The sequence below is a fragment of the Myotis myotis genome, unplaced genomic scaffold (assembly GCF_014108235.1).
Source record: "Myotis myotis isolate mMyoMyo1 unplaced genomic scaffold, mMyoMyo1.p scaffold_m19_p_13, whole genome shotgun sequence".
Taxonomy (NCBI): Eukaryota; Metazoa; Chordata; class Mammalia; order Chiroptera; family Vespertilionidae; genus Myotis; species Myotis myotis.
Window position 1 is genome coordinate 51871325 of NW_023416317.1, and position 141631 is coordinate 52012955.

General features: G+C 48.1%; 5 protein-coding genes across 7 annotated transcripts; 4 read left to right on the top strand and 1 right to left on the bottom strand.

Moving 5' to 3' along the window:
• The first annotated feature begins 4461 nt into the window (after positions 1–4461).
• Positions 4462–34270, top strand: ENTPD3 (ectonucleoside triphosphate diphosphohydrolase 3). Of its 2 annotated transcripts, none has more exons than XM_036333243.1 (11): positions 4462–4534; positions 5294–5345; positions 8239–8366; positions 14594–14711; positions 23226–23376; positions 25934–26093; positions 27043–27276; positions 29268–29540; positions 29708–29818; positions 30343–30480; positions 32938–34270. In XM_036333243.1, the coding sequence occupies exons 2-11, from the start codon at positions 5306–5308 to the stop codon at positions 33172–33174; spliced, it is 1590 nt and encodes a 529-aa protein (XP_036189136.1). In that variant the 5' UTR covers positions 4462–4534; positions 5294–5305; the 3' UTR covers positions 33175–34270. The 2 variants fall into 2 exon arrangements, with proteins under 2 accessions (XP_036189136.1, XP_036189138.1); XM_036333245.1 differs by lacking the exon at positions 32938–34270 and adding an exon at positions 31098–32925.
• Positions 34271–39910: 5640 nt separating this feature from the next.
• RPL14 (ribosomal protein L14) lies at positions 39911–43334 on the top strand. Its single transcript, XM_036333249.1, has 6 exons — positions 39911–40189; positions 40668–40769; positions 41345–41439; positions 42565–42664; positions 42751–42804; positions 43004–43334. The coding sequence occupies exons 1-6, from the start codon at positions 39926–39928 to the stop codon at positions 43280–43282; spliced, it is 894 nt and encodes a 297-aa protein (XP_036189142.1). The 5' UTR covers positions 39911–39925; the 3' UTR covers positions 43283–43334.
• Positions 43335–44800: 1466 nt separating this feature from the next.
• ZNF620 (zinc finger protein 620) lies at positions 44801–50128 on the top strand. The gene is made up of 3 exons (XM_036333248.1): positions 44801–44943; positions 48169–48321; positions 48982–50128. The coding sequence occupies exons 2-3, from the start codon at positions 48288–48290 to the stop codon at positions 49917–49919; spliced, it is 972 nt and encodes a 323-aa protein (XP_036189141.1). The 5' UTR covers positions 44801–44943; positions 48169–48287; the 3' UTR covers positions 49920–50128.
• A 3977-nt stretch (positions 50129–54105) lies between these two features.
• On the top strand, positions 54106–63756 carry ZNF621 (zinc finger protein 621). 2 transcript variants are annotated; one of them, XM_036333246.1, is made up of 6 exons: positions 54106–54199; positions 54798–54882; positions 57317–57385; positions 58439–58565; positions 59140–59247; positions 61028–63756. In XM_036333246.1, exons 3-6 carry the CDS (start codon positions 57383–57385, stop codon positions 62104–62106), a joined length of 1317 nt encoding a protein of 438 aa, XP_036189139.1. In that variant the 5' UTR covers positions 54106–54199; positions 54798–54882; positions 57317–57382; the 3' UTR covers positions 62107–63756. The 2 variants fall into 2 exon arrangements, with proteins under 2 accessions (XP_036189139.1, XP_036189140.1); XM_036333247.1 differs by having other exon boundaries at positions 54116–54167.
• Positions 63757–74223: 10467 nt separating this feature from the next.
• LOC118668624 (uncharacterized protein DKFZp434B061-like) lies at positions 74224–78783 on the bottom strand. The gene is made up of 2 exons (XM_036333817.1): positions 78626–78783; positions 74224–75961 (listed from the first exon to the last, which is right to left on the bottom strand). The coding sequence occupies exons 1-2, from the start codon at positions 78781–78783 to the stop codon at positions 74224–74226; spliced, it is 1896 nt and encodes a 631-aa protein (XP_036189710.1).
• Positions 78784–141631: the final 62848 nt, after the last annotated feature.

Genomic DNA, 141631 nt, shown 5'->3' on the forward strand with positions numbered 1-141631 from the left:
GTCAAAATAAATTGAATCTGAACCCAATAAAGCTTCTACATCTAACTATCGGTTTACTGATAAATGGCACTACACGAAAGCAATCAGCCAAATCCAGAATATGGGAAAGTCTTGGCCAATGGCCTAGTTTGTCCAGTAAATCAATGACATGGCGGGGGGTGGGGGGGAGGGACGGAGGAGGCGGGGAGTGTGGACAATAATATAATAATAATAATAAGCCTTGGGAAATAGAGCAATTAAATGTAATGTATGGACATTATTTAGATCCCGATTCAAATAACCCATAAAAAGGCACCTGTTAGATGATATTGTTACTGTTAACTCAGTTATGTGGAAGGGAATGGGAGTTTTTTTATGTTTCTGTCAGTTTGCCAGGGAATTGACATATCTGATATTTGCTTCAAAATACTGCAGGAAAAAAATGTGGACTGGGAGACTGTAGAAGAAACAAGATTGACAAAGTGTTAATTATTGAAACTAGAGTTCACTACACTATTTTCTTTATTTTATATATTAATGAAATTTACATAATAAAAAGTATTTTATGTATGTATTTATTTTTTAATTTCTTTATTGAGTTTAGAGAGAGAAAGGGAGAGAGAAACATCAATGTGAGAGTGAAACATTGATTTGTTGCTTCCTGCATCCATCCTGATCAGAGATTGAACCCATAACCTGGGTATGTGCCCTGACCAGGAATCGAACCCACAACCCTTCAGTGCCTAGGGCAATGTTCCAACCAACTGAGCCACAATGGTCACGGCCATAATAAAAAAATTTTTAAAGAAGCAATGAATGGAAAGCAAAGAAATTGGTAAATGTAATAATTAAATGTAAAAGGAATCACTAAATCTCATGTACAGAAAATTCCTAAATAATTTATGTAGCTCCTCTGCCCTCAAGGAGGTGGGACATAACTCCCCACCCCTTAAGTGTACAGTGCTAAGAGGGACTTCCTTCTTAGAAATACAGAATGGAGAAGGAGGAAAGAAGAGTAACGTTGCAAGGGAAAATTAGGTATGAGGTTTGCAGAAACTCTGTGATATGGTGGCAACTTTCCTATAAAACTAAAACTTCTAAAGCAAAAATTTTACTAAAAATATTAATAATTTCTGAAGAAGTAAAAAACACAAACAAAGTTATAAAGTAATAGCAATACTGACTTAAATCAAAACCACTGGGGTGGGTATCAGGCATAATTTTTTTTAGATGAAAAGACACTTTATTATCATTTTACTATATAATATATTAGTGAATAAACCTGAGTGCAGGCAGAGTTATTTTTTTAAATATATTTTTACTGATTTCAGAGAGGAAAGGAGAAGGAGAGTGAAAGAGAAACATCAATGATGAGAGAGAATCATTGATTGGCTGCCTCCTGCATGCCCCCTACTGGGGATCGAGCCCACAGCCTGGGAATGTGCCCTTTGCTGGAATCAAACCCGGGACCACTCAGTCTGCAGGCCCACCCTCTATCCCCTGAGCCAAAGTGGCTAGGGCTGCAGAGTGATTTTTTTTAAAGTGCCCACGAAAGAGAGGCAGAGACAGAGAGAGACGGAAGGACTCAGAGAAGGAGATACAGGTGTAGAGGTTATGGACTACATCGTATCACCCGAAACTGAAGCTCTGACCCTCAGTGTGACTGTATTTGAGATAGGGCTTGTAGGGAGGCAGTTAAGGTTAAATGAGGTCATAAGCTAACCATTTTGCTCAAGAAGTTAGAAAAAGAACAGTGAGCATTTAAAAAGTGGAAGAAGGAAATAAAAGTAAGAACAAAATTAGCTGTAATGGCCAACAAAGGCACACTGTGGAGAGAGGACGGTTCATAAAATGACAACAGAATTGTGGCTGACAGACAAGAAAACTATGAAAAGAATGCAGAAACCAATCAGGCAGTGAAGAAAAAGATAAATTGAAGCCAGCCAAGTGGAGAAGGAAATTAGACATATTCCAGCTAAGGGTGCAGAATTTCATTTCCCCAAATCAGGTGATAAAAGATGGAAAGAGATTACAATAGAAACTGGTGCCCAGGGAACACGTGAGGCACTTGCTTATAAATCTCGCCGCCCCCCCCCCCAAAAGGATTGGGTTGGGCGAGCCGTGGCTGCCCAGCCCCTGGCATAGACAGGGCCCAATTCTAGGAAAAGGCTTAGCATGTGACTCAGGTAGAATTGGCCTAGAACAGAAGTTCTGAGGATCCCAGAGAGCTTTTATTTTCGTGGGTTGTAGCTCTCAATAATGAATGCAATAAAAATTAAAACTAAAATTTAAAAAATACTGTAGTTATTTAAAAATAACAAGAATAAATCCAATACATTGTTTACCAAAAAAATGAGAACAATCCAAATATCCACAAATACCGAAAAGCCCAGTGCACTTGGTTTATTTATACAATAGAATAGGATGCAGCTTATTTTTTACTGAATCTATAGATAACGACATGTTTTTTTTGGTTTGGTTTTGTTGTAATATATTTTTATTGGATTTCAGAGAGGAAGGAAGAGGGAGAGAGAGATAGAAACATCAATGATGAGAGAGAATTATTGATTGGCTGCCTCCTGCACACCCCCCACTGGGGATCCAGCCCGAAGCACAACCCGGGCATGTGCCCTTGACAGGAATCGAACCTGGGACCCTTCAGTCCGCAGGTTGATGCTCTATCCACCGAGCCAAACCAGCTAGGGCAGATAACTACATGTTAACAACAAATCTGAGGGGGAAAGAACCCCTGTGAATGAAAAAGGCAAGTGGCAAAAGGATAGAAAATAAAATACCATTCATGTCCTTTTTTAAGGCAGAAGATACTTATTGGTAAAGTGGGTCTTTGATGCGAGGCTAAATTTGGGCCTATTTCAGTAGGCAGCTCATTGAATGAGTCGTCAAAAGATTTTGAGCAGGAACCCCACACCTCTGCTATGAAGATCAGTCTAGCGGTCCTTACCCTGGGTCCACACACACAAGGCAGGGGGCTTGTATCCTTGCATGGGGAAAAATTTACCTTTATTTTCAGGAAATGGAACATTTCCCTTATGAATGGAGTCAACAAAGCTCAATGGTATTGGCAGGAGCTGTGACTGTCACCAATAGTAATCACAGATATTTCATATCACCTTACAGTTATGGTAAATATTTTAAAATATCCCTACACTCATAGCATACGATCTGCTGCTGGATCTCATCACTTAATGGCTTAATAAAGACGCACATATATATTACACCACAGATTTGATTTTTAAAACATTTTAAAAATGCACACACATACACACACACAGACACACACACACACACACACACACACACACACACACACTCTAGCTTGGAACCCTCTGAGCTCAGCTCCAGGCCTGGCTCTAGCAGAGGGCAGGCAGCCCGGGATATAGCAGAGGCTGCGGCTCTTTCCTCCAGACAATCAGGAGCCACAGGAGGGGCCTCTTGCTGGGATCATTGCAAGGAGCCCTGGGGTCACTCAGGGGTCAGGAGGCTGCCTGCTGCTGCCTGAACCACAGACTCCTGGGGACTGGAGTCTCTGCAGCCCCCATGCTGCACTTCTGTCATTTCCCCTTTGGCCTCTCCCAGGCAGTGCTTGTCTTAATTGTTGGCCTAATGACACCCATATAAAATGGGGGAGGGGAGAGCATTGCTCAGTGACCAGTGAGAAGGTCCCTGGGCACGGCCAGGGCAGATCTGCTAAGGTACGGGGTGGGCAAAAGTAGGTTGACACTTGTGGGTACGTGAAACAGTTTATTCTTGTCTTATTTATTCATTAATTGCTTATTTGTATTATTTGTCTTCTTCTTATTATTCCATATCCTTACTTATGATTCGTGTTTTTAGGTAACAATGGCTGGTAATTTAAAGTACTTTTGCCCACCCCTGTATTTGAGAAATATGTCTCTGCATTAATTGGTGTTTTCGGTCCAGGTGACCTAGAAACCTGTCTGCCTCCTCTCCGCCTCCCCAACTTCGCAGGTGCTGGCTGGCCTGCATCCACGGCAGGTTGGAGCACAGGGCCCACCTGTGCGCGCCCACGGAGTGTCCCATCTCTGCTCTGCCCCCTCACTTAGGCTTGGGGGGGAGGTGGAGGAAACCAAAAGAGAAATAGAAAGGTTCTTGGCCTTGACAGAGGGAAGGGGGAGGCAGGCAGTGGCACCTCCTCCCTTTCCCAGTGTAGGCCCCGGTGCGATCAGAGTACTCCCCCCACCTCCACCCACTCCCCCCACTCCCCCCCATTCCCACCCCCTTCCCCCTCCCCCCTCCCCCCTCCCCCTCTCCCCTCCCCCCTCCCTCCCCCCTCCCCCACCCCACACCCCCGAGGCCTCGCCAGCCCCACTCCTTTCCACTTGGGTCCTGGTGATGGAGTGCGCTGCAAGACCAAGGTGAAGAGGCGCCCAGCCTGGACCCGGCCGAGGGGGCGGCCCCCGCGCGGCTGCCCCGCCCCGGCCCGCCCCGCCCCCGGCGCCTCCGCAGAAGCCTGCCCGCTGGCCGCCCGCTGCCACTGCGGCAGCCCCGGCGCCTCCTCGGTCGCCCCGCACAGGTGAGGACGGGGAGCCCCGCGTCTGACCCGTGGAGGGAGGAGCGGGAAGCTTCGTCAGGCTGAGAGCCGGGAGGGAAGGAGCGTAATCGGATTCCGCAGAGGCCGGAAGGGGGGACCGAGGGACCCGAACTCCAAATCCTGGGCGGGCGGCTGGGAGGGGGTCCCCGCCAAGCCCCGAAAGGCGGGCTCGCCTTCACCGAGCCGAGCGCCCCTGCGGGTCCGGAGATGCGCTGGGCGCTCAGGTGCCTGTGACCGCGTGGGGCTTGGGGCCTCCCGGATCCTGGGGCGCTGGCTCCGGGGGCCCCACATCCTCTCGCAGCTGTTCCCAGCCCGGAGCTAAGGATACGCCTCTGGGTCTTGGAAGGAGGACCCCAGGCTCGCGGGCCGCGACCACACAGAAACCCGCTTGCGGCGCGCTTTGGAGAGACTTGTGCGGCCCGGGGGCTGCGGACAGGTGGCGGATTCTGCAGGAAAAGACAGGCTCCGTTCTGATTGTTTTCAATGTGAAAACCCAGCAAGCCCGTTGTAACCCTTTCCCTTGCATCTGGGGAGGTGACGCTGGAATTTAAGCCCCGGCTTTGGGTCTATCTCTGAAGTTCTAGGTTCACCCCCCCCCGCCCCCGCCCCCGCCACCTCTACCCTCACCCCCGCCGTGAGGTTTGGACTGGGAGGAAGTGGGTCTGTGCTTTAACCGGTGCGAGGGTTTTGAACTTGAGCCAGGCGCCCTGGAAACATGACCGTCTGTGTTCTCGCCTGCAGCTGGGAGGAAAGATGTTCACGGTGCTGACCCGCCAGCCTTGCGAGCACGCAGGTTAGTACGGCAGCGGGCGGCCTGCGGGGTTCCCCGCATCGCAGGAGAACCGCGCCCGCCCGGGTTCCTCATCCCCCGCCCGGCCCGGCACATGGCTGTGCATCCTCTTGAGCTTGATGCCAGCGTTGCTCACCGGCTCTCACCACAGGCATTCCTCGCAGAAAAGTAATGCTTTTCATCCAAGCGACACCAAACAAGGGCTAACATGCATGTTTCGATTAAATGGTTTTTCCGGTTTGCATAATCCATTCATTTGGCCCTTGTGGTTTCCCTTACCCAACGGTGTGTGAGGTTTGCTATAGAATAATGTGGATTTTGTGCCGAACTTCAAAGTGCTTGGAGCTTTGCTCTATTCCCATTCAAGCGTTGTTGCTGGCACAGCGCCTACAGCATCCTCCAGCCCCCAGCATGGTCAGCATTGTTCCTGCTGATGTTCCCGCAGGCACATGGGCAGAATTCTCTCTCTCTCTCTCTCTCTCTCTCACACACACACACACAAACGTGCACACAAACTTCCATGTTTGCCCCACCTGCCTGCCCTGGAGCACTCTTTGCGGTTGCTCATATGAAAGTTCGGGAGCCTCTGGCCTGTCCTCTCCCAGGTCGGCACTTGGTAATTACAGTGTGTGTCCGGCCCTAATGATAGCACAGCCGTGGGCCCTGTTCCCTAAATGAATGAGACCTGGTCTAGTCCATTTTGCTTCGTGATAGACTTTTCTGCTGGGGCAAGTGTTTGCTTAAGGTAATCATAGCCTTTTACCCCAAATCTGCTGAAGCGCGGAGGACTGGGGAGGCTAGCGTGTGGCTGTGGTCAGGAGACTGCTTACCCACCACCCGCCTTCCTCCTGTGGCCAGATGTTGTGCCCCTACATTGGGTATTCTTGTCTTCCAAAAGGATACGATTGTCGGCTAGTGGGGGGAATTTATACCAATTTTTTTCTTTTTCTTTAAAGGGAAATTGTATTTAAGGAGCTGATTTACTTTGATCTCCAGGTTTAACACAGATCCAGTAACATCACACGTACAGACTAACTTGTTACATTCCTCCCAAAGGACAAGTTTAACCTGGCAGATTAAACCTCCACTATGTCTTGTTAGGGGGGGAAATCCCTTCAACTGACACTGACAGGTGGTTTCTTTAAAAGTTGATACAAGACTTTGTCTCTGTGGATAAACTGGTTCCTGGTGGTCTCCAGCATCAGAAAAGTGATCTAGGACCTGAAGGTCACCCATGGTGGTTGGCCCCCTTCGGTTGCTACTACAAAGGAGTCAGCTTAGAGTAACTGCGTGTCGTTTTATACACGTGGGGCTCCTTCTGTGGAATACATTCCCAGGAGTGGGATTGCAAGTCAGATGGTAGGCCTATTTGCAATTATCGTCAGTAAATACCGACACATTGCCTTCCATTGATGCTGTGTCAGTTTTCACTCCCAGTTACAAGGTAGAAGAATGAGGCTGTTTGTTAAGTAACCACTTTTGACATTAGGAAACGTCTGCGGCAGTGTCTACACAGCAGGGGATCAGATGGGGCAGCAATAAACTTTCATGAACCCACACTGGTTTGTTAAGACCTAATCTTGTAATCATTCAGTTAAGCAATATTAGTTTAAATTTAATAGACATAGTTCATTATGATACATTATGTATTATTATACAACTAGAGACCTGGTGCACAAAATTTGAGCACAGGGGGTCCCTCAGCCTGGCCTGCACCCTCTCGCAATCCGGGACTGCTGGCTCCTAACCACTTGCCTGCCTGCCTGCCTGCCTGCCTGATTGCCCCTAACTGCCTCTGCCTGCCTGCCTGACTGCCCCTAACTGCCTCTGCCTGCCTGATTGCCCGTAACCACCTCTGCCTCGGCCCCTGCCATGGCAGCTTTGTCCAAAAGGATGTCTGGAATGACGTCTGGAAGGTCGTTTGGCTGTCTGGTCTAATTGGCATATTATTAATTTATTATTATAGATATGTATATACATCATATATTATACCATACATGCAATTATATAATGATCTTTACTTAGTGTCTATATATTTAATTTAAGAGTATTCATGTGCTTATTTATTCATTTTTTTTTGCTTTTAAATGGGTAGATAGAGTTTACATGTTATGATTAAAATACAAATCCCAGCGATTACATGATCCCTTTTGGACGAGACATGTGGATTGGGGTCTAGTTCGTCTTTGTTGGTGAAGATGTAGGGAGACCTAGTGCCTTCACTGTAGACACAGCAAGCATAACTGAGTGTGAGTTCTTATTGGGAACCCAAATGCTGTAGAAATTTAGACATGTTATCATTTGCTCCACAATAAGTCACCATGTAGTAAATCATTAATTATATCTGAAGTACCATATTAATTTCTTCTTATTTATCTGAGATTAATTTTAAATGAAATATTACCTGCTTTAATGGAAAACCCATATTTTTCTAATCTGCACTGAAACAAATGTTATTGTAAATCTTCTCAGGGACAACCAGTAATATGCATAACATACTTTGAGAAATACCAGAAAACTAAACTATGCATACCGAAAACTAATATAATACTGTATACAACATATGGATATATGTATATGTGTAATGTAAAATGTATAAATATAACATATGTATAAATATATTAGAAACTAATACATATATAACTAATATGATACTACAGAAAACTAAATACCAGAAAACTAAAGCCATGCAAACACGGTTTAAGTCCACTCTTTGGAGGAAAGATAAGTGGGTATTAGAACCCAGCTGCTTCTCCACCTTAAGCGTGTGGGTCTCACTAAAGCCAGAAGTGACTGGTGCCCACGGCTATGCACCCAGTTCCTGGGTTCTGCAAAGAAGACTCGTGTCTTGTTCCTGCGTTTCCCCTCGTAAGTCTTCTGGGTCTTCCCGTTTCAGGCTTCAAGGCCCTGTCCCGCACGCCAGTCGTCATCGCCTTGGTGGTCTTGATTTTGAGCGTGGTGGTCCTTGTGGCCATCACACTCATCCAGATTCACCAGAAAGAGGTCCTCCTTCCCGGACTGAAGGTAAGCGTGAAGGGATCAGCACGGAATGGGAGCAATGGGCTATGACATCACTTACTCTAACGCCATGAGTTAGAAAAAGAGCATTCTCCCTGCCTCCGGCTGGAGCCTGGGAAGACAGTGTGAGACCCAAGGGAGAAGGGCCGGACATGCTGGGTTTGTGATGTTCGAGGCTCCAGTTTGATTGTGGTGACACCTTTCCCAAGGACCGTGTGGTTCTTGCTTTGACCCCTGACTATTGGAAGCAAAGCTAGACTTTGTGGCCAATAATAAATGGCTACCAAAGATTTACCAACTTGTCCGTCTCCCCAGAGCACACATCTCTCCCTGATCATGAGTGGAGACCAGGAGACCCAGGCTCCTCCTCTGGCCTGGCCTGGAGAAACAAAAATTCAAGGACTTGAGAAGATCTCCAGGAACTGTATTTGGGCCTAGAAATGTGCCATGATCCCTCTAACTCTCCCCCCGGAAAAATCTCTCACGACCTTATGCTCTCTTCCAGAGACCTTTCTCAGCCCTTGATAAATAAGTCCATCCTAGATGGCCTCCTGGGTGACTTCTGGCAGGCTGAGAATCATGAATATCGCCCCAGCCTTGGCTGTAAGGATGACAGGTGGTGATCCCACAAGGGCCTGTCCCATGAAAGGCAGGCAGAGTCATTGAGCCTTTCTGCCCCGTGGGTAGAGGCCAGCAAACTTTCTGTAAAGGGCTAAATAGTATGTATTTTAGGGTTTGAGGGCCATTTATAATCTCTGTTACACATACCCTCTTTTGTTTTTGTCTTCTTAACTCTTTAAAAATGTCAAAACCACCTGGCCGGTGTGGCTCAGTGGTTGAGCGTTGACCCATGTCCCCGGTTCAATCCCTGCTCAGGGCACATGCCTGGGTTGCAGGCTCAATCCCTGTTAGGGGGCATGCCGAAGGCTGCCAATCCATGTCTCTCTCTTATCAATGTTTCTATCCCTCTCCCTTCCTCTCTCTCTAAAATCAATAAAAACATACTTAAAAAAAAACAGTTAAAAACCCTTTTTAGCTGGAGAGACATAGGGGCCAAGTTCAACTGTGTTATTTGACTTTCATTTATTGATTGATTGTTTTGAGAGAGAGAGAGAGAGAGAGAAAGAGAAAGAGAGAGAGAGAGAGAGAGACAGCAATTTGTTGTTCCACTTATTTATGCATCATTGGTTGCTTCTTGTATGTACCCGGACCAGGGATTAGACCTTGGTGTATTGTGATGATGCTCAGACCAACTGAACTACCGACCAGGGCTATTTGATCCCCTTTAGCATTTATACTTGGCCTCACAAGTCCTTCTGCATCTTCCTACTGTTAGTGACTGGCCAATGGCTATATTTGAAGTAGAAGTTTTTAAAGGTAAGAAACTACTATTGCCTTGGCTCGGGGTCTGCAGAGAGTGTAGACAGAGCATGGATGTGGGTCTGAACTGTCCCACCGCCTACAGTCAACCTACAGATGCACAAGGCTCTGTACTTCGTGGAATTGCCAGGGGTGGGAAAAGGACAGGTGGATGGGATGGGCAGGGCAAAAGCCTTCATTTGTAAAATCACCCCTCAGGCCCTTCAAAAGTGAGGCATGGGCTGGTTAAGGTGGTTGCCGGCTGCTGGCTTCCACTCATTCTGGGAGGTGAGAGGCAAGTCCTCTGTTCAGCCTGAGGGACATGAGGAGTTGGAAGACTGGAAGAGTGAACTGAAAAGTGGAGCCTGAGGCATACGGAGGGCACCATGGAAGGAGAGGGTCACCCGTGTTAAATGTTACTGTCTCGGGTGGATCCCCCTAACCTAAGATCTGAGTGCAAGCAGGTCATCTGAAGATGGCCCAGGAAGCACAGGGAGGGGATGGGGAAGTGAGACGGGAGGAAAGCAGCCACTGGAGGGCCTGGGACCCAGCAGGTTACCCCTTGGGCTCCTGGGGCTCAGTCCTGCTGGGGATGCCTGGAAGTCAGTGCAGAACCCACTGCAGGGTTGTCCTCTACAGAGGGGGAGGGGCATATGGAACACCTGCCTCCCAGCTATCCCTCTCTTGGGCGTATTTACACACCAACACCCATCACTCATCGGTTGAGAGACTGCTCCCTGGGGAACGTTAACTCTAGTATTTCTGGCACATTATGTGCCCGGGTTGGCTCAGGCCACTAGAGAGTGTCTGCAGGCAGGTGGAAAGCGCACGTTTGGCCATCACCGTGGTAAGGTCTGAGGGACCGTGGCAGGAACCTCCGTGACTGTTCCATGTAGATACAGTAATGATTACCCCCCTTTGCAGAGGAGGAAATGGAAGAACAGAAAGGGCAAATGGCGTCCCGCAGTTACACAGAGGGGACATAGCAGGACTGGTGTAGCAGGAAGGAAAGAGTAGAGCATTGGCCTCAGGCAAGGGTTTGGGAAGGTGGGAAGACACACCCTCACCCATTAGCACACAGTTCAAAGAGGGGCTTTTTTTTAGAAACAATTTTTTTAATTTGTTGATTTGAGAGACAGAGAGAGAAACATCAGTTCATTGTCCCACTTACTCATGCATTCATTGGTTGATTCTTTATGTGCCCTGACTGGGGATTGGACCCTAAACCTTGGCGTATCGGGAAGATGTTCTAACCAACGGAGCCACCCGGCCAGGGCTCAAGGAGGGGCTTTTTAATCTCTGCAGAGTCTTGCTTCAGGCCCAGGCGCAGTTGTCAGAGGCAGGAAGTTGTGTAACATTGGGATATTGGCTCAGAAGGCCCCTTCTGCCTCACCGGGCCCATTAACGTGAGAAAAGACACACGTTCTGGGCCAGCTGAGCCAGGAGGAGGACAGGCCTGGAAGAGAACGTCCACATGCAGCTTTTCTCAGGGCGCCAGCGATCTTTCCTCTCACTGTGTGTGTAGGGGGGGGGAGGGGGGGCGGGATTGGCAGGGAGAAGGGGGGTGTGGGGGGAGGGTTGACTGAATATGAGGGCTTTTTCATTGTCATGTTTATGTTGTCATACCTGGAGCCCCCTTTTCCTTTGTGTGGACCTGACAGTTGGTTAGGAGGGGCCAGCTCCACCATGGCCTGGGGGGCAGGGGCGGGGGGACGGGGGCATGGGATGCTCCTCAAGACCCTCATGAAAGGTCATGGTGTCTGGCAATTCAATCCAACCAGGGCTTTCCTAACCTTGGTTTGCCTGAGTTTAAGAGCGGAACTTGTAAAACTTAGTTAAGGGTCGAAATGTCCCCCAGTCCCCTTCTCACTGCTACTGGTCTGACCTGCTCTACCAGCTCGAAGTGTAAACATGATGACATCACTGTTCCTTTCACTCAGCCCCCGCTGGCTTTAGTATCAAGTCCAGGATCTTCCTCCCGAGCCTTCACATCCCCACCTCCCATCAGCAACTGTCCGGAAGCTGGAGTTGCTCAGCCCCGTGTGATCAATACCCCAGGCCTCGCCCTGCAGCCGCATGATGTCACTGTTGGAGAGGGAGGGGCCCGCACAGTCTCAGGGTTTCCAGGGCGCGGCTTTTCTGCTGTGACATGTTGGGCCACTCTCCCTTGCTTGGCCATTACCCTCCGAAGCACAGCCACTGAGCCCCTCTGCGTTGAAACCATTCCTTCTAACCCCCATCAAGCTGGGACCCGCAGCCTGCATCTCTGGTGCCTGTGGCCCACCTGCTCTGCCCCTTGGAGAGTAAAGGATGGATCATGGGTTTCTTCCTTCCCAGAAAGCCTGGGCTCCTTGTCCAACTTGGACCACCTCCTCTCCAGCCAGACGTGCATCCCACTTAGCCAGGAGTTTGCCTACAGGGACTTTTTGTCTGAACAGTCAGTCTGCCAGGCTGGCTCAGGGACCTATTGACTAAACAGGCACCTGCTAGACTCGGTTTCCTGGGAACCCGATGAAAGCGTGGGGACTAGGAGTACAGGTTTGAGAGTCTATGAGACCCAGGCTTGTTCCCAGCTCTGTGACCTTGGGCAGTGACCCTGTGAGCCCTGGTTTCCCCATCTGTTTAATGGGGATGATGAAAACACCTGCATGATGAACGCAGTCATATGGAAGCACTTGGTGCAGTGCCTGGCATATGATAAGTACTAAGTAAATACTTACTATTATTCTCTTATAGTAACAGCAATGATGATGACATAGTAATACGACTGCTACTACTAATAATAAAGCAGTCTGAGAAAGCTGAACTCATGACCTCTGCTTTTGCTTTTGCCAGAAGCTCACACAGTCCTTACGTTTTGGACCATGGCGTCCACGAGGAAGACTGTTCACTGTGGGTTAACTCACATTCCAGCCCTGTTTCTCTCTGAAGCTACATTAGACAGCGGATTCCTTACTGTTTCTCATCCCAGCATCACCCACCTGGCTGAACTGAATGAAATGCATTCCCTCTCCCGCCTCCCTGGAACCACATTGAGTTCCACTGATCAAAGCAAATGAGCTCTGAAAACTGGTCAAAGACCCATTTTCCCACTTTTGAAAATGTCAGTGAACCATGGTGGAGGCGGTTGGGTGATACTAGCAGTCACGCTGGGCCTCAAGGCTGACCCCTGTCCCCGCACCAGCAGGTGCCCCGGGGGCTGCCATCTCTCCAGGCTCACCAAGTGGAGTCTCTGGCTCCCCCCCCACCCCGCCCCCATGAGAACTGGATTCCAGCTGATTCCACATGAGAATGGATGTTCTTCCTTCTCTCTGACCCAGGCCCAGCGGTCCCGGGCTTCGTACACAGGGAAACGCTTGCTTTGAGAAGGGTTGGAACAGAGATTTGGGGAAAGGCAGGTACCCCCGGAGGGAGTCACTGTTCCCTTATTCTCTCTCTCCATTTCACGGGGAGCACCAGGCGTGGAAGGGCCGGTACTGGGGTGCTGATCAGCTTCACAGTGGCGGGGGGGGGGGGGGGGGAAGCAAACATAATGTGGAGCTCAGACCTCCCGAGTGCCTGCTTTCCCTCTTGCCTTCGGGTTTTGACCAGCACTTTAATCCCTCGCCGAGCCTCTGCTGGGACTCTGGGACGGGTGGTGAACAATGCCTCCCTTATTCGCCGTGGAAGGTGTCAGGTCAGGATCCTGACCAACATTTATCAGACTGAAGGGCTGTCCAAGTTCAAATACCAGTGAACACAGGATGTTCTAACTCATGTCACAGAGAAGCTGGGAGTCAGGAGCCGGAGCAGCATTTTTTATTATTTGGTCCCATTTCAAATGAAGCAAAAATTTGTGTAGTAGAAAGTTGGAAACCTCCTACATGTCTGGAATCAGTTCAATAAATTATTGTAAATCTCACAGTGGATGTGCGGAATGTACTGAAAATGGCTATATTGGCAGGGAGAAATGTTCATATCATCTTAAGTAAGAAGAAAGCATTGGAAAAGACTATGTACAATATGTTCCTGTGTTGTTTTAAAGGCACGTGTCTGGCCCTGGCCGGTGTGGCTCAGTAGGTTGGGTGTCATCCCTTGCACCAAAAGGTTGCTGGTTCGGTTCCCGGCCAGCGCACATGTCCAGGTTGCAGGCTCGATTCCCAGTAGGGGGCGTGCAAGAAGCAGCCGATGGGTGTTCTGCTTTCACATCGATGTTTCTCTTTCTCCTTTCCTCTCTCTCTAAAAATCAATAGAAATATCTTCTAAAAAAGAAAAAAAGATGAATACTTTAATTCTGAGGGCTGATTCAGGCAGTAACGTGTCTCCCTTGTGCACACATCCCCCTATAGTTTCCCTTTGGTTGTTTATTCCAGGATGACAGGCCTGCAAGTTTGGAGCGTAGAGGGCAGGAGGTGACTGACTATTCATTTCCCTCCTGAGCCCCGGTGGCTCTGTCCCCGACCTCAGAGGTCTGGATGAAGGGGACTCACGGGCCTGTCTTTGTATCCAGGGTCCTTGGAGCACTGTGCTTCAGCCTGGGCTGCATAAGGAATCAGTCACCAAGGGAGCTTTAAGGACTGCAGAGATTCTGACTGAATGGCTGTGGGGCACGGCCTTGGCGTTGGGAGTTCCCAAAGCTCCCCAAGTGATTCTAATGTGTGGCCACGGCTGAGAACCGTGCCCTAGAACATCAGCCCTACCTCCCTCTGCCCCTTCTCCCCCCACAGTCCCAGGCAACAGCACTGGTTTGGAGCAAATAGTTTTTTCTTCTCAGTCAGCCCTTCCCTGCATGAAGCAGTGTGGACTAAGCTCTTGAGAGTGTCCGGGGGCCCCTGGGGAAAGGAGTTTTCAGAGAAGCCCAGCCCATTCTGACCCCTTTCCCCCGCTGTTCTCAGTATGGAATCGTGCTCGATGCCGGGTCTTCCAGAACCACAGTCTATGTGTATCAGTGGCCAGCGGAGAAGGAGAATAATACCGGCGTGGTCAGCCAAACCAGCAAATGCAGTGTGAAAGGTAAGGCCCAGAGTGGGTCTGGGAGGCCCAAAGGGAGGCCAAGGGAGAGTCCTGTGTCCTTGAAGGCCGGGAGGGGTCCCGAGAAGCTGCCTGGACTGGGTGCCAGGAAACGATGAGATCTCATGCTATTGCTGCTACTTATCAGTAGCAGTGACCTTGCGTCAGTCACCACCCTTCTCTGGGCCACCGTTTTCTCATCTGTAAAACACAGAGGTTTGCGAAGACCTTGCATGCATATGTGCATAACCCAATAGGGTGGCGAAGGCAAGGGGTGGGAGTGGGCTGGAGGGGGTCAATTGGGGGGGGGGGAAGAGGACATATATAATACTTTCAACAATAAAGAATTTTTTAAATAAATAAATAAATAAATAAATAAGTGGAACAACAACAACAACAAAACCCACACAGGTTTGGGGGGCATGTCAAGAGCTGCGAGTGGTCTGAGACGTTACCTGCGGCTCTTTCATGGACGCTGGTGGGAGACGCAAGCTTCCTGCGTCACAAATAAAGGCATTTTGTTATTCGCAGCAATAGCAGCAGCCAGAGTATCAGCTCCTTTTCATCGGCTGGTTCTCTGAGGATGATGCAGAGAGGGCCAGACAGGATCTGCTCGCGCAGTGGGTTGGATTACAGAAGAGAAACCTGAGGTTAGGGAATCTGAAACATTTATCAAGGGCACTGAGCGTGCCTGCCTTTTGCTCTGGGTGCAGCTTTTCTCTGTCTGCTGAGCCCGTTCGCTCTGCAAACATCCTTGAAAAATAATCCAGAACAAAGGCAATCAGTGTCTGTGCTCATAAAACATGCAGGAACACGGGAGACAAGTTGTCTCCGAGCAGGTGTGTGGGGTGTGGGGAGGGGGGTGGAGGGAGATGGACAGTACAGAAACAAGCAGGCATGGCTCTGTTCCAGTAGAGCTTTATGGATGGACCCTGAACTTTCCACAAGTCACAAGATACTCTTTACTCTTCTTTTAACTCCTCTGCCCACCATTTTAAAATGTAAAAACTGCCCTGACCCGTGTGGCTCAGTTGGATGTTGTTCTGTGCACCGTGAGGTTTCTGGTTCAATTCCGGGTCAGGGCACATGCCCAGGTTGCGGGCTCAATCCCCAGTCGGAGGCAGGCGGGAGGCAGCCGATGGATGTTGTGCTCTCACATTGATGTTTCTCTCTTCTCTCTTCCTCTCTCTCTCAAAATCAATAAGCTATTCTTAAAAAAAAAAAAAAAAAAAAAAAAAAAAAAAAGTAAGTACTATTTTATCTTACAGGCTGTACAAAAAAAAAAAAAAAAGATGATGGCTTTGATTTGGCCCATGAGCTGCCACCCCTGAAACAGCACATTATTAGCATCTTTAATGACCCTCCACACAACTCCCTGCCTCCCCCAACATATCCTGAACTTTATATTAACTGTTTCCTTGTTCTGCTACATACTTTTGTCCTAATGTATTTGGTTTTTCCTGCTTTTGAAAAACGGAATCAAATACATATTTAGTTAAATAGCATCAAACATTTATTCCTCTGTAATTTGCTTTGTTCACTAACACCGGGTTTTAAGGTTCATCTCTGTTGATATGAGTAGCAGTATTCAATCATTTTCCCTGTTGATGGACATTTGTATTTCTCTGGTTATTAATAAGGTTGAGTATCTTCTTAGATATTTCTGACCACTTTTGTTTTCTGTGAAATGCCTGCCCCATGTCTTTTGCTCATTTTTTAAAAAATATATTTTCATTGATTTCAGAAAGGAAGGGAGAGGGAGAGAGAGAGAGAAACATCAATGATGAGAGGGAATCATTGATTGGCTGCCTCCTGCACGTTGGACCGAGCCAGCAACCCAGGCATGTGCCCTTGACCGGAATCGAACCTGGGACCCTTCAGTCCGCAGGCTGATGCTCTATCCACTGAGCCAAACCGGCTAGGGCTGTTGCTCATCTTTCATATCCTGAATATGAATGCTTTTCTCCTGTTATTATGTTGTTGCTAATATCATCTCACAGGGTATGGTTTGTCATTTTAGTTTCTTCATGATGTCTTTTGATGAATGGAAATTCTTCATTTTTATGGAAGTGCATTTATCAATCTTCTCCTTGATGGCTTTCTCTTTGGGATATTTTAAGAAATTCTTCCCTATCCTGTAGTCCTAAAGATATTCTTCTATCAGACATTTTATAATTTTGCCTTAAACAATGAAATCTTTAGTCTGCATAGTCAAGCCCAGTTTGTGAGCGTGCGTCTGTGTGAGCCTCTTTAAAAACCAGTCACTTTAGCGCACTCTGATCTTGAGGTGGCTAGAGCTTCCCAATCAGGGTGTCCTGTCTGCGTTACAGATATACTCATAGCTTAGAGACTCCAGATCAGTCCTTCCGGCCCTTTATTTCTCTCAATGAGCTGCTCAAGTATTTGAATGTCTTGGGGGTCATGGCATTGAAAAAGTTGCGAGGCAGCCTGGCCAGCATTGCTCAGTGGTTGAGCATCAACCTACAAACCAGGTCTCTTCCTGGTCAGGGCACATGCCCAGGTTGTGGGCTCAATCTCCATTGCAGGGTGTGCAGGAGGCAGCCGGTCAATGATTCTCTCTTATCATTGATGTTTCTATCTCTCTCTCCCCTCCCTTCCTCTCTGAAATCAATAAAAATATTTTTTAAAAGAAAAAGTTGAGAGGCAGAGTTAGCCTTTCCTAACAGTCTTCTTTTGAAGACCAGGGTGAATGCGGATCACCTGCCCTGCTGTGGAGAGCACCCTGGCCTCGTCTACCATGATGCATAGGTGTCACAGTTAAGTTTAAGTTAAGGAGACCAGGTAGTTACTGGAGATCCCCACCTGTTGAAGGAGGAGGTAAGAAGAAGCATTAGACAGAAGAGCAATAAAGTACAGCGCAGGCCTGGCAAAGCTTCAGCCGATCGTAGTTTTCTTTGGGCTGAAATGGCCTGGAGTGGCTGGGTAGCCATACCCTGTCACCTCCAGTCTTCGGATGTTGTCACCCTGGAAAGAGCACAGCAGCTCTCTACAGCTGAGGCAAACCCTGAAGTTCTGGCGTCTGGGATGGTAAGTCTTTATTGGAAGGGCGTCTGCGTGGCCCCTCTCTGGGATCATTACAACAAGAAAGTCGGATGTTTTCTGGGTGCTGCTTGTCCACATGGCACAGGCAGCAGTAGCCTTGCTCCGACCTGAGCCAGAAATCCCATCTCTGTTCTCCTGATGTCTGAGCAGCTCTCCCCTCCAGGCAGGAAAGAGGCCCCAGGATGCTTGTTTAGAAAAGAGAGACCACCCATTTCAAGAAGAGAGGAGAGTGGAGAATAGTGATTAAGGCTTCCCCTCATCCCGGCTGTGTGAGTTCTGCACAGGTATCGGACCTCTCTGCATCTTGACCCCCTCATCTCTCAAATACAAAGCACAACAATAGTAAAGCCTCCCCCATAGGAGAGATTTGAAGATGAAATGCCATAATATATGTCAAGCAGGTAGCAAACGCCTGGCATACACTGAGCACTCAAACCGTGTTAGCTATTACTGTTCACGGGGCATCGCCCTTTAGGTTTTCTGTGCCGGAGTTATAAGGTCTGTTCGACCCGGAAAAGCAAGGTAGCCAAGTCAGCCCTGACGTCCCTCTGACTTGTAGGGAGACGTGAGACTGTCATGGGAAGGAACACGGGCAGTCTCTCAGGGGTGGGGGCCTTGGCCCATCCAGGGCGGGATTTAGGGGAGGAGCGGGGTCATGGAGCCCACACCACCTCCATAAATGGGTCTCCCCTCCTTTGATCACGGCAGCCTCAGTGATCCATATATACCCTGAACGACCCAAGGACCACAAAGGAAAGCTTAATCACAGAGCTGAAGTCTGGTTAAGTGTCACCCCCTCGAGGACATGTGGCTTCTCCAAGGATAATTTGGGTTTCTGGTTTCTCAATTGCAAATTTCCCCTGGACTCTCCCGTCTTAGGCAATCCGAGGGGATGTTGAATGCTTGCTTGCCCAGCTGTGTTTCCCGAATGCCTGGGCCCTCAGAAATTTCTTTCTCAGGGGCGCCCTGGTGTGTGTCTGTCTAGGTTGCTGCTCTTTTCCGGGAGTTCCCTGGGTGCTGGTCCCCGTGCTGGTGTGGAGCCCTTCTTGGGGGGGACTGCCTCCTTGACACCCCTCCTCTGTTTCGCTGTGGGCAGCACTCATGCCTGGTGCTGCCTTCTCCCACAAGGGACACTCATGTTTTCCCTTTACACCAGTGCTTACAACCTCCTTAAACGCCACTGGAGCCTTCTCCTCCATGGAAACCCCTTCAAGCGTTCCCCCAGGGACCAGCCACTACAGTGCTGACAGCACCCTTTGCTCAGACACGTGTGTCTTATGCTGCTGTCCCACCTGGAGTAAGTTTTGTGTCGTCTGCCCGCCCCTCCGTCCCCAGATTGGAATACAGTTTTCACTCTGTTCTTGGGGGTGAGAATCCCAGTATCCCATGAGCCCATGAGCCCAGTCTCTTTTCCCTCTAGGAGGCTGACGGGACCTTATGGAAACAGGTGACATGCTCGGATGGTCCAAGTGTGGACATCCTAGCAAGGCTGCTAACCAGTCCCCATCCAGAGGCCAGCGCTAGCAGAATGTAGTTTGTTTGCTGCAGCCGGGAGCAAACGGCCCCCTTCCCATAGAGTTGCATGTTGGTTTGAAAAACTCATTGATTGATTGATTGATTCATTAGTTCATTCTTTTATTTAATAAATGTTTACTGGGTACCTGCCATTTGCCAGTAACATTTCTTAAGACTGGGAATTCTAGATGTCACTCATTTCTGGATAATGAAGACCATTATAAACTTATGAACAAAAATAGATACAGAGGCAGAGCTGCCTCGAACAGACTGTCAAACTACAGCAGGAAGGCCAGGGAGGGTGGGAGGGCAGGAGGGGGGTGGGTAAGAGATCAACCAAAGGACTTGTATGCATGCATATAAGCATAACCAATGGACACAAGACACTGGGGGGTAGGGGAGGCCAGGGGATTGTCATGGGCGGGGGGGAAAAAAAGGAGACATGTGTAATACTTTTTGTAATACTTTAAGCAATAAAAAAAATATATATATATAAAAGACTGGGAATTCTAAAACAAACAAAATATACAGGCTCTTCTGTTACAGAATGTACATTCTAATGAAGGCGATAGATAATAAACAGATATGTGATATGTCAGGGAGAAGTTCTGCGAAGAGAAATCAAGCCAGGCGGGTGGCTAGAGCGTGGCCGTGCTATTTTAGACATGATCTTCGGGGAAGAACAAAAGAGGTGACAGTGTGCAGAGACGAACGTGGGACAAGAGAGTGAGCCATGCAGGTTTTTGAGGGAAGAACATTCTGAGCGAGAGAAAAGGCCAAGGGTAGAAGCTGCTCGGCATTTTCCAGGAAAAGCAAAGGGGCCAGAGTGGCTGGAGCAGAATGAGGAAGAGGAAGGGAGAGAGGAGACCAAAGCTGTAGCCAGGCCAACTCGTGGCTTGAGAGACAGTAGGGCTCTGACTTCGACTCCAGTGCAATTTCTGCAAAGTATATTGGGAAGCCAGTGGGAGGTTCTGGTCAGGGAACTAACATGCTATGACTTACCTTTTTTTAAAAAAAAAAAAATTTTGTTTTATTGCTTAAATTATTACAAAGAGTATTACATATGTCTCCTTTTTTTCCCCCCTTGACCTTCCCCCGGCCTCCCCTACCCCCCAGTGTCTTGTGTCCATTGGTTATGCTTATATGCATGCATACAAGTCCTTCGGTTGATCTCTTACCCCCCACAACCCTCCCAACTTATGACTTACCATTTTAATGGATCCCTCTGTTGATACAGAACACGTAGTGATAGGCTAAGATTGGAAGCAGGGAAGCCAGGGCTATTAGAACAGTGCGGGTGACATGATGCTGTGATGGTCTGGCCTGGACAGGTGCTTCTGGGCATGGGGGGATTTTGCCCCCTCCCCCTGTTCCATCCACCCCCGGGAACATTTGTCTGGGGACATTTTCGATGGTCCCAGCTGGGGTTGGTGCTGGCACCTAGTGGTAGAGGACGGAGATGCAGCTAAACATCGCACAAGGCACGAGACAACCTCTGCAAAGAGTTACCTGGCCCAATGCGAGCAGCGCTGAGGTTAAACTCTGGTCTGGAATGGCTCTGGGGGACGGGGTGAGGTGGGCTCAGATTGGAGAGCTGTTTTGAAAGGAGAGCCAACAAGAATTAAGGACAGATTCAATGTGAGGCATCCGGGTTGATGGTGCCTGAGCATCAGTTCGGAGCTGGTAACTGCAGGTGATGGTACCATTTCCCTGTGCAGTCAGCTGGGGACTTGCAGGGATGGAGGAATTTGATTTGGGCACAGGAAGTTGGATGGAGGGGCCTAAGACAAACTGGCAAACGTTTTCTGTAAAGAGTTAGGTGCTAAATACTCTTTACTTGTTGGCCACATGGTTTCTGACAGAACTATGTAACTCTACCATGTGAGCATGAAAGCAGCCACAGCCAATAGGCAGACAAAATATGTATTTCAAGAAAGCTTTATTTCTGGACACTGTCCATGCCCAGTGGGATATTCCCCAAGGACAGAAAGAGCTTTAAAATAATCTTAGACTGTTTTCAATGATGATACAGTTGGTGGTAGTGCGGTGTTGTCATACTGAGACTTGTGTGTGGACTGTGAAGTAAAGCAAATGAGTTGTTAAGTTGGAGTGCTAGCAAACGGGATTGGTAGCATAGAAAAAAGAAGATAAGGGTAGAAAAATCAAAGAATTTCAGTAAAAACCTGTAGTTTTGAATTAGAAGCACCAACAAGAATTCATGATACATTTTTCTCTGGAAATAAAGTTTTCCTGAGGTCTGTCCTCTGAGAAAACTTACAGTGGGCACCGTAGCTCCCAAACTTTGGGTGCTGAATACCATTACTCAATAAAAGCAGCCAGGGCTCCTTGGAGAAATGGCTGAGCCCAGATCTGGGGCAGGAAGTATATAAGGTCATTGACACATCTTCCCATGTCAGAAAGCAAAGATCTCAGAGGACGCAGGGCCAACTGAAGAAGGCTCAGTAAGAATAACTGCAATGAATTGAAACACATCAAATATACCTTTATCAGTATATGTTCCTAACATACAAAATAAATAAATAAAAATCCCTCTTTGACGAAGTTAGAAAGATATTGGAGAGGCAGTCTGTATTTTTAAGCTGGTAAATAAAGGAACAGAATCAAGCTCCTAGCCTGTCTTCTCTGGCCAAACGGTACTGTAGGGTAACCAAATAGTTAATGGTGGTGTAGCTCTTCTCCCACGACAGCATTTCAGGTAGAAAATATCACCATTTTACAGGCCCTCCTGGGCCGATGGGTCTCAGCAGCGACCATTGGTGCCTGCGCCCAAAGAGAAACAGCCAGACGCTGGCACCTCTTATTGGAAGTACGCACTCATCCCTAAGAATTCTTGTTTCAAGCCTGAATCTGATTAAGCCTCAGCATTCAGTTACCAATTTCTAGGAAAAACCGGGACCAAATAACATGTTAAAAATGAACCATGGGGATTCGGTCAGCAACTTCTAGGCTGTGGGGAACTCTACAAGCCAAATTAAATTGGGAGGGGGGGAAAATTTTGAATTACCAAGAAAAAATAGAGACGCACAGCCTCTATTAAGAGATTAAGAGAGACTTAGAGCTCTACCAACCAACTGCAATGGGTGGGATTTATTTGGACTCTAATTCAAATAAACTAGAAAGTGAGAAAGAGAAAGGGGGGAGAGGGGGAAATATGACCAAAGAGCAAATGTGAACCTTAACTAGATATTTGACTGTGTTAAAGGGCGACTTTAAGTTCTTATAGGTATAATAGTGGGTGGTGGCTATGCCTCTTTAAAAGAACTCTTGTCTCTGGTGATGCATACTGAAATATTCACAGGATGAAAAGATATCATGTCTGCGGTTTGCTTCTGAGGAGAGAATGGGGGCGGGGGTGCAGGTGAAGTAAGAGGTGATCATTGTTGGAGCTGGGAGGTGGTGCATGGGTTCGCTGCATTATTCTCCCTACTTTTATTTACATTTGAAATTTCTAAAACGAGAATGTTTTTTGTAAAAGTGCATTTATTAAGGCAGCCTGCTATAAGGGTAGACTGAGGCTCTCTAGAAGGTGAGGTCTGGGTATATTTTTAAAATTGAATTTATTGAGGTAGCATTGATTATTAACATGACATAAATTTCAGGTGTACACAATATAGTTTGATATCTGTGGACTCTACTGCATGCTCACCACCCAAAGTCCTTTCCTTCCATTACCGTATATTTGACCCCTTTACCAATTCAAGAACTTTTTTAAGCAGGTTAATTTTTCCACCCTGGCTCAGTTTTTTCACCTTTGTAATTCCCTCCTTCCTATTTTGGGAGCTGAATCATCACGGCACCTAGCACATCCACCTACTGAAACCTATTCATTTCCAAAGCTGATTGGTTTTTTATTTGAAAGTTGTGCTGCTCTTGTCGGTTCCTGAGGTTGCTAAGAAGTGCTGACTGCTTGCTCTTTAGGCTCTGGGATCTCCAGCTATGGGAAAAACCCCCAAGACGCCCCCAAAGCCTTCGAGGATTGCATGCAAAAAGTCAAGGAGCAGATTCCAGCCCACCTGCAGGGATCCACGCACATTTACCTGGGCGCCACGGCTGGGATGCGCTTGCTGAGGTAAGGGCAGGACGGGCACAGAGCAGCCCATGTGACCAAAATAGCCAAGAATGCGTTGGACTTTGCCAAGAACGTAGATCTATTTCTGGGAACAAATCCCAAAGACTGAAGCCCATTTTCTGCCATAAATGTAGACTTTAAAAAGTTGGGAAACTTTTCGTCTTTATTTTAATACCCAGAAAAAAACAGTTCTGAAATCGATTCCCTTGCCCTTGGCAATTCTAATGAGAACTCTGAGAAAGGGGAAGGTGACATGAAACCTGTTCACGGGGTTAACTCTAGTTTTTAGAAAAGTAGAAACTTTGTTGTTGTTGTTGTTGTTTAATATATTTTTTAATTGATTTCAGAGAGGCAGGGAGAGGGAAAGATAGCAACATCAATGATGAGAGAGAATCATTGGTCGGCTGCCTCCTGCACGCCCCTTACTGGGGATCGAGCCTGTAACCCGGGCATGTGCCCTGACCAGGAATTGAACGCTGACCTCCTGGTTCATAGGGCAATGCTCAACCACCGAGCCACACCAGCTGGGCAAAAAGTAGAAACTGTTTTTGACACCTGGTATGTTGACACCTGAGCACAACCAGCTCCACTGGGGGCCACCCATAGCTATGGAGCTTGTACCCATGTACAAAACGACACTGAAATCTACTTCAAAGTCACGAAATGTCTGCACCTCCCCTCACCCCATCAAAGCCTTTGGAGTTATTGTGAAACAAACATCTCATTTCATCCAACTAAGCAGTTCCTTCTAGTTTTGCAGCCATGCCTTAGCCCAGTTGCATTGTTTCTGAAGGCCATTTATCTCCATTTCTTCATTATAGTATTTCATTGGCCTTGAAATAAAAGAAAAAAATAGTTTTAAAAAACAACATCGAACTCAAATCTCTCTAGGGTAGAAGCTGCTCCAAACTTTGAAAATCAGGCTTTATCCCCAAAAGATGACACTCATTCTCCTCCCAAGCCCCCTTGTCTGTGATCCCAGTAATGTCAGATCGCGTGTGGGCATGAAGGAAACACAAAGGAACAAGCAAACAGGGCCTCTTCAACATCACCATCCAAAAAAATCTTAGTTGGATTGGGCCTTTTTCTGGCCGTTTTCCTACCCTTGTTCCTATTCCTGTGTCCTGGTTGACCAAGAAGAATGTGGAATTTCTTAGAATCTGCCGTGTTTTGAAGTCATTGAATTTACCTGAAATAGAAATGATACAGAAATCCCTTCCTTCTGCCTTTTCTTCCACATGGAAACAAAGAACCCAACTTTTACTTCGCTGCTTCCCCCCTTCCCAGTCCTCTGAGTGAGAAATAACTACAAGGCTCTGTGATTGATAGCCCATGACCAGCACCGTGGGGTAGAAAGGTCAACGCTTGGGGAAAAAAGTGAATGAATGTTCCATTGGAATGCATTAAATATTAACTCCTCCTTGTGAAACTTTCTGACGGCGAGCCATGTCTTCGGAGCAACTAGCTGACATTTTAATTGCTAGAAAAGGCAAAAAAAAATTTTTTTAATATATTTTTATTGATTTTTTACAGAGAGGAAGGGAGAGAGATAGAGAGTTAGAAACATCGATGAGAGAGAAACATCGACCAGCTGCCTCCTGCACACTCCCTACTGGGGATGTGCCCGCAACCAAGGTATATGCCCTTGACCGGAATCGAACCTGGAATCGAACCTGGGACCCTTCAGTCCACAGGCCGATGCTCTATCCACCGAGCTAAACCAGTTTTGGAGGAAAAGGCAAAATTTTTAAAAATTAATGGGAATCGTCCTGGATGAGAACAGATGAAACTAGGGGAACTGAATTCTTTTCCAAGCATCGACCGCTTGCTGCGGCTCGCACTGCTCTTTCTCCGGGAGCCCAGAGTGAGCCCGTGGCCCTGGCTTCCTTAACACAGGGACGGGAGGGAAGGTAATGCCCCGGAGAGTGAAATGGCAGCGGGTGAACGGCCTGATCACACCGTGTCCTGGGTGACATGAAACTACCATGTTGCCACCCCTCCGAGGGCAGCACACGAATGGATTCCACCCAGTGACGCCCCCGAGCGGCCTCATACCCCCCCTGGTGAAGCTGGAGAGTCAACCCTCTTCCTTCCCGCCCCCTCCTGAGCTCCCCTTCCTTCTGGCTTGATGAGGGCTCCTTTTTATGGTGCCCCCAAGAGATGACTTATACCATTTCTGTCCCCACCCCCGTCTCCCCCCCCCCCCCTCCAGTCTCCTTTCCTCTGCTGACCTGAGTCAGATGAAGCACAAGGCTCTTCGGACGAGCGGGTGGCTGGAGGGAGGGGCAGGAACAGGTAGGGGAGGCGAGAACTAGTGGTGCTTTTCCTGGAATCTGCTGGCAGGTTGGCAGGTACCAAGTGCCCCCTGCCGTCCCTTCCTGTCCCCCAGGAAGCCTTGGCTTGCAGGAGGGGTTGCCTGTGTCGCACACATCTGGGAAATGGTCCCTGTCTACAGCGGGCGGGCGGGTGGGGAGGTTTCACCTGTTCACCTGGCGGAGGGTATTTTAAGGCTCTGTTGTCCGGGCACTCAGCCTTGTGTGTTCTGTGCCTTGCATAGGTTGCAAAATGAAACAGCAGCTAATGAAGTCCTTGCAAGCATCCAAAACTACTTCAAGTCCCAGCCCTTTGATTTTAGGGGTGCTCAAATCATTTCTGGGCAAGAGGAAGGGATATATGGATGGATTACAGCCAACTATTTAATGGGAAATTTCCTGGAGGTGTGTGAAAACAAATGCATGGTTTCTAATCTTGCCATTGACCCCTTCCCCTGTGGGTGGTAGCTTCAGCAGAGGTGCATGCCAACAGGGCATCTGTCCCGGGTCATTCCTATTGTGTGACGCATCAGGGAAACACAGGGGACAATAGGTAAGAAAAGACACGCTAGCTGGTGCAAAACCTTGGCTCATAAGCAGGACCAAATGCCCGGGGGAGAGGGAATAGCATCCCTTTACGAGCAAATAAGACATTGGGGAGGGGTGAGACTCTAACACTGGGCTATGGGTAATAGGAAGGGCAGCTGGAGAATGACTCCTCTAAGCTGGCCCATAGCCCTCTGGAATTTACAGAGCCTTGGGGCGGCCCGCTCCCCAGGTCCCCGTGTCCCCAGGTCTCCGTGACACGCCAGTCTCCACACGCCCTTCTTCTCTGGTGCAGAGGAAGGCTGACTCCAAGAGACAATCACCGTGTTACAGAGATCATATCCAGCCCCACACCTATGCTGTTCCTCCTCAAATATATTTTTTAAATCTTTAGTTCACTGCCAACAGTTAATATTTTGAAAAGTTCACATAAAAATTCATAGCTTCTCCTGACCCCCCCCCCCCCCCCCCCCCCCCCCCCCCGCTGGACGTGCTGGTCACAGTGGACTCACATTCCTGCATGCAACAACCAACCGGGACAGCGTGTAACACGCACTCCCCAGGCTGCCAGAGTCCCCACCATTCCCTGTTGTCTACACCTAACCTACTTTGCTCATTTCTGCTGCCTGCCCAGCTCCTGTAAGCATTTGAGTTCACCACCCCTGACATAAAGGAGAGGTTTGGCCCTGAATGCTTCCCCATATGTCCTAGTTCTTAGCAGTCAGAGACGGGTCTTAGGTGGAGAGCCCTGGGCAAACAGAAATGGCGTCTCCGGCCTGTTCTCATGCCTTCTTCTCCCGCGGCGCAGAAGGACCTGTGGCACATGTGGGTGCATCCAAATGGCGTGGAGACCACAGGTGCCCTGGACTTAGGCGGCGCCTCCACCCAGATATCCTTCGCGGTGGGAGAGAAGGTGGAGCTGAACACCAGTGACATCATAAAGGTGTCCCTGTACGGCTACGTGTACACACTCTACACGCGCAGCTTCCAGTGCTACGGGCGAAACGAGGCCGAGAAGAGGTTTCTGGCCATGCTCCTTCAGGTACCCGAGTGGGGGCGGGGAGCAGGCGTTTCCTGGGGGGGGGGGGTCTCAGCTGAGGGATGGGCACCTTGCCTTCCGGGGTCCGTCCTTTCAGCTCCAGTTAGAAGGTGGGTGACGTCAACAGCATTTTCCGGTTTACTTGTGGGGGTCCGAGCGCGCACACTCTCTCTCTCTCTCTCTCTCTGTTGTGTTGACCACTTCCAGTGTATTTGAGTCAGAATTCCAAGGAAATTCCAGAGCTCCCCACATTTTATAAATGATTCAAGTCCCGGGATCCCTTTATGGCAGGGGTGGGGAACGTCCGGCCCACAGGGCTATATAAGGCCTTGGAATTCATTTGGTCTGGCCCTGCCAAGGCATTAAGTCTCAGCCAACGTGCCTCTTCCCAGGAGAAAAACCCTGGAAAATCCTCTTTTCTCAACCTCCTGTTATTTCAGGCAAAGCTTAATGCTCCCTCCTCCAGCTCCGGCTCCTGCCCTGGCAGGGGGAAGGGGAGGGTGGGGGGGAGGGCTCCTCGGAACTCCACAGAAGCGGGCAGGTGAAACCCTCCTCCCAGGGTGAGTAGGGGTCCGGGACTCTAACCTTTTAAAGTCAGCTGGCCCTGAGTATACTCACCTGTCTGAGGTCTCATTTGCATATGAAAACACAAGTTTCCAGGTCTGAGTCCAGGACTGGGGGCAGAGGTGTGAGATCCCAGCCTCTGCCGTGGACAGTCATCTCACAGGGCCCAGCCATCTCTCCAACTTGCCTGGTAACCTCTGGGTGCTGAGAGGGTGGCTCTGGCCTGAGCCTTCTGACTCAGGTGAGGGAAAGGATCCAGGTGTGATGAGGATCACCCACAAATGCGTGCCCAGACCTGCCTGACCAGCACTTTCATGCGCCAAGTACATGCTAGCGAGCCTGACTGAGAAGGTTCACGCAGATGATTACATCATGATCACTGGCTGAATCTGCGTCTCATTTCCTCTTCTGTACCATAAGGGCCTGCACAGTGTGGTGAGGACACCTGGGTAGATACTTGGCAGTCATTCTCTTATTAACCAGTCCCCAGCCACCCCCGGCTCAGGTCTCACTCTGAAAACTTGTTAGACATTAGGGACTCTCCCTCCCTCCCTCCCTCCCTCCCTCCCTCCCTCCCTCCCTCCCTCCCTCCCTCCCTTCCTTCCTTCCTTCCTTCCTTCCTTCCTTCCTTCCTTCTTCCCTCCCTCCCTCCCTCCCTCCCTCCCTCACAGATCTTTTTCTTCCATCAGCTGCCTCCTGCACACCTCCTACTGGGGATGTGCCCACCACCAAGGTACATGCCCTTGACCGAAATCGAACCTGGGACCTTTCAGTCCACAGGCTGACGCTCTATCCACTGAGCCAAACCGGTTAGGGCCAAAGATGGATTTTTAAGTAAGAAAAGGAAGGAGCAGAATAGTGTGTAGGGTACTACCATTTATGGTTTTTGTAAAAGAAAGAGGGAAGAAAAGAAAATGTATTCACATATGCACCCAAGAAGTACAGACGAAATCTCTGGTAGAATACACAAAAACTGGCCATAGAGGTCACTTCCAGGGAGGGGGTCAGGTGGGGGGCACTGAGGGGGACGGAAGCTAAATTCTCATAATTCATGTATTTGTCCCTTTGGGATTATTTTATTAGGTGGATAGATAATACTCTAGTCAAAATGGTTGATTAACCTAGCCTATCTTGTTTTCTCACCAAAATGAAGTTCATAAATCCTGCCTCACAGGCCTGCCGTAAGGGCTGGATCTGGTCATGTGAGCGAGAGCCTAGCATTGCACCTGGTACAGGTAACTGTCCCCCCACTGCCACTTGAGTTATCTAGACAACCTGGGAGTTGCCTTCAAGTACCCACCGACACAGAATGGCGTTTTTCCCATTTCCCTCCTGGCATTAGCGTGTAGCGATAATAAGAGTTGGCAAAAGGGAAGTACTTTGTCCTCAGCCAAAGAGTGCTTTCTAATAGGCCACTCGTGTGCCTACAGAATTCCACCACCAGCACCAGCGTCACCAACCCCTGCTACCCTCGGAATTACTCCACCACCTTCACCGCGGGCCACCTCTTTGGCAGCCTGTGCACGGAGGAGCTGCGGCCTGGAGGTTACGACCCCGATGACACCATCACGTTTGAAGGAACCGGGGACCCATTACTCTGTCGGGTGAAGGTGGCTTCCCTCTTTGCCTTCAGAGCTTGCCACGACCGAGAGATCTGCTGCTTCGACGGGGTTTATCAGCCGGGCGTTAAAGGATCTTTTGTGGTGAGAGCAGAAACCACGGAGAGATTCCTGGTTTTTTCCCATTGCATATTTATTCTGACCTTTCCGTTTCTCTGCTGCTGACCTGTCTCCTGCTTTTACGACCTGCCCTCACACCTCCATGGTCTGTCCCATTCTGAGGCACGCTGTCCTGTTCCGCTTCCTCCCAGGCCTTTGCGGGATTCTTCTACACAGCCAACGCGTTAAACCTCTCGGGCAGCTTTTCCCTGGACGCCTTCAACTCCAGCACCTGGGATTTCTGCTCACAGGACTGGAGCCAGGTCAGTGTGTAAGGAGAAAGGGGCGACAGCGCCACCCACAGCAGAGCAGGGGTATCCCATCGTGCGCAGGAGTGCATGTGTTCTGAATTTCGCCCTACGCTGTTCTGCTTTTAACCCCCAAAAGGGGCTATCGGGGAGCCGTTCCTGCGTCATGAACTAATGTCCTGACCACAGGCGCCGTGGTGAGAACCGTGTTGGGCACATGATAAGCACCCCGTACGCTTAGAGATTGTTCTTACGTGATGATGTTCTAGGGATATTTTTAATATTATATCATTGCATTCCTTAATGCAGGAGGCAGCCGATGGATGGTTCTTTCTCATTGATGTTTCTCTCTCTCCCTTCCTCTCTCTCTCTCAAATCAATTTTTAAAAAACACTAAAATTAAAAAAATTTTTTTTAAATAAATATGAAACGCTGGGTGATACAATTTTTTCCGCTAGTCCTTTGGTCCTAACGTGTTCCAAAATGTGCATTTTAAAACCTGCCTGCCCGCCTTCCCCTCCCTGCTTTGACCTTCTCAGCTCCCGCTGCTGCTGCCCCGGTTCGATGAGGTGTACGCCCGCTCCTACTGCTTCTCGGCCCACTATATCTACCACTTGCTCGTGAGTGGGTACAAATTCACCGAGGACACCTGGCCCCAGATACATTTTAAAAAAGAGGTAAGTCAGAGCACAAGTCCTTTCCTCCTCTTCCTCTCAAAACAGAGAGGGTTGCGCGTACGTGCGTGAAAGGAGAGCCTTGACCCCCAGGGACCTCCCCGGAGGGATGAGGGAGAACTGGGAAGCCAGCTCACCGCAGACCCTTCCCCTTGAGCAGAGCCTTGGAAGCAAGGACCCGTGGGCTCTGAGCTCCTCCAGGGCAGGACTTGTGTTATCCTCACATTCCCAGCATTCAGTTCAGCACATGGGCGAGAACCTGGAAGATGCTTAGTAAATGTTTGTTGAGTGAATGAATAAATATGTTAAGGATTTCATCCTAACATATTTTCATTCTAAAAAGAAGCCTCAAATAGAACAGTTTGTTTTTTTTTAAAAAAAAAAGAGGATGGTTTTTAAAACAAAGCCCTGGCTGGTGTTGCTCAGTTGGTGGAGCACCATCCCATGTACTGAGAGGTCACTGGTTCTAGTCCTGGTCAGGCACAGGCCCTGGTTATGGGCTCAATCCCCAATAGGGGTCATGCAAGAGGCAGCCAATTGATGATTCTCTTATCAATGTTTCTCTCTCCCTCTCCCTTCCCCTCTCTCTTTAAAATCAATTTAAAATTTTTTTTCAAAAGAGGGTAGTAACTAATCGCTCTCCATTTACGCAGATGTCAGAGTAAGATGCAGGCTTTAGAGCTTGAGGGGTTAAATAGAATCTTCTCTCGGAATGAGCCTCAGGCACTGTGTTTACTGTCAAGAGTCCAGCATGGGCCAAAGCTGGAACCCCAGCTGCTCCCCGGTGACTGTGCGGTGACGGGGCCTCGGACCTTGCTTTCGGGCAGCGGCAGCCTTGCTGACATGCCCATCCAGCACTATGTTCCCGGGTTCTGGGAGGCTTCTCTGGGTTCAGGAAGAGCTGGTGTAAAGCCTGAAGTATATCTGGAGTCAGTCTGTTCGGTATGAGCTTTGGCTAATTAGATGAAACCAATCAACATCTGGCATTAGGCCTGTGACTGGCTATTTTTACATCAATGAAATTGAATCATCTACAAGAAATAAGGATGTCTGGGAACATGTAAGGATTGTTGTGGGCATGTCCTCTCCCGGCTTGGCTTCATGATCTAATTATCAGGAAAGTACATGATGAGAATGGAGAAGGACTTCCCACTGAGCACCCGCTTGGATGCACACAGAATTCTAGGTGTCAAGTTCCTTTCCTTTATTCATAAAGAATCTTCTATCCAGCCAAATTAGTATCCGAATGTGAGGGCCTAAAAAGACTGCAGAAGATTGGCCGCACAAAGACTGAACATCAAAACTATATTTGGAGGAAGTAATGAAATAAGACTAGAAATAAATCCAGATGTTATAAAAATATGTGAAGTAAGAATAAATAGTGTTGTGGCTTAAAATGTATGTTTTTTTAAAAATACTAACACCAGATAAAAAAGGAAAAGAGAAGAATTCATCCATACACCAGAGCAACCCAGAATTCAAGTATAGCTAATATTCAGTGTGATGGGGATGGGGTCAGGGGGGTCATAGGATACAGGAACGTATGAGTGGCCTAAAATGCTAATTTTTTAAAGGGAACATGCACACACACAATTTATAAGGCAAGAAAGGAAAAAAATAAATATAGGAAAAAAGCACCAATTGAAATTTTTAAAGTAAGGTATTAGAAGTACAAATATATCAACGATTACAATAATCCATAAATGGACCAAACCTACCAGTTAAAAGACAGACCTTGTCAGACCTGATTTTTAAAAATCAAATATATGTAATTTATAAGAGAAACACTTAGGCTTCACACATCAGGATTTGGAAAGATTGAAAGTTAAAAAAAAAAAGAAAAAGATTTTCTTTTAAACTGTCAGGCAAACATCACCCAGAAGAAAAACTGCTGTAGCTATTTAATATCTGAAAACAATAGTCTTTAAGATAAAGAGCATCATTCACAATAGAGAGGATTATAACAGAATGACAAAAAGTTCAATTCATCATGAAGATTGCAAATTCGAAATATTTATCCATCTAATAAAACAACCTAAAAATGTGCAAACCAAAAATCGATTGAATTTACCAGAACAAACTGACAAAACCCTGTTTCTTAGAAAGTGGCCCTCGGCTTAGCGAACACACACTACCTTCCTTCTTTAGCCGCAGACACTGTACAGCCGGCAGCAGACAATGGTTCACTGTCATCAACTCTGCCTCTTCCCACTTGGCCGTGGCGAGGTTGTGGGGACTCGTTCTGCCTTGCCTCTGCGGTGCTGGAGTTAGGGCCCTCGAGCCTTTGGGGGTCCCAGTGACTTGGATTGTCGCCCAGCCTCTGCAGTGTCTGAACTTGGGCAAGTCCTTTGACCTCTTTTCCAGTGGGTGTTTCCTGCTGGTGGCAGTGGTGTGCCCCGGGTATGGCATTCCCACGTCAGCCCCTGTCCTGAGAACTCAACCATCTCCTCTACTTCACAGGTGGACAATAGCAGCATAGCCTGGTCTCTTGGCTACATGCTCACGCTGACCAACCAGATCCCAGCCGAAATCCCCCTGATCCGCCTGCCCATGAAGCCACCTACCTTTATGAGCGTCCTCGCCTTCTTCACGGGAGTGGCCTTGCTGTGCCTGGCATTCCTGGTGTACCTGTATGCGTTGTCTAGGAACCAGAGGCGCTCCCAGCATGCCTTGGACCATGCGGTGGATTCCGAGTGAGCAGCTGCAGGAGCTCGAGGGCTGCCCAGGTCCAGCCTGGGTGACACCAGACAATGCGAGTGAAATGCCCATCTGCGGGAAACACGACCGCAGTCAAATATTTAGGTTGTGCGCCCCCCAGATACGATGTATGCCAAAGCACCTCTTGGGGAGCCCCTCAACTGTTCCTTGCACACTGCTCCTCAGAGACCCCACCACCCACTGCTGACCCCCTGGGGAACAGGAGAGACAGGCCCTCAAGGCCGGCTCTTTATTCCAGGGCCCCAGAGGAAGAGGAAGCAGAGATTATGACAGTTCCATGTTGAAGAATTGACCTCAGGGCACATTCTGCATCCTGTCCTCCCTTAGAAAGGCCGTATTCCTCCTGGCAGATGCCCACTAAGCATTTGACCCGATCAGCTATCTCATCGTATGGCTTCCGCCCACTGGTCCTTAACTGAGGCTGTCCTTTAGCAATCCCATACACATTGAGCTGCCTCAGGTTGGTAGAATACAGTATCTGGGGGAGAAGACGGCTTTACGCCCAAGGACAGTGGCCGCAGCCAGCTTCTGTCGTGCAGCCAGAACCTGAAGGATGGACGCACAGCAAGTCTCCCAGAAAACAGCTGGCCATTCCTCAAGTGGGATTCCCTCCCGCTCAGGGCTCTGATCATTAGATCGCAGCCGGTGTCTGTGTCATTATCCTCACCTCCCCTTCACGTTCTCCTGTCATCCTATGAAACATTTCCTCCTAGCGAGGGCATTGTGTTCCAGATCTTTCTGCCTTGGCGAGGCTTTTGTTTCGGGCCATCTTTCCAGAAACTGTTAGCGTGGCGTGCACCTTCTGTCCACCAGCCCGCAGGTATGCTTGATGCTGCCACAAGACGTCCTATTCTACGATTGGCTTACCAGTTCCTTCCCTGGGCGGCAGACCTCCCTGCGTAGCGGCCATAGTTCCTGACTTTGGAGAAAGAAGAGGAAGCTGCAGGGACTTTGACTCCTAAGTGGGATGGGGAGAACTCCGGCATGTCCGATGGCTACAGGCTAAAAGTCAGCATGATTGCAGATGGTCGTTTGGTAGCTCAATGTGGAATAAAGGACTCGGATTTTGTTTTGACTTGCAGGGTGTGTGTTTGTTACCTTGCACATGGTACTCCTTCTCCCAAGGTCCCAAGGCAGTACTGATGAGAAGTTTTAAAAATTGAGAACATTTTCTTAAGAAGACTTGCCTAGTGAATTAAGAAAATGATGCATTAATATCACTTTTATTTCAGAGAGTTCAAAGGACTTCCCTTTGGTAAACCTTTGGCTCCTTGAGATACTAGTAGTTGTAGTGAACATTTCTGTACCTTATTTGACAGTCAAAGCTTCTGTGAGGCCACAGCCTGCCATTTAGATATTCCCCCCCCCCCCCCCCCCCCCCCCCCCCCCCCCCGCCGTTTAGATCTTGATTCCCACCCAGAATGGCTGCTCCATCCCAAAATACACCTTTGCTCACAGAGTTCTCCCTACCTAGACTGGGTCATCCTCGAATCCATGCAAATAATGCATATTTCTCAAGGCATAATTTTAGCTCTACTTCTTTCACAAAGCTTTCCTTACACACACTATGGCCTGTCTCCTGGATCACCTTTTCAAAACTAATTACATCATAAATTCTTATATCATTATTCGTCTTTGTGTGTGCATATGGCTTGTTTCTAATATAGACAGAAGGTACCCTGGCCAATTTGGCTCAGTGGATACAGTGTGGGCCCGAGGACTGAAGGGTTTTGAGATTTTGAGATCTTGAATAAGGAAAGGGATTCTTAACACACACACAAAAGGCCTTAACCATGATAATATGTGTGAAAACAAAAGAACTGCAAATATGTTCAATATGGATGGATCTTACAAACATAGGGCAAAAAGCAAGTGTAATTCCATTTATGTAAAGCTCCAAAACTGGCAAAACTAAACACAGAAGATCAACTCTAAAGAAAAGCAAGAAAATCATTGCTCTTAAATTTGGGGCGGGGGTGGGGGGGTGGGGTGGGAAACAGAGATTGTGTCTGGAAAGGAATAAACAGATGTCTTAGTCTGCTAGGGCTGCCATAACAATGGATGGCTTAAACAACAGAAATCTAATTTCTCACAGTTCTGGAAGCTGGGAAGCCGAAGATCAAGGTGCCAGCTGATTCAGTTCCTGGCTTGTGGGCAGCTGCCTTCTCACGGAGTCCTCACAGGGCCTTGTCTCTGTGCTTGTGCAGAAAGAGATGGTGAGCTCTCTGGTGTCCCTTTCTATAAGGATACTAATCCCATCATGATAGTAGGCACCCCCTCATGACCTCATCTAACCCCAATCACCTCCCAAAAGTCCCATATCCAAATACCATCCCATTGGGGGTTGGGACTTCTAACATATGAATATCGGGGGCACACAAAAATCCAGTCTATAGTAACAGAACTTTTGGGGTGATGGTGATTGATATTCTATAACTACGTAGTAGTTACAGGTGTTCCCTTTTTTCAACCATGCATGTACTTTCTGTATGTCCTATATGACATTTAAAAGATTATAGGTCTGGGTTAACTCAAGAATTTGCTCTTTGCTACCTCTATGATCTTCATAAAGTCTTTCAATCTCTGGGACTAATATCTACTAGTACCTCATGGGATTGTTGAGAAAAGTAAAATGTAGCACTTAGCCAGTATCTGGCAGGGAGTATAGGCAATGAATAAGAGTTTTAAAAAGTATTTCTTTCATCCATTTACTCATTCATTCATTTATTCATTCATTCATACATTCTCCAAAAGTCTACTCTATGCTAAGTAAGGACTCCTGAAACACATGAGACACGAAGGCCCTCTGCTGGAGCCACGGAGAAAATCTTTCCCAGGTTGGGTCCTTTTTGTTTCTACCTCATTAAGGATGCTGAAAAAAATCATCAGTTCAAAAATATTTTTAATATTATAAAATACTGAGACAATCGGAAATCTGAACATTTGATATCAAGCATTCCCGCTAATTTTTGTTTACCTTCACAGCAACACCTAGAATAATGGTTAACTGAAGGTTGTAGCCTAGCCACATTGACACATAAAATTGACCATCACATCTATGAATTGATTCAGAATGATTTGTAAAGGAGGAGGTGGATGGGACAGAACTAGCCAATCCTCCCGGTGATTGGACGAGCCAGTTGGGTGTAGCCGGCCTATCAGAGTTCTGCTTACGCATGGTCTGATACTTTGGTTTCTGATGTAAGTGGCTGCTAAGGATTATCCTGCTCACTTCCCGTCACGTACACCACAAGGCGGTCGGGCCTTACTTAGAGTTACCTTGCCATTATCATACAGCAGCGGTTCTCAACCTGTGGGTCGCGACCCCTTTTCGGGGTCGAACGACCCTTTCACAGGGGTCGCCTAAGACCATCGGAAAACACATATATAATTACATATTGTTTTTGTGATTAATCACTATGCTTTAATTATGTTGAATTTGTAACAAAGAAAATACATCCTGCATATCAGATATTTACATGACAATTCATAACAGTAGCAAAATTACTGTGATGAAATAGCAATGAAAATAATTTTATGGCTCGGGGTCACCACAACATGAGGAACTGTATTAAAGGGCCGCGGCATTAGGAAGGTTGAGAACCACTGTCATGGAGAAATCCGCAAACAGCCTGGGGCTGCTTGGGAAGGGGTCTCCAGCTGCTTCTTCAAGGAGAGCTGTAGCGTGAGGAGCACATTCTAGGAAAAGGGAGGCCCAGTATATGAAAAGCCGTGAGACCTGTAGCTACTGCAGGATTGTTGTGCAGGGCCTTGAATGCCAGGCTGGGTAGTTTGGACTTGATTCTGTAGAACAGAGGATGAAAGTGAACATTTGGAGGACTTTAAATAGGGTTGACTTAATCAGATGATGAACTTTAGAAAAATAATTTTGTAACTGGAGAATCCGAAAGTGTTTGCCAAAGTGTGTTCAGTGAATCACTGGGGAGCTTTTTTTTTTTTTTTTTTTTTTTAATATATTTTTATTGTTTTCAGAGAAGAAGGGAAGGAGAGATAGAAATATCAATGAGAAAGAATAATTGATGGACCACCTCCTGCACGCCCCCTACTGGGGATGCAGCCCACAACCTGGGCATGTGCCCTCACCAGGAATCTAACCATGACCTCCTGGTTCATAGGTCGGTGCTCAACCACTGAGCCACACCTGCCAGGTGGGGGAGCTTGTTTTTTTAAATGCTGATTCTTGCCCCTCCTCAGACCAGCAAATCAGAGTCTCTGGTGTTAAAGCCAGAAAACCCCATTTTGAAAGTTGTTTTTGTGTGTGCGTTTTTAAGCTAACCTTTATTTGGGGGGAATAAATGTACCAGCCCTAAAGGTAAAGCTTTGAATTTCCACAAGCTGAACACACTCAGGTAACCAACACGCAGAGGAAACAGGCCACCAGCAGCTCAGCAGTCTCTCTTGCCCACCAGCCGCCGCTGCCTACACCGAGGGTAAACACGTTCATTTACTTCTAACAGCCAAAGATTACTTTGCTTGTTTTGAACTTCATATAATTGACATCACATGGCATACACCCTATGCGTCTGACTTATTTCACTGTTGTGTGTGAATGCGTCCATGTTCCGTGTACATGCTGCTGACTCCATTATAAAGACTTCCACGACGTATCCATTCTCTTGTTTATGGGCCTTTGGGTAGTGTCCAGTCTGGGGCTCTTACCACAACCAGACTGCAGTGAATGTTCTTATTCATGTCTTTTGCTTTGTAAATTATAAAGCAGGATGCCAAGGCCTAAAGACGAAATCATTCGCTACCCACTTATTGAGCCCCTTAGGAGGCACTGTGCTAAGAAAAGAAGACGCTCAAGGTCCTGCCCTCATAGAACTTACTTTATTTGGTGCAAAACTACAGCTAAATGGACAGAAAGATGAGTCAAACAACTGTGGTAAGAACTCTGAGGAAAACAAAAAGCTGATCTAGTAAAGGGACAAGGGGACTGACCTTTTTTATGTGGCAGTCATGCTGTATGAACAAAGGGATGAGCATTCTTTTTTTTTTTGTCTAAAGTTTTACATTTGTCTTCTTTTTCCCCAATTGATGCCCCCCCCCTCCCCCCAGGAGCATTCTTGGCACGGGAGACACCACGTACAAGTCATGGAGAAGGGGAGAGTTTGTTCTATTCAAGACCAGTGTGGCTGAAGCACGATGAAGGGGAACAAGGGATTGCATGTAGGAGCATATGATTCAGGCCAGAATAAGCAGTTTCGATTTTATTCTAATAGTGTAGAAAGCCATTGAAATATTTTAAACAGAAAGATGTGATTTTATTTATTGATTTAAAATTTCTTATTGATTTTTGGAGAGGGAGAGGGAGAGAAACATCGATGTGAGAGCAGAACGTAGATGGGCTGCCTCCTGCACACCCCCTTCCAGGGGTCCAACTGAACTAGCGAATCAAACCAGGGGCAGCCCTTCAGTGCACCGACCGACACCCACCCACTGAGCCACACTGAGTCACACTTGCCAGGGCATGATTTGTTTTTTATTTTACTTTATTTTTTAAAATATATTCTTTATTGATTTCAGAGAGGAAGGGAGAGGGGAGAGAGAGAAACATCAATGATGAGAGAGAATCACTGATTGGCTGCCTCCTGCACGCCCCCTACTGGGGATCAAGCCCGCAACGCAGGCATGTGCCCTTTGCCGGAATCGAACCGGGACCCTTCAGTCTACAGGCTGACGTTCTATCCACTGAGCGAAGCTGGCCAGGGCATGATTTGTTTTTTAAAAAGATCCCTCTGACTTCTGAGCAGAGAATAGATTAAATGGATCAATGGAAAAGCAGATCACTTTAGGAGGCTGCTTGGAACAGTCCAGGAGTATATGCTGGTGTAGATCTTAGAAAACGACTGAAATAGACTTGGGAATTGTCAGCAAAGTAATCACCATCTTAATCAAGTGGTGAATGGTAACACTGCCAAGGAGACATCCCGCGTGTGTCCTGATACGATGCCATCAAGGGCTCAGCATTTCTACCAAAAAGGCATAAGCTGAGTGCAATCGTGAGGAAAACCACAACAAACCCTTATCGAGAGACATTCCACAGAACAACCAGCCTGTATTTTAAAATGCAAAAACGTCAGTATTACCAAAGATAAAAGCTTAGGAACGGTTACCGATTAAAAAAACAAAACAGAAAAACTAGACATGGTAACTAAACACAACTTTTTTAGATTAGATTGTGGACCAGGAAAAAAAATATATATGCATTTACTCTAACAACTGTAAATGGGGCAATTGATAACATTTAAATAGGACTGCAAATTAAAGAACAGACTATTCGTATTATTTTCCTGATTTTGATCATTTTATTATGTAAGATATGTCTTTGTTTTTAGGAAATAACACATTTAATCGTGTAGCGATAAAGAAACATCATGGCTGCAATTCTCGTTCAAATCGTTCAGAGAACGCAAACATAAAATGTCAACATTCAGCATTTATGGAAATTACCTCTATTAGCTTTGCAACGTTTCTGTAAGTCTGAATTACTCTAAAATAAAACATTAACAAAATTACTGGAGTCACTCGGGGACAGAAAAAACATATCTAGCACTAAACCATGAGTAACCACGTTTAGATAAAAGTCGGGAGAAGGGTGAGCAGTGGAAAGAAAAACGGAAGAATGTTAAAAAAAAAAAAAGAGCCAAGTGGAATGTGGACAAAGGGAGTCAAAGCTTCTGTGCTCTTCACTCTAAACTCCTAAGCGATGATCTTCCCTCCCGCCACTCAGCGCCGGACCACCGAGGGCGAGCTCATTGCCGGCTTCAGCGAAAAATCGTCCAGACTCCGCCGGCTCCGCCATGTTTTCCCAGTGAGCATGCGCGCGAGTACGCACGCACGCACGCACGCCTCAGCTCTAACCAATCAGCGCCCACGTCGGCGTTCCGTTCAGCGCAGGGGCGGGGCGACTTTCTGCACATGCGCACGGTTGGGTGGGCCTCGTTCCTTCTCGCCGAGCGCCGCCAACATGGTGAGTATCACTGCTGCGGGCTCCGGGGTCTGGCCGCCCCGCAGCTGCACCACCGCCTGAGCGGGGCGCGGAATGGCGCCCAGCGGGCCCTACGTAGCGCAAGGTGAGGGTTTCCGGGCGAATGGAGCACGTAGTTTGCGGGCTTCCCGGACCCGCGGCCGATAAGCGCGTGGAGGGCCCGGCAGGCCCGGCGCGCCTGGGCTTACGCGTGCGCGCAGCCGCCGCCAAAGCTGGAGGGCCGGCGGCCTGGCGGGGCTGGGACTGGCGGGCCGGGCCGTGACGGCCGGCGAGACCCCGGCTTTTGCCGCCGTCCCCGCCTCTGCGAGTTTGTTATCCAGGTCGACCCGTGGCGCTTGGGGTGGGTGTTCCCCTCTACGTTCTTCGCTGCACTGAGCCTCTTTGCCTGTAAACTGCAGGACCCTGTAAATGTGGAGAGATTTTAATCAGTTTCGCTTTCCTCCCCCGCGGCCCACTTTAGGTGTTCAGGCGCTTCGTGGAGGTTGGCCGGGTGGCCTACGTCTCCTTCGGGCCTCATGCCGGGAAGCTGGTCGCGATCGTAGATGTTATCGATCAGAACAGGGTAAGTGTAAGGAAAGAGTCACAGCTTCCCACGGCAGTGGGTGGTGCGCTGTAAGGACCCCAGCGGCCCCGGAGGCAGGAGGGCTGTGGGCGGGCGATGGCGGTATTTTAGTTTGGGGAAAGCAGGCAGGGCGCTGTAGGGGTTTTCAGGCACAGATTTGAGTTGGCCAGTGCCACTGGGTTTGGGTATTACCTCTGCGGCTTACACTAGCCAGCACCTTTATGGCTAAAACATTGGTGAGGGTTAAATGAGTTACTATATATGTATAAAGGGAGTTTAGAACAAGCCAGGCATGTAGTATTGAGAACCACAAACTTAAGGGATTGACCAGAGGCTGTGAATGGACATTAAGTTGTTTGTTGGGAATGTAAGGATTGAAGACTTATAATTGTCAAGTAAATTACATGTAGTTAGGTAATAGGCTGAACTACTGCTAATAATAATTAATCGTTTTTTTTTTTTTTTTTAAAGCATTTAAATAGTAGGGCTTGGATTTTGAAAGGACATGTTATTGCAGACTATCCTGTTGAATGCTGTTAGGTTTTGCACTGAGGTCTTGATCTTATGTATTCTAGGCTTTGGTTGATGGACCTTGCACTCGAGTAAGGAGACAGGCTATGCCTTTCAAATGCATGCAGCTCACTGACTTCATCCTTAAGTTCCCACACAGGTAAGACCCACCTCCCAGCTTTGCTTATGCTAAAGCAGCAGTGGCCAACCTTTCGGACCTCATGGGCCACCAGTGGTCCGTGGACCACCGGTTGGCGACCACTGTGCTAGAGAACATTTTCTTGGTTTACTTAAAAAAAAGTTTTTGTTGTTTTCCCTTGAGAATATAGTGAACAGTTTTGAAGAATGGAAGCAATTCAGAAGAAGAATTTCCAGTGTAGTGGGCGGGCATTGTTTCCCTTTAAATGTGCTGTGATCTTTTCGTTCTCTGGCTTTGCCTGTGTGCAGATTTGCCATCCTCTTTTGTTTGTACCTCTCTCAGGATTTACACAGCAAAGACCTTTTTTAAGGAATTCTGGTTTCCTGTTTATATTTTCATCACTTTTAGTTCCAAAACAAAAACGAGTTCTTGTCTCTTCCAATACTCGTTATCCTTAGTTGAATGTTTCCTATGTGTCAGAAGTATTCAACAGCCCTAGCTAGTTTTTCTCAGTGGTAAGAGTGTCGGCCTGCTGATGGAAGGGTCTTGGGTTCAATTCCCAGTCAAGTGTATGGACCTGAGTTGCTTGCTCGACGTCTGGCCCCAGCAGGGGCAAGTACGGGAGGTAACCACATCAATGTTTCTCTACTGCCACCCCTCCCCTCCAGTCTCTCTTTAAAAAAAATCAATAGAAAAAATATCCTCGGGTGAGGATTTTTTTAAAAAGTAACATGCCTCATTTTGTGACAGTTACTTACAAGGAATTGAGAAAACCATTAATTCTTTTTTGACATGCTTGATGTAGACTATGGACGTTAACTGCTGTGTTGCTGTATAGTTATCCAACTGCACTGACAGTTGTAGTGGGACACCTGTAACTAGTTTACTTTTGAAGTGTACTGGGTTTATTGTGTGTTTGAGGTTATAAGACATCCAAAGATGTGGTGTGCTGGGTGGTATTTATTCTCTAGAGACAACTAGAGCTAGAAGTACAACAAATGGGAAGGGTACTTTTGGGATTATTTTGCTTATGCTTTTTAACCTGAGAGGGGGTATCAGTTCTGCTTTTCAGAGGGTGAAAAGCTGCCCTTGAGTTTGTGTTGCTTCAAAGCTGATTTCTTCATCTCTAGTCTTGGTTCTTTCTAGTGCCCGCCAGAAGTATGTTCGACAAGCCTGGGAGAAGGCAGATATCAATACAAAATGGGCAGCCACAAGATGGGCCAAGAAGATTGAAGCCAGAGAAAAGGTAATAACTTACAGTCATTTGAATTCTGACCTTTTTTGGAGGGTTGGAAGGTGGTGTAAGAGAGTTCTGTGTTTTGTTTTTTATAGAAAGCCAAGATGACAGATTTTGATCGTTACAAAGTGATGAAGGCAAAGAAAATGGTAAGTTTTTAAAATTAGTACAGGATTATGTTTTAACCCTAAACTTATTTATATGGTAATTCTGTTTGCCCATGCTTAGTAGAGCAAAGTTGATTATATGAGGGTCTTAACATTAGGGTTTTCTCTTAAACATATATACATATATGACAAATAGTCTCTGTGTGCATGTTGTAAATACACTTACATTGGCATTTTTCAGAGGAACCGAATAATCAAGCTTGAAGTTAAGAAGCTTCAAAAGGCAGCTCTCCTGAAAGCTTCTCCCAAAAAAGCACCTGCTGCTAAAGGTGCTGCAGCAGCTGCTGCAAAGGTTCCAGCAAAAAAGGTCACCGCTGCAGGCAAGAAGGCTCCAGGCCAGAAGGTTCCCGCCCAGAAACCTGCAGGCCAGAAGGCAGCGCCTCCAAAAGCTCAAAAGGGTCCGAAAGCCCCAGCCCAGAAAGCACCTGCTGCTCCCAAGGCATCTGGCAAGAAAGCATGAGAACACGAGGGGCTACTATAAGCGATTAATAAAGGTTCTTTTTAACACACTGGCCCATCTGCTTGCTGTGGGTGAACGTCTGCTGCGGGGCAGGGATTGCGAAGGAGATTGATAGTAGGAAGGTTGATGTCATTATTAGAAAATCAGTTCCTTTGTCTCATTCTGCCTGCTTTCAGGTAGTTTAAAGCCATCACACTAAGTGGTAACGAGTTAATGTTCTCATGGGAAATGATGATGAGAACATCAGGTGATTTTTTTTCTAGTACAAATATATTTTCCATATAAACACAAAATTCTAGCAGCTTTGGATGCTTGAGGGTTTAATAAGATACATTCTAAGTTTGGTTGCCTATCATTTCTAACCAAAAGCTGATTTCCTGAACCTGACTGGGAAATGGACAAAATCATTTTGGCTTGATATTAATAGTCAAGTGATAATAGTGTAATAGCTTCTGTGATAAAGGAAATGCAGTCAGTTTGGGGTTACCTGGCCTGTGTGAGGGTTCAGGAGTTGTCTAGAGAATTAAAATTATACCCCCCTTTTTTTGTGTGCCACAGAATTTAGTCATTTATGTGTGCCATGAGATGAAAAGGTTGAAGATCACTGGTCTAAACCAACTCTGGTGGTAGTGCCACGTAGGCCTAAGTAAGCCATCTTACTGGTTTCTTGGTTTTACTGCTCCTGGGTTCATTTTCTGGTTTTCAGTTACTGCATCCTCTAGTGTTTCTTCCTGTTAGGCTTCATGAGTGATAGACTTGGCTTACTTGTCTGTATTATTTTGTCCTCATGAACTGTTTCTTACAGCATTTCTCATAGTACATGTGTGGGTTTTATACTCCACAGCAGCCAGTGCGATTCTGACACTTGACTACCAAGGGGTTTAGAGGTCTGCTCCCACTTCAGATGCAATCACAAGGCCCAGGCCTTCTGAGTAACCGGCTATAGATTGGACTGCCTCCTGCGGCTTGATAATTGACGGACAGCTCATCATAGAACCCCTTCCTGTTAACAGTTTATTAGAAAGGTTAAAACTTAACAGCTCTTCCCACTTCCAAGGCTCCTGCTGCAGGCGCGCAGCCACAGCCATAGCACCCAGGCAGCTCTGGCACACGGAGCAATGATCCCCTCGCTGCCTGGCAGAGCAGCCCGTACTGGCAAACGCCAGAGAACGCTGGGTAAATCACAGAATTGTAACTCATGGCCCTGCAGGACCCGAGCCTGGGGCCGGCAACTTTCTGCGAGAAAGTAGGGACAGTGGTCTCTGCGGCTGGGATAGGGAACCATAGAGACGAGCTGCTTCCCAGGATTCTAGAGGAAACGGTGCACGCACTTCCGGCTGGGCCGGCGCGCTTCCCTAGGGCCTAGGACTCGTTCCCACCACGCTGCGCCTGCGCCTGCGCCTGCGCCGTGCGGGTTAGCCCTCAGGGCAAGTCGGGGCTCGCCTCCCAGTGGCTAACAGGTTTGTTTCCCGGGCGGCGGGCGGAGTGTCTAATAAGCTCTGCCTTTGGGGTGAGGAGGTGGCGGGAGGAATGGGGCCCGAGGCGAAGAGAGCACATTCGCAGGGTGCGAGGCAGCGTTAATTTTACCCGTGCCTCCTTATTTCTGCTCAGTCTCACCGCTAGAACCTCGAGGGCGGCATGTCCAGGCCACGTGGCACCAGGTGAGCCGGCATCCTCTCGGCCTCTGTGGATCCCCATCCTTATGTGTCAGTGTCAGAAGCGTTCAGACCTCTTATGAGTTTACTCAAGCCAAACTGATGGCAATTGACGGGAAGCAGAACCTCAACAGATTGAGAAAATGCTCTGGAAAATGGTAGTTTTGCATCTTATTTTATACATTACAGCCAAAAGAGAAGGCATAAGTGGGCTACTGGAAATCCATGGGTGATAGATTAGTGAGGCAGCAGAAAGCAAGGGGTGTGTGTGTGTGTGGGGGGGGGGTGGATCGGATAAAAAGTAAAGTGATAGACACTTGTTTTACGTAGGTGGGTACAAGTTAAGGTTCACGTTTAACATGATAATAACTATGAGGGGATCTGTTGTCTCTACTGGTGCCCGCTCTTTGAGGAGTCCAGAAAAAGAGCAATTACCTTGTTATTGCAAAGGCATATTTTCCTGGTATGTTATCTTAGATGCAAAAAGACCAGGGACAGCCTTAATTAAGGTGAGGATTGACCTTTGTTAGGGAAAAATGCCTTAGGCATGACTACGCCACACACTGCTTTTAGTTCAAAAGTTTTAATTTAAAACCATCCCTCTGTGTTACCTGAGTTTGTAAGGCTGCCACGCAGGCCTCCCCTGCACTTGTCAGGTTTAGTATTTGGTCCCTTTTTGTCCACAGATGTCAGGAGAGTTGGTGTCAGCTCTGCATCCAGACCTTGAGTTGTCTGGGCCAGTGGCTTCCATTTTGAATCTGTCACAATTGGATGTGTTTGCAGAAGAGGAGTTGAGGGGTGGAGAGATGAGAATGCCCAAACTAAGATAATTGCAAGGGGGGAAAAAAGGAGTATGGAGGGATTGACTGGGATAGATTTGGCATTGAGGCTGAAAAGTAGAAATTAACTGAAAAGTGGAAACTGCAACACTGCATACAATAAAGACCCCTTTCACCCCATTCACAAGATTGTCTTCCTTGGATAACACAATTCTAATAATTATTTTGTAGATCCCATTGGATTTTCTACATAGACATGCCATCTATGAATAAAGAGTTTATTTTTTTCTTTCAAGTCTGGATGCCTTTATTTTTCTTGCCTATTTGCACTGGCTAGAACCTCCAGTTCAGTATTGAGAAGTGGTGAGAGCAGCTGTCATTATTGCTGCTCTTTTTGCCTTTGTCTTTTTTCTCTCTGTGTTTCATTTGGTATTGCTATGCCTTACATGCACTTCTCCCTTCCCTGCCCCAACCTGTGCAATTTCTGATTTGCCGTTAATTCCATGAAGTATATTTTTCATCTCAGACATTGGAGTTTTCATATCTAGAAGTTTGATTTGGATCTTTTAAAGAAATATATCTTGTATCTATTTAACTTTTAAACCTATGGTATACATTTATAATAACTACTAGAGGCCTAGTGCACGAAATTCGTACACTGGAGGTGGGGGGGCTCCCTCAGCCTGACCTGTGCCCTCTCACAGTCCAGGACCCCTTGGGGGATGTCCACCTGCCGGCTTAGTCCCGATACCTGGGGATCGAGCCTAAGCTGGCAGTCAGACATCCCTCTCGCAGTCTGGGAACCCTCGCTCCTTACCGCCTGCCTGCAGCAGAGGCGGGAGAGGCTCACATCACCACTGCTGTGCTCACCAGCTTCTGGCTGAGTGGCGCTCCCCCTGTGAGAGTGCACTGACCACCAGGGGGCAGCTTCTGCGTTGAGCGTCTGCCCCCTGGTGGTCAGTGTGCATCATAGCGACCAGTCTTTCCATTGGTCCTTCTGCTGTTCGGTCAGTCTGCATATTAGGGGTTTATTATATAGGATTTTCATGTTCTCTGTTAGTGAATGCCAGGCATTGTTCCCTTCAGTCCTTTCAAAGGATCCTTTCTCTGGCTTTGGGTCATTTACTTACAGCCATGCCTAGATCAGTACTCTGTTAAATTTTCTAGGGGAACCGTCTGCAGGTGACTTGTATTCTTTTCCTGTTCAGCTCTTTCCTCTGCTTTTCTGTCCTATAAATTCTAGCTGTCTTGGTCCCCTCAGACTCTACCACGATCTGCCAGGCTCTGTCTCAGTTTGCCCTCCCTGCATTATAGCCTGGAAACTTCCGGCGTAGTAAGGTTGGGGAATCATGGGGCTTACCTCTTTGTTTCCCATGTCTCAGGAATGGTCTTTCATTGCTTGATAACCAGTATCTTAAAAACTGTTGGTTTATGTAATTTTGTTCAGGCAGGAGGCTAATCGGATCATGTAGATGAGAAATGGAAGTTTTTCCTTAGCATTTTGAAAAACATTTCCCTTACTTTTGCCATGTAGTGACTCTCCAGTCTTCATGTATGTGTTGTTTTTCCTTCTCCAAAGCCTTTAGGATCTTTTTTTTTTTTTTTTTGTTAAATATATTTTATTGATTTTTTTCAGAGAGGAAGGGAGAGAGACAGAGAGTTAGAAACATCGATGAGAGAGAAACATCGATTAGCTGCCTCCTGCACATCTCCCACTGGGAATGTGCCCGCAACCAAGGTACATGTCCTTAACCGGAATCGAACCCGGGACCCTTGAGTCCGCAGGCCGACGCTCTATCCACTGAGCCAAACCGGTTTCGGCTTTAGGATCTTTTTTCATGTCCTCATTTTTCTGAGACTTCTCAATGGGGTGTCTTTGTATAGATGTTTTTCATTCATTGTCCTAAATTCTTTGTGGGCCCTCCCTCCTCCCTGGTGCTTTTAAACAGAGAGAATATTTTACCAAAATATCCTGTGGTGTGAATGATCTCCTTTTGGTTTGCCTCCCCCTCTGCCAGCAGTTAAGATTCAGCTTTCTCTGCTTTTCTAACTTAGATACCACCCATCCTTTATTTTCTGCCTTCTGACATTTTGTTAACACCTCCTCGTGGGCCATGATGTTACTATCACTTTAGTGGGATCAAGGAGGGAGTGGAGATCAGTACAAAAGTGCTGTGTGTGGGCTGTGTTTATACAGATGCCCCTGTGCATGTGCACAGGAGGCCCAGGTAGGGGGAAGGAGCCAGAGGGACTGACAGGTACACAGAGCAGGGCATGGCAGAGTCAGCACAGAGATCCACAGGGGGTGACCACAGAGGGGTGCAGTGAGGAGGGCAATGCGGCTGAGGGCTGGCCCCTGTGGTGGGGAGGGTGCTGGCTAGCTGTCCTGGACTATACCACCTGACCCCGTGGGCCTCTGCCCCTGTACTTAGGCTCCACTGCCCTCACACAGGCGTGAGCCGGAACCTGTTGTTTCAGGAGCCGGTGAGCTTTGAGGACGTGGCCGTGTACTTCACTCAGAATGAATGGGACATCCTGGACCCTGTGCAGAGGGCCCTCTACAGGGAGGTGATGCTGGAGAACTATGCAAATGTGGCTTTCGTGGGTAAGACATTTCTTCTCCCTGTTATTGTCTGCCTCTACCTTTTGAGCATCCTATTCTCTTTCTTCCTTAGACTTTGTGGGTCTCCAAACACCCTCATGGGCAGTTCTCTAAAGGCTGAGCTCCCCAGAAGCTACTGGGTGGGGAGAGCCTGGGTTCCCAGGTTTTGAAGTCGGCTGTCCCTCCAGCCCTGAGAGGGGCTCTGCCTTAAGCACGGTGGTAAATGAAGGTTTCTTGGGAGCTCAGCAGAGCCCCTTTGTGTCCCTGTCCTCCGATGAGGGAGGGATGATTCCAGGACTCTCCCCCTTCTTCTCGCGTCTCGGCGGCCTTCCTCTCACCGAGGGTCTCTGTTCATCACTTCGCTCTGTCTGCCCTTTTATCCCTCCCAGTCACTTGGGGGAAAGTTCTTGGTCTTTTGCCCTAGTTAACAGTCTTTTCTGTCTCCCCGTCTTGATGCTCTTTATGGGAATGCTGCCTGGCCTCACCTGCCTCTCCCCCACGGAGTCTTCTTTCTAGGGGGGCTCTTCTGGGTGGTGATCTTTGGTGCCCTTTTCTGCACAGACTGGAAAATATCCACACACCTGCTCCTGTTTCCCCTGCAGCACAAGTCTTCTGTTTGCAAGATCAGGGGCTGACGGCTGTGTTTTCTTTTTGTGATACCAGGGGGCGAGACCAGAATTGAGAAGGAAAAATCCACTCCAAAGGAACACATTGCCAAAGAATCAGAGTCCCGCAGACTGACACTGGCAGGGCTGCCAGGGAATGTTCCCCAGGACCTTGATCTTGGGAGCAGCCCAGGGCAGCAGCACAGCCACTGGGTAGTTACGAAGGCAGAGTCAGAGAGGAGAAATTTCACTGATGGGTCATTCCAGTATCATGAGGCCCAGGCTATTGAGAGTGGGGAGAAGTGTGAGAAATTAGCAAAAAACATTAGCGTCAACACACAACTCACCGCGAATCAGCCAGGTCCTGGTGGTCAGATACCTTATGAATGTAGAAAATGTGACAGATACTTCAGTCGAATGGCCGACTTCCACCGACATCAGAGGTGTCACACTGGTGAAAAGTCTTTTGGATGCAAAGAATGTGGGAAAGACTGCAGGTGTAACTCCTGTAACTCACTACTTACTCGGCATCAGGTAGTTCACACTGGAAAGAAACGACTTAAATGTAAAGAGTATGGGAAAGGCGTAAGTTCAGACACAGCCTTGACTCAGCACCAGAGAATCCACACTGGAGAGAAGCCCTATGAGTGTAAGGAGAGCGGCAAGGCCTTCAGTAGCAGCTCTGTCTTCCTCCAGCACCAGAGGTGCCACACTGGGAAGAGACTCTATGAGTGTGAAGAGTGTGGGAAGCAACTGAGCTCCAACACAGCCTTGACTCAGCATCAGCGCATTCACACCGGGGAGAAGCCTTTCGAATGTAAGGAGTGTGGGAAGGCATTCGTTCAGAAATTCACCCTGGTTCAGCACGAGCGAGTGCACTCTGGTGAGAGACCTTACGAGTGTAAGGTGTGTGGGAAAACCTTTAGCTGGTGTGGAAGATTCTTTCTACATAAGAAACTCCACACGCAGAAGGCATCTGTCCAGGAGGAGGACTAGCCACAGCTGGGCTCACTGCCTCTCCTGGTGTCTCTCCGTCTTCATGTTTTTTGTCAGTGTCATCACTGTTCTTCCTGGACTGTGCTCATTCTTTTTTCAAAAAAATCCTCACCCAAGGATATGTGTATTGATTTGAGAGGGAGAGGGAGGGAGAGAGAGAGAAACAGCGATGTGAGAGAAACAGTGATCGGTTGCCTTCCGTATGTGCCCCAACTGGGATTTAACCCACTACCTCGTTATGTGCCCTGACTGGGAATTGAGCCCACGACCTTTTGGTGTATGGGACCATGTTCCAACCAACTGAGCCACCTGGCCAGGGCTGTACTGGACTGTGCTAATTCTTAACTGTATGCCTCTGTTCCTATAACTCTGTGTAACTGGAATGCCCACTTCTCTCCTGTCCCAGTAAGATGTTTAATTCAGGCTCTTGGCTTCCCCAAATTCTCTGAGCCCTTGTTTCCCCAACATGAACTTTCTTTCCAGTTAGAAAAGACTAAAGAACAAATCTCAAAACTTACAAACATGAAAGGAATGTAAGTTTCTAGACTGAAAGGCTATACTAAGTGCCCAGCAAGACTGATTAGAATACCAGGTTTGAAGAGATCCTAAAAAGTATCTAGAGAGAAAAAACAAAAAATCAGGGGGAAAAAAAATGGCATCCCATTTCTCAGTAGTAACCTTGAAAGTTAGGTGACTACGGTGCATGCCTTCAAAATTCTAAGGGAAAATCATTTCGTCCAGAATTAAAGACATTTCAGACCCTTTAAATCTTAAAACTTGTATGTCCCATGTATCTCTCTTCAGATGTGCAACATTAAACAAGGGGTAAACCAGAAAGATAAAGATATATGGGCACCTATTACAATATGAATATTAGAAGTCTCCCAAACTCACCAACAGAGGGGCCTTGTCCATGGGAGCCATCTGCGTCTAGGACATTCTAACAGAGTTCAGACTTTCCGAGACCGACCTCCGGTGCAGCCCACCCACAGTACTTTCTACTCTGAAGTTCCTCTTGACCACTCAATTGCTGTCTGTGCCTTTGCAAAAGTTGGGGTGTGTGTACTCTGAATCAGATGCAAGATGCTATCTGTCTTAAATTTATCCATCTCATTGCTGTTCCAAGTGACCTCACAGCCGGAACATTTCTTAGCAACTTCATCTAGTTTTTTTTTTTTCCACTCAGGGAATTAGCTACCACTTTGGCAGACAGCTTGACGGCCCACTGCAGGAAGCAGAGGGTTAAGTTACAGAAACTCGATGCTAATTTCTTTATCTGTAAAATAGGGATGACAATCTACCTCATAGTTCTGTGTTGAGGATTAGCTGCATTAATACATGTAGAAGTGCTTAGCACAGTGGCTGGAGCATAATAAACAAAAATGTTATTTATTGGAATGTGATTGATATGTTTTGACTTACGTATACACCAATGAAACAATCACCACAAGATAATAAGTGGCCAAACCTCCCAAATTTTCCTTATGCCCCTGTAATTCTCCCTCCTGGCTCCCCACAGGGAACCACTGATGTGCTTTCTGTCACTTTGCCTTCATTTTCCTTTTCTAGGATTTTATATGAATGTTGCCACACTAGGTACTTTTCTCTGGTCCAGTGTCTTTCACTTGGAATAATTATTTTGCGGTTCACCCATGTTGCATACATCAGTGGTTCATTCCTTTTTATTTCTGAGTAGTATTGCACTATGGATATATCACAGTTTGTCCATTCACCTCTTCATGGCCATTTGGGTTGTTTCTAGTTTCTGGTTGTTACATATAAAACTTCTGTGAACATTTGTGTTCAAGTGTTTGTAAATGTATATGCTTTTATTTATCCTGGTAAATGCCAGGAGTGGAATAGCCAGGTCATAGATAGGTATATTTATGTTTTTAAGAATCTTCAGAATGGTTCTACAAAGTTGTGGCATTTACATTCCCACCATCGTATGAGAGTCCCACTCCTAATACATCTTTGCCTACACTTGATATTTCATTTTAATTTTAACTATTTTGATAAGTGTATGACGCTATCTTATTGAAATTTTAATTTGCATTTCCCTAATGACTAATGCTATTGTGCATATTGTCATGTGCTTACTTACCTTCCATATGTCTTCTTTGGTAAAGTTCATATTTTCTCCCTTTGTTTTAATTGGGTTTTCTTTTTATTGATATGTGAGAGGTCTTTATATACTATTGACACAAGTCCTCTTTCATAGATGTGATTTCCAAATATTTTCTCCCTGCTTGTGGTTTGTCTTTTCATTCTCTTAACAGTAGCTTTTGAAGAGCAGATTTCAATATTGATGAGGTCCAATTTTTCAGTTCTTTTATGGATTGTGCTTTCAGTGTCATATATAAGAAATATTTGCCTTACCCAAGTTTATAAAGGCTTTTTTCTATTTTTCCTTCCTGTTTTTATAGTTTAAAATTTTACATTTAGATCTATCACCTGTTTTGTACAGGGTGTGAGGTATGGACCTAAGTTCCTCCCCCCTTCCCTTTTTAAATGGATCACCTATTGTAGCACCATTTTTTGAAAGCATGGTTCCTTCTCTTCTGAATTGCCTTTGCACCATTGTCACAAATCAGTTGTCCCTGTCTGTGTTGGCCCAGCACTAGATTCGGTTTTGTTGCACTGATCTGTTTGTTTATTTTGATGCCATTAACATACTGCCTTAATTAAAGCCATGTAGTGTCAATCATTCTACTTTGGTTTTTGCCAAAGTTGTTTAGGCCATTCTAGGTCCTTTGCATTTCCATGTGAGTTTTAGAATCATTTTGTCTATTTCTACAAAACACATTCTAGGATTTTGTATTGAATCTATAGATCAGTTTTGGAATAACTGACATTGTAACCATTTAGATAGTCTTTTGACTTGTGAACATTGTAAATGTATTCATTTGTTTAGATCTTAATTTCTTTTAGCAGTGTTTTATTCATTTATTTAGATCTTAATTTCTTTTACTGTTTAGGTCTTTTATATGTTTTCTCAGACTTATGTCTAAATATTTCATATTTTTGATGCTCTAATAAATAGTAAATTACTAATTTTCATTGATGGTATACAGAAATATAATTATTGTATTTTGATCTTTTAGCCTGCAACCTTGCACAACTCACTTATTAGTTCTAGTGACATTTGTAGATTCCATAGGCTTTTGTAACATTGACAAAGCCTTTTACGTCTTTTCCAATTTTGGATGCATTTTCTTTTTCTTGACTTATTGCATGGGCTAGTGGCTGGGGATAGTGTGTTTTCCTGTTCCAGACTTTAATTTGATCCATGAGTAGATTCCTTGACAGCTGCAAAGACTAACGTTTCCCGTCTCTCCTGATTCACCTTGCCATGTAGCTGCCTCTGGGTCAGTGCTTCCTTGCACTCTGTCCCTCTGGTAAAGCTGTTCTGGGAAAGAACAGGACTAAGCCATTTAATATAGGGCATGTCCTGTACACACAGGATGCCTGGCAACCTTAGTCACCATTATTTTGGTTGTTAAATGAATCTGCTCTAAAGGTCCCCCACAGGTCTAGTCTAGGTCCTAGGAAGGAGGGGGCAGGTGGAAACAGAGACATAGAAGCATAGGACAGACTGACAAATTTCAGAGGGAAGATGGGTGGGTAAGTGGGTAGAGATTAAGCAAAGAACTTACATGCAGAACCCATGGACACAGACAATAGTGTGGTGAAGGCCTGGGAGGCGGTGTGGGGTGGAGGGGGTTAATGGGGAAAAAAGGGTGACATTGTAATACTTTGATCAATAAAGTTAAATTTAAAAATAAAAAGGCAGGTGGGAACCATGGTTTAGGAAACCCAGGCAGGATCCTTGGCTTAGGCCCCTAAGAGATGACAAACAGGAGCCATCCCCCCACACCTGCACAGCCCAGGTGACCCACGGAGTAACGGCGGCCGACAGCCGGTGGGGCAGTCCGTCACCTGCGGCCCCGCTGGGCCTAGAGGCCGAGGTCTGAGCGCAGCGAGGCTGTATCCGAGCCGCGACGCCCCAGTCCCAAGCTTGCAACAAGGGTCGCAGCTGGCAGGGCCCCCCGACCCCCACCAGCGACGGGCGGCGCGGGCAGGGACCCGCCCCCAGCCCCACCCCTTTCGCGGCCGGCCCGGTCACGTGGGGGCGGGCGCCGGGACCACCGAGACGGCCGGCCTCCGGCTGCCTAGAGGGGCGCTGGGCGCACGCGCTCGCTTCCGCGTCGGCGTTTAGCCGCCAGCTTTACGCGGTTCGGCGAGGAGGTGTGTGCATCCCAGCGAGTGCTCCGTGCCAGGTCCGCCCGGTGCCGGCCCCCTCACTTTCCCTGGCGCCCCGAGCTCGGTCCCGTTGGTGGCTCGCGCCTCCCTGACCCGGGTCCGGGCCTCGCAGACGCCGCCGAGGGGGCTGCGCGGCCTCCGGAGCCCGAGCCCAGCCCCTGCCCAGCGCAGCGCGACCCTCTTTCCCACCCCAACAGCCTCCGGCGCCGCTGCTGAGTGTCCGTGTTGGGTCCCTGCTTCCCTGCCGTTTCTGTGTTTGGGGTCTGGGCCAGCATCACCCCCTAGAGCGCCGTTTTACTCTTTATCCGCAGCCAGGCACCCTGTCCCGCCTTTCCACAGGCACCTTTTGTGGGTCCATGTCATGGTCCCTGTAAGAGCTTCTTTGGGGTTTTAGGTGACTCTAGGGGCTCGCCTCGTCTCGGATCTCACCGCCCGCCGTGCAGGGCTCAGCAGCCCTGGGACGGGGCGGGCAGGGGCGGGCCTGGCTGAGGTCCAGGCGAGCACTTCCCGAGAAGGTGGGGGCGACCAGCCGGAGGGGCCTGGAGAGCCTCCTGCCCGTGCTGCTGCGGGAGGTGCAGACCTGAGCTCCCGCACTCATGGCTCGTCTTCTCTTAGCTTCTAAGGTTCTTGCTTTTCCACACCCAGAAGACAGTGCCCGAAGCCAGGGACACCAGCCATGCGCCAAACAACTGGGCCTCAGGTGAGCCGAGCTTCCTTTCCGTCTGTTAAAAAGCACATGAGCGCCCGGCCGGTGTCGCTCAGTGGTTGAGCGCGGGCCTTATGAACCAGGAGGTCAGGCTCCAGGAGGTCACGGTTGGATTCCCCATGAGGCCCCTCCCCGGCCCCTGCCCAGCCCCTGCCCAGGTTGTGGACTCGATCCCTGGTGGGGGACGAGCAGGAGGCAGCCCATCAATGATTCTCCTTTTTTTTTTTTTTTTTTTTTAATATATTTTATTGATTTTTTTACAGAGAGGAAGGGGGTGGGATAGAGAGTTAAAAACATCGACGAGAGAGAAACATCGATGAGCTGCCTCCTGCACGCCCCCTACTGGGGATGTGCCTGAAACCAAGGTACATGCCCTTGATCAGAATCGAACCTGGGACCCTTGAGTCCGCAGGCCGACGCTCTATCCACTGAGCCAAACCGGTTAGGGTGATTCTCTCTCATCCTTGATGTTTCTGCCTCTCTTTCCCTCTCCCTTCTCTCTGAAATCAATACAAATTTATTTATTTTTAAAATCACAGTAGCTCTCAGTGGATCAGGAAAGGACCCAGAAGGCCTCAGGGGGCCAGGCTCTGGCTTTCTCTTTGAGTGAATGGAGGAAATGAGACTTTTGTGTATAGAGAGGGATGCATTTGGGTGTGTAGGTTTAAGTGTAAAAGGGGGACCCAAGCCTAGAAATTCTCCTTCACTGTGGAAATCTAGATCATGTTCTACAAAGAAAAGTCACCTGCTGAGGTCAGAGAAATTCTTCATTGAAGAGATTGCCCCACAAATTGGAGACGTATCCCAGAGAGACCAGCATTGTTCCTCCCATACGCACTTTCTAAATGCTGGGTGCATAGTATTGAATAATGCAGACAAGTTCCTTGTTCTCATTAGCCAAATAGACGGTCTGCAAACAGATACACAAGTTAATACCATAATTACATGTTGTGAAAGCACAATGCTTCTCAGGCGTGTGGTCCACTGGCTGTGTGGGCATCACCTGGGAGCTCATTAGAATTGCAGAGTCTTGGGCCCCATCCTAGACTCTGTCAGACTGGGGAGGAGGATAGCGGGGCCGGGAATCTGCTGTGAAAGCCCTTCAGGGGATTTTTATATACCTTCTCAAATTCGAGACACCTCAAGGAAGCTACCTCTCCAGGGGAGGCCTCCTAGAGGTAGGATCTCATGTCAAGGATGCGATAGAAAGTCTTGGGAACTGCAGAAGAGAGAACTTTCCAGAGAGAAAGACAGCCAATGCAAACCCCCTGTAGTGGGGGGTGGGGGTGAGGGGAACTGGGTGGACTTTAGAAACGGGAAGTCAGAGAAAGTTGTTCAGTGTGAGATGGGGGACGTAGGCACATGTCTGGTAGGTCCCTATGAAGACTTCGGTTTCTACTCTGGGTTCACTGGGAAAGCACCAAAGAATTTTAAAAAGGGGAGGTGACATGGTTAGATTTATCTATTTAAAAGATTTTCCGTGGTGGTGAGTTGTTTGTGGAAGGGTATTGGTCAGTTGCATATTGTAGATCAGGTAAGAGATTAAGTATTGCCTTTTTCATTTGTAATTAGACTTCATTTTTTAGAGAAGTTTTAGTTTCATAGCAAAATTGAGCAGAAACAGGAGATCCCATGTCCTTCCTGCCTCCACACATGCATAGCCTCCCCCCATTATCATTGTCCCCCATCAGAGTGGTACATTAGTTAAAATTGATGAACATGCATTGATGCATCATAATCATCCAGAGTCCATAGTTTGCATTAGGGTTCACTTTTTTTTTGTTATTTTTTAAAAAATATTTTTATTGATTTCAGAAAGGAAGGGAGAGGGAGAGAAAGATAGGAACATCAATGATGAGAGAATAATTGATTGGCTGCCTCCTTCAAGCCCCCTACTGGGGATGGAGCCCGTAACCCCGGCATATACCCTGACCAGGAATCGTACTGTGACCTCCTGGTTCATAGGTTGATGCTTAACCATTCGGCCACACCTGCTGAGCAGGTTCATTCTTGGTGTTTTACATATTATGGGTTACAAACGTATGTGACATGTTTCCACCATTATAGCATCGTACAGAGTGTTTTCATAGTCCTAAAAATTCTTTGGGCTCTACTTATTCATCCCTCCCTGGAAACCATTGATCTTTTCAACTATTGAAATTGTTTTGCCTTTTTCAGAATGCCAAATAGTTGGAATTATATTGTATAGGCTTTTCAGATGGGTTTCTTTCACTTAGTCATATTCATTTAAGGTTCCTCTATGACTTTTCACGGCTTGATAGCTTCTTTCATTTTAGTGTTGAGTAATAAATATTCCCTTGTCTGGATGTACCACAGTTTGTTTTAGACACTTACCTACTAAGGACATTGTGGTTGCTTCCAAGTCTTGGCAATTATGAGTAAAGCTGCTGTAAACTTCTGTGTGCAGGTTTTTGTGTGGACATAAACTTTCAGCTCATTTGGGACGACACCAAGGACGTGATTGCTGGATCATATGGTAAGAGGATGTTTAGTTTTGTAAGAAACTGCCAAACTGTCTTCCAGAGTGGCTGTACCATTTTGCATCCCCACCAGCAATGAGTGAGAGCTCCTCTTCCACTCTTCCAGCATTTGGTTGTCAGTGTTCTGTTCTAGATTTGGCTATTCTGATAGATGTGTATCTCATTGTTTTAATTTGCATTTCCCAGATGACATATGATATTAAAGATCTTATCATATAATTATTTGCCATCTGTGTGTCTTTTTAAAAAAAAAAATATTTTTATTGATTTAAGAGAGGAAGGGAGAGAGAGATAGGAACATCAGTGGATCTATGCCCAGAGACAGGGCACTGCCAACCTTGTTTGAATACAGGTGGTTCAGAGAAGAGACGAACAGGCAGGTTATGGGTTTTCTTCAACAGAGCTAGCTTTTTGATAAAGTAAGAAGGTATGAAAAGAAATTTGCAAAATGCTGGAAAAGCTTTTTTAAAAAAATATATTTTTATTGATTTCAGAGAGTAAGGGAGAGGGAGAGAGAGATAGAAACATCAATGATGAGAGAGAATCACCGATCAGCTGCCTCCTGCACGACCCCTTTGGGGGAATCGAGCCCACAACCTGATCATATATGCCCTTGACCGGCCTCGAACCTGGGACCCTTCAGTCCGCAGGCTGATGCACTATACACTGAACCAAACCAGCTAGGGCTGTGCGTGCGTACTTTACATGGGCGGAGACGGGGTGAGTGGCAACTACCTGTAGTGGTTAATGTATAGAAAATAAGGTGACCAGAGTATGGAGTACTTGAGATAGGAGGTGCCAGAGGGACAGATCCACGGGGTTGATGCAGTTACCAGGCAGAGAGCCCCAGATGCCAGGCTATGAGATTAGGATGACTTAGAGCTGAACAGATGGGAGTGCGTTGGGGTTCCATGTTTGAAGTGGAATGACTGGCTGAAGGCGATCTTGATAGAGCAGACCTACCACGGAGCTCAGAGTTGGGGACCTGCAGTTCAGGCTGCCTCCTTCTGCCCCTCACTCAGAGCTTGAGCAGGAACCTGTTGTTCCAGGAGTCTGTGACCTTTGAGGACGTGGCTGTGTACTTCACCCAGAATCAATGGGCCAGCCTGGACCCTGTGCAGAGGGCCCTGTACAGGGACGTGATGCTGGAGAACTATGCAAATGTGGCCGCCCTGGGTAGGTCCCTCTCATTGGCTCTTCGTGATAGTTTGACATCATTCTCAGATATTTGGGGACTCTAGTAGCCCTTGGGTTTGATGACTCTGTGGGGGAGTTCTGCAGTCCCAGCCTTTGGAGATGCTGGGTGGGGAGATCCTGGTGCCCTTTGGTTTTGAAACTGGACTTCCTTACACCTCAGGGAGGAGTGAGATTCTGGGCACTGAGTGGAAGGACTTCCTGGTGCCCTGGGTGACCTGTTCCTCCATCCTTCCATTGTCCTGGGGTTGTGGGTCCTCCTCTCTGAGGAGAGTCTCCCAGTATATCAGTGCATATATCCTTCCTGAGGGGCTTTCCTTTCTAATAGCCAGGGCAGGGTTGAAATTTCCTTGGAGAACGGCTGTCTCCCTGTAATTCCTTTAAGAGCCCATCCACTTTAAGCCCATCCTCAGAACCCTTGGCTGGCTCCCTTGGTCTCCGAGGCGGTCCATTTCTCTCCCCTCCCAACAAGCCCATTAGGAGCTGGGCCAAGAGAGATCTCAGGAAGAGGTCTGAACGTCTCCCTCGACTTGTCTGTCTTTTTTTCTTACTGAAGTGGCATTTCCAGCCCCCAAGCCTGATCTGATCTCCCAGCTGGAGAGAGGGAGTGCACCCTGGGGCCCCGATCCTTGGGAAGCAGAGGTTTTGCGAGGCATCTGTCCAGGTGAGTAAGAGAATACAGCAGTTTCTGGCTTGGCCTTCCCGGTTTACTGGAAATGTTTCTTCTGCAGCAGAAAACAAAGCTCCCTGTTGTCCATCAGGCAGTAGTCGGTGCACTCTGACCTCCTCTGAGTTCCAGCCCCGAGCTCAGAGAGACCAGTCCCCGGAGTCCGTGGCCACACACCGCCTGCACACACGTGTGGCCGTGCTCCTGCAGAAAGCTGTGACCCAGGAGCTCCTGAAGCACTTTCTTTCTCACAGAGGAAATATTTAATTTCATGCCAGTTTTCATGGCAGCAGAGGAGTAGGGTTTTTGCCATATTTTAAGGAAAATTTGATTCTGTGGGTCAAACTGATTTCTTTGTGCCACAGCTGTGGATTTTATTTTATTTTGCCTTTATTGGTGCAGTTTAAAGATTCCTAAGCCATAATATTTGGGTTTATATTGTATTTGTCCTATATGGGGTTGCATAGGAGAAGGCAAGGCACATTCCCCCACCACGGCACCCAGCACATACACACAGCCTCTAATTTCCCCGAGACTGCTTCCCAGTCCTGGGAGCTTTTCATTACTTGGTTTGCTTTCCTTTCGAAAGAAGGTTCAGGCCTCACTTCTCACACATACTGGGATTTTGTAAGTAACGGTTCGTTTAGCATGATGCCACTGTGGCCTGCAGTTCTCCAACTTCTGTTCCAGCTGACTTTCTGGAGGAATCTTTTATCTCAGGGTATTACGTGGAACATTCAAAAATGGAATTTATTAGGCCATTATTTAGAATTTAGAATTCGGGTGGTTTCCTGGCCTATGAGGGCGGGGGGGCATTATGATCTGTTGTTTGCTCACTTGTGTTCCCAGCCTGCTCCGCCTCGTCATGCTAGAGCTGACCTCAGAGCAGTCTCACTGGTCTTTTTCCTCTTCTGGGTCTCTCTCTTTAAAAAATGTTCCATTTTTGCTGATCCCTCTTATCTGTCCTTTTCTTTTCTCTGTCCCCCCTCATGCCTTCTTTCCTTCCCATTCTTTTTATTTTTTTATTTTTACTGATTTTTTAAAATCCTCACCCAAGGATATTTTTCCATTGATTTTTTAAAAAAATATATTTTTATTGATTACAGAGAGGAATGGAGAGGGGAGAGAGAGATAGAGACATCAATGATGAGAGAGAATCATTGACTGGCTGCCTCCTGCGTGCCCCCTAATGGGCAACCCTGGCATGTGCCCTTGACCATAATGGAATCTGAGACCCTTCAGTCCACAGGCTGACGCTCTGTCCACTGAGCCAAACCAGCAAGGGCCCATTTATTTTTAGAGAGTGGAAGTAAGAGGGAAAGACAGAGTAATGTTGATGTGAGAGAAACACATTGGTTGGTTGCCTTTTCTACGAGCCCCAACCAGGACCCGGGCCAGGGAGGAGCCTGCAACCAAGTTATGTGCCCTTGACCAGAATCAAATCAGGGATCATTTGGTCCTCAGGCCGATGCTCTATCCACTGGCTAGGGCTCCTGTTCATTCTTGAAGTTCTCATTCTGCCCATTTCACCTGCCTTAGTGATCCCCACCCCCAACTCCAGCCTTCCTTACAGGAGGCACATCCTGTTTCCAATGTCATTACAGTTTTACTATTTTACTACTTTTCTTTTTCTCTCCTGTCCTCCTCTATGGATGCTTATAGCCATTTTATGGGTATATTTTTAAAAAATCACATCCTACAAGAGAGAATTAGGATCCCTGGATTCTGCTTTCTGTCCAGCTCAGTAATTTGGAGTGCTCATGGTTGCTTTGGTCAGGTGACGAGTCCTGGATCAAGGATGAAGAGCCTGCCGTAAAGCAGGAAGCATCCGGAGAACCAGAGCGGCTCCGAGTGCCGGGAGGTGGACTCAGAAATGTTTCTCAACGCCTTGAATTTAAAAGCACGGCCACGTGGCCCACTTTCAGCCTGAACCCGAATCTCATACTTCGAGGGGGAATGAAGTTCTATGAGTGCAAAGAATGTGGGAAAATCTTCAGGTACAACTCAAGGCTCATTCGGCATCAGATGAGCCACACCAGGGAGAAGCCCTTCAAATGTAAGGAATGCAGCAAAGCTTTCAAGTCCAGCTATGACTGCATTATACACGAGAAGAACCACTTTGGGGAAGGGCCCTATGAATGTAAGGAGTGTGGCAAAGGTTTGAGTTCCAACACAGCCTTGACTCAGCATCAGAGGATCCACACGGGGGAGAAGCCCTACAAGTGCAAGGAGTGCGGCAAGGCCTTCCGCAGGAATGCAGCCTACCTTCAGCATCAGCGCCTACACACGGGGGAGAAAATCTATAAGTGCAAGGAATGCTGGAAAGCCTTTGGTTGTAGGTCACTTTTCATTGTCCACCAGAGAACTCATACTGGGGAGAAGCCCTACCAGTGTAAGGAGTGTGGCAAGGCGTTCACACAGAAGGTGGCCTCCATTCAGCACCAGAGGGTGCACACTGGAGAGAGGCCTTATGAGTGTAAGGTGTGTGGGAAAGCCTTCAGATGGTACAGCAGTTTTGTTCAGCATCAGAAATTGCACCCCGTGGAGAAGAAACCCGTCCTGGCGAGTCCCCAGTGCCCCTCTTCAGCCTTGTCGCCGGGTCCTCTCCAGAGCCTGTGCTTGGCTCCCGCTGTGGCCACCCCCTCGATGACCTTCCCGCAGGCTGTGCTCCTTCCTACCTCTGGGCCTTTGTTCGTGCTGCTGCCCACATCTGGAATGCCTTCGCCACCTGTCCAACTAGTGCAGGTCTTCCCGGGCCTTGCTCCCACTGTCAAGCCTTCCCCGGTTCATCTCGCCTCTCGTGAGCTTTATCTTGCCACGCCCGTGGCGCTCACGCCCAGCAAATCTCCAACCTAATTGGAGTTTCATTTGTATTTTTTTCCTCACCTGACATGTGTTTCAGCACACACTGCATTGTAATCTATATATTTAAAGATTGTGTTTATGTAGTATGTTGTCTTTTCTTCGGGGGATGGAAATACTTGATCTTTGCCTTGGCCCCTTTCTGGCTTGAATAGTCATGGCTGTATCTGTGGGGGTGCTGGTCGGACACTGTGGTGCTAGAGAAGTTTGGGAGAGAGCACATCCCTGTGTTAGGCCATTAGAGAGAAGCAACCTGAGAGAAATGGAGGAGAGCAGAGAATTGTAGTAAATTTGCAACAACAGACTTTAGAAGTGAGTGCAGATTGTTGAGAATAGTTCGAGATGGTGTAGTAATGCAGTTGAAGTTGCATTGTCCTCGCTCGGATCATCGAGGATCTCATACATCTATGCCAAAGCTCGTGTGAGATAACCAGTTTGATTCTCTGCCTTCCCCCAGACCAGTGTCCGTGGTGGAGAGACTGAGAAGCAGGCTGGCAGAGACCAACAGGGAACATCAGCAGACCTGAACCTAAAGTGTTAACTGTTCCTTAGAGACAAAGCTATTCAAGATAAAGTGGTGCTTCCCTAACACTAGTGAGATTCACCACAGTTGATGCCACATCGGTGGGACCATTAAACAAATCCACTTATTCATTCTCTTAAGAATATTGGGTATCTACTGTGTGCCAGGCACCGTAGGAAAACCAGGGAAATGATGGTGGATGTCTTCACCCTCCTGAATCTTAGTTATTTGTGGAAGAAAGTGGGACAGATACTTTAACAAATTATTCAAATGTGAAGGAAATGTGTGGGGTGTTGTGCGAGAATCCAGGAAAAAGGAGGCCTGAGGGAATAGCAAAGGTCCTGAAGTAGGAAGACACATGGCTCATCTCAGATGCTAAAGGAAATCCAGTCTGGCGGGGGTAATAAGTGAGGGATGGAGAAAATAGTATAACACAGTCGTTTTACTAGCTCAACTCACTCATTACACAGAGATTCTTCAAAGTCCCCTCTAAAGCAAAGAAATGTGGCCCAAATATTTTACCCAAGCATTTTATTTTCTATCTTCATATGTACGTACGTAAAGTTTCCTAACTCATTCCAAAGTAAGTTGCAGGCATCATACACTTCGCCCCTGACTTCTTCAGCTGTATCTCCTGAGAATTTAAGGCAATCCTTCCACATAATCACAATAGCACTCTCACACCCAAGAAAATTACCACAATGTGGGGGTACCATCTAATTTACAGTCCATTAAAAAATCTCTCCTGATTTCCTCTGTACCTTTTCTAAAGCTGATTTTTTTCCCCAATCCAAGATCCAATGAAGGTTTCCCATGGATTTGATTGTTACATCTCTTCTAGAACAGTCCCCTGATTAAAAACAAAATGATACTGACTTTTTAAACGTTTCTTTACATATACTGAGGTATATTTTACACTAAATGAGTCACCCGTTTCAGGTATACAATTCAATGATTTTTTTAGTAACATTAAACATGACCATAAATCAGTTTGTTTTCATGCAGTAAGGTCCCTCCTGCCCAAGCAACCACTAATCTACTTTTTGTCTCCATAAATCTTTTTATGAACTGTTTCTATTTTTTTATTAAAAATTTTTTTTTAAAATTGATTTCAGAGAGGAAGGAAGAGGGAGAGAGAGATAGATGAATGATAAGAATCTGATCAGCTGCCTCCTGTATGCCCTCTACTGGGGATTGAACCCACAACCCAGGCATGTGCCCTGACCGGGCCAGTGACCTGGTTCATAGGTTGATGCTCAACCACTGAGCCACACTGTCTGGACAACAGTTTCTATTTTTAAAAAGTGCCTTTGGGCTTTCTAGTTATAATATGATGTCCATGCTTAGCTGTTACTTCCCAGCCCTGACCCTGGAATCAACCATTTCTCCAAGGAGTCCAGATGTGGGACATGGTATTTAGAAACCAAGAGCTGGGGACCAGATGTGGTATCTTGAACATGGATGTCCTGAGGCTGGGATTTGTACATGTCAGCTAGTTCAGGGCTGGGGGGCTGTTGGACATTCACCTGGCTTTCATGTGAAAATGCAAAATGAATGATCAGATGGATCTCTGCGATCTTGGTGCTAAAATATGACAAGAGGCATTGATTTTTGGTTCTTATTTGAATTTGTCGCCATTATGATGTGTGTGTGTGTGTGTGTGTGTGTAAGAAAAGAGTAAATCTATGATTGGCTGCCATGTCTAATTCATTCGATTTCCAAATAACTGACAGAGTGCCTGAATGTTGAAAGCTTCAATAAGTGCTTTTTAAATAAATTACCAAAGCATCTTTGTATAAATGGTTATTGCCTTCATCATAATTCATATATACCTCGCCTCCTCAAATAATTCAATTTGTTTCTGTTGAGATGTAGTTTAATGTCACCAGAGGGCTAAGCAATATAGAGATTCATGAGCTATAAATTGTAAAAGAGGCCCCATTATGTATTAAAATACATCGTAATATCTGTGGATCAGTTTATAAATTGAAGAAATGATTGCCATAATTATAGGATTACAGCAAAAGTTATCTTAAAATAATTAGTGTATATTGGTAGATAAATGTTGGTCGCTAGCAAAAGGGAAGTGAGCGATGTGAGGAGCAGTAAGTTTAGTCTTTGTTAGTGCAGAAAGGGGCAAACTTCAGCATTGTTTATGAACTTTTACCTGTGCCTAGATTTTAAGCAAGTGGCATTTAAAAAATATATTTTTATTGATTTCAGAGGTAGAAACATTAATGATGAGAGAGAATCATTGATTGGCTGCTTCCTGCACGCCCCACACCGGGGACTGACCCCACAACTGGGCATGTGCCCTGACTAGGAATCGAACTGTGACCTCCTGGTTCATAGGTCGACACTCAACCACTGAGCCACGCCAGCCAGGTGAGAAAGTGGCATTTCTAAGGAAGAGTGAAATTGTCATCTTAGAGAGCACAGCAAGCATTAGCCATGGAAGCAAAGGGAAAAGAACAAGATGGTTGGAGTTATTTCAGTTCCTAGCTGGATGCATATATACCCCGCCTCCTCAAATAGTTCAATTTGTTTCTATTGAGATTGACTTGAGCGGTCTTCTGATCTTTCTGGGATGTTAGTAATCCAGAGAGGGGACTGAGCCCTGTTCAGGTCTCCACCCTCATTTTCACCCCATTTGACAAAAGATTCACACAGTCCCCAGTTGTTTCCACATTTGGTCCTCCTCCTCCTCTTTCTCTTCCTCCTCCTCTAGCCTCTCTAGCTAGCTATCTGGCTATCTCTAAATACTTCCATGGGTATATCCAAGAACAAGAATCTTTTCTTAATGTAACTTCAATGTAGTTATCAAATTCATGAAATTTAACACGGATCTAATACTGTTTCTTACTTTATATTCAGATTTTGCCAACTATCCCATTAATGTTGCTTACAGCTATCTGTATTTCTAATTCAGGACCACAGATTACATTTAGTTCTCATGTCTTTCTGGGGCCTTTTGATTTAGAACACGTCCTCACCCTGCCTTTGTCTTGCATGACTTCGACTTTACCTAATTTGGGTTTGTCTAATGTTTCCTCATTATTAGGTTCAGATTATGCATTTTGGCCCCAATATCCCAGAAGGGATAATGTGTCCTCAGTACATCTTATCTTGAGGCATACCTTGTGGGTTGATTTCATTATTGAAAATAAGGACATTGAGCATTTAGTTAAGGTGGTGTTGATTAGATTTTCCACTGTCAAATTACTCTTTTCCCTTTTGTGGTTAATAGGTACTTTTGTGGGAGGTATTTGAGTTTATGTAAATATACTCCTTAGCAAACTCTCACCTAGTCTTGCCTGAGTCATACCCTAATTTCTAAATGGAGGTGGTATGGATCTATCAGCATCATCTGTGAAGCAGAAGACAGCACCTGGATCCAGTTTCATGATTTTATTAAATTATCCTTGGCAGGTGAAACGGCTGCAGAGCGCCAGCATGCTTCACACTCTTTATTCAGTAGACTGGCAGCCCAGCCACCAGGTGAGAGCTGCCAGATATTTTTAAACGGAGCTATAAACAACCTCAGGAGAAGACAGGATAAATTCAGGCTGAGCCTGGGGCCTCTGAGTCCTCAGGTGATGGTTCTCCTGTGACTCGGGGCCAGGTTGACCCTGTAGGTGATCCGCCACTATTCTTAGGACTGGGAAGATCCTTCATCCCTCTGCTGAATTCCTGAATATTTATTTTCAAATTCTACTTAGTTTCTAAGGGTGAGGTCATTTCCTAGGGAGAAGCTTCACCTTACCCCCCTCCCCCACCTTTTTAAAAAAATATATATTTTTTATTTTAGAGAGGAAGGGAGAGGGAGAGAGGGAGATAGATACATCATTGATAAGAGAGAATCATTGATGAGAGAGAATCTTTGATCAGCTGCCTCCAGCACACCCCACACTGGGGATCGAGCCCACACCGAGCATGTGCCCTGACTACGAATCAAACCGTGACCTCCAGGTTCGTAGATTGTCGTTCAACCACGGAACCACCGGGCTGGGCAAGCTTCTTGTCTTCACGAAGAATCCTTGGACATATAAGGAACACGTACTGGTCGGACCACCTGCCCCTCCAGCGCCAGGCAGTGAAGGGCTGAGGGTCCCTGGCTTCACTGGGGCAGCGGGGCTTGGGCGTCCCCTGGCTCCTTGCATATGGTGCATTTACTCCTCTCAAAAGCGAACCTTTGCTTTCTATTTGTTGGTCCTGGGCGGTACGGTTCCTCGATATACACAGCATAATGAAAAATGGTGCTTCCCACAGGAGATCCCGAATGGGGTGATTTGTCAGTGACAAAGTCCTGCCAGGCTTTTCTAAGTAGTTGTGGCTCCGGATGGAGTTACTCTCACAGCTAAACAGCAGTGCAGTTATTCATGTAGTCACCCGCAGAGAGAATCAGTGCCTGCGGGCTCGTACAAAGATTCAAGCTCAAGGTGAGTCTTCATTGCATTAGTCATCAAGAAAGCTGGTGGCCAGTGTACATGTTCCTCAAGCTAAGAAAAGAACTATGACAGCAAGAGGCCAAACCTAGTTTTTACTGAAAAAGAATTAATATCCAATGAGATGCACATATCTTGAGCATGTGATGAGTTTTGATCATTATATACACTGTGTACCGTCACCAAAATAAGGTAGAGAACACTTCAGTTATCCAGGGAATTCCAGTCAGGGACCCAGAGGCAGGGACCGTTCCGGTTCCCATCGCCATCTTTCCTTGCAAGCTGGCCACTGTTCTAACTTGTAGCTCAAAAGATTGGTTGGACCTGTTTTTGATCTTCACATAAAGGGAATCATGCAGTGTGTACTCTTTTTGGGGTCTAGTTTCTTTTTTAAAAAAAATATATTGATTTTTACAGAGAGGAGGGGAGAGGGATAGAGAGTTAGAAACATCGATGAGAAACATCGATCAGCTGCCTCCTGCACACCCCACACTGGGGATGTGCCCACAACCAAGGTACATGCCCTTGACTGGAATTGAACCTGAGACCTTTCAGTCCGCAGGCCAACGCTCTACCCACTGAGCCAAACCAGTCAGGGCTGGGGTCTAGTTTCTTGACTCAGTATTTTCCTGTGAGATTCACCCATGTAGGTGTGACGTTTTAAAAATTGCCGTGTAATATTCCCCCATATTATCGTGAAGCAAATCGTATCATTCCATCCATAAATATTCAGTAGGCAACTCTAAAAGATAGGTAGTCTAAAAAAGACCCTACAGCCCAGCCGGTGTGGCTCAGTGGTTGAGCGTTGACCTATGAACCATGAGGTCACAGTTCGATTCCCGGTCAGGGCACATGCCCGGTGTGGGGCGTGCAGGAGGCAGCCAATCAATGATACTCTCTCGTCATTGATGTTTGTATCTCTCTCGCCCTCTCCCTTCCTTTCTGAAGTCAATAAACACATATATATATTTTAAAAAAGAAAAAGACCCTACATTGTCACATTGAAAAGAAATCAGCACAAAGGCTCTGATGTATTTTGGTCCTCTGTCTGGTGGCGATGTTGGGGGTTGTGGTCCAGGTTGGGACAGGAACATGAGGGCCTGAGGGCCTGGCTATGGCGGAGGGTTACAGAGCAGGAGGAAAGCACTTTGAAATACAGTGGGGCCTTGACTTACGAGTGTCCCGACTAACGAATTTTTCGAGATACGAGCCATCCCTCGGCCGATTTTTTGCTTTGAGTTGCGAGTTAAAATTCGGGTTACGAGCCAGCTTCAGATACCCCACCGCTAGTTGGCGCAGTGAACGTCACAGTGAACGCCACAACATCAGCCCAGCATCACGTGTCTCACTCGTTCACTTTGGATTTGACATACGAGTAATCTGAGTTACGAGCTCCGTCACGGAGCGAATTAAACTCATAAGTCAAGGCCCCACTGTACACAGTGAGGTGCTGGGAGGGGGCAGGCACGGTGAATGAGGGACTGGGAGGACGACGTCATGCTGCGGTCCAGGTTGAGCCAGGAACACTGGGGACTTGGGTTTGCTAAATGTATATGGAATAAGTGAGTGACCATGGATGGCATCAGGGACCATGGGTGGCAAAACACCATTTTCTATTCTTTCTGCTTTTTATTCTGGGATTCCCAGCCACTGAGCGTATACCTTAGGAAGCATTTAGTCTGAGGTGTGTTCGTTATGCTCAAAGGTTCAAGTAGCCTGCCTTATGACACACGGTATCTCTCAACTCCAATAGCTTTTCTTTTCTTTGTTTAAAATGGCTCTTTATTCACACACACACCCCTTCTTTTTGTTGGAATTTAATTTTGACTAGAAGAGATTGGTCTCATTCCCAGGTTATTTGGAATCTGCCTGCATACTGTCTTCTCTTGTGCATTAAAAAAAAAAATCTTTCAATTTAATTTTCTCTTTCAAAGATGCTGTGTATCGGCCAACCCAACATGCAAATCCGGCGCAGCACATTCCGTGTTCTTGGGATGCTTCCCCAGGCTGGCCCGCATTCCGCAGCCCTCCTGCTGTTCCCTGCCCGTGTGTCCTTTCATTCTGTTGATAGCTTTCATTTTGGTCTCCCCTTCACATCTGGCCCTTCAAGCTGGGCTGTGGTTCTGCACTGTGGTTGGGCCGTTCAGGGATTGGACTCTTTTTCAGCCCCCACTGAATGCAGTCTCTTTCTGTGCATGAAGATGAGCTTAGGATGTCTTTCTTTCTTTTTTTTTTTAAAGATATTTTTATTGATTTTTTACAGAGAGGAAGGGAGAGAGATAGTTAGAAACATTGATGAGAGAGAAACATCGATCAGCTGCCTCCTGCGCATCTCCCACTGGGGATGTGCCCGCAACCCTGGTACATGCCCTTGACCGGAATCGAACCTGGGACCTTTCAGTCCGCAGGCCGACGCTCTATCCACTGAGCCAAACCGGTTTCGGCAGGATGTCTTTCTTATGGTGCCTTGAATGACATATTCTGCTTTGGGTGCAAAAGCCCATACCAATATGAAGTGCTATCTGTGTTCTGTATGGAATAATAATAATAATAGTAATAGTAATAATAATAATAGAAAAAGCACAAACTTTTAGCACCATCTTTGAACATAGCCCTCTCCCTTGGCAATATATTATCTTTCAACAATACTCAAAAAGGTCTATAGATTATATTGTGAGTGTTATATTCTAACATTTTTTTATTTGCTATTATGTACTGTATCATTTCCCCTCAACAGAAAAGAGTATTTAAAAATTAGAATTGTTCTAGTTGATGGCCAGAATAAGTTTTCTTTTTAAAAAAATATATTTTTATTGATTTCAGAGAGGAAGGAAGAGGTATAGAAACATCAATGATGAGAGAATCATCAATCGGCTGCCTCCCACACGCCCCCTACTGAGGATCAAGCCTGCAACGCAGGCATGTGCCCCAACCGGGAATCGAACCATGACCTTCTGGTTCATAGGTCAACACTCAACCATGGTTTTCTTCAAGCTAAAAATATAACTATTATGATGGCAAGAGACTAGACCTAGTTTTTATTGAAATATAATTAGCATACAGTGAAATGCACATAGCCCTGTCACTTGATGAGTTTTGACAATTATATATACCCATCCCATGTACCATTATCAAAACAAGATATAGAATATTTTTATCATGGTAGCCTGTTCCTTCCTGTCCCCTTCAGTCAATACCCACCACCCAGGGCCAGCCACTATGCTGATTTCTATCACCACCCCTTAGTTTTGCCTGTTTTTGAATATTGCATTTTAAATACAATATGAATGCTTTTGGTCTGGGTTTTTTTCTTAAATATATTTTTATTGACTTCAGAGAGGAAGGGAGAGAGAGTGAGACAGACATCAATGATGAGAGAGAATCATTGATTGGCTGCCCCCTGCACGCCCCATACTGGGTATTGAGCCCACAACCAGGGCATGTGCCCTTGATTAGAATCGAACCTGGGACCTTCAGTGTGCAGGCTGCTGCTCTAGCCACTGAGCCAAACCAGCTAGGGCTGTGTTTGTTTTTTTTTCCACACTACCATGTCTGTAAGATCCACACATGCTATGTATATCTCTAGTCCATTCCCTTGTATAGCTGAATGTTCTGTTGTATATCCACACAATTTGTTTATCCATTCATCTGTTGATGGGCATTGGGGTTGTTTTTAGTTTTGGACTATTTTAAACAAAGTTGCTATGAACATTCGTGTACGAGCCTTTGCATGAGTGTGGCAGAAGACTGTAAAATGGGACCAGTGATTCCCCCTCTTGGCGTTCATGCCATTGCATAACCTCTTTCCCTTGAGTGTGGGCAGGACCCATGACTTGCTTCTGACCCGTAGATTATGACAACGGTAATGGGATGTCGCTCCTGTGACATTGTGTCCTCTGTCTTGCTAGGACACTCTATTGACCTTCTTGCTGCCTACGATGAAACAAGCTGCCCACTGGACAGGCCCTCATGGCAAGGAACAGAGAGCAGCCTCTGTCCAATAGCCATCAAATAACTGATGCCCTCAGTTGAGGGCCTTCAAGGAACCAAGTCCTGCCAACAACCATGTGACCTCAGAAGTGGTTCCTTCCCCAGTCAAGCCTCAGATGAGATCTCCACCCTTGCTGACACCTCGATGGTAGTCTTGTGAGAGATACTGAGGCAGAAGACCAGCTAAGCCATGCCCAGACTCTAGACCAGCTGTGGGCAAACTACGGCCCGCGGGCCGGATCTGGCCCGTTTGAAATGAATAAAACTATTGAAAAAAAAGACCGTACCCTTTTATGTAATGATGTTTACTTTGAATTTATCTTAGTTCACACAAACACTCCATCCATGCTTTTGTTCCGGCCCTCCGGTCCAGTTTAAGAACCCATTGTGGCCCTCGAGTCAAGAAGTTTGCCCACCCCTGCTCTAGACTCACGGAAACTGTGAGATAAGCAATACATGCTTTTCCAGATGCCGAGTCTGAGCTATGTGGCATAGCAATAGATAACAAATACAGTGGGCTGTATTTTTATGTCCCTTGGATAACTATCTGTGAATGGAATGACTAGATGATAGTTGGTACACATTTAACTTTTGAAGAATTTGCAAAGCTACTTTTCAAGCGGTTGCATGTTTTTACTTTCCTATGAGCATTGCGTGAGAGTTTGCTGGCTCCACATCCTCAACAATCTTTTGCGTTGCCAGTCTTTTTGATTTTCCATTCTAATGGGGATGAAATGCTATCTCACTGTGGTTTTTAATTTGCATTTGCTTGACTAATGAATGACTCATCATTGATGTTTCTCTCTCTCTCTCCCTCTCCATTCCTCTCTTAAATCAATAAAACTATTTTTTTTAAAAAAAAGAAAATGCACACTTGGATGCTATACCCAAATTGTGCCACTAGATGGAGCTCGGATGCAGGCATACAGGGCATTGAGGATTTTGCAGTGGCTGCACCTGCAGAGGGTGGGTGACTGTGCTGGTGTCTCTAACAGAAACGGTAATGGAGGCAGGGAGAACTGGACACCTTCAAGGTGACAATCTCCACTTGTGGGGCTGCCAAGATCCGTCTTGGTCCATTCACAAGCCCAGGGCTGATGTCCTTGGCCTCAGGAGGACTGTAGGCCCTGACACTAGCAGGGAACCAGAAGTGGGAGGGTGGGGTCCCATCCTTGTCCTATCTGCATTTACCTGCAGGGAGCCACAGGCAGCTGGATTTGGACACTGGACAGAAACCCTCCCCCACACATGTAAAAACAACCCTGAACCTACAAGCCCCCAACATGCATGGTGCAAAACGGCAAGGAGTGTTTCTAGGTTTTCTGACGGGGAAATTCTGGACGGCCTCATCAGAGGTAGTCTCCGTTCCTGATGTTCTGTCTATTGGGAAATCCTGTGGATGCCAAGCGAGTCTCTTGGCCCTTGGGGACCTCAGTTTTCTTATCTGTGATGTGGGGATAATTGCAGCTGGCGCCTCCTAGGGGAGATAGATGCTCTGTGAGCATCATAGGAAAGAACGGAAGAACCAAGGGAGCTTTGCCAACTCTAAGTGCCCTATGTGCTCGTTGTCTCTCTACGGCATTTACTCCTCTCCCTACTCCTGGAGAGCATGCATCACAGGCCAGGCACGGGTGTCGACCCCTGTAAGGCGGTGCTTCTGTAACCCCAGCAGGCTAGTCAGTGGCAGAGGGGCCCTTCAGACCCAGGCTGTGGCTTTAAAACGTACCCCTCGCCACTACCCCAGACGGCCTCTCCTGCTCAAAGTCAAGTGGCTGCGATGCAAAAGGCACGTGCCTTATTTTCCACATTCTCATTTACTTCCAGGCGAAGGCTTAAGAGTCGCGTCCCCTGCGGCTCTCACTTCTGTTTGCACACACCTGCAGCCTCAAGGCCCCTCCCTGGGCCCAGCTGTTCTTCACTCCCTGTCTCCTGCTGCCTCCGAGATGGAGCCGGAGACAGGAGGAGGGTGGAGGGCAGAGCTGGGAAAGCAGGATGGGGGTGCCCGGCTCTCTGTGTGTCCTGCCGCAGCGAGGCTCCGACAGGTGAGGGGGCCCCCAGCCCCGGGCGCCATTTGGCTTCTGTTGGGGACAGCAACACTTCAGGGCGTATTTGTCACTGACCTGTCCAGGCCCAGTTGACTGGAGTCACACTGGACATGCAGAATCAGGAAATGCATTTCCCCTCATGTTGGCAGCCTCTGCGCCACCTCAGAGCTGGTACCTCCCACCTGGGGCCAGTGAGGCGGCCGGTGATGGTCCCTCCCAGGTCAAGGGCTTCGTCTAGGAGACGAGGCAGGGTCTGTGCCGGTGGGCGTTGGACCTGGTAGCTTTTCAGGTTTTGTCATTTCACGGAGGGATGCCTGTTTTAACAAGGTTCCCGGGTAGCGTTTGACTTAAATTCGTTAAGAAAGGAGGGTGTGCGCAGGGAGGGTAGGAGATGTGTTTTGTACAGGCTTCTGGCTGCAGCGCCATCGCTGCCTGAAAGGGAGGAAGCCAGCTAGACAGCGGGCGCCGGTGGTTAAGGCCCCCTTTGTCCTCCGATTCCGGGATCAATGACCCAGTTGTATTCATTTGTCTTCATTACAGTGTGAATGGCTGATACAGTAGGGAACCGCGCATCGATTTTTCACAGGAGCGATAAGCCAGGCTGCTCTCGGCCATGTTCTCGGGACAGCAGATCCGGAGGCACAGGGAGCTGCACGCCGGGAGATTCTCGGTCCCCGCCCCCCCCCCCCCCCCCACACACACACATGAAGTGTGCAAGGGCCTTCAGCCACCTCTTCCAGGAGGGGCTGGCTCCGGGTCCGGCAGGCCGGGTGGCCCTGGAACCGGGGCTCAGGGACAGCTCCCCCGGGTGGCCGCTCCCCCTGGGGCCGGAGGGGCCCCTCTGGCCAACTCCACTGAAATGGCGAAGCTGGCGCCTCTCCCTGGCGCCTGGTGCCCGGAGGGCTCAGGGCCGGAAGGAAGCCTCTTCTCCCAGGACCGCCCCCAAGGCCATCATTTCATCCCGCGGTCCGATCCCAAGTCCGTTTCCAACCCAGCGAGCGCGGCCCGTGACCACGGGGCAGTCACGTCCAGGTGGGCGAGGCCAGGAATCCACCCAACCGCTGCTAAGCGTTTCCAGGTGTCTCTATGCGGGACGGGGAAGCCGAGGTCAAGGGCCTGCGCGGTGACGTAGCCGGGGAGGACCGCGCAGGGGCCTGCGTGGTGACGTGGCCGTGGAAGACCGCGTAGGGGCCTGCGTGGTGACGTAGCCGTGGGGGACCGCGCAGGGGCCTGCGTCTGACGTAGCCGTGGAAGACCGCGCAGGGGCCTGCGTGGTGACGTGGCCGTGGAAGACCGCGCAGGGGCCTGCGTGGTGACGTGGCCGTGGGGGACCGCGCAGGGGCCTGCGTCTGACGTAGCCGTGGAAGACCGCGCAGGGGCCTGCGTGGTGACGTGGCCGTGGGGGACCGCGCAGGGGCCTGCGTCTGACGTAGCCGTGGAAGACCGCGCAGGGGCCTGCGTGGTGACGTGGCCGTGGGGGACCGCGCAGGGGCCTGCGTCTGACGTAGCCGTGGAAGACCGCGTAGGGGCCTGCGTGGTGACGTAGCCGTGGGGGACCGCGCAGGGGCCTGCGTCTGACGTAGCCGTGGAAGACCGCGCAGGGGCCTGCGTGGTGACGTAGCCGTGGAAGACCGCGCAGGGGCCTGCGTGGTGACGTAGCCGTGGGGGACCACGCAGGGGCCTGCGTCTGACGTAGCCGTGGAAGACGGCGTAGGGGCCTGCGTGGTGACGTAGCCGTGGGGTACCGCGCAGGGGCCTGCGTGGTGACGTAGCCGGGGGGGACTGCGCAGGGGCCTGCGTAGTGACGTGGCTGTGGAAGACCGCGCAGGGGCCTGCGTGGTGACGTAGCCGTGGGGGACCGCGCAGGGGCCTGCGTGGTGACGTAGCCGTGGGGGACCGCGCAGGGGCCTGCGTGGTGACGTAGCCGTGGGGGACCGCGCAGGGGCCTGCGTCTGATGTAGCCGTGGAAGACCGCGTAGGGGCCTGCGTGGTGACGTAGCCGTGGGGGACCACGCAGGGGCCTGCGTCTGACGTAGCCGTGGAAGACTGCGTAGGGGCCTGCGTGGTGACGTAGCCGTGGGGTACCGCGGAGGGGCCTGCGTGGTGACGTAGCCGTGGGGGACTGCGCAGGGGCCTGCGTAGTGACGTGGCTGTGGAAGACCGCGCAGGGGCCTGCGTGGTGACGTAGCCGTGGGGGACCGCGCAGGGGCCTGCGTGGTGACGTAGCCGTGGGGGACCGCGCAGGGGCCTGCGTGGTGACGTAGCCGTGGGGGACCGCGCAGGGGCCTGCGTCTGAAGTAGCCGTGGAAGACCGCCAAGGGGCCTGCGTGGTGACGTAGCCGTGGGGGACTGCATAGGGGCCTGCGTCCGGCGTAGCCGTGGAAGACCGCGTAGGGGCCTGCGTGGTGACGTAGCCGTGGGGGACCGCGCAGGGGCCTGCGTCTGGCGTAGCCGTGGAAGACCGCGTAGGGGCCTGCGTGGTGACGTAGCCGTGGGGGACTGCATAGGGGCCTGCGTCCGGCGTAGCCGTGGAAGACCGCGTAGGGGCCTGCGTGGTGACGTAGCCGTGGGGGACCGCGGAGGGGCCTGCGTGGTGACGTAGCCGTGGAAGACCGCGTAGGGGCCTGCGTGGTGACGTAGCCGTGGAAGACCGCGTAGGGGCCTTCGTGGTGACGTAGCCGTGGGGGACTGCATAGGGGCCTGCGTCCGGCGTAGCCGTGGAAGACCGCGTAGGGGCCTGCGTGGTGACGTAGCCGTGGGGGACCGCGCAGGGGCCTGCGTCTGGCGTAGCCGTGGAGGGCCGACCGTGCAGGTGCGAGGTGTGGTGGCTCAGGGCGGGGCCCAGCCTGGCGGAAACGGGAGGAAATGGAAGAGCCATCTGTGCAGGGGCGACGCTCGGGGGCGAGTCGGAGTCAGGCGAGCGATGAAGGGGCAGCCGGGCTCCCAGGAGGAGCGGCCTGTGCAAACGCCCAGAGGTGGGAGCCAGGTGCGTGCGCTGGGCTGGTTGCCTGGGGGATGGGGTTGGGGGTGGGGGTCAGAGCCCTGTGGGAAGATGGGGTCGATGAGGTGAGTGGCCACTTTGGGAGGAATCAGAAAAGGAAGAAATAGCCCGGGTTCGATTCCGGGCAGAGGGCACTTACCTCCCTTGCTGGCTTGCTCCCAGCCCTGGTTGGGGCTCGTGCAGGAAGCAGCCAATCAAGGTATCTCTCTCACATCGATGTTTCTCTCTGTCTCCCCCTCCCTTCCACTCTCTAAAAATCAATGGAGCCTGGCCATCAAGGCTGGGTGGTTGAGCATGGACCCTCCAAACAAGGAGGTTACAGTTCAATTCCCGGTCAGGGCACATGCCTAGGTTGCGGGATTGATCCCCGGGGCGTGCAGGAGGCAGCCGATCCATGATTCTCATCATTGATGTTTCTCTCTCTCTCCCCCTCTCCCTTCCTCTCTCTGAAATCATAATTACAAAAACAAAACAAAATAAAAATCAATAGCAAAATATCCTCTGGTGAAGATTAACAAAAAACAGAAAGGAAGGCATACCCAGGGGTCCAGGACAGTCTTATATCGCCAGCGGGCAGAAAGCCACAGGCTCTGCCGGGCGTCTGGTCTTGTCCCCGTGCGGGTGGGAGCAGGCAGGCCAGCCAGAGGCCGCAGAGCAGGCTGGGCTGCTGGAGCGGAGGGGCCAGAGGTCCTTTCACGCCAGATTAGACACGAATCACTCGGAGGGTCCTGCCACGCCCCGCCGCTTCTAAAGGTCACGGGTCCCCAGAGTCTGGCATTAGAATTTGTAGCTGCCGCTGGTCCAGTGGGAAGGCCCTGGTCAGGGGTCAGCGTCCTATTTGCAGTCGGCCCCATGCGAGGGTGCCGCAGCCCAAGGCAGCGAGGCAGGGGAGGACATGCAGGGCTGTCAGGAGATCCCGGAGGCCAGAGGGTGGCCGGGATGCTCCTGGCTCTGCAAACCCTCCGCAGCCCTGCTTGGTGTGTGGGAATCCAGGAGCCTCCCTCGGCCTCACAGCAGGCGTAACATCCCGAATCCTGGGCCGCTCCCAGGGTGAGAACACTGGGGTGCAAGGCCCCCGCCCGGCCCTGTGGGCCTCGAGGGCAGGGCGGCCTCCTCGCTGGCCTGGTCCAGCTTGTGTAACGGAGCTCACTTGATTTTCCCTAAGAAGGGAGTCCCAGCACAGTTCATAGGGTCCTAGAAGAGGCATTGGCGTCAAATGCCAGTGCCGGATAAACCAGGCGCATCCCTCGGCATCTCGCTCAACTCCTTGGGACCTGTGGTTTCTCATCTATAAAGAGGGCCAGCCTCCCCTCGCAGGGCTAAACACTGAAGGAGACGAGGCCCAGCTCAGTTCTTCCAGCCACAGTGGGTCGGCACCGTGCAGGGGACCACTCGCCTGCCTCTCTGGTTCCGCCCAGGGACCCCAGCCTGGGCCGGCTTTCCGGCCGCTCTGCAGCTGGTGGCCGGCAGGGGGCAGCAACGAAACGCGCGGCCCAGGCGGTCTGGCTGCGTTCCTCGCAGTCTGGGATAGAAAGTTCTCTGCATCAGTGAATGCAGTTTGGGTGGATTTGTTTCCAAATGGGTGATGTTTGAGATTCCTTTCTGAAAGCCCTCCACATCTGGCATTCAAAGAAAACCACCCGTCTAGACGCTCAGGCCGATAGCAGCTTGTCTGAAATGCAGGCCCCTTTCCCTGCTTCCCTGCTCAGGCCGCCGCCCTCCCTCCCTCCTTCTCTTCGTGTGACCTTTTATCTCAGCGGGAGCTCCGACTAGAAAGAGGATTCTGGAAATGTGGTGTGTTTCTCATTAAGTTTCTGCAGCACAGCAGTCACGTGACAAAGCCCCCCCCCCCCCCTCCTTTCTTTATCGAGCGTATCTACAATAACTCCTGCGGCCGAGGTTTTATTTCATCTGAGACGATTGGAGACTGAAGTCTTGTTGAGAGGGAGATTTTAAAAAACCTGTTTCTAGGGTGCTGGTGGCCTGTTTGGTTCCTTTTTCCTTGACGTTGAAGTGGTCAAACAGAATTCCGAATGGAAGCAGTCCTCGGTGGGGGGCCTGATGTCCCCTTGCCCTTCTCTTTCCAAACCTGAACGTTTCCTTCTCTCAAGCTTGAGGCTGTGACCTGGGAGATTTTAAGGATGGGGAGCCTGGTGGCCGGAGGAGGGTCATTACTGTGAGCCAGCTGCTCCCTCCCCTGAAGGTGTGAGAGGCTGTCGTCAGGGCCCAGGGGTCCATGGCAACGGAGGAGAGAGCGAGGAGGACGAGGACGCAGGTCCTGACAGCTGCCTCTCGCCTTTGCCTCTCCCCAGGCCCTCCTGCCTCTGTGAAATGAAAAGCCGCAGGTCGAAGTCTGTGCAGCTGGTGTCTCCAAACGGGCCCACAGCTTCCAGCCTGAAGCAAAGAGCAGGAATCTGTCACACCTGTGCGGTGAGCACTGCACGAGGAGTCCTTCCTTACCCATCGCTCGGCCACCTGGGCATCTCTTCATCTCTTCCCTCATACTCACCTTGGCCGTGGAGGTGGGCGTGGCCGGCCTTTCGTTTTCCTCTGAGCAGCAGCGGGCTGGATCTCCTGGGGCACCATCTTAGGGCTGTCGTGGGCCCTGCCCCGCACTGCACGGCCCAGAGGTGACCCACAGGCAGGGGTGCTGATGGCTGTCCCCATGCCTGGGTGTCTTCGAACCTTTGCCCTTCCCTTCTCCCCCTGACGCATCACAGCACCCTCTATTGCCAGCATTCTAGAAGCCTTGAGGATTCAGCCCCACCCACTGAACAGCAGAATGCAAACAAGGAGTGGGTGTCTGTTTCCAGTCCGACTGCCCCTAACTCCTGTGGGACCTGGGCGAGTCCGTTCCCCTCCCTTTGTGCTTGTCCTCATCTTTAGGATCCAGCTTGGATCTGAGGTTCACTCAACTCTCAGCTCAAACTGCCTGTGGCAGGGGCCAGCAAGCTATTGTCCACAGCGGCCTATTTGTCTACATAAAGTTTTATTGGCACACAGCCCCGCCATCATGGACGCACTTCCTGTGGCTGCCTTTGTCTACACCTGCAACAGCAGAATGAGTGGTTGTGACAGGCACTGACTGCACGGCCCACGGAGCCCCAGGTTTCACCACCTGGCTCTCCACAGTTTGCCGAACTCTGGGGCTCCGTGGCCCAGTCTTACTTATTTTCCCTGGACTGAGGCGGAGTTGCTCCCAGAGCTACTGTCATTTTACTTTGCGGTGACAATGCACTTGAATGAGGCCGAGGAGGCTTTCCAGGATCCCAGCCAGAGAGCCGGTGAAGGACTCTGTGTTAGTCTGCTCGGCCGCCATAGCAAATACGCAGACGGGGTGGTTTAAACAATAGACATTTATTTTCTCCCTGTTCTGGAGGCTGGCAGTCCATGATCATGCTAGCAAATTCTGTCTCTCTCTTGGTCCATAGGCAGCTGCCATTTCACTGTGGCCTCACATGGTCTCTTCTTGGTATGTGTGTGTGTGGAGAGAGAGAGAGAGAGAGAGAAAGAGAGAGAGAGAGAGAGAGGGAGTTGATTGCATGCTGGCTCTCTGGTGCTCTTTTGACAAGGACACTAATTCTGTTGGATTAGGGCCTCACCCTTATAACCTTGTTTAACCTTAATTACTTCCTTATAGGCCCCATCTCCAAATACAGTCACCTTGGAGTTGGGATTTCACCATATGAATTTGTGGGGAGGCCAGGGTAGAAACACAATTCAGTCCATAACAGAACCTTATTCCTTTTCTCAGGAGACTTTCTCATTACGCCAACAGGACAGATGGGGAAGCTAAGGCAGTGTGTGTGTGTGTGTGTGTGTGTGTGTGTGTGTGTATGTGTGTGTGTGTGGCGGGGGGTGGTCAGATGCTTGCTCTGAGCCTTAGGACAGTTTCCCCAGAAGCAAACCCTGAGATGAGGACTTATGTGCAAGTGATGCACTGGAGATGTGCTTCTTGGGGGACTGGGAGTCAGGGAGAGGCAAGGTGAGAGCTCAGGTGAGTCCCCGCAGGGGGTGGCTTCATCCTGACCCTGCAGGGGAGGGCTGGAGTGTGAGTTCCATCTCCTGAGTCTGAGACACCTGCACCTGTCAGTCACTGCCTAAGGGCTGCCCTGGGGGGACAGTAAGTCCCCAGCATTTCCAATCTCTGCAGGTGTGGGCAGAGCAGCTCTAGTGGCCGGAGCACAGTCCCTCACCGGGAGCTGCCAGATCACGCAGGAGCCAGCATGGGGAGGGAGGGCCACCCAGCAGCTGTAAAAGGGACAGGAGGGCATCCGGGCAGGGCACTGGCTGCGGGACTACCTCCCACAAAGGAAAGCCCGAGCCAGTAACAAGATGCACATGAAGAGTGCCCAGGACCAATCTGGCAGAACGGGATTTGGCACATCTGCAGGAATGCGTGAAGTCCTCTGAGGAAGGGACTAAACCTTTTGCATTCTTGCATTCCCAGACGTGGCACACAGTAGGTGCTCAGTTAGGCTGGAGGGCTGGTTGCAGAGTGGCTGAGTGGATGTTTGGGGAGGGGTTGGGGGGGGATGGGCGACAGGCTGGGATCAGAGGCAGAGGGCCAGCCCGCCTCAGGTCTCTCCTCACAGCTGGGACACCTGCTCACAACTGACATCCAGGAAGGTTTCAAGTTTGAGCGTTTGCCCCCAAAAAGGACTTTTCTGAGTCTGGGTTTCAAAGACTTTCTTTGCCACACAGGGCAATGGCCTTTCCCCAGGGGTGGGGTGAAGGAGTGGGGCACGGAAATGTTGGGGGTAGTGGGGGGGTGGGAGCAGAGGACTCGAATCTGGCCAGAGTGGGATTTTGTTTCTATCTTCATTGTTTTTCACACGTCTTGGAACAAACAGACGGTGGCTGGTTTCACCCGCTCTTGGACTGTTTTTTTTTGTTGTTTTTTTTTTTCCCCCTTTGGGAGAATTGAACTGAAAAACTATTAGAAATAATGAGAGTTCAGTAAGGCAGCCCGTCACGAAACAAATGTACAAAAATCAATAGCTTTGCTATTTCCAACAGTAACCACTGAGGAAAAAAATAATGGAAAAGAAAGATCTCGTTCACAATAGAAACCCAAGATATTTATCACCTCCAGGCCAGGTTCTGGGAGAAGACACAAGGGCGACACCCTCCTCCCTCTGTGCCAGGCACCCCTCTGTGATGGCAGAGAGAGCTGTTGTGACTATGGTTGAGGGCCTGGTCCCCACCTCTGCCGCGGGGCAGGACGATTGGGAGCCGGCATTGCCCCGCCCGGGCTCTCTTGGTGGGAGTGATTTTGCTTCCTCCAGGGCATGTTGAAGATATAAGCTCATGACAGCTGCTCTGGGAAGCTGCCAAGGGGCTGCTGGGCCTGCGGGTTGCCCGCTGTGGTTGCTGTGGGTGGTCACCCGCGCCTGGACAGGGCCGGGGAGCAGGCCTTCGGCTGGAGCAGGGAGCCAGAGTATGTGGCGCTGTCTCCTGGAGCCCGGCTGACTCTGGAAGGCTGCAGAGTTGACCACTCTGACCGCTCTGGGGTGTCCCGATGGACAAGCTGGCCTGCCAGTGTGAGTGCTGGGCACAGAAGATACCATCGGCAGGGGTTTCTCCTGTAACCAGGATGCTTTCATGTCTAGGATGGGGTTAAGTCAAGCAAGAAATCCAGGCCTTTTTTTAAAAACAGATCAGTGAGGAGAGAGAATCATTGGTAAACTGCCTCCTACACGCCCCTACTGGGGATCAGGCCCGCGACCTGGGCATGTGCCCTGACCAGGAGTTGAACCACGACCTCCTGGTTCATAGGTCGACACTCAACCACTGAGCCACACCAACTGGGCCCAGGGCTTTTTTTTTAAATCTCAGGGATATTCTAGGATCACCTCTAACTTGGGTGGAAGTATCACATACATTGGTCAGAACAGGATGTCTTTCCTTTGCAGATGGTAGAAAACCTAGCACCCCTCACAAAATGAAGTAAAAATATAGAACAAAACAGCAGTATCCCACCCATTTTCCTTTGCACAGGGCACACCAGCTTGTCTGCCCACTGCCGGCCCCCCTGGCTGCCTAAGGAGCTTGCTTCGCCCATTCTCATGGCCGTCCAGGAATGAAGGGGTACCCATTGCCCCCCAGGCCCAGCCTGACAGTGACAGGCAGGAGAAGTGGGTCAGTGCCCCAGCTCCCTCGCCCCTCAGGTAGGCTGGCTCTGAAATGTGTGCCCCAGGCGGTCTCCCAGAGTTCCTAGCGGGACTCAGCCCAAGTTGGCCTTGAGCTGTTACCTGCTCAGTAATGCACCTTGTCTTCCTGGTCTCACCTCTTCTCCTGCTGGGTTATCTGGCATCACTTCTCAAATAAACTCTTTGCAAATGAATGTTTTAGGGAAAGCCTCCACAGAGAGAGAGATTTAGCCCCATATAACGAATCTAGGCATAGATTTGGCTTCAGGTAGGGTTGCACCCAGCAGACTCAAATACTATTAGGACTTGATTTCTCTTTTCACATCACTTGGCTCTGCTTTCTTTTGAGTCAGAAATTCTCAGTGCAGTGGCCGCCAGCAGTTCCAGGTTGATACTCTCCCAACTAAACCAGCGTGGCAGAATAAAAGGAGAACTTTTTTTTTTGCCAGTAGTTCCATGAAAATCATAGAGTTGCAAATCACCGTCCCGACTTGCACATCTCTGAGCCATCCCTGAGGCCGGGTGGATGGAATGGTCCGATTGGCCAGTCCCGAGTTTTGGGCCTGTGGTTCCCTTTCAAGTCCTCTTCTGCACACTCCCATTCTGCGTCCCTGCCCACTCCTTTGCATATCCTGCAGGGACCGGAAGCAGGGACGGGACTCATGTTTTGGAGGTAGTTAAGGGCAGGTGCTTGCCCCTGTGCACATGCTGATGCCCAGCTGTAGAAGGGAGGGGCCTTGAACTTACCTGAACCTCTAGAATCGGATCCCCTGCTGACCTTCAGACGACATTGGTGAACATTTTCAGTGTCTGTGGGTAAGCCAGACCACTCTTCCCCTCCACATTATGAGGTAAAAGGAGAGTGAACATCCCAGCTGAAGCACTGCACCCCTCTGCTTTTCTGACTGGTGATTTCTGTAGAAGAAACCAATCTTTGACGAGAAAATAGGAGGTGGGAAGGGACCTAATATCTGGAGCGTGGCCACTGTGAGCCGGACGTCATCTTCGCGCTGTAGGCTGTGATCCATTTAAAGTCAACCGGGTACTGCTCCCCTGAACCTGGGAGATGTCACCTCAGATGCCGAAAAAGGCAGGACAGGGGCTTCGCGCCCGGGCTGTTGGGCCCTGGGCCACTGTGTTTCCACCGTCCGAGATGCTTTCCCTCGGAGATGGTGTTGGAGAGGGAAGTCTATCTGCGGGTTCTGTGGATAAGAGAAACTCTTCCCCCTGGTCTGAGTCCTGTGATAGTGGGAAGGAACAATTTTAAGCAAGTGGGGCATCGTCATACGTGGTGTTAAGAATTAGAAGCAACCCATCGATGCTTGTGAAACCACAGAAAGCTTGATAGCTGAGAGCAAGCAGATTGCTCAGATCCAGGCCTGAGAAACTTGTCATCTGTGTCATTCACAGTGCAGGCAGGAGGGACTGAGGACGGCGTGGCCCCAGAGAGCAAGGACTCTGCCTGCGTCGTGATGACTCTGTCCCCGGAGCCCAGCACTGTGCCTGACACACAGCGGTGCCCAGCGTGTGCGTGGTGAGTGAATGAGCAAATGGACACACGGTGGTGGCTTTTTAAAAACAACAATACTGTTTTGCACAGGTCTTCCCGTGACAACAGACACATTATTTCTGATGGTGGCATAACGGTTCCTCATAGTTCAGTTTGTTTAACTCTTTATTAACAGCTCAAAATTGTTTTGATATATAGAACTGCTTAATGCCCTATTTTTGAACAGTCGGGTAGTTTACATTTCAAGGGGATATTTTTGTGGATTATTGTGTAAGATGAGTGGGCCACGGGGTAAGAGTTGAGCATCGTTGCTTGCTGTTTACTTCTGCCTCCTGTTCTGTGCATCTCTGGTGACTCTCCGGAGAGGACCAGCGTCTTGTCTCTGGGCCTGTGACGCCACGTCTCGGTTTCTATCCACTCCCACCCCCACAACCTCGTTAGTGCCTCACGCAGGATCCGGATTCCAAAAATACTTGTGGAATTAGTGTTGGCAAGCGCGTGGGAGACCCAGACTCGCGCAGACTGTTGGTGGGAGTGTTAATTGGTGCAGCGGCTGGGAAGGCAGCTTGGCAGCATCTATGCCTGTGTAGCATGTGCAGACCCTGTGACTCAGCCATCACACTGCTCCATGTCTCTGCGGGAGGAACTTGTGCACATGTGCAGACGTTCACTGCAGCACGGATCAGAGCACCGAGACTGGAAACCACGCAACTCCGGAGGAATTCTATACTGTGCAGAGGTCAAGGAGAAGGAACTAGACCAGGGGCTAAACATCGGGTCCTGTGTGTCAAATCCAGGCCCGCAGACGTCTTTGATTGACATTGCACAGTGTTTTTGCCACATATAATCTACAACTGTTTGAACACAGTTGAATCTTTTTCTCTTGTTAATCTTTACCTGAGGGTATTTTTTCCTTTGACTTTTAGAGAGAGTAGAAGGGAAGGAGAGAAGGGGGAGAAAGAGAGAGATAGAGAGAGAGAGGGGAGAGAAAGAGAGAAACATGAATGTGAAGGAGACACATCGGTTGGTTGCCTCCCGCATGTGCCTCAACCGGGCCAATGGAACCTGCAAACCCACGTACATGCCCTTGACTGGGAATCAAACCCAAGACCCTTTGGAGTGTAAACCGAGGCTCTATCCTCTGGCCACAGAGGCCAGTACTGAGTACAGTTGATTCTGCTTAAGGTAGTTCTGTTCTGTAAAGTCACTTCAAACACTGAATCAGCAACTACTGAGCCATTGCTCCCTGAGTGAGGTTCCTGCAAAGCTCCGGCCACATTTCCATCAGCCAATAAACACATGACTTTGTTTCATGTGTTTTTGTTTAAAGGCACCTTATCTGATACATGTTACTGATTCATTAACATTGAACTCACGGCCCAAGGGCTTATGGGAAAGGTCTCAGGCCAGGAGAGCAAGTGAGAGGGACGACAGCCTGCCCTCGTGCCAGGCACTCCAGGTGCTGCCGTTTGCACAGCAGCTGAGGTCGGGGCGCTCTCCTTCCCATCATACTATTTTGCAATGTCTGTTGATTGGGCACCTTTGAGTCCTGGGGAACCGGCAGCTGGGAGAAGGGCTGAGGGTGCTGTGCAGGGAGGCCCATTTCTCCCATTCTTATGAAGTCTGCCCACTGCAGAAACAGCGACAGCAAACAGGCTCCAAAAACCCTGTTAGGAATCCCTTTGGTCTGCGCCCCTGCAGGGAACAGGGGCATCTTCTGAAAAATAATGTTAAAAATGGTTTCCTAAGCCCACAGTGGAAGGAGGAGGCACTGATGGGCTTGATTCCCCATATTTGGGTCTTAAGCGCCCCCCGCCCCCCCATCCAACATCAAAATGCACTTGAGGGGGAAGGGTGGTGAATAGAGGAAGGAGAGGAAAGCAGGAAGAAAGTGGTTGTGCCCATCTCCCAGTGGAGCCACTGCCCTTCTCTGGGGAAAGAAACTGATGTGAAGAAGGCAAGAGCAACAGTTTGGCACCAGGACAGAGGTTTTGAGGGCCTGGGTTCAAATCCAGGTCCTACTGCTTACCAGCCATGTGACCTGAGGCCAGTCCTCGGGCCTGGAGCCTTGGCTTCCTCACGCTGGCAGTGAGAAGAACAATGACCTCAGAGAGCTGTTGGCAGGTTAAGATCTGTATGTGAAGAACCTGCGCATAGTAGGTCTTCATAAATGCTAGTTGTAGTTGTTTTTATTTTGATCACACACCTGATTGCGGCCTTGTGCCAAAGGCCAGTGGACAGCCATCTGCATTTTCTGTGAGGGCCCTGGGGAAGGGAGACAAGAAGAAAAAGGCAGGGCTGAGAGCGGAGGTCTTGGTGCCTGCACATTGGCTAGTTTCATTAGAAAGCCAGCTTCTTGAGAAGCCATTGCCTGAATACTGGGGGAGACCCAGCTAGCCCTGGGGACAGGCGTGTTTTGTTCTCTGACTCTCAACCACCTTGCTCTTGAGAGGAAGCTGAGCATGGGGCAGCCTTGTTGATCTGACCTCTGCTTATCTGGTCCTGGGTGTAACTGGATGGGGCCTCAGTGTCCCTGGCTCAGGACCCTCCCTTCTGGACAGGGCACTGCGCCCCTAACGATGCTGTTCCCAGAGACTTCTATGGCCCCACATCTCTTAGATGACTCAGGGTGTGGGGTGTGTGTGTGTGTGTGTGTGTGTGTGACCTAAATCAGATTAGCAGGAGATCTGATTTAGTAGGAGATCCCTCCAAAAACTCCACACAAAACAAAACAAAAAACAGAAGCAAAGGCAATAATAACTTTAAGAAGAAATATTCTCTCTCTCTCTCTCTCCCCCTCTCTCTCTCTTTCTCCATCTCTCCATCTCCCTCAGTCTCTGTTGTTTTGGTAAAATCTTGGCCTTGCTGTATTCTCCAGGAAGGTTATAACAGGGTCATTTTCCCTCATAGGATGGAGTTGTTTTGATGGATGAGCTGCCTGGGGTGAGAACATAGCAGGGAGTACTGGCAAAGTCGATGGATTTGACCACAGTTGGCCTGAGTGTGTGTCCTGCCCCGAGCTCTGGGGCTGTGTGACCTGGAGGAAATGACTCACCTGCTTTGAGCCTCAGTGTCCTCCCATGTGTCCGTGACCTTGCTTTGCTCACTTTTCACATGCGCCTCACTCTTCTGCAAAATTTATGTTCTGGTTGAAATGGGAGTTGTGATACGTCCTGAAGGTGAATAAAAACCAAACATCCATTTTGAAATGTTAGGTGATTATTTGTAATCATATCTTGGAATGTCTGGCTCATGTCGGGGTGTCAGGGAAAAGGCCAACAATTTCCTGAGGTTTTTACATTGGGCAAGGTGGAGAGGAACTGAAGATTTTGGAATAAGGAAAGACCAATGAATAACGCTCATTTTTAACGTCTAGAATCAAAGCATTGAAAGAATAAAGACACCACACTCGCTGGAGTGTGGACCCATGGCCACAGGTCATTCTTGCCAGTCCTGGAAATACCAGTCTGACCCGAACCTTGCTGTTCTAGTTGGGGGGTCGGGTACGTCAGTCTGCGTGGGGCTAGTTTTATTCTATAAGTCATTGTCCCTGCCCCGGGGCTGTCCTAGCTGTGCAGAGCCCGCTGTTTGAGATTCCTTCACAGGAGGTAGGCTCGTGGGGAGACTGGGGGAGTCTCATCGTGTTTCCTCTTGGACAGTGTCTCCCAGTAGCCCGTCCTGCTTTGAGAGCCTTGGGGGTGGATGTTAATGGGAATGGGAGGGTGCTGGACATGAGCTCTTAGGTTGAATCTATGCTGAAATGTACGAATGGCCAGGACCCTAGGAACTCTGAGTTGGGCAAACACCAGTGACTGTGACAGGGTCCCAGCCTCCCCATATATCTCAGCATCTATGATGAAGCTACCCCCAGGGGTAGCTTCAATGTATTGTTGTCGGTATGGGGGCTCTTGACCCCAGAGGACGTGCCTTAGTATTCCCATCAGAGCTCCTTGCCTTTGGGGTCAGCTGTCAGAAGGGGGACAAAATAAGTGTCATGGAAGTACTTTGTCAGCAGTGCCCTGTATGCAACTTGAAGCTGTTGTAACAGTTACCATTACATTGATCTTCAGTGGAGGGTTTTTATTCATCTCAAATGGAGTGTAGAGAACCCTCCCCGTGACAGTTGGATGCAAGTCCTTGTCACAATTCCAAGAAGGAACTTCTCCCAGGAATGTACTTTACGGAATGTTCTCCCGATGCTGCCTTTTTCCTCTCTGTTTACTGGGGAAGCCCTGGGAGCAGTGTTATCCCCTAGACACCTTACTGTGGGTAATCGCCAACCTCTTATTCCGTTTAACAAGGCAAACAACCTTGGTGGTTTGCTTGCTGTGTGGTGGGTGTGACACTTTATCATCTTTACTAAGCCCTGCGAGTTTAGAACAAGAGGAAATTTCAGTTCCTGGCAAAATGGAAGGTTAGAATTTCTAAAACCCTTCTAATTGCAAATAATGGAAAATGCTACATAAAAACTAAGAAACAGAATCATAAATGCATGGATGACCTGACAAGAAGGCGAAGGGAGTCTTCAGAGACCAGGAGGAGGAGGGGGTGGGAGTGACTGCAGGTGTGAGTGAGCACCTGCGGCCACAGCGGTGAAGGGAGAAGGACACTGGGCCCGGGAGAGTTAAGCGGGGCCTTTCTACCCACTCCCTACCTACGTCTCAAATTGCAATTCTGTGTTGTTCCTGAATAAACTCACTTTGCTGGGAAAATATCTAGCCGTCTATTTTAGCTCAACAGTGTTTATCATTCGTTGTAAAAGTAGCCACAGAACCCCGGATGGAGATACAGCCTCGAGAGCCAAAAGCCTGGGAAGACCCGGTGTTATTTGTAAACTCCTGGGTGGATTGCTCTGTTTCATAAAGTCCTTATTCCTGCCTGGATGCTGTGTCTCAGTGGTTGAGCGTCGACCTGTGAACCAAGAGGTCATGGTTAGATTCCTGGACAGGGCACATGCCAGGGTTGCAGGCTCAATCCCCAGTAGGGGGCATGCCAGAGGCAGCTGATCCACGATTCTCTCTCATCACTGATGTTTCTGTCTCCCTCTTGGAAATAAGTACAAATATTTCAAAAAAATCCTTGCTTCCTTCTGGGTGCCTCAGCACTCGCCCAGGGGGGATCATTAATCAGCCCCATTGCCTTAATTAAAGCTCTCCAATATTTCATTGGAGATTAATATCTGTTTGCAAAGAGCTGGAGTTTCAACTGTCAGGCAATGAGCTCAAACTCTGAGTCACAGCCACTCTAAGTTCCATCAGCACTTCCAGGGCAGAACAATGCAGAGGATGACTTCGGAGGTCTCATGGGGTGCTCTATGCGTGTGGAATAATTATTACTCCTAAGCCACCCCTAACCTCCATTCTACCACTATCACTAAATGGTAGCAGCTGCTATTACTACGCACCAGGCACTGTGCAGAGTTCTTTTTATGCATTATCTCATTTACTCTTCACAACCGTCCAATGAGCTAAGAGTTATCCCTGTTTCACAGTTAAAGGAGTTGAAATTTCAAAAGGTTAAGTAACATGCCCTGTAGCAGAGCTAGTGAACGTCCTAGCTGGGGTTAGAACACAATTTGAGTCCACGTTGTTAACTACTGCCCTCCAAGATGCTCAGGTTTCATTATGCTTCTCTCACCCCTGGGTCCCCATGCCATTCCCATAAGGGTAATGAAAGGTAATCGGTAAAGAGATTGTATCTTTTGGGATGTGTTCTTCAGGAAATATCTGAACACGTGTCCCTACCTGGCTTAAACAGTCAGGAAGTATGTCACCCCACACTCCTGAACAACTGCTAGAGGAAGGTGGGGATCATCACAGTGGCTCTAGCATTCAGTGTAGGTGGGGCCAGGAAAGGTGTCCCCAGGTCATGACACTTGAGCTGAGGCTGAAGGTGAATGGGAGTTAACCAGAGGGGTTGGCTAGAGGCAGTGGGGACAGTCAGGGAGAAGGTGATGAGTGCTATAGAGCTGGACCAGACTCAGCCTGGCTGGATGTGGCCCTGGGGACACCAGGAAGGCAGGGAAAGGTGAATGGAGGCAGATCATACAGGGCCTTGTAGATCATGCTAAGGATTTGGAACGTACCCTTCGTGGTGGCGTGGAAATGCACAATCCCCTAAGCTACTTGGTGGAAGTGGATCAGGGAGGGAAAGACTGTGACACAGAGCAAGCAGGAGCCAGTTGTAATTCAGGAGGCATCGAAGATGGAGGGGAAAGGACATGGGCATATTTGGGGGTGATTTAGAAAATGATATCAACTGTCTTATTGATCAATTCAATTGAGGGGTGACAAAGTTCTGAGGGTGTCCCCAGGTCTCTAGCTTGAGTGAGTGGTTGGGGACACTCAGAGAGATGGGGAAGGCAGGAAGAACCAACTAAAGGCTGTTCTACACTCAGCTCTACAATGAGAGACATAAAAGAAAACAATTTAAGAGACATACCTACTCAAAAATGGGAAGACCCACTATGTGTAGGTGTCAACAATTCCCATATTATTGTTGAGTTGCAATTCTGTTAACTCTATGTCAATATTTTTTTTAGTCAACATGATACATATCAATGGATGACAGTAATCCCCCAATAAATGGTCTTTAACTATATTTTTAACATAGGTCTTTTAATTGAGGTAATATATGTTCTTGGTTAAAAAATCAAATTATAGCCCTGGCCAATAGCTCAGTTGGTTAGAGCATCGTCCCCATACTGCAAGGTGGTGGGTTTGATCCCAGGTCAGTGCACACGCAGGAAGCAACCAATGAATGCACAGATAAGTGGAACAACAACAAAAAAAATCAATGTTTTTTGGTTTTTGTTAAAAACATTTTTTAAAATATATTTTTATTGATTTCAGAGAGGAAGGGAGAGGGTGATAGAGATAGAAACATCAGTGATGAGGGAGAATCATTGATCAGCTGCCTCCTGCACACCCCCTACTGGGAATCGAGCCTGCAACCTGGGCATGTGCCTTGACAGGGAGTGGAACGGGTGACTTCTTGGTTCATAAGTTGACAGTCAACTACTGAGCCACCCCAGCTGGGCTCTTTTTAAAAAAATTGTTTGCTTTCATTGTCTTCTTGAGTCCAAAATCTCAGGAAAGGTGTAAGTTCTCTGAAATCTCACCCCCAACCCACAGCTTCCACCCTGGGTTCCTGTTCGAACTGACTGTCTTTCCAAGGCTTCCCCCACCCTCCCTGTTGACTCTCAGGTTTCTACTCCCTTTGCGGTGGGGGGTGCTCACATCCCAGAGATTCCTAAGAAAGGACGGACGGGAGGTGGTTTTTCTCACTTCCACACTAAAAATGACGTTCTTCTCCGCTGGCGGCCTTAACTTTCATTGATCATCCCTGCGTGAATCACATTTCACTCAGGCTGCAAACTGGTAGATTTTCTAATTTCTTCATTCCTTCCACATTGATTAGCTAGAATTCTTCTGTAAAGAAGTTCTTTATTATTTATTTATTTAAATCATCAACTAGGTATAAACTATTATTCCTAAGCAGCAGAGAATTGCTTAATTCTTCCCTTCTGTTAATTTTCAGGGTAAGGAGCTGGTACAGGTGTCACAGGTCAGGTTTTTTTTTTTTTTTTTTGTTTGTTTGTTGCTTGTTTTCTTAATTGTCAGTTGAACATATTTGAGAAATAGAAAGCAAAAAGAGCCGGGCTGCCCTTCAGTGGGGCTGATGCATAAGCCATCCACTGTGCTTTCCGGATTTCTTCCTGTCTGGGAATCAGGACAGGAGGGTCCTGCACCAAATGGATTCAAACCCCAAGCCTTCCCTTCAGGACAGGTGGAGGGAGAGGCAGACCTCGCCTCTCGGGAAAGCCGCCCCCCTCTCCTGTGGCATTGCCCAGAGAATATATATCCTGGGCACCAGCTTGACCCACTGCCATTCGGGCGGTTTAAAATTTTATGCTCCAGATGTTTCTAGAATAATTGCTGTGTCTGCCTTAGCACAGCTCCCCTCAACGCCCCCGCACTCCCCCAAAGCCCTGTCTCACATGGGACTGTGTAAAGGAAAAAGATTGCAAATGACTCTCCAGTCCTATTTGGTTAATCTGTGGTGTTACAGTGAATACCCCTGGGTTTGGAGTTCGCTGGAGCTTTGCAGTGGAAAGGAGAAAAAGAGGACATTTAAAATGTTTTCTAATCCTCTCATCTCTTGGAGCCAAGTTTGCAGTTTCTGGTTCAGAGGAACTCAAGCATAAGCGTTCTGCCTTGCTTGTCCCAGGGATCAAGTAACAACCAACACCCCAAAGCGGCCTCCTTCCCTGGTGGGGTGCATCTATCTGCACCTTCTCCTGCTCCTCCAGGGATGTAGATTTAGCTCCTTTCTCAGCACCGGGGTGGGCCCTCTGCTGTGTCCTGGACCCTGGGCTGGGCCCGGAGCTGTGGGGCTGGGATGCAGATGGTGCGCCACTCCCCGGGGTGGAGGGTCATTTCCACACTTCCCCAGAGAGCCTCTGTAGGTAAGACACAACTGCTCACCAGAAGTTTTCTTACCAGGAAAACGATGGGGGGAGCTGGGGAGAGTCCTGCTCACTGAGTGTCTTGCATGGTCTGGGCACAGTGAGGCTGTTGATATATAAATACCAGCTTCTCACCAGCCAGGCCCCCACACAGGCCATTCTAAGATCCCATGCCTCCGTGTAAAAGGAGTGAGACTGGGGATCAGGCGCAGTGCTGCCTGGGGAAGCAGACGGGAAGCCTAGTGCTCCCAGCAGGGAGGAGCTGTGACCTCAGGATTGGGAAGCTCTTGGAGAAGACGCTTTACCCAGAATCCCGTCCTGGGCATGAGGCACCAGAAAGGCAGCGCTCATGGCTCCCCGACTCCCACTTACTTTGCCATGTTTTTCCTTTTACAAGGGAATCGATTTATTCATGTTTCCCTAATACTTGAATATTGTAAAAAAAGAAAATAAAATTCAAAACTACAGAGAAAGTTCAAATGCTCTTATCCCGTGGAGGGGACCACATTCATAGCTGGACGTACAGTCGTTCAGACTTCAGCAGTGAATATGTAGACATGCCAGTGACTTAAATTGTATTACATGCGTGGAATCCCTTTTATTCCATTCTCTCTCGCTATGTACAGATTTCTGTTTCTCTTGTGTCCGGCTGACCCTGTAGCCCCAGCATCTTCTCAGGTCTGCCCATCTCCACGTGGAATTCCCTGGTCTGGAATTTTGGGTCCTCCTCCCTCCTCTGCTGGTCTGAGGACCTGAGGTCCCACCTGCAGTGGGGCTTCCTTGTGGGGTTCTTGCTGACGTCTTACCACAACAAGCTTCCCTAAGAAGGACGGTTGGGACAGGTGTATCTGTGCTGAGCACATGTTTTCCTCTCCCAAGTACAAACCAGGGTGGACGTTCTAAGAGAAAGTGCATGCCCCAGAGCAGGAAGGCCCCTCGCACAGCGCCGAGACCCTGACGTGCTTTGGGGGTCCCCACAGCCATGAACCGCTTCCTCTCTTGTTCCCTCCCAGAGAAGAAAAGTCTGCGGAGCTCGGAGCCCGTGTCTGCTCCTCTGCTCTGGCCTCCTCTTCGTTTCCTCCTCATGTCACCGTGGACTGGAGTCTAACAGATGCAGGACAGTGCCCGCATCGGATATTTACAGCATCACGTAGGTGAGGGGGTAACCATCCACGAGTCCACCGCCCACCCGGGGCAGAGTGCCAGACGTGCCAGCACCCGCTGCTCTCTCCTCTGGGCTGCCTTTCCCACTGGCCCATGTGGCAGAAGGTCTGGCCGCCTGTCAGGCCACCGGTCCCCAGAAGCGCACAGCTGGGCCACTGCATCTCCTCCCCAGATGTCACTTCCTAACACTCCCCATCCCTCCCCAGGACTTTTCCAAAGAAGTCACCACCCTGGGGGAACTGGCCTTTCCCCTTCAGCGTCTCGGTTCTTCCCAAGTTCAATTTCCTGCATCCCCACTTCAGGGTGGACCCAGATCCAGACCAGAGCTCCCGCAGGCCCCCCCCTCCCCCACATTCCCGCCCCCACACCCCGCCCCCACAGTCTGGCCACAGTCCAGAAAGGGTTAAATTGGGGAGAGCACCAGCTCCTGCAGTTAATCCGGGATTCTCAGCACTGATCTTTGTGCCTGTCATTTGCATTTCTCTCCTTTGTGCCGGCTTTTCTTCCTCCCTTTCCCCTGGCCCCTGCGCCCGCATTAGCATACCGAGCCGGCTGCAGGGGGCCCCCTGCTGTGTGCCAGCCTGCGCAATCTGCAGGCGCCATCAATTTTTCAGCACTTTTCTCATTTCTCATTACAGTCAGGCCCAAGCGGCTCCCCGCTCCACACCCTCCCCAGCCGTCCTGCCGGCAAGCAGGCGAGCAGGGGCTGTCACGGCCCTCCTGGCCCTCCCCAGCATGCACTTGCTTGTTGAGGCTTCCACCATAATTAATCATAGTACAGCGTTAATCCTGGCCAAGCCTGTCTGCCTGAATAATTATGTCAACGCGCTTGAGTGGCTGGCCCAATAGAAATCTTACCAACCTTGGGCACTGGGTAGCATCTCTGCACCCAGGACTGGCACGGGGCCTGGGCTTCCCCGCAGTGCGCCCACATGCATGCACACACATATGTGCACATGGGCCTGCTTACACACACACACACACAGGCACACACTTGGCATGAAGCCAGGAGGAGCAGAATGGTGGAACTCGGTAAACAGCATTTCTTTTCAAACCAGGAAACATGGCTTCCCAATGAAGTTATCTTTAGGAACCAAAGTGGGTGGTTGTCATAGCGATGTGTGCATTATTAAGAGAGTGTTGTTCATCCCAGCCGCTAATCTTATAATGAGGCTGGCTCACTATCAGGTTGAGGAGAAGTTGGCTTTTGCTCTCCTTTCTTCTATGGGCCTGGGGTCCAGTGGGGTCCCAAGCTCCAGCTCCAAGCTGGATCACTGACTCCCAGCATGCATCTGTTATTTGGTTACTCTTTCCTCCTTCCCTGCCCTTCTGGTGGGGGGCGGGGGGGGGGTGAAGGGGAGCAGGGAGGCAGATACAGGAGGATGGGGCTGGGCAGGGCTCCTGCTGCCTTTGCCCATGCTCAGTCTGCCACAGCCTGTGAATCACTTAGTGCCTGAGCACTGTGTTGGCCCAGGCAGCTGGGGCCTGTGTGAACTATAGTTCCAGAGGAGCCTGAAAACCATCACTTCCTCTCTTTCCCCTGCACCTGTTTCTCTTGCCCAGTCTGTGCCTGGGGACACCAAGCTAACAGACCAAATAGTAGCTTTGCATCATGACCACCATTTAATGGGGACTTCTTTATTTCCCAGGGGTGAGTACAATCCTGTGAGCCCCCGAGACACATTGAAAGTCCACCATGGGGTTTGGGCATCTGGCGACTCACTTGAGGACCAGATGTCCAGTTAATTGTAAATCAATTTGGAGATTGTTGGCCATTCCTTTCATTGTCTCTCTCTGCTTGGGTCTTTTGTAGATCACTGCGAAGGTCCTTGGGGCTCCAGTTTGGATTTCATACAGCCTGTGCTTTTCATCCTCCCCTTTCTCTTTAAATTAAGGTGTTTCTAATTTCGCTCGCCGTTCAGGTCGGGAGAGCATCCTCTACAAAGGGAAAGGAGGAAGCAAACAAGGCAACCGCTGCTGAGTGTGCCATCCTGTGGATGGTGGGCGTGGGCCTGAGTGGTGGTCGGGGAAAGGAGATGGCATGTGGTTTTATTATTGAGCTTCATGTCACGGTGAGCAGGGGAGTTGCCTGTGGCACAAAGAGGGCCCCAGAACTGCCCATCCCCAACCCGGATCCTCCAGAGCCCTGGGCAGCCGGCACTGCATCCCAGTGGCGGGCTAGCATCTTGTGATAGGTTTTCTCCGCTCAGTCCAATGACCGGAGACTGGCCTGAGCGCTGATTAGAAACAGATTTGAGAGTCCCCTGACCAATTGGAGCAGGCATTTTCAACAAGTTCCTCTGGTAAAGAGAATGCACGTAGATTTTTTTGGTAAACCTCTTTAATTTTTTAAAAAAGTATGTTTTTATTGATTTTTCTAGAAAGAGGAAAGGAGAAGGGAGCGAGAGATAGAAACATCAATGAGAGAGAATTATGGATTGGCTGCCTCCTGCACACCCACCACCAGGGATTGAGTCTGCAACCTGGGCATGTGCCCTGACCAGGAATGTAACCCATGATCTCTTGGTTCATGGGATGATGCTTAAACAACTGAGCCACACTGGCTGGGCTCTTTGTTTAATTTAATAGTGCCGCCCCCCCCCCCCCCCCCGCACAAAAAAAGCAGTATAGGAATATAGTGAAGAAATAGTCCCTAGTTCTCAGGCTCCGTCCTTAGGCACTCCTACCTGGTCATTTTTAAAAAGTACCTTTCCTGAGATGTTCTTTGCATCATCTACACTAATAAAAGAGAAACATGGTAATTGGCGTATGACCGCTACCCTTTTCATTGGCTAATCAGGGGTGATATGCAAATTAACTGTCAGCCAAGATGGCGGCCAGCAGCCAGGCAGCTTGAAACTAACATGAGGCTTGGTTGCCTCAGTGATGGAGGAAACCAACGTTCCCTGCCTCTGAGCGGGCAGTTTAAGAAACAATGTAACAAATACCTCCAGGCTTCAGCCAGCAGGATGGCAACATTGTAAGCAAAGGCTGTGCGGCCTAAGAGCTGGAGCCAAGCCTCAGAGCTAAAGCTGGCCCAGAATAAAAAAAAAAGAAAAGAAAAAAAGGAGCGGTTGGAAGCTTCAGTCCCAGCCTGAAAACAGCCCTCAGCCCCTCACTCAGACTGGCCAGGCACCCCAGTGGGAACCCCCACCCTGAAGGGTGTGTGACCAGCTGTAAACAGCCATCATCCCCTCACCCAGGCTGGCCAGGCACCCCAGTGGGAACCCCCACCCTGAAGGGTGTGTGACCAGCTGCAAACAGCCATCATCCCCTCATCCAGGCTGGCCAGCCACCCCAGTGGGGACTCCCACCCTGATCCAGGACACCCTTCAGGGCAAACCAGCCAGCCCCACTCATGCACCAGGCCTCTACCCTATATAGTAAAGGGGTAATATGCCTCCCAGCACCAGGATCAGTGGAGCCATGAGGCCTCCCGGCACCGGGATCAGCGTGACAGGGGGCAGCGCCCAAACCCCCTGATCGCCCTGCGGCTCTGTGTGTGACAGGGGCTGGGGCCACAACCTCCCTATCCACCCTGCTCTGTTCGTGACAGGGGAAGGCGCCCCAACCCCCTGATCAGCCCTGCTCTGTGCCTGATAGGGGAGAGCTCCCCACCCCCCCCCCCCCCCATGGGCCCTGTTCTGTGTGTGACGGGGTAGAGCCATAACCTCCCCATCGGCCCTGCCCTGAGTGTGAGAGTGGCGGTGCCCCACCCCCTGATTGGCCCTGCTCTGTGAGTGACAGGGTACAGAGCCCCAACCCCCCTGATGGGCCCTGCTCTGTTAGTGACAGGGGACAGCGCCCCAACCCCCTGATCGGCCCTGCTCTGTGAGTGACAGGGGTGGCGCTGCAACCTCCCCATCGACCCTGCCTTGAGTGTGACAGGGGACGGTGCCCCAACCCCCCAATCGGCCCTACCCTGAGCGTGACTGAGGGTGGCATCACAACCTCCCAATCTCCCTGCTCTGTGCATGACAGGGGGTGGCGCCCCAACTCCCCAATCAGCCCTGCTCTGAGCCCGACCAGGGGCTGCACCTAGGGATTGGGCCTGCCCTCTGCCACCCGGGAGCAGGCCTAAGCCAGCAGGTCGTTATCTCCCAAGGGGTCCCAGACTGTGAGAGGGTACAGACCGGGCTGAGGAACCCCCCTTCCCCCCCGAGTGCACAAATTTTTGTGCACCGGGCCTCTAGTCTATAATATAAAAGTGTAATATGCAAATCGACTGAGCAGCTGAACAGCAGAAGGACTGTCCGGGCAACCATGCTATGACACGCACTGGCGCCAGGCCAGCCAAGTCAGGTACGATATGATTGGTTGCGGGGGGCGCCATCGCCCCATGATTGCCCCGCAGAGGGAGGCCCAGGCCACCAGCCGGCAAGGCAATCAATGTGGGGGGAGGGGAAGACTCCGAGATTGCCCTGCAGAGGTAGGCCCAGGCTACCTGGCTGGTGGCTGCGCTGTGGCGGGTGGGCGGGGCCTCCCTCTGCCTTCTTTGGGGTGATCGATCATGAGGCTCAAACACTGGACTGCGAGAGGGCGCAGCCGGGCTAAGGAACACCCACCCCAGTACATGAATTTTGTGCACCGGGCCTCTACTTTATATATAAATCCTTTGTATCCACACATGGCAGCATCCTAAATGCACTGTTCTGTCACTGGCTTTCTTCACTATGCAATATGTCTTAGATATGGTTTCATATCAATATATTGAGATCTTCCTCATTTTTGAAGATGGCCGCACATAGCATTTTGTATGGGATGTAGCATGTTTCATGGATTTTGAATACAGCTGGTGTCTGCCCCTAATCGGGCACCTTTCTCTCCTCTGCCTTTAAGAATCTGGTCTCATAAACCTACAACAACACCTGGGAAAAGGGAGGTAGTTGATTTTTTTAAAGCCCTACTTTTAACCGGAAGGTAGCCTGTCTTGATTTGGGTTCCCCAGAGGCAGACCCTGAGACCAGGGTTCCAGTGTGGGTAGGTTATCTGGGAGGTGATTACAGGGGATCCCTGTAGGTGAGAGGGGATGAGCTGGACGATGCAGGCCCCTGAGTGCAATTCTACGCTGACTGGTCCTGCAGTACAAATGACGTGGGCAGTGTGCTCCATTATGGTCCTCCAGTTTGGGTGGTGGTCAGGTGTGTGAACATGTCCCTTGCACCTTCAGACTTCCTAATTAGTACCACAAACGATGGGAATTCCAGTCTTCATCATCAGCATGGCTTTAGTTTGAGCTTGGAGGCAAGACCCAGGCCTTGGTAGATGAAATTGTTGACTCTGCATCCTTCACCTTGCCCTCTATCTTCATCCTTGCTGTGGCCCCCTTGCAGGTGGGATGAAGTCCCCACCTCTTGACTTTGGGCTCAACCATGAAACTTCTTTGGGCCAGAATTATCTGGGCAATGATAAAAGGCCCGTTCTAACCTGGGCCTTAAGAGCCCTCAGATGATTTTGATTGTTCTCTCGTGTTCAGAGACCATCTTCTAGGCATCAGTGTCCCTCTTAGGTATGGGCCCTGGATGAATACGCTGTGGAGTAGAGATGAGCCAAACCGCAGTGAGAGCCAAAATGAGATGCATCCAAAGCTTGAGGTAGAGCTGCCCAGCCAAATCTTTCCTGGTCCAGCCAACTCTCAGCTGACCCACAGACACAGAAGTGAAAAATGCATGATTGTTATAAAGGTTAAATGGCATTATTGCAGCAACAGTTAACTGATACATTCGTCTTCTAATAGAATGCTACCGTATATTGACCTTGGACACCAGACATGGCAAGGGCACGGGAAGCACCCCAGCCGAGAGGCCACTCTCTTTTTGACTCGAGGGCTGGGAGAAAGTGTGTGACTCAATTAAGATACAATGAAGATCCTCCTCCATGGTCTCCCTTTTATCTACTGTCCTCATTATCCCGCTCCCTTCTCTTCTCACCGTGGGAATGGTGCGGCGTTTGCATGCTGATGAGCGTGTCTGTGGCCCAGCTTCTGAACTAGGGATGTCTGGGTAATTAATTTAGACTTAAGCTCCTCTAGCCAGCCCTTGATAGACTTACAACTGAGTGCATGGGAAGGCCTTGATTTCTCCTGGGCATTTTTGGGGGTACATAGAGGTCAAGAGTCATTTGGTACCTGTCTATTTAAAGTCAGTCTCAAAGTGAGTTTTGAAAAATGTATGAAAATGTACAGTTGTTTCAAGTGACTTAGCTTCCTCCTGAGAACCCCCATCATCCCCCTAATACTATGAGTTGTGGGTTTTTTGTTTTTTTTTTGCATTTCATCTCTACAATTTGGTTATAGAGCAGGTCTCCCTCATGAGAGTATAAGGTATTTCCTAGGCATGAGGCTTGGCTGGAGCTCAGGCGGAATATGGGCCATGACACAAGGCTTCCATTGAAGGAAGAGATGAGCAGGTAGAAATACAAATGTGACTTGGGAAGGTAAGTGAGGCGTTAACTCAAGAAATAACAGCCCCAGGTTTACATGTCAGTTTCTAGATGTACAATGTGCTTTCCAACTTTCCATATTTCTTGACCTTCTCTCTATCTCCTCCTCTTCTCTCTAATCTCCTCTAAGGCCTCGTCTTTCTACATTTCATCAGGGTCAAATGAAGCAACTCGTGTTCTTTAAGTCCTGTAGTGCTTACCACAATGGCTTTCAAAACGTTAGCTCTGTCCCACAGTAAGAAATGAATTTCGCATCAGTTTCTAACACACATGTACAGACATATGCTTTTAGAGGTGAATGGATCTGAAGAGGGAGGGAGGTTCACAGGCCTGCCAACTCCAGCTCAATTTAAATCTCATCTACGTCACTTCCCTTCCTCTGTCTTCAGACCTAGTTCCTCCAGATGTTATCCCTGTAGAGCAGTGGTTCTCAACCTTCTGGCCCTTTAAATGCAGTTCCTCATGTTGTGACCCAACCATAAAATTATTTTCGTTGCTACTTCATCACTGTGATGTTGCTACTGATATGAATCGTAATGTAAATATCTGATATGCAGGATGGTCTTAGGCGACCCCTGTGAAAGGGTCGTTCGACCGCCAAAGGGGTCGCGGCCCACAGGTTGAGAACCACTGCTGTAGAAGGAAGAGAAGTCAAGCATCTTTTTACGTAACCGTGCCCTTCCGTCATGCTCCCGTTGCTGGGTGTTGGTGTTTTGTGGGCCAACACTGACTGGCAGTTGATAGTCTCCGTGACTTGAGTCCAAAGGTTAGACTTTCTTGTAGGGTGCATGTCTAGGTCCTTAAAGGGCCCCGTAGGAACTGCCTGATGGGGGCTGACCTCTTCCACCCCCCACTCAGCTTTCACTGTGGAGTCTACCCCCAGCTTCCTGCTGCTGGGCGGGCAGCCCAGTTGAGCAGAGCACAGGAGAGACGAGTCCAGCCACTTTCTGGGATGTCTGCTTGACTTCTGGGGGCCCCACATTGTCAGCCTCACCAAACAGCTGAGCACAGGCTGTTCCAGGCTCTCCTTTCCTGCCATGTGTGTCCAGTCCAAGCACGTCCCTGCTCAGGTGGACAGAGTACATCCTTGGGGTTTGAGGGGCAGACTCTTGCCAGAATCCCAGATCTTGGAGCCTTAACATTTGGCTTTGAGGTGGGAACAGCACTCACACTGTTGGGAGGAATCACATTTCCCAGATCCAGCACCGCCTTCCAGTTGGTGGCTCTGCGGTGGCTTCCAACTTCTGGAGCCGCAGGAAAAGTCTCATCCAGCACCTTTTAATACAAACAAAATGACTTTCTTAGGGCTGGGCAGTGGGTCCTCCATAAATATTCTCCTCCTAGTGTCGCTGATGGAACATGCATGGGTGTGTAGGGATTTGGGGTGTGTGGGGGTGTGTGTGGCCTGAGGACATCGGGTTTAATGCACACAGGGGCACAGAGAGAGGGGAAGGAAAGGGGCGTGTGCATTTCTGGCTCCTAGTGCAGAGCCTCGATTCACTGAAAGAATGAAAAATGAGCTGATTCAGGAACCTTTGCAGCAGGAAGCAAATGCATAGAGGTGCTGAGGTTCAGCGTCAGTCTCTGGCACTTGCAGGGGACCATGGGGTGGTGGCCTTAGCCTGGTCTTCAGTGGCCAGTGGTTCCCCATCTTGGGCACCATGCCACCCCACTGGTCTCTTTTCTGTAAAATGTGTCCAGACCCCAGGCCCTCACCATGCTTCCCCCCTGCCAGGCCCCCTCCCCTTCTGTTCCTTCCTTCCCTGTTCCATCAGTGTATTTCTGTATCTGCTACAAAGGTCAGGAAAACAAATCAATGAGGAGAAGGACCCAATAATCCTGAGACCTGATTCCAGGATGGGTGGTGGGGAGGGAAGCCGCTCAATAAAATGAAAGAGAATTTAAAAATTCCCTGAACAAGGCACAGCATGAGGTCGGGATCAAAGGGCCAGGCAGCTCATCTTCCTGTGCAGGCGCTAGAGGCTCTGAGGTGGGGGAGTAACGGCCTTGGGCCTCCGCCCCCTCCTTACCTGTCTCCCAACACACACACACACACACACACGAACCATGCCAGAGCACTTGCATCCACACAGGCACATGCACACTCCTTGGATCACCACCTGACTGCTCAGGAAAGATCAGATGATAACTTCCGGAGCCTGGAAGGCAGAGGGGAGAAGGTACTGGCTGGGCACATATATCCCTGCTGTCGTCCCCCTTCCAGAGGCTTTCTCAAGGCCCCATCTGTAGGAGAGACATAAAATGCCCGTGTGAAGACCAGACAAGCAAGTGGATAGTGACGGAGGAACAGGATGTTCCAAGTCCCACCTGGCTTTTTCTGAATCGACCCTGGAAAAAGGTGAGAAAACACAAACCCATCAGTCTGCAAAGAGCTGAGTCCACTTTTTAAAGTCCCTTCCTTGCGAGTGGCAGCTCTTCCATGAAGTCCTTCCCGACACCGACCCCCATCCACCTCCACCCGGGGCCTGATTGAGCACTCTCGCCCTGTAGCACCCCTGTGTCCAGTCCTCCTCCACCAGCGCACCTGGGGTGCATTGTCACTCTTCACCACGAGTCTGCCCCATGCTATTCCGAGAGGGCCGATCATAAAGCAGATCAGGGACCGATGGCCTGAGCTCCCGTCCAGCTGTCACCCCTTATTGACTGTGACCTTGGACGAATCGCTTAGCCTCAGTTTCCTCATGTGTAAAATGGGGATAATAAATGTACTCCCTTTTTTGCACAATGGCTCTTCAAATAGTCAAGGGCAGGCTTTTCTCCTTCCGTTTCACTGGGCTCTGTCATTGTCACAGTTCTTTATATAACATAACTTTCAAAACGCCAAAGATGTTTTGAGCAAGAACACCATAGGCCGAATAAGGAAAGAAGTTCTCTACTTTGGGAACCGTATTTGAATGTATATGTTCTGGCACGTTTTCTACGAAGTGACTCACTGCTTCATATTGTGCTTATTGTACACAGATGTAGAAAACATGAAAACCTCATATATACATATTTGGAGAAGGTCACATATGTGCATGTCCATGTTTGAGAGTGTGTGTGATTAATTTCCTGTTTGTTTCCAAATAGTTTTGAGGTGGTTTCCCAATTAAAGCAGAATAGAAGAGGAGTTGTTTGATAATAAAGATAAATAATAGAATAAAGATGATGGGAAGGATTCAGAAGTCGAAACTTTAAGATTTCTGAGTTGAACAGTCTAAACATGTGCAGGAAATTTGGCTGTTTCTTGAAAGTTGAGGTTCTAAAACAAACCCTTCTGATTACCTTGTTTTTGTTTTGACAAAAATGGTGTTATTTCCGGACTATTTCTTGCTTGCAGTAAGTCAGAGAAATGGCAGCTTAATCCAGGAAGATGAGAAATTTAAATCAATTTAGGAGTTGGCAGCCAAAAGCATGTTGATTTGTGGCTTGTTTTCACCTATTTTTTCTTTGTTTTTCTCTTATTTATGCAACAAAAACAAATCCTATATTTGTAAGCTGCTTTCCACCTTATTCCTCTAACAATTCTGTGTATGGAATAAACATTATTCTTCCCATAAACTGAGCCTCAGAGAGTTGAGTGACATGTCCATGGTATGGATATACCACAATTTATTTATCTATTCTCTTATTGATGTACATTTCAGCTCTTTCCACATAGGATTTGTGTAAATAAGGCTACCGTGAACATTCTTGTATAGGTCTCTTTATAGATTTATGTTTTCATTTCTCTTGAGTAAATACTAGAGGTGGACTAGCCAGGTCATAGAAGAGGTGAATGTTTATTGGAAAGCCCAACAGCGTTCCATGTGATTGACCAGTTTGCACTCCCATGCGTGGGGATGTCCAAGAGTTCTGGTTTCTCCAGGCCCGCACCAGCTCCTGGTATTGTCAGTCTTTGTTTCTGGCTGTTTTGAGAGCCTGTAGGAGTGTCTCATTGTGGTTTTAATTTGCATTTCCTTGAGGACCAATGACCTTGAACACCTTTTCATATGTGGTCTGGCCGTTTGAATCCCTTCTTCCAGCCAGAAGGAATGAACCACTGCTACTCACAACAGATTAATTTCAAACACATTATGTTGAGTTCAAGAAGCCAGACACAAAAGGGAACAGGCTCTGATTCCATGTTTATGAAAGAACAGATAAAAGTGGAAATACAGTGATAGAGGTCACAATAATGGTTGCCAAGAGAGCTGGGGTGGGGGCATTGACTGGAAAGGGGCAGGGGAGCTGTCTCAGTGGGTAATGGAAATGTTTTTTATCTTGATCTGGGTAGAGGTTTCACAGGATTTCTTTCCTCTGGTTCTATGAGCTCAGGTTGGCCCTTTCCCAGAACACCTCTGTGTGCTCAGCTAGGGCCACTGGCTGCCGTGGCCTGATTCACGAGCCCAAAACGGCGCTGGAGAAGGGAGGCTGGGAAACCACCGAGCCACATTCTGTCTCCTCCCATGTTAATAGCGTTTGCTTCATCGTACAACTAATCAGAGCCACATAGTTCAGTTGTTCACTTTGTGCATTGCACAGAGGTACCTGGGGTGAGTAGGCCCTGGCGTTTAAGCTGTGGATCCTGGCTGTGCCAATCCAGAGCAGATGCCTTTTCCTAATCATCCGCCAGGAGGGGATAATTTTGTAGAAAATCGTTCTTTAAGCTCACAGTGGCAGCGTGGCTAACACTGGGTCACGCAAAGCTGATGGTGAGCAAAGCCTGTGTTGGTACCGCTTGGCTATTGTGAAGGCTGCTGCAGCGAACATAGGAGTGCAAATGTCTTTTCGAGATCCTGCTTTCAGTTCTCTTGGATAAATACACAGATCATATGGTAGTTCGCTCTCTAACATTTGTGAGGAGCTTCCATACTGTTTTCTATGACAGTTAGCACCATTTGGGCGGTAGATATTATTTATGCACATGGGAACTCCCATTGCATTTGAGTTAGACACACTACCCTATTGCTCGTTAACTAGGGCTGCATACTAACTTCTGACCTTGATGGAGCATCAGCAGTTAAGGCATGTCAGTCTCTCGCCTTAGAATTGGCCAAGCAGTTCCAGCATTCTCTTGGTATGGGAACATTCCTATTAACCCTTAGAGTCTCTGTTCACCAGCACCTCCCACCACCGGCCTGGGAGCTGGAGATCTAGGGAGGTGGTGGGCAGCTGGCAGCCCTCTCCCATCTGATGTGAGGAACTGAGCAGGGAGAGAAGGACTAGAGGCCCAGTGGGATAAAGTGACTCAGTTAATGCTTCTGATCAGGTCCATGGCAGAGCCAAGAATTGAACTTTAGATGATCAGATGGTACAAGTCTGTCTCATAGCAACTGACCTCACGCTGCATTGTGAGATGTTTGTATCAAAATAAAGATTTTGGTGACGTCATGTGAGTCCGAGCGTACCAGGCTTAAAGAGAAATGGCACTGCCTCCTAGATGGGTGTATGTTATTAATACCAGGTTGGCCTGGGGCAGGTGTTAGGAAAGAAGGGCCATGACTCCAGGTAGACAGTGGGAGCAGGGGACTTACTGAGGACCTCCTGCTCCTCAGACTGGGAGCTCTTGGAGACTTGGGTGGGCTAGAGCTGACTGACAGTATAAAACTGGGTGATCCTTGGATCAAAAAGCAGGTTGATGTTCACCACAGGAGGAAAGGGCCCTCGAGTGGGGTGGTGATGAAGACGGGGAACTTGGGCTGGAGCAGATGCTTGACCAGAAGGTGAAGCAGCTGTCAAGAATAAAGGCAGGCATGGGGAAGACCTTTGAAAGACCCCTGAGCCTTATGGCAGAGGGGATCAGACTCCCACTGAAGGACCTAACATAGTGCTGTGTGTCCAGTAGGCCCTCAGCATATATTGGTTCCCCCAAAGATGCCGAGTAATAAAAATAGAATGAGTCTAAATAAACATAGGCCAATTCTAGGAGAAGATTTGTACAGGAGTAGAGGGACTTTTGCAATAAGGTGGCTAATGGCTTCTTTGTTAGAGAAAGTTGTGGGCGCCCTGAGTGAAGCCGGGGCGGGGAGGCCCAGATGTCCTCTCCGTGCTGTTTGGTTTCTGATTTTCCCCTCAGTGAACCACGAACCACCTTTCTGGGACCCCCTGGTTCCAGGTCACACACGTTTGAACACCACTGGATTAAGTCATCTCTAAGGCCAATTCTAACTCTGATCTGCGCGAGCAAATTTCTCATCACTAAGGGAAAGTTGTGAGGGAGAGGTATTTGCCCAGCACCTACAAGGAACAAGAAGCTTTCTTGTCATCACCTCAGTGAATCCCCACGACAATCCTGTTACTATTCCCATTACAAACCAGGAAAACGGCCCAGGAGAGGTTCAAGGACTCTCCCAGAGTCACGCGGGTGGTGAGTGCTGTCGCCAGCTGCAAGTGTTGGCGTCACTGACGGGAACGCCCATGCACTTTTTGGTGTTTTTTGTTTTTGTTAATTCTCACCCAAGGATATTTTTTCCATTGATTTTTAAAGAGCGTGACAGGGAAGGGAGGGGAGAAAAGAGAAATAGAGAGAAAGAAACATCAATATGAGAGAGACACATAGACTGGTTGCCTCTCCCATCCTTGGGGCTGGGGGATCTCTGCAACCCAGGTACGTGCCCTTGACTGGGAATCGAACCCGTGACCCTTTGGTGGTTGGGTGGACACTCTAACCACTTAGCAACACTGGCCAGCACCATGTGCACTTTTTCATGTCGCCAGCTGGCATGAGATTATCCACTTTCTTTGTACGCTGTGAGGTTAGTCCTATAGAGGTGAGTCCTTTCTCTCAGTCAGAGTCAGTCTCTCTCTCTCTCTCTCTCTCTCTCTCTCTCTCTCTCTCTCTCTCTCTCTTTCTCTGCCAGTAATGCCGCACTGGGCCCGGGGCAGTAGGGGTACAAGGAAGCCTTGCCCTGCCCTCCTCTCCTCACCTTCTTCCCTAGAATTGCTGGCAGTGCTCGGAGCCTTCCTTGGTTCTGACTGTCAGCGTTTCTGCCATCGCACGGTATCAGCCCCAGGTCTCCCTGGGACAGAGTGCTGATTGGAAGCCTCCAGAAGCCCACTTATCAAGCGCCCCACAGCAGAGAGCCCGGCTCTCCGGAAACAGCGCTCTGTCCATCAGCCTGAGATGGAATTAACCTCCCAGAGGACCCTGGGCAGCCTTCGTGCACCAATCACTCTTGGTTCCACATTGAGTTTCCATGGGCTTTATTTTATTTTTCCTCCAAATCTTGTGGCTGCTGCATTAGGCACCAGCTCCACAAGTTGCCTAGAAACTGCTTTGCGTCAGCGGCTCATCCAGGTCCCCATGTGCAGGCAGAGTGATAAGCACCACCATTTATTTTTTAAAATGCAGACATACATTTAAGCCAAACGTTCTGATGTCTGCAAAGTCCAGCTGGCAACGGACAGCCAGTGAGAAAGGCCTCAAGGTGAAACAGAGCTGGGATTTCAATGAGAAAATGAATAAGTGAGACCCCCATTCACTCCTCTCTCTGTAAATGTAGGGTCAGTGCCAATTTTAGGTGACTTTTTTTTTTCCTCAACCCAGCTCCTCTCTGGCCCCGCCCAACCCTTCAGAACTAAAGATGTTTCTTAAAGGGAGACACTTCCATTCCACTTCTAACTATTCTGAACAAGAAAAAGGAAGAAGAAAGAGAGGGTGCAGATGGCACTGGACTCTCCCTTGTTCCAGGCCACGAGGTTTGTGGCGATGACCCCACCCACTCCAGGGAGCAGATACGCCTCTCAGGCCTGGCCAGGGGAACGGCAGGACTGGACACGTGACCCAGGAGAGTCAGTCCTGGGACTTGGTTGGAACTCTGGAGAAGGTGGCTTTTATGTTTATTTTTTCTGCTGGAGTTGCAGCCCTGGTAGGGTGGACAGCTGGTTCTGCTGGTGGTCAGCTTTGTCATCATGTGGAGAAGACCTACCTGCTGAGAATGAAGGTAAAATACAGTAAAGTTAAGACATGGGAGCACATTGTTGGGGCCACTGGACCAGCCTTTTCAGTTAAATGAGTCCATACATTTCCTCTCTCCTCCTTTGTGCTTAAGTCAGTTTGATTTGAGCTTTTGTCATTTGCAGCCAAAATAGTTGGGGGATGCAATTAATGTGGATCTCTCACTCCTTCCAACACAGATCTGTTTCCCACCTTCTAGAGAGAAGGACTTTGCTCTGTGGTGGTCCATTGAGGTCTTGATACCGACTGATGCCAAGCATTTCTTCTCCGTAGAGACGGTGGGTGGAGGGGAAGTGGGCATGTGCTCAAGAACTCGGAGCAGGGGAATGACGCCTCAGAACTCCCCTTGAAGCCAGCAGAAAGGTGTCTCACCGTGCAGAGACGTGGCTGGAGGGGCATCACACATGGGCCCTAACTCCAGGGACTGGGAGAAAGGGTGTTAGGACGCACGCGTAATAAAGCTAAAGACAAGCCCAAGTGCAAGGCCTGGTGGGAGACTAAATGGCCGGTCAGGGTTATAGGAGTTCACACAGGGAACAGAGAAAGGCTTCCAAGGCTGGGGAAGAGGGGGCAGTGGAGGGGAAGGCGGGAAGGTGGTGTCCACAAGATTGCCCAGGCCTTTAGAGCCCTGCCTCCATTCCTGGGTGAGAGGGTCCTCCTATAAATGACCTCCTTTCCCCCACTCCCTCTTCCCCTCCCCCTTTCCTGTCTTCTCCTTCTCTTTCTCCATCCCCAAGAACTCTCATGGAGCAAGGGCTAGGTGGGAGGGAGGGTGTGGCCCTAGGGAATCATTGCTGTCTGCCCATCCACCTCTGGAAGTCCAGCACGGAATGAATGGGCTTGGAATTACATCAGGGCAGAAGTAGGTTAGACTGAAGGAAGAACCAAGTGGGACTCCTGAAAGGGCCTGCATTGGTTGCCAAGGCAACATACTGACTCTTTCCCAGGAGGAATTTTAAAATAGGCCACACATTCCTTTTTATGGGAGGTTGGGAGTCTTGCCTGGAACGATGATGGGACGTGCGAAGGACTCAGCATGAGAGGTCAAATTCTGTCAAAGCAAAGACTTCATTTATAGAAATCTGTACAAAAGGACAATGTTCTATCATTGGCTGGGCTACTCTCAGGGTTGACCTGTCTGCAGAGCCTGGGAAGCAGATGTGAAGGTCCAAGGGATGGAGGGGCCTGTGTGGTTAGACATGCCCCCTCTGGGGGTTTAAGCATGTGCGTGTCACCTCAGTGCATCCATTCACCCTTCGTAGCAGGTATGGGTGACTATGGCTCTCATTCCAGTGGTAAAGTGGGATCCCCACAAGCATCCCTGTCTTCTCCTACTGGCTCCTTAGGGCCTGGGATCCAGGTTTGACTCTCTGATCTACCTCTTACTCCCCAGGAGATGCAGTCAAGCTACTGAAACTTTGAGAGCCTCGCTCTGAATGTGCAAAAATTGGGGAGCAGGAAGTGCTGGGCAGAGGAAAGATGAAATACTGCAGAGAGCCCTGGCCAGGTGGCTCAGTTTGTTGGGGTGTCATCCTATACACCAAAAGGTTGTATATGGGTTCAATTCCCGATTGGGGCACATACCTAGGTTGGGGGTTCATCTCTAGTTGAGGCACGTATGAGAGGCAGCTGATTGATGTTTTTCTCTCCCCCTTCCCCTCTCTCTGAAATCTATAAAAACATACCCTCAGGTGAGGATTAAAAAAAAAAAAAGAAATATTGCAGAGAGATGGCCCAGCTCTGTATGTGGCACAGGGCAGACATCAGCTTCTTTTATAAGTTCAGTGTCTTCATCTGTTTTAGAGAGAATTACTGAATTTAGGGTCACACCTCTTGAGAATCTGGTCCCAGCTTGGGGATCCCTTAGGCAACGATGCCTCCCCTGAAGCCCCACTTCGTGCAAATCTCACCTCGCGCTCTCTCCCTTATTCTCCTTTCTAATTGGTGTTTATATGTTTATGATCATTTGATGAACCTCTGCATCCGTGGTAAGAATGGGAAGGCAGGGACCTTGTCTATGTTCCCCACGGTATCCCCAGTGCCTGCACACGGTAAGGGTTCAGTAAGTGTTTGTTGAATGAACAAATGAAAGATCAGAAACCCTGCTTGGTAGTTGCATGTGTCTTTGCTTAATAAGACACAGGGGAAATGAAAATGTCACCGTCTAATAAATGTAATTTCTCTGGGAGGAAAAATCTTTGCACACACGAGCCCACGTGATGTATGTAAATAATTAAACAAGCGCATGGTGGTGGAAAAGTGAGTAATTCCTGGAGTTACATGGTCGGTTGAATTTTGCTTTTGTTTGCTTTAGTTTAATGCAGCAGCCTTCAAAATCTGCATCTGTTGTTTCCACCTGCTAAATTTCATGGACTAGAGCACATCTGTGTTGCTTTAGGTACTTGGCAGAGATATTTCAGCTCCAAACCTATCCCTGATTGTTGCTCCTCAGACACCTGTTGACGTGTTTCTCTCTTCCCTTGCATCCTCCTCCTTGTGCCCCCCTGGGTCTGGGCACAGGAATAGCTACACCAGAGCCTCAGTGCGTGCACATGTGTGCACACAGGCATGCATGCATGTGTAAGCACACGGGAAGGCACTGGACAGACCGGGCAATCTGTGGAGATGAGTGCTGGAATTGGAATCAGGTGCTTCAAAAAAGCAACACACGGTTGGTCACTGAAGCTGCCCTTGTGCCATTAAACAGATGGCGCCCTAAGACAAAGTCTGAGGGGAACGAGGAAACATTGATGTGAGAATTAAGAGATGGTGATTCTGTTTTCTATCCTGGGCCACATGGAGGCTCAGAGTAAGTGAGGTCTCTGCCGTCCTGAGGTGATGCATCTATGCTCTGTGCTCTTGGCCTTGGTGCCATTAGAGCTGTGAGATCTGAGCTGTAGTTCCCCGCCCTCAATGGGGAATAGAGGCTCTCTGGCTGCCACAGGTTTAGTCGTGACGCTCAAGTGAAGTGATGGATGTGTATGACAGAGCTGCAAAAACTGTGGTTCACAGCTGGGGCTCCGGACTTCAACTATATGGGTTTGATCCCTGGCTCCATCTTTTCTTAACTATGTGACTTTGGGCAGGTATTTAACTTTTTGAGAAAACGTTAGTTTCTTTAGCTATAAAATGAGAAAGACAATAACAGAGTTGCTGTGAGGGTTATGGATAATGTAGGTAAAACAGTTAGTACAGTGAATGGCGCACATTACTCAAAATAACGTTAAATGATCTTGACGAGTCAGTAAGCATGATTTATTCTTCTAATCTGCATTCTTTCTGGCCTCATAACTCTCTTCATGACAACTGTGGTTAAATTATAGGCCATCAGAAAGTTCCTAGTTTTTGTCATACTTACTCCTTTGATCAACTCTTCTTGATAAAAGACTGATCTAGGACAGTCTTGGTATATTTCAAGTGAAGGCTTTTGCTTTGAAAGTCATCAACTCAAACATGAAATAAACTAATAGCCCAAAAGAATGATAAATTCATAAACAAATGCTCCCTCCCTCTTCTAAGCTGTTTTCTAATTTGGCTAAACCAAGTGCCATTTATACAGCACAGAGGAAAATTGAGAGCCAGCAGTTTCTGGCACATCTGATTTAGACAGATGGACTTTGTAGATGGGTGTCCATGGTGGATGATCTCGCCGCTGTTATAATTCCAAGGGCCAGGTCATTTTCAGAGGAGCTGTAACCTCAGGTTCTCATTGAAGATCATCTTTTTATCCTCAGAATTTAACAGTATGCTTAAAGGATGGTAGGTACTCAATAAACATGAATGAAGAAATGAATGAACCAATGGAGAGTATTAGTTTTCATTCTACTGTTGGCTTTACTTCACAGGTCATTATTTCCTCTGGCCAAGAGCTGGTTTTATTTAATAGCCAGTACGTATTGAGTGCTGACTGCGTGAAGGCCCAGTGCTCAGGGCTGGTGGGCATATTGAGGCGCCAATGCTTTATATTGTTTATTTAATTTTCAGTTGGAGAACATTTTCATCTGGCAGGGATTGAAAGGTCACAAGTTGTTTGGCTCTGTAACAACTTTGCTCTAGAATCCTTACCGACTTTCGAAAGTGCAGCTTTGAATATTTTCTGCCTGCTTTGATTCAGGTATGAAAAGCAGCACCAAATAGGAATGAGAATAAAACACAGGAAGCCCAATCAGTAACCTAGGCATAAGCCTAACCTCAGCCACTCCACTGCTGTCGGACATCTCACGTCACTGGTGAGGAGGGGGACAGGAAGGAAGTCGGTGAACAAGCCTGGTGCTCCAAGGACGGGCCCAGTTCCAGTGGCCTCTGCCCTTACCCTGTGCCCTAGTCCCGCCTCCTGTTCTGACGTTGTCAGCAGTTAAATGCAGCCCTGCTCAGTCCTTTTGAAGGCAATGACCACTCAACTTTTTTTAAAAAATATATTTTATTGATTTTTTACAGAGAGGAAGTGAGAGGAAAAGAGAGTTAGAAACATCGATGAGAGAGAAACATCGATCAGCTGCCTCCTGCACGCCCCCCACTGGGGATGTGCCCGCAACCAAGGTACATGCCCTTGACTGGAATCGAACCTGAGACCCTTCAGTCCGAAGGCTGATGCTCTATCCACGGAGCCAAACCGGTTAGGGCCCCACTCAACTTTTGAGAGAAGACACGAGGGTGTGCTCAGCTGCCAACTGACTTCCACCCTTGGCTACCCAGCAGGATTTGTAAAGCAGATCTGAGCACACATGTTGTAGGGTGATCTTGTGCATCGGAAGCCTGAAGAGAGAAGCCTGCCTTCATAGTCATAACTATTATGCTTTCTGTAAGGATATGCTTTCTTCATTTTTATTACTTATTCATTCCTAATATTTATTTGTTTATTCTTATTGTCCATAGGCTAGAAAGCATGCTTGGCAGCATAGCATCTAATAGAGTGCCTGGCACATAGTAGGTGCATATAGTAGTTGTTGAATTCATGAGCATGGATGTGTCAGACAGTGCTTCACAGCTAAGTCCCCTCAGTCATTTCAACAGGCATCAGTTCTCCACCCTACCCTTCATCCTGAACTGTCTGGTTGATTGTTTTTTCCCCAGTCCAAGTGCAGGTCTTTACTTTCACCTATATTGACCTTTTTCTTGTTAGATTTACTATATTTCCAGTTACTGGGGTTCTGTTGGGTGCTGATCCTTTTACCTTACTCTTGCTGCTCCACCCTGCTTCACCTCCCCCACAATTTTCTTCAGGACATCGTCTCTGTCCTCATCCAAGGTACCAACACAGTTCTTAACTGGGGGTGAAGTTAAGAACCTGGGCAGGAATCATGGGACCTGGGGCACTGCTTCCCTTTATCTCAGGAGCTCTGGGAGATCTTGGATAGCAAGGAACAGAAAACCCCTCAAACTAGCTTAAGGAAAGAAGGATTTATTTTAAGCACGGTGGGAAATTTCATACACTCTGGTTTCTCTCTGCCATTTGGGTCCTCATAGTTGTCTATGTCTGCTGTGGTGATTGCTGCATTTGCCAGGCTGTGCAGGCTTGCATTTCTGCTCATTCACTGGGGTTTACTGAGCCATCATGACTTCCCTCAAGGACTTCCCGCAGACTCCAAGGCTACTGGCCTTCCAGCTCAGCTCCCTGTGTTCACGGACCCTTTGGACTGACCCAGTTTGGTACAAGTATCCACATCTGTTTCAACCATCTGTGGCCAAAGGCAAAATCATATTGTATAGTGAGCTGTCTCTTCAAGATTGTGAGTGAGACAGTTTCTCCATACTGGGATAGAATAGAGAAGAAAATGACTGCATGTATCTAGAATTCTTCCATAGGCCAAAATACCTCCATAGTTAAGAGGGCAATAATGGCGTTGATTTTGGAGACATTAGCCTTTCAAGGCCTTACAACCTTCTATGTAGGTCTGCCATTTGGTTTCCCACAGAAGACAGAGCCTAGTCTATCCAAATGTCTGTTGGAAGTCTACTTTTATTGGGAAGGCATTTATTTATTCATTACTGGGGAAAACCAACAATTTCCTATTGTCCCATTCTGATTTTAATTAGAATATTAATCAGCTATTCTCTGCACAACTTTGGCCAGAAATTCACAATGCAATATACTAAAATTCCTAGGAACAGAGCCAATTTAATTTGTATTAAATATTTTGCCCCAGGTTAGCATTAGGGACTTATTATTGCATGTCTCATGCAACTATTATTATTACAAATGTGCATATTGTGCAAATTAAAATCATATTTCATTCAGGAAAAAACCTCTCTGTTTGCTCAAGTCCTAGTGACTGTGTCTCTATTCCCGAGGGAATTCATTTCTTGTGACACCTCTCATGCTAGATCTAGCAAGGAACTGTCTCTGGGACACCCGGCCACTTACCACTTCTGGAAGGATATAGTTTACCCACTGCTTCAGTGGCTGCACTGAGGAGAGTGGCTGTCGCTATGTCTTTGTTTAAGGAGCTTTCAGCACAGTAATGTATGATGACTATTATGATAGGGAAGTGCAGGATGCTGTGATATATTTGATGAGGTTGCTAGGAAGTCTCTCTTGTCTAGGGAGTCAGGAAAGGTCTCCTGGAGGATCAGATACGAAAACTAAGACTTGATGATTGAGTAAGAGTTAAATAAGGGAAGAAAGGATAGGGTATGGGAAGAATGAACTGACGTTCAATATGCCTGCATTATAGAGGGTGGGATGAGGATTGACAAGACCCGAACTGGAGAACTAGCATGGGGTCAGGTAATGGAGAATTTAGAAGCCATAGCATATAGTTTACCATAAGGAGCAGTGGAAAGCCAGTGAGGCTTTTAGTAGAGAAGTGATATGATGAGATTTCATATTTAGTAGAATCCCTTTGGCTAAGAAGAGGAGCATGTGTTGGAAGAAAGTAACAGTAGAAGCAGTGACAATAGTTAGGAAACCATTTCCATGATGCAGGCAAGAAAAGATGATGTCTTGGACAATGGGAGTGACTATGGAAATGGAAAGAGGTGTATAGACAGAGGGATTATTTGGGGGATGGAATTGATAGGTGATGATGACTAATTAGATGTGGGGGGGGGGTGAGGAGGAAGAATTAGTCAAAGGAGAATTCCTGGTTTGCTTGGAGCATCTGGGATGAGGTGCCATTTACTGAGATGAGAAATCCAGAGGAGACAGATTTTGGGAGGTGGGGGCAGAAAGATGATGAGTTTAAATTTGAACACACTGAATTTGAATGGCTGGAAGACACAGTACTCGAATTCCTAGCCAGTGCAATAAGGCAAGAAAAGGAAATAAAAGGCATATAGATTGGAAAAGAATTAAACTTTCTATTTGCAAAGGACATGATGTCCTATGTAGAAAATCCCTATAAATCTACAAAAAAAAAAAAAAATTCATGAGTAAGATTGCAAGGTAGAAGACCAACATGAAAAAATGAATTGTATTTCTATACACTAGCAATGACTGCATGGAAACTGAAACAAACATCATTTATGATTACTTTAAAAATATATTTATGTATAAATCTAACAACTTGTACAAGATTGTGTGCTTAAAAACTACAAAATGTTAAAGAAATTGAAGATCTGAATAAATGGAGGGATGTACCATGTTCATGGATTGAAAGACTCAACATAGAAAAGATACCACTATTAAAATGCCAGCAAAATTTTTTTGTGTGTGTAGAAATAGGTAAGCTTAGTCTAAAATTTATATGGAAAGTCAAAGGAACAACAATAGCTAAAATAATTTTTTAAAAGAAGAAGTGAGAGAAACTATATTGCTACAATAATTAAGGCAAGTGTTATTGGCAGAGGTATATAGGCACACAGATCATAAAATAGGATAGAAAACCCAAAAATAAGCCATATTGGTTTTTGACACCCTACTAAATCGTAGCTAACACTTCCAAGACCCCATGGTGCAAAATGCAGCCCACAGCCCAAAACTGTCGCTGTGGGCACCAGGTAATGATGTCACATTGCAATGCCTGGCTTTCTCTCCCTAGCAACTAGCCTCCTTGGAGTTTCTTCAGCCCAGGAACCCGACTTGCTTTATAGCCAGGTGCAAACATTCCACACTTTAACCAAATGTCTGTGAAGCATTTTCCCGTGCCTCATCTCATTTGATCCTCACAGAAGTCCTGGAGTAGGTAGATAGGAGACTCCGTAGAATCCTATTTTCTTTTCATTAGCCAGAAAACAGAGATTTAGAAAGTTTAGAAACTTGATCTGACTGAAAAGAAGTAAGAAATGGTGGACCTTGAAAATGACTTCAGGTTTTCTCACTGCGCAGAATATAGTTAAACACTGCTGCAGTTAAATATTTTACCCTTTGTTCTGCTTGCGTGATCTACAATAATAATCTGCTTTGTGTTAATATTTACTGCTGTTGTTGACAATTACCTGAAAGAGAAGTTGGGGTGCTTTATTGGGCTGGAAAAAGTTTTGCTCCATCAGAAAGCAGGTTTAGTTAAGCAAATTTATCCTGTATTTATAAAAGGCTAAATTGACTTGGGCATGCACGATACATATAAAGCTCTCACTGGCGCCAATTGACGCATATGTTTTGTCTGTCATTGTTGATTGTGAATTTGGTTGACACTTCTATTATAGAGAAAGGGCAAATAGTGATATTAAAATATTTCTCCTAATTATAATTGCCTTTTAATGTGCACAAATCCATGCACTGGGACACTAGTAAAACTATAAGAAGTTTAGAAGAAAACATAGGAGAAAGTATTTGGGACCTATAGCTTGGTGAAAAGTTCTTAGACACAATACCTAAAGTATGATCCATTAAAAAAATTGGACTTCATTAACATGTAAATTTTTGCTCTAGGAAAGACTCCATTAAGAGGATGAAAATACAAGCTACATACTTGCAAATAACATATATGACAAGGGATATATATTGTAGGACAAAGAACTCTCAAAACTCAACAGAAAAATCACAGATAATCTGATTAGAAAATGGGCAAAAGACATGAAAAGATATTTCACTGAAAAGTATATATAGATGGCAAATAAGCACACGAAAGGATGTTCAATACTAGCCATTCGGAGACGCAAATTACGACAATAATGAGATATTACTGTATGGCTATTTGAACCGTCAGAAAAATTTTAAAAAGTGACTATAGCAAACATTGGCAAGGATGCAGAGAAACTAGTTCTCATAAATTGCTGGTGGGAATGTAAAATGATACTGCCACTTTGGAAAGCAATTTGGCTGTTTTTTAAAAAATGAAACATATATTTATAGAATGACCCAGCAATCATATTCCTGGTCATTTAGCCCAGAGAAATGAAACTTATATCTATAGAAAAACCAGAATCGGAATGTTCACACCAGCTTTATTTGTATAGCTCCAAACAGGAAACAACCAAAATATTTTTTCAATGGATGAATGGCTAAACAAACTGGGGTACATCCATACCATGGACTACTTCCCATCAATAAAAAGGAACAAATTATTGACACACACAATTTGGGCAGGTCTCAAGGGTATTATGCTGAATGAAAAAAGCCAATTATGCACTGTATGATTCCATTTATAGAACATTCTCAAAATGACCAAATTATAGATATGGAAGGCAGATTAGTGGTTGTCAGGGAGATGATGAGTGGGTATGATTATGAAGGGCTAACATGAAGGAGTTCTTTGTGGTAGAATAATTCTGTAACTTGATTGTAGTGGTGGCCGCAAAAATGCATACATGTGATAAAAGGGCACAGCACTGTATATACACACTGTACCCATGTCAGTGTCCTGGTTTTGATGCTGTATTATAGTTATGTAGCAAGTAGAGGAAACTAGGCGAAGGGTTCATGGGACCTCTCTGTTTTTTGCTACTTCCTGTGAATCTAGAATTATTTCAAAAATAAAAAGTTTAAGAAAATGAAACAAGTAAAACATCTTATTAGTTTACATCGATACTGTCCATTCAAAGTTAGGATCACAGAATAAACCTCACTGATCTGACATCAGTGTTGTCTTTCCTCTGAATCACTCTGTTCTCAGTGACACCATCATAAGTACCACCCCCTCCTTTTTAAAACAATACACAGACTCAGAGTCTGTTGGATGATAAAACCAGTACTCCCATCAACCATGTTATTACTGAAAACAATTTAAGAATTGTGCTGTTCTTTCTGTCTTTCATGTCTTTTCTACTAGGGAATCTATAGGAAATTTAAAATCAAAATGCCATAGTTAATAACCGATGGAGCCATTTTCAAATCTCAGCCAGAAGAATATTCTGGAAGATGGAGTAAGGTTGTTTCTCTGATTTTTATCTTCTCTGAAAATGATTCAGAATCAATAGGCAGAACAAGAAATAGGAAATCATGAGTCACTTGGAACCCTGAACCACAAACACCAAGTCAGAGAGAGGAGGGAAGAAGGTTTATTTTTTAGCTGAGAGGATGGAGCTTAAAACTGAGTGGTTGCAAGGTGTGTGTGTGTGTGTAGGGGGGCACACATACTTGGTGTGTTTGCTTTTGTCATGTGGAATACAGGAAAGCTTCAAATATGAGGGGTCCAGGAGCCTTAAAATGCTGGGTGAGAGTGGGTCCTGGGAGAGTAGTTGTTTGGAAGTCTGTGGAAGAAGCAGTTAGATATTAGATTCTCAGCCCGTTTCTGCAGGAGACCTAGAATTTGTCCTTTGGAGAAACTGAGCCAGGCAGGATAGGCTGCTGGGCTGGGGAAGAGAGCTCTGCCTTGATTTAACAGGAAGTCAGTAAGTGATAGCTGAAAACGGACAAATCTAGAGGTAACAGCAAATGCGTATCACTTGAGACATAGCGGTAAAGCCTGGAGAAAAATAACCCGAAGCACGAGGAGTGACTGCTTACAGAACAATAGTAAGTGGTGAAGTGGGGGAAAGGATGAAATGAGACTGGCCAAATGTTGAGCATCATCGAAACTGGGTGACAGGTACATGGCGATTCATCATGCCATGGTCTCTTCTTTGGGGCACGTTTGAAAATGTCCATGATTAAAAATTAGAAAATCAGTGCCCATTGTTCTTATTGTTATCATTATTAAAGCGCCATTGACTTTCAAAGCTGTTTACCCGGAATACCCAGATGGTAAAACGACAACAAACCTGATTTGCTCACTCCCAAGTCTATGGTCTCTAGCAATTGAACTAAGCAGGCAGCTGGGGGTTGGGGAGGGAGGAAGCTCTGGAATCTGGGTGGGCACTGGGGGCTTTGTCCTGCCTCCCTGGGCTTCAGATTCCTTACCTGTAAAATGAGGAGTTGGGGCCAACTCCAGAGCCTGTAATATTAGGAATTAGGATTGGAATAGACATGGGAATGGAAGGGGACCAGGTGGGTGGGAGGGGGCATATTAACATTCCTGGGAGAAACTGAGGGTTAAAAAATGGTGAAGATTTGGCTGCTGTCAGGAAACCTGAAATGAAGGAATTGCTTCTCCCTTCACTTATTTTCTTTTCCAGTGCTTTGTAATCCTCTTCAGCCAATTAAGAAGATACCCCTCTCTGCTCCGGGAGGATTATATTCCAATAGGAGCAACATCTGATTCTATGGAGGAGCTTTGGGGGTGGGGGACCAGTGAGCAAGGCGGTGACAGTGACTAATGAAAGAGCAGGGCCAACAGCGTGTGAACGGTGACGAGCATTACGTGGCGGGGCTTCTGCCCTCAGTTAAATCGAAGGCTCCAATTTGGTCTGCTGAACAAACATATTTAAGGAGGTCTATTGAACACAAAATTAATTTAGGAGACATTAATCTAAAGAGAACTCAACTGACAATAGCCGTGAAGGTGTTTAACGGAAAGCAGAGCAAAAAAAATGAGCCAGGCCTGCCACAGCCCATCCTTTTGTTGAGAAAATATGAGTATCCCCAGGGTCTCAGTAGATTCTAATACCTTCTTTGGGGCAGTACAGCCTCCAGATGGACCAAGTGAGCAAAGTAGACTCCTCAGGGCGGAATGCACCATGCAAGAGAGAAGTCGAGTTGGTTTCAGGATGAGGTGCCCGTGTGCCCACTGGCACACCTTTTCTTCCTGCTTTTGTTTCCTGTGTTGTTTGGGCTGAGTTTACCTGGCCTTAGACTGAAACCTGGCTTTTCACAGTGTGGTCCACAGGCCGGCACTGTGAGCATCAGTTTGGAGTTTGTCAGAGATGCAGACTCCCAGGCGCTGCCCCAGCCCTGCTGACCTTGAACCTGCATTTTAACCATATTCCCAGGTGATTCGCAAGCACTGAGAGCTTGAGGGGCACTGGCTCGTAAAGTTCCCTCCTTGACGAGGGGAAAGTGAAAACAATCTAACTTTGGACAGCCCAGAAAACCACGAATGGTCTGAACTTTCCCCCTCCACATGACAAAACTAAAGACTGGGGCAGAAAATTTGAAAACATACAGAGCAGCAGAAAGGACAAATCAGTTAGCTGTAATCTTGTGAACTCAAAAAATGACAATGAACATCTGAGAGTGTGCTCCTCTTGCCTTTGTTATATGCATACTATGTGTGTGCCTAGGATGCGGAAGGCAAAGCCTTTAAAACACAAAAGGCAATCCCTCTCTCCTTCAGCAGCACTTCATCCAAGAGAATGAGCCACTGGTTGTACCATTTTAGAAAAAGGGGAAGATCAAGTTGGCCTGGAGCCGTGGTCGGCAAACTGCAGCTCGCAAGCCACATACAGCTCTTTGGCCCCTTGAGTGCGGCTCTTCCACAAAATACCACGTGCGGGCGCGCATGTACAGTGCGATTGAAACTTCGTGGCCCATGCGCAGAATTCGGTATTTTGTGGAAGAGCCGCACTGAAGGGGCCAAAGAGCCGCATGTGGCTCGCGAGCCACAGTTTGCCGACCACTGGCCTGGAGGTATGTTCCAGAGGCTCTTCCGTGTATACCTGATTTCATATCCTTTAACTTGTTAGTGATCTTGTTGCTTTGTTTTGGCTAAACAGGGAAACAAACACCAAAAAGAAGTTCTAGTTTCCAACCCTGAAAGCCCTTTTAGGAATTCGACCTCCTGCCACATTGTCTATTTTTATTGAGGCCGAAGCCTCCTCCTGATTCTTCAAGGCTTGACCCCGAGATTTCCTGCTCCTGCATCACCTAGGCTGAGCTGTCTCTTCCTTCCTGTCGTATCACTCTCTGCCCACGACCAGGTTCTAGGCAAGAAATGGACTTTCCCCTGGAGCCTCCGGAAGGAATGTAGCCCCGTGACACCTTGATTTTAGCCCATGAAACCTTCCGTGCTTCTGAGTTCCAGAAACGTCAGATAATACATGTATGGTGTTTGAAACCACTACATTTGTGGCCATCTGTTGCAGAAGCAATAGGAAACTAATGAAAGGGGATCTGATGGGGATCCAAGGGTGTCCCAGCTACATCTGTCCCCTCCAAATCAGAAAGCTAAGTCAGAGAGCCAACACTGTAAATCAGTGGTCAACAGATTATAGTTGACTATCACATTGAGGGGAGTATAGCACTGTGATTAAGCCATGGGATCTGACGTTTGCTGCCCGTTGGTTAAATCTTGGCTTCTGCCACTGTTTTTTTTTTTTTTAATATATTTTATTGATTTTTTTTTTTTTTTTTTTTTTTTTTTACAGCAAGGAAGGGAGAGGGATAGAGAGTTAGAAACATCAATGAGAGAGAAACATCGATCAGCTGCCTCCTGCACACCTCCTACTGGGGATGTGCCCGCAACCAAGGTACATGCCCTTGACCGGAATCGAACCTGGGACCCTTTAGTCCGCAGGCCGACGCTCTACCCACTGAGCCAAACCGGCCAGGGCGGCTTCTGCCACTTTTAGCTCCATGACCTTGGTATGTTCCATGATCATTTCCGAACCTCAGTGCATCACCTGTAAAATGGGGATAATAACAAAACCCAAGACATATTCTGAGGGTGAAATGAGTATGTATGCAATGTGCCTGACACACAGTACAATCTTAATTTGAAATATTGCTGGTAGCACAGTGGGATCCCATTTCTATTCAATTGTGTTGCACATTCTAACGACAGGTGAGGATCAAGCTTGGTGCGCATTAGGGATTAAAATCACTTCGCTTGCCCAGAGGGTACGGGACATGGGTTTTGTGTTCATAAGCTTGTCATACGAGAGTTTCCTTGTCACAATGGCAATTACATGATGCCGAGTCCAAGTGCAAAACATACGGTGCAGTATTTTAAATGACCTAGAAGGGGGAGTTGTTGAAAACTGTACAGCGGCTCCTCTGCATGTCTGTTATTTTAGCGCTTTCCCCCGCTCAATCCTCGGTTTGTTTCTTTAAAGGATGGCTTTCACCTTCATTTGAGTTTGCTGTCCTCCTGAGGTCTTTGTTCAGCCCAGCCAAGTCCACCCATTATACTTGTGCCTGTCTCCTCTTCCCAAGGTCATCTGGGAGGTATTTTCCCAGCCTTTGATATGCTAAGCAGCCATAATTGGAGAAAGTTTAATAAATAACCATTAAGTTGCTATTAGAAGTGTCAGAACTGGTATAACGAGTAATTTTTATAACAGCTAACCAAGTGCAACTGTAACTATAAAGCCCCTTATTGTCTCAGCTCAGCTTCAGCCCCGTCTAGACGTGGACCTTCCAGACCCTTCCTGTGAGGGAGGTGCCTGCCACCCGGGTGGGCGATGGCCTGGGGTCTCTGACTCATCTCTGTTAGGGAACAGCACCTACACGCCAATCAGCCAGGTGGAGACGGATTTAAACAGCTCCCCAAGGAGGCCAGAGCTGGTGATTCTCCAGGGCGGGTAGGAGCCATCCGGGACAGTGGTCGCCAACCTTTCGGACCTCACGGGCCACCAGTGGCCCGCGGACCACAGGTTGGCGACTGCTGATCCAGGAGGTATATCTGTTCTCTCCTCGCTCTCCCCAGGCCACAGACTCAGAGCTGCTGGACATCTTGCAGGGCAGGGCTCTCTTCTCCATTCCAGGGACGTCGCTGGTTTGGGCTGCATCTCTCACTAGTGGTGATTTTCCCGCCTGGCGAAATGGTGGCAGAGAAGGGGGCCTGGGAGGACTTGGCTGAGCTGTGGCCCAGGGCCGGCCTGGTGCTCTGAGGAAGCCAGTGGGTGTGGGAGAGCTTGCTTCCCTCTGAGGCTGCGCCAGCTCCTGGAACTGCTGAAAACCCTCCCCGAGGAGAGCCAGTTAAAACAACAACAAAAGAGATCCATCAAGCCTTATGGGGTGATTTTAAGGCGAAATGGAAAGTATCTTAACTGGAGAAGGTGGTGGGCCGCAGTGGAAACTTGGCCCCTTGCCCCTCACACAGAGCCTCAGTTTGCAGCCAGGCGGGCCCTCCAACCACCTCCCTCCGGCTGCCCTGGAGCCTGCCCCCCGCCCCCCCTCGCCCTGTTCGCCAGATGAACTGCCCTGTCTGTGCCTTGCCTTAGGCGGGGCCTCTTGGGGATAGAGCTGTGTTTGTCTCCACTATGTGTTGAACTTGGCAGGTGCAGACGCATCTCATTCCAAGTCAAACTACCACCTTTCAGAAGAGAAGGCAGGGCCTGGAACCGCGGCCTGAGGCGGGCCTGTGCACAGGCACTGAGGGCTGAGGGCTGGGAGCCTCCTGCTCCACCACCTGCCGGTGCTGCCTGGGCATTCGGGCCGCAGGTCACAGGGGGAGGCGGGAGGTGTGGGCAGCAGGACTAAAGGGTGGCTCCACAGACAGTGAGCTGTTGCTTTGGGCAGACGAGCAGTTATTGGCCACATTGATGCCACCTGGGCGCATGCACACGAGCGGGCAGAGCCAGCTCGAGAGCGTCTTATTTCTCAAGAAGCAGCCCCCATACCGGAAAGCTCCAGAAAGACACTGAGTACAACCAGGGCGTTCGCTCTCTTTTCCCTTTGCCCCCTCAGCCGGCTTGGTATCTGTTGCTCCCACAGAGAGAGGCTGCTCTCCCAGGACCAGGATGGTAGATCCGACGGAAGAAAGAACTGCAGCCTCAGTTTCTCATTTGAAACTATTGCTGGCCCAGCTGTCGTGGCTCAGTGTGAGCGTTGACCGACCTATGCACCAGGAGGTCACAGTTCGATTCCCAGTCAGGACACATGCCCGGGGTGCGGGCTCGATCCCCAGTGTGGGGTGGGCAGGAGGTAGCCGATTCATGATTCTCTCTCATCATTGATGTTTCTGTCTTTCTCTCCCTCTCCCTTCCTCTCTGAAATCAGTAAAAATATATTAAAAAAAAAAAATTATTGCTGGATGGTGAGGCCCCTTGTCACCTCCCCAGTGCTGAGGACTTTCTGGTATCTCAGAGTAGCCGTCTGGACGTGAGCTCCACCATATACCGGCCACATGAGCTGGGCACGTGCCCGAGCCCCTCTGTGCCAGGCTCCTCTCCTATGAAGTGGGGCATCGTCTGTCCAGCGAATGTCGTGAGGATCAGAGGAGAGGACACGTGGAAAAGTGCTTGTCGGCTGTTACTTTCATCAGCCCCGTGCAGATGTCCCATGTTCTTTTAAAGTCGGGAGAGCTTTGCCAGTGGAAGCGCTGTTCTTGGCAGCCCCAAGACCAAATGACCCCCGCGGTGCTTGTGCCCGGTTGTGTATGTGTTTGCTTTGTCTGCTGAGCTTGCTACGAAGCAAAGCACGTCAAGGAAGGCAGACAACATTAAACGTTTCCCAAGACCCTCCGGGGTTCCCAAAGATGGGTCGTCTGGTTTAAGAAAACAACGCATCCCTACCAGGGCTCTTTGGTAGAGATTTCATGTGTCCCACTCATGGAATTGTAAGTTTGCTTGTAGCCATATTGAAAACGATTTTAAAAGGCGAAATTAATTTTAGTAATATATATTTTAACTGCCACATATTAAACATGTTACCATTTCAACACGTAATCGAAAATTATTACTGGGATACTTTATGTTCTCTTTTCCTACCAAGCCTTTGAAGTCCAGTGTGGGTTTTACATTTACGGCAGACTTGACTCCATGGCGGAAAGTTATTGGAAATTCTTGATCTGTTTTTAGATTTCAGAAACTTCATAGTTGCCAGAATAGACTCACATACTCGAGTCATTCCAAGTATACTTAGGAGGTTTCCAGGAATGGAATGAGTATCAGCTTTAAATACAAATCTCCATAAAATAAAATTTAAATTTAGTTCCCGAGTCACACTAAACAACATTTCAAGGACTCAGTGGCTTCTACGCATAGCTTGTGGCTGTCAAATCGGACGATGGGAGGAGTGTCCGCTAGGCCATTTTCTTACCCGCTTGTATTTCCACAGCTAGGATTACCTTTACTAACTTTCTTTGCAGGAATGTTTTTAAATCACTTGCCAAGTTTACGAGTATTTAAAACTAGACATTACACACACTCTCTCTCTCCACTGAATTGGCCATGAAACAGCACAGTGCAAATGGTTGAGGGGGTTCTACTGGCCCTCTCTCCACAAAAGGAAGTGACATGGGACTCTCTGACACAGTGAGTGAGGGAGGGCGCAGTGACAATCTGTATATTAAGTAGTGAGTGAGGGAGGGCCCCAATGTCTATATCCTATATAATAAAAGGGTAATATGTAAATTGACCCTAAGGGCCAAATGACCAGTCGCTATGATGTGCATTGACCACCAGGGGGCAGATGCTCAATGCAGGAGCTGCTCCCTGGTGGTCAGTGCACTTCCACAGGGGGAGCTCCACTTAGCCCCAAGCCAGGCTGATGGCTGTGAGCGCAGCGGTGGTGACGGGAGCCTCTCCCACCTCCTCGGCAGCACCAAAGATGTCTGACTGCTGCTTAGGCCTGCTCCCTGGAGGTAGACATTCCCCGAGGGGTCCCCGACTGCAAGAGGGTGCAGGCCGGGCTGAGGGATCCCCTCCCCTCCCTGAGTGCATAAATTTTCGTGCACTGGGCCTCTAGTATTAAATACTTTAAAATCTTAATGTCCTTTTTTGGGGTCAAACATTAAAATAAGTGGAAGCTCTAGCATTCTCTCCCTACACCCCATGGATCCCCTTTGCCCACCATGCTCAGAAGACCAGGCCTAGAAGGCAGATGCTGTGGTCTCAGCCTTGCCCTGGGCTCAGGCACCAGTTTCCATCCCTGACTTTCAGGGAAGGGATGACGATTATTCCAGGCCTTTTCCCTTCTGACCTCCCCTTCCCCTCCCAGAGTTCCTGGGTCTTTAAAAAAAAATTATTTTTATCATACATTTATTTTAGGACTCTGATGAAATATTAAATACTTGATCATCCAAAACAAAAACAAAATGTTTCCAACAGAAGTCACAAAGAGATGGCTAAGTCTTCACTTTAGAATTTGACCCCATTTGGGTCTTTGGGGGTAGCTTATACAGTGACTTCCCCTCCTACTCAAATTAGTCTGAGGTTTTTGGCACACCTTCCTGGGACAACATCCTGGGAAACTTGGACTTGTATTGCCAGGATGCTCACTGTTATGATTTTTCTCCAACCTCACTATTTTCAGAGATAGAATATCCTTCCCATTTCCATGTGGATTGTGTCTTGTTTTATTCGTCGGCGATTTCAGAGTTCTGGCTGTGTCCTCCTGGCTGGGTTCTGGGTGGTCCATCATCAGTCTCCCTTTCTCTAGGTGCCCTTCTCCATCCACTTTTCTTCTTTCTTTGGCTGTTTTGCTACTTAAATCCTCGGAGGTGGAATTTTCTGAGTCCTTGGCTTTTTGTGGACTCTTATGACCAGAGCAGCAGTAGGAGTTGCATATTTGGTGCTTTTTTCCACCCTTCGCTCCCCGGCTTCCCTCTCGAGGAGGATCCAGATAAAATCCTCTAGGGAGTGAAAGGATTCTTGGCAAATTGTAGGGACTTTCTTCCCCCCTTTTGTCTCAGATTGTATAAACAAAATATTCCAGAGGCTTCAAATACGGTTTTACACCAATGCCTTGTGAAGAATATATATTTCACTGGAAGAAATCTAGAATGTTCCCATCCAAGTTCACCCAGCGTCCAGCATTCGGGTGATTTGTGCCTGGCTGTCCAGGGCCCTGCTCAGGGGTCAAGGCCTCTCTTGCTAGTTATCATGGCCTACAGTTTCCTGGATCAGTTTTATTCCAAGAAATTCTAACATCATCTTATAAACCAGGAGGTAACTTGCTTTTGCTGCTGCTTCTTTTCTCATTTGAATTCCTCAGTTTCAAATGTAGTTATTTTCTTAGTGTCAGCTCCAGCCTTGTCTTCCCAGGGAGGAAATCTACTGAGTGGTTGGGCCCCACTTGGCATTTATCGGAAAGTCGCTCCAATAAATACTGGCCTTGGGCAGAGATTTGCACATAGCACTATGCATAGAGACCTGTCTAGCTTGGCAGGTGACTGCGTGTCCCATGACCTTCACCACACACTTCACCGCCTTGGACAGGGCAGGAGGGTGGCAGTGTGGCCAGGGCTAGGACTGGAGCTCATGGATTTCCACCAACCATGTGTCACCCTACCCTTCTGCTTTGTCATTGGTTTTGAGGAACTGTATTAGCATATTAAAATAACCACCTGTTTATTTATAAAGCAAGGCTACTACTGCTTTTTGTTGTTTTTAGTTTATTAATTGCTGCATCAATATTAATTTATTCCATATGGGCTAGCTTTATTTTGTTCTTTTCCTAGCTTGTGAATGCTTAGTATACTTTTTTTTTTTTTACCCGTTGAAGACATTTTTGCTTACCCAAGGTACTAAGTGTCAAATCATAAAGATAAACTGTTGCTTCCTCTAGAATCTTTGTAGTTTTGGCTTCCGTATTTAGGTCTACTAACCATCTCAAAACACTTTTTAGTATAATGTGGTTCTAACCCTGTCCCTGGAGTGTTGGCCTCATCTTGGTCACTGATTCCCATGCTCCAGGGGCCCAGCCCCTGAGCTTCTGCCAAACCATTTCCACTGCCCTCACCGCTGGGCAGCAGGGCCCTCCCAGCCATCATCATCTCATCCGAGAGCAATTCCCACCGGGACTGTGGGCGTAGCCCCTCTTCTAGGTAAGGGTCCTGGAGAGGGAGTTGGCATTGTTGACCCCACCATTTAGCATTGATGGGGATTTGAGGTCTTACTGTCCCCCAAGGAGTTCTTTGGACACTAAGTCCATGTAGCAACTGTGCATAGCTCCTGGCATGGAGTATTACTCTTTCCTGGCGTAAAGCACTTTCCTTGTTCATTGCAATCTTCAGGGCAACTCTAGTAGGCAGGTATTGATCTATCTTCATGTAATATCTTAAGTTACATGTCAAGACTAGGCATAGGTGGTGCATCCTCAATAAATAGGTCAATGCTGATGTTATTTCCATGGGATTTCTGCAGAGGAGGTCCCATCCTGCTTCTGTGACATGGGAAGCTCCGGCTCTCACAGGCCTGTAGACCACCACTTGCCCCCTGCGGCTGTATAGAGGTGATTCGGGTAGTAAGGGATCATGGGAATGACCACTTCAACCAGGTCCTGGGGTCAGGTGATTACTGGATTTTTCTAATCTTGACAAGACCTTGAACTACAGTATAATGTGTTTTATATTTTATTTTCAAGTGAGTTTTATGAAAAATATGTATTTTAAAATAGAATACCTTTTTAGGTAAAAATGAAGAAACCTGAGACTGTGTGTATACACAAATGCTTTGGGCTTGAAACTGTAAGACTTTCGTTTTTCTTAAATTTTTATTTATTGATTTGAGAGAGAGAGAGAGAGAGAGAGAGAGAGAGAGAGAGAGACATTTGTTTGTTGTTCCATTTATTTATGCATTCATTGGTTGACTCTTGTATATGGCCTGACTAGGGATCAAACCTCCAAACTTGGCCTATGGGGATGATACTCTAACCAACTGTGAGACTTTCCGAAGCCACTCTGAGACAAAGGACCTGTCATTGGAATGGCCCCAAGGCTGACCCTGTGGCTCTTTCTCCAATTTGAGTTTTAATGGACTTGACTTCTGCTCTAAGGACATCCCTCGGTCACAGGAGACCATAGACCATCCACTTAACTTTGGGGAGTTTCCAGTTCACTCTTTCTGAGGTGGCCTCCTGATCTGGGCTTAGCAGCTGGGGACTCTTCAATCTTGACTATTTTCTGCAATCTTCAACCCATTAAGGAAATCTTAAATTAATTTCTAACACCCGTTTCTTAAAATGGAAATTCATCTTAGAGAAGATGCTGTATTTTGTGTGTGAGCTTCTTTCCCTCCAGGACTTCTCTTCCCTCAGGACCTTCTCTTCCTCTGTTCTCCGCCTCAGGCGCATTGCTGTTCTGTGGCTGGAGTCTCTTAGGGAAACACACCCAGCCTCATCCATGGGTAGGATGGTCAGCTCATTGGGTATTGCTCCGTAGTTTCCTGGTTTCAACATGCAAAGTTCTGTGTCCCAGGGAACCTCCCACTCCCAGGCAAGCTGGGAAGGGATGGTCAACCCTCTCCTTTGGTTCATTTCCTGCCATCACGGCACCTGTGAGTTGGTTCTGGGCTGCATCCGTTGCTCCCATTGCAGCCACTATGCCACCTTGTGTCCGTGATGCTGGGTGTGATAGACTGAAAAGTCCGTCTGCCGTCGTCCCCAGGCTGAGGACCCCATGTGAGCCCGTGACCAGTATCGGGGGGACCATCTCCGGGCCCTCTGGACTTCCACACTCACATGTAACCGGGCAGAGAGAGGACTACTAGGGTGCTGACCTTGTTCCCGTGGAGGCTTGGTCACCTTGGCTACGGAGTCTTACTCTGAAGCATGGTGCCTGAGGAAGTCAGGATTGGACATCTCTCACCTAAATGCTTAATGCAGCGGTTCTCAACCTGGGGGTCGCGACCCCTTTGGGGGTCGAACGACCCTTTCACAGGGGTCGCCTAAGACCTTTGGAAAACACATATATAATTACATATTGTTTTTGTGATTAATCACTATGCTTTAATTATGTTCAATTTGTAACAATGAAAATACATCCTGCATATCAGATATTTACATTATGATTCATCACAGTAGCAAAATTACGGTTATGAAGTAGCAACGAAAATAATTTTATATTGTGGTTGGGGGTCACCACAACATGAGGAACTGTATTAAAGGGTCGCAGCATTAGGAAGGTTGAGAACCACTGGCTTAATGGAGTCAAGGACGTTGAGAGCCAGGTTTGGCTTCTGCTACACTCAAAACCACAAACTTTGAGCATCTAGGACCTATTGAGCTGCGGAACAAGGAAGAAACTTCCTAAGAGGAGTTTACTGAAAGATCAGTCAGAGGCCGACAACCAGGTGACACAGGCTTTATTAGAGGAAAGACCTGCCGGGCTATCTCGCAAAGGGAGAGCAGCAGCCCCTGCAGCAGCTAGAACTCCTTTTAAGGAGAATGAGGAAGGCACCAGGGCTTGGGGTACTTGGCGAGAGCTGGTTGGTTAGTCAATGTATATGTCCATACAAGGTGTTCCTTCTGGGTTGGGCCATATCACATTTATAGTAAGTCATCGCCATTCCAGGGACGGGTGGGCTTAGTAATCACATTCCAGGGAAAGGTGAGTCTATCATTTACTTCAGTGATGTTCCCAACCCACGAAGGTTTCTAGGCCATAGGGGACTTCCCAGGAGGGGGCAGGGTAGAGCAGGCAGCCAGCCAAGGACAGCTCACACCGGGCTCAGAAAGGATCCTGATTGGTCTGCCCCAACTTATTGCCCAGTTGTATCCTTTGGACATTTTCCAGTTGCCCGGTCCCCTGGGAACCTTTAATAAGTCATTTCCTGATTGATCCACTAAGTAACTTTCAGCCTCCTCCTCAGTCAGCCCGGGGTCCCTTACTGGGTAGCTTTTGAGTTCCTTGATAGGTTCTCCCTTGATCCCTTCCCAGGTCTAGGTCCGTGCCTAGCCGGGAGTGTTGAGCCTTTCACGCAGAGGCCTTCCGGGGCGCCGACCATGGCTCCCTAGGACTTTAGATTCGAGAGCTGAGCAGTCACGGCAGAGGCGATTCACTCACACCCCTCCCCATGGGGCCTGTGCCTGGGCAGCAGGATCCCAGGGAGGAGCTGGGTGCCATGGCCCCTGTTTATCTGTTTATTCTTCAGTGAACTGATGTGAATATGGTCAGTGTGATGCATATAGATGAATGACCACCAGGGCGCTCAGCCCAACCCTGCCTGCTGAAAGGGGCAGAACTGGACTTCTTAGGACATCACTGTTCAATGGAAACATATACGAGCCTGTTATGTAATTTTGAATGTTCTAGTAGCCACATTAAAAATAAAAAAAAATAAAACATTAAAAAAATAACCAGGTGAACATTTTTAAAGGCAATTTTCATAATCCAAAATATGTAATAACATGAAAATAAAGTTGTGTTCAATGGAAAATATTTTTATCTTCCGATTTTCAGTTTTCACTTTAGTTAAAATGAAATAATATTAAAAGTAGCGTATCTCTGTCGCACTGGCCACATTTCAAGTGTTCACTGGCCACAAGGGGCTCCTAGCGATGGCCCCGTGCAATGCGTCCGTGGTGAGCTGTGGGAGCCATGGCCCCACCCTAACTGCACAGGAGGTGCCCTGGTCTCCGCTGCTTCCTCAGTGCCTGCAGGGACCTCTCCACACTCCTTCCTTCTCCCTCTGACCCTTCCAGCCCCTCAGTGCTGTCATCCCGGTCAAAGTCTCCCCTCCCAGCTTTCCCTTCCCCCAAGCTCTCCTGGACGCTTTCCTAGAAGGTTGGAGAGGGATGAAAGGCGTTTGCAGGGAGGTGTGAACGAGGCTTCCGACACAAATCTCCTCTTCCAAACGATCCTCTAATTGCTGGAAGGGGGTGGGAGCCAATCGCAATGAATTCTGCTGTGGAGCTCTCACTTAATCCTGGAGTATAACGTTCAAGGACTCAGCGTGGTGAGCCCCACACCCCTGCAAGCCAAGGCCTCACTCTCACTTAATCCTGGAGTATAACATTCAAGGACTCGGCCTGTTAAGCACCACACTCCCTTCCTCTGCTCAGCCCCTCACCCCTGCAAGCCAAGGCCTCACGCTCAGTCAGTGCAGCTCCTGCTCCAAATAATAACAGCCTCATGTGTGCCGAACGGATGGTGTCCGACCTCGTATCCTGACGCCTGGAATTACCGGAATGACACTGCAAGGCAGCCCTTATCGTCCCTGTTAGGTTAGGTGGTTCAGGAGGCGGCGAAGGAAATAAAGAAAGTTGATCAGAAAAGGAAGGAAGGAAGGAAAGTTTATTCTGCGTCCCCGGGTGACCCACGTACCCCCAAGGATAGGGCACGTGGATTCACACCAACAGGGAGGGGGGCGCTTTTTTTATACTGCGGTTGGGTGAGGGGCGGGGACATGAGCTGAGGTAGTCAGTTGAGGAAGTTTCAGCTGCAGGGGGTCAGCCAGGTATTTAAGAAGGAGTCAGTATCTGTGTGGGGGTCCTGGAGAAGCCAGTATCTAGGTCTGGCATGCTGATCTGTTAGAAATGCCAGGGGGAGTCCATTATCTCATCACACGTCTGCATGTATCCGATCCTGGGCTCTCTCCGACCTAACAGTCCCCTTCACACGGGCTCAGAGGATCAGCCGGATGGGGACGTGGTCTGTCTGACCCAGAGTGTGAGCTCCCAGGACACCAGCCCCACCTGCAGGCCCTCCACTGTCGGGAAGTTGTGGGAAAATATGTGAGCAGCAGAGTGGTGGAGAGAGGCTGCCTCTGAGGGATGTGCACAGAGACCTGGGGACCCCAGCAACGTGCAGCTGCTGAGAATGAAGACCTCTCCTCCTACCCACAGAGCTGTCACCCCAACCAGGACAGATCCAGGGTCACCTGGAGCTGGTGGACATGATCTCCCAAACTTTCTGCTTCTGTCCCCTACCGTGGTTTATTTTGTTGTTGGGAGCGTTCTTGTATTGTTTCATTTTTGTTAGTTATAATTTAAAAATGTAAATCTTGCCCTAACCAGTTTGGCTCAGTGGATAGAGCGTCAGCCTGCGGACTCAAGGGTCCCAGGTTTGATTCTGGTCAAGGGCGTGTACCTTGATTGCGGGCACATCCCCAGTAGGGAGTGTGCAGGAGGCAGCTGATCGATGTTTCTCCCTCATCGATGTTACTAACTCTCTATCCCTTTTCCTTCCTCTGTAAAAAAATCAATAAAATATATTTTAAAAAAATGTAAATCTTGAGGCCCGGCCGGCATGGCTCAGTGGCTGAACATCGACCTATGAACCAGGAGGTCACGGTTCGATTCCTGGTCAAGCCATAAGCCCAGGGTTGTGGGCTCGATCCCCAGTGTGGCGTGCAGAAGGCAGCCAATCAATGATTCTCTCTCATCATTGATGTTTCCACCTCTCTCTCCCTCTCCCATCCTCTCTGAAATAAATAAAATATATTTTTTAAAAAGTAAACCTTACTGAATTTTGACAGTTGCAAACACCCAGTGTATCTACCATGCCAGTCAAGATATGGGATATTTTATTACCCCAGAAAGCGCCTTCATGCCTCCCTCCAGGAAATGCCCCCTGCAGGGGTAACAGGCATTCTAACCTCATCACTGTAGGTTAGTTTTGCCTGTTCTGAAAACTTCATGAAAATGGAAACATATGAAATATAGTCTTTTATGCCTGGCTTCTGCTCGACGTATGTCCATGAGACCCTTCTATAGTGTAGTTTATTCCTTTTTACTGCCGAGTGGTATTTCATCAGAAGGAACACCTCCGTCTTTTCCTTCTCTCTTTTCATTTTCTTGTTAATGGGCATTTGGATAATTTCCAGGGTTTCTTTGCTATGATCAGAGCAGCTATGTGTTCTTGGGGACACATGCAGTCCTTTCCCCAGGGCACATGCCTTGGGGTGGAATCGTGGTTGCATGTGGTAGGTGTCTGTTCACCGTGTTAGAGACCGCCAAGCCCTTCTACATGGCGTGCTGTACCTACAGCCTATGCTGGTTCCTAGACAGGCAGCTGGCAGGTCCACCTGGCAGCCAGATCACAGCAGCCGAAGGGGCTGTTTGAGCACCCTCCGTCTGGAGGGGGGCAACAGAACCCCAGTTTGAACTAGCTTAAATCCAAAGAGGGGACTGAGCCACTGGCTAATGGAGGGGTGTGTGTGTGTGTGTGTGTGTGTGTGTGTGTGTGTGTGTGTTGGGGGCGGGTGAGTGTCTTAGCCAGGGATCCTCCACCCCTTTTCTGTCTCTCAATTCTGCTTCCCTCTGCCTGCAATTGACCATCTCCCAATCTGGCCTTCTTCACGCGGCCCAGGGATGGCTCCCTCCAGCTCAGCAAGCATATGGTGTTTTCCAGCCCTAAGATAAAAAATGCTGAAGATTGGAACCACGCTAAGACGCCGCGTTTTAACTGTTCAGATCGGTGATCATATAAAAGTCTGATAGCGCATCTGTTGACATGGGTAAGTAGGCAGTTTCGTACATTGCCAGTGAGAGTCAAACAGCGGTACAACCCCTGCAGAGGGAGACGAGCCCATGTGCCCCAGACAAGTGGGGGGGACCAACGCGGTGCCACCCTAAAGCTGCCTTTTGGGGTATTGATTTTAAGCTGTTCGTTAAGAAACAAGACTCTGAAAGATCAGTTGACCCTCTTTTTTCTTATGCTGAAAATTTACATTTGTCTCTTTCTAGTTCTAACAAGAATCATATAATTACTTGTTTTCTCTCTCTGTGTCCCTGTCTATCCATCTATCTATCGAGCAGTCAATTAATATGGATGTATTTCTTTATGAATAGCTTATCAATATTATTTCAGCTTTGTCTGGAGACTCATGGAGGCAGGCACTCTAGATACCCTCTCCCCACCCCCCACTCCCCACCCCCCATCTCCCAGGCGGGCCCAGTGGCTGGCAACAGGGGACACTCAGCCAACACATTAAAGCATCTTGGACAGGTCCCCATCTAAGGGCTGAGCGGTCTCAGTGCTGCATTTGAGATTCTGGTACTGTCCCCAGCTGCACCCCTGGGCCTGGGACAGTCCCCTAGTGCCCTCCAGCTTCTGTCTCCACCTCAATAAAATGTATATGTGAGTCCTCTTTCTTCCTTTCAGCCAGTGTGGGGTCTGGGGAGACAATGGATGCAGGAGCCTTTGTATAGACGAGAAAGCACCTAGTGAGTGAGCCCCCAGGGGCCTTTGGAAGAGTTCCCAGGGGTATGAACACAGGCTGTTTTAAAGGAATCATTCTCCAAATCCTTAATTTCCATACACGCAGTTTTCTCGTTTGATTTACATGAGAATACATCTGAATTTACAAAATGGATTCTCCTACTTTATTATTAAAAAATAAAAATAAATAAAAAAGCATACCCCTTCCTGCCCCCTGCCCACCCCAATCTGCCTATGGCAGTGGCCACCAGACCTGAAAACCCCTGGGAGAATGGAGAAAAGGGGAGGAGTCCTTTGTTGCTTCCTCAGGATCCCACTGCCCTGTGGACCCCCATGTTTTCCCATCTTACCCATCGTATGTGAAGGGGAAGGATGGTCTCAGAAACAGCATCCTGACATGTTAGGATGTTCTGAGTCCATATGGCGGTCTGAGTGGTGGGAGCCAAGATAATGTTCCTTCTTGAAGCAGAGTCCAGGGACAACAAAGCAGAGAGAGCATTAGTCAGGAGCATTGAGTGCTAAAGGAAAAAGAACTCAGCTTTTAAAAATGTATTTCACTGTAAGCAATACTTTCCAGCTGTGCTCCGTGCTAAGCCCAGGTCAGATCTTTAGCTGGAAGGAAAGCAGCCTCGCACAGCCCCAGAGCGGGGCTCAGGGACACCAGCACATTTAAGTGCAACGGGAAGGTTTGCCCGGACGGCCCCAGCTCTCAAGACACACCAAGCAGGACCCACAGATAAAAATTTTAGGTGACTTGTTTTGGATGTCGTGTACCCTATTCAGTAAGATGATTTAAAATCCTCTTTATGAAATCATATCACAAAATAATTCAGTGATGGCTAATGCTCATTTTATTTTACCATATAAACCATTTAATCTTTTCTACCTCCTATTAACAAGGATAACATTATTATAGCTCCTAGACTGGTTAATTTTCAGCAGAATGTACCTTTCTATTTCATTAAATGCATATGAAAAGTTAGACCGTATTTCATCTCATTAGGAGATGCATTTCCAATTATATTTAACATTTTATGTTTAAAAAGTTATCAAAATTGGTCATTTTTTTTGCAGTTTTGGTCGGTTGTGTGATAATTCAATTCAGAAGCAATTTTTTTTTAAACACAGAGAGGCTCAAGGTCACAAGAATAAAATACATTTTTTAATGTACTAAAATATATTTTTAATATATTTTAAATGTATAATGGGGTGATCAATAAAAGATTTTCAGATTTTAGAAGTATGTTAAATTATGTTAAAGGTTTGTGAAGGAAGTAGAAAAGAAATATGAATTCAAGGAGAAAAATGAAAGAAGTAAAATTTCTCAACAGTGCAGAAGAGCTTATGCATATATTTTAAATTAGGTGGTGAGCATGAAATTATTATGAGCTCCAGATTCCCTTTAATATTTTAAAAGACTAATAGTTTCAATGTCAACATTTGCAGAAAATTATATCCCTTGCAACCGCTAAACTTATGATGTCAACGTTTACATGTGAACTTAGAAATATGCAGTGGGGTGCATTGGTTCTTTAAAATTCTTTTGGAGCTGTGCACGTTAGCAAAATTGGAAGACCACTGACCTATGGGAAGGTCACAGTTGCAAATATAGAAGGTGCTGTCTTCTTCCTGCTTCTACCTTCTCCACCTCTCCAGTCCATGACCTACTTGACCAGGGGCTCTGTCTGCCTGAGCAGCTGTTAGCCAGCCTGCCTACAGAATTTCCCTTCTCAGCCCACTGCCTGTTTAAAAGAATAGTAATAGTAAAAAACACCCAAAGCAACACATCAGTTTGCTATTGCCACAGGTATATTGCATGAAAAAACAACCAGACCAACCTCAGTGGCGTACAACAATAAATGTTTAACCCAGGTCGTGAGTCTGAGGATTGGCTGGGCAGTTCTGCTAATCTTGTCCATGTTCTGTTGATATTAGCTGGGCTCACTAGGGCATTTTCAGCCCCTGGGATGGCTTGTCTTTCCTCCACATGATCTCCCACACTCATGGCAGCGAGGCTGGGTTCTAAGAAGGAGAGGAAAGCACACAAGGCCAGCGTAGGCCTCACTCAGCTCTGGCTCTCCATCCCTTTCTCCACATCTTATTGGCCAGAGCAAATCAAAACTGGCCCAGATTCGGGGGGAGGTGGGGTAGTCTCCATGTCTTGATGGGAGGAGCTGCAAAGTCACATTGCAAAGATGCTAAGATATGAGCAGAGGTACAGGACTGGGGCCATGTTTACAATGAATCCATCACAAATAGCAATGGCTGTTATAACTTGGGTCCTAGTGATGAACCAGATGCTTCGATTAGATGCTTCAAATGGGTGAATGCATTGGTTTCTCAGAAGGGCGGAGACTCTATCTTTATGTGACCTATTATTTTTTCCCTGCCCCTCCTTTTCTCTCCTAGGTACCCTAAAAGCTACTCTTTATTTCCCTAATGAGGCAGAACCAAAGACTTAAGGAAGCTGCAGGCCACAGCGACTAACGGGATGTGTGCTGCTCTCCCAAACCAGGTACCACTGGGGCTGGTGTGCTGGGGAGGAAGAGGCGGACTGGGAAGGAGGGTACAGAGGGACCATGCATGCTCAGAGTGAAGGAGAGAAGAAGGTCCTTCTGTCTTTAGGATGAGGAATGGGGTAGAAGGGGGATGTACCCACTTCTCCCACTCACCTGTAGCTGGAAGATAATCCGGCAGGACTCCCTGATGCCCCTCTGAACCGAGGTTTGGGAACGTGAACTCTTTGCATGGAATGGGCTGTAAAGGTATTCTTACACCTTGACCAAGATGGAATAGAATGGAACCGTGTAGTAATTTCCTTATGAATCAGGAAAGTTGCGGACAGACTATCATTGTATTTTGTTATTTGAGCACTTTTTTGGCTAGGCACTGTGCTAAGTGCTTGTGTTGCCTTATTTAAGCTCACAACTCAGGACAAGAATGATTTAGGTTGTAGGATGGTTACTGATCTCAATCAGCACTCCAGGAGAACGCCTTTATGTTTGGAGAAAGGAAGGAGGAGAGAAGGAGAGAGAAGAGGAAGAGGAGAGGGAAGAGAAGGGGAAGAAGGCACTTTTTTTCCAATAAGCAAATATATCTTCATAATTCTGATTGGTCCAACCTAGGTCACGTATCCATGCCTTGTCCAATAACAGTGTACACAGAGAATGCCAAGGGAATCAATCATTTGCAGGGGAAATGAAGTTATTATAATTGGCTGAGACTAATCAAGGTCTGCCTTTGGAGTAAGGGCCAATTTTTCAAATCATATTTCCACTACTCAATGGGGGAGGAGTGGAATAGAATTGGTGGGGGTGAACATTCACTCTCTCCACTACATATGTGCTCTTATCCTCACATTGCAGAAGGAAAAGCTGAAACTTAGGGAAGAGAAGGGAAGGGAATTGTGGGGTCACGTCAAAGACTTTCTATAGCCAGCAGATGACTGGGTTCAAATCTAGCCCTTTCGGTGGCTCATGGGGAGCCTGGGAACCTCACTTCACAGTTCTGTTCTTTCTTCCCTCCCCTGCCTTAGGTGGCTCATCTTTATGGTTCTTTCTGTTGTTTTTGTTCTGTGATTGAGACTCTATGACCAGTTCAAGCTCTTAAGGCCAGTAAACAGAAGTGCTTTGAACCACAATTTGGTCAAATGGCCACACCTAGCTCAGGAATGCTGCGGCTGAAAATTTTGATCTAAAAGGAAGATTGGATGTTGAGAGAGACAAGGGCTCTGACAAGGGCTGATAGATCTGTTGGTTTTACTTACAACCTATGCCACTGTAGCAGATCTGAATAGTTAAAATATTAACACATTCTATTTACTTATTCATGTATTTCCCACAAATGCAATTAATAATATTTTTATTCCCAGATTCAACATGCAGAGGCATAATATTTTGAAATTTTAATCGGAGTATCGTCATTCTTACTAATTCATTTTAATCTATGGTCCTTCCTCCACTATAATTAGCCCATGAGGGTGAGACTTACCTCCTCGGGAGCAGACTGAGACATGGGGGTAGAAATGAGCCAGTGCTCAGCTTTGGGTTTTGAAACAGACTTTTGAAGCTCATGGCAGGGGCAGTAACTTTGAGAGATAAGACCTTCAAAATTCTAGACTGCCTGAACACCAGAAGGCCAAAGTTTGGACCCTAAACTATAGTTTCTGAAGGAGCACGGGATGATGGAAGAATTGGTTGTCTTACCCCAAAGGAAGTCAGATCTGTGGGAGGGGTGAGGAAGGGAGAGTCAGAGAGCTGGAGAGGGAGCAGTAGAGAAAAGTGTTGGGGTGGGCTCTGAGCAGGGATCTCCATCTCCTGCCCCACCCCAGGGCTGATCCCTGGCCTGGGGAGGACAGGGCGGTGAAGCCAGATCACCCAGTGTACATCCCAATCTCACCATTACTGCCCTGTGGCTTCTCTCAGTGTCTACATTTCCTTTTCTGTAAGCTAGAGATAATAGTAATATCTACTTTGTCTTGTTATTGTTAGGATTCAATGAATAAGCACATAAAAAACACTTAGAACAGAGCTGGATACCTTATAAGCACCCAGCAAATCTCTTGTACTGAATATCTGAGCGGAGAGGGATCTGTGCAGAGTTTTGTTTTGTCTCTAAAAAGTCTAATGTTAACACAGCCACATTTTTTTAGTTACATGTAATTCAGATGTTTTATCCCTGAAAGTTTAAAATATTTCATTAAGTAAATACACTCAAAGTGAATAAAACCCTGAGTTACATACAAAGGTACTGAGAGTGCAAAAATTCTCACAAATTCTGAGTGCACGACATGACTTCAAATCTGTGATTCATGCCTGGCTGGTGTTGCTCAGTGGTTGAGTATCTACCTATGAACCAGGTCATGGTTGGATTCCCAGTCAGGGCACATGCCCCGGTTGCAAGCTCCATACCCAGTAGGGGGCGTGTAGGAGGCTGATGGATGTTTCTCTCTCATCAGTGTTTCTCTCTCTCCCTCCCTCCATCTGCCTTCCTCTCTCTAGAATCAAGAAAAACAAATATTTAAACATATAAATCTGTAATTCTGATGATACACCTTGTAGAAAAATCTAGATTAATTTTTAAAAAGTTCAAGTAAATTCACATTCAAGGGTGCATCCAGTTCTCATAAGCAGTCAGAGCATACCTGCCACCTGCCATTCAGAGCATTTCCAAGTTGACAGGCACGGAATCCATCCATCTGTAGATACCTGAAGTCCACTGATGTGAGAGATTATGAAGAAACTATTCTCTGATAAAATGTGGTGGAAACACCCTTGAGGGGAAGATTTCCACAAGCACAGATCTAACCCACACAATTTGAGAAGGATTGGCTTCATGCTGTCTTGAAATTGCAATTGCAGTGGCATCCGGGGCCCACTCAACTGGGAACAGCGGACATGGCTTGTGGGGTAAGCCCAGGGCCTTATGTGGATTTCTTAGTAGGAATGTCATTCTTTTTCTCGGTGCTACACACACCCATGTGCACACATAAGCACACTCCCCCCCCCCCCCCCTCCACTCCAACAGGAAACACGGCTTTCTCCCTAATCATCTGCTCAGGTTGCCATAGCAACACTTGTAGCCAAGTTCTCAGCTGAACAAGTTTTACAAGACAGCAGAGTGTTTGCCTGCGCTACTCTCACTGGAAGAGCAGAGCCTGAACTGGTTTAAACTGGCTCAAAGAGTGGCCTGCAGTGAAGACGATGGGAAAGAGCTCTGAGAAGACACCAGACCAGCTCCAGGCGTAGCCGCGGTGGAGGAAGCCTGCCCGTGATTTATCAAGAAAGGGTCAGATTACACGTGGAATGCAGGGTTCCAGGAGGCCAGGCCGGCTCTGTGCAAAGCCTCAGCTGCTGGTCCCCAAGTGCCTGCCTGCAAACACACGCTCTCTTTCTATGTTATGGCTAGCAGGGCTTGAGCTGGACATTTTCCATCTTCTCCTTTTCAAAAAAATCAAAACAAAAAAATATAATAGAATTCATGGCAAAAAACAAGACCAGTGTTTCTTATTGTCATTTCTGCGCAAGGCCTATTTGCTGCTGGTTGCCTGCTGCTGAATTAAAGGAACAGTCAACCCCTCAGTTCCCACCACATTCATGCTGTGAATAGGACCCCAAGTGTGGGGATTGGCATGGGGTCTAGAACAAGGAAAAAGTAAAGGCGTTCACCTGGGAGGGCATGCCTTCTGCAGCCTCCTGATGCCAGACCAAGGGCCAGACGTCTGTTGAAGGCCTGTTTAGGGACAGGTTGTCAATGTCACCTAAGCAGCTGCAAGGTCACGTGAGAAGGAAAGCTCTTTGGGCTTAATGAAGTCCTTTCCCTCAGTATCTCATTGAAACCTGGTAACAGGTTTGCAAATGCAGGGAAGATCGTGTGTCTGTCTGATGGAGATACTATACACATCTTGGGATGAAGCCTAAGTGATACCTGAGGAAAACTTATAGCGTTTATTAGGAAACGAAATTAGATTTAAAATAAATGAACTAAGCTTCCTACTCAAGAAGCTAGGGGGAAAAAAAAGCAAGATCAACTCAATGATCTTAAGAAGTGGATTCAAGTCTTGGCTCTGTGTTTATATTGCCCAAGACAATGGTTGGCAAACTGCGGCTCGCGAGCCACATGTGGCTCTTTGGCCCCTTGAGTGCGGCTCTTCCACAAAATACCGAATCCTGAGCACGGGCCACGAAGTTTCAATTGCACTGTACATGTGCGCCCACACGTGGTATTTTGTGGAAGAGCCACACTCAAGGGGCCAAAGAGCCGCATGTGGCTCGCAAGCCACAGTTTGCCGACCACTGGCCTAAGAGACTTTGAGGCAAGTTTCTGCACCTCAATTTCTTCAACTGTAAAATGGATGTAATAATAAAAATATCGATCTTT

Bases quoted from the DNA above. Each gene is read 5' to 3' on its own strand.
- LOC118668624 (XM_036333817.1), bottom strand. From the start codon at position 78,783: ATGGGGACAGCCATCAGCACCCCTGCCTGTGGGTCACCTCTGGGCCGT. The intron at 75,962-78,625 runs GTGAGTATGAGG...CGTTTCCGCCAG, and splicing joins CGCCCACCTCCACGGCCAAG to GCTGGGCCCCGCCCTGAGCC.
- ENTPD3 (XM_036333243.1), top strand. From the start codon at position 5,306: ATGTTCACGGTGCTGACCCGCCAGCCTTGCGAGCACGCAG. The intron at 8,367-14,593 runs GTAAGCGTGAAG...CGCTGTTCTCAG, and splicing joins TCCTCCTTCCCGGACTGAAG to TATGGAATCGTGCTCGATGC. The intron at 29,541-29,707 runs GTGAGAGCAGAA...GCTTCCTCCCAG, and splicing joins GCGTTAAAGGATCTTTTGTG to GCCTTTGCGGGATTCTTCTA.
- ZNF621 (XM_036333246.1), top strand. The intron at 58,566-59,139 runs GTAGGTCCCTCT...TTCTTACTGAAG, and splicing joins TGCAAATGTGGCCGCCCTGG to TGGCATTTCCAGCCCCCAAG. The intron at 59,248-61,027 runs GTGAGTAAGAGA...TGCTTTGGTCAG, and splicing joins TTTGCGAGGCATCTGTCCAG to GTGACGAGTCCTGGATCAAG.
- RPL14 (XM_036333249.1), top strand. From the start codon at position 39,926: ATGATCTTCCCTCCCGCCACTCAGCGCCGGACCACCGAGGGCGAGCTC. The intron at 42,665-42,750 runs GTAATAACTTAC...TGTTTTTTATAG, and splicing joins AGATTGAAGCCAGAGAAAAG to AAAGCCAAGATGACAGATTT. The intron at 42,805-43,003 runs GTAAGTTTTTAA...GGCATTTTTCAG, and splicing joins TGATGAAGGCAAAGAAAATG to AGGAACCGAATAATCAAGCT.
- ZNF620 (XM_036333248.1), top strand. From the start codon at position 48,288: ATGCTGGAGAACTATGCAAATGTGGCTTTCGTGG. The intron at 48,322-48,981 runs GTAAGACATTTC...TTGTGATACCAG, and splicing joins TGCAAATGTGGCTTTCGTGG to GGGGCGAGACCAGAATTGAG.